General features: G+C 38.3%; 5 protein-coding genes and 1 long non-coding RNA gene across 6 annotated transcripts in view; 1 reads left to right on the forward strand and 5 right to left on the reverse strand.

Moving 5' to 3' along the window:
* Positions 1–232: 232 nt before the first annotated feature.
* On the reverse strand, positions 233–26,972 carry LOC140232903 (exocyst complex component 2-like). The gene is made up of 27 exons (XM_072313015.1): positions 26,785–26,972; positions 26,023–26,193; positions 25,247–25,382; positions 24,495–24,535; positions 23,952–24,021; positions 22,803–22,930; positions 21,992–22,174; positions 19,087–19,232; positions 18,254–18,335; positions 17,692–17,794; positions 16,957–17,069; positions 15,999–16,073; positions 15,688–15,729; positions 14,932–15,059; positions 14,298–14,348; positions 13,689–13,861; positions 10,378–10,499; positions 9,344–9,414; positions 8,805–8,888; positions 7,615–7,674; positions 6,643–6,710; positions 5,883–5,952; positions 5,179–5,295; positions 4,563–4,704; positions 3,466–3,709; positions 2,728–2,787; positions 233–1,207 (listed from the first exon to the last, which is right to left on the reverse strand). Exons 1-27 carry the CDS (start codon positions 26,918–26,920, stop codon positions 1,132–1,134), a joined length of 2,892 nt encoding a protein of 963 aa, XP_072169116.1. The 5' UTR covers positions 26,921–26,972; the 3' UTR covers positions 233–1,131.
* A 3,072-nt stretch (positions 26,973–30,044) lies between these two features.
* LOC140233131 (ankyrin repeat and SAM domain-containing protein 6-like) lies at positions 30,045–42,077 on the forward strand. The gene is made up of 14 exons (XM_072313247.1): positions 30,045–30,133; positions 31,051–31,883; positions 32,411–32,455; positions 33,007–33,211; positions 34,070–34,173; positions 35,577–35,758; positions 36,263–36,521; positions 37,083–37,117; positions 37,604–37,729; positions 38,249–38,555; positions 38,860–38,959; positions 39,798–40,165; positions 40,700–40,767; positions 41,895–42,077. The coding sequence occupies exons 2-14, from the start codon at positions 31,148–31,150 to the stop codon at positions 42,075–42,077; spliced, it is 2,718 nt and encodes a 905-aa protein (XP_072169348.1). The 5' UTR covers positions 30,045–30,133; positions 31,051–31,147.
* A 4,530-nt stretch (positions 42,078–46,607) lies between these two features.
* LOC140233312 (uncharacterized) lies at positions 46,608–82,498 on the reverse strand. The gene is made up of 43 exons (XM_072313423.1): positions 82,157–82,498; positions 81,451–81,614; positions 80,730–80,934; positions 79,857–79,970; positions 79,079–79,192; positions 78,108–78,164; positions 77,568–77,930; positions 76,758–76,912; positions 75,931–76,081; positions 74,691–74,912; positions 73,671–73,916; positions 72,878–73,168; positions 72,033–72,248; positions 71,260–71,416; positions 70,576–70,687; positions 70,078–70,342; positions 69,413–69,718; positions 68,845–69,035; positions 67,829–68,006; positions 66,968–67,135; positions 66,505–66,643; positions 65,815–66,011; positions 65,181–65,606; positions 64,798–64,913; positions 63,765–63,953; positions 63,112–63,180; positions 62,088–62,238; positions 61,451–61,618; positions 60,334–60,412; positions 59,787–59,901; positions 59,280–59,332; positions 58,605–58,731; positions 57,764–57,867; positions 56,579–56,684; positions 52,922–53,078; positions 52,283–52,349; positions 51,769–51,835; positions 51,092–51,171; positions 50,015–50,147; positions 48,945–48,986; positions 48,008–48,073; positions 47,205–47,256; positions 46,608–46,816 (listed from the first exon to the last, which is right to left on the reverse strand). The coding sequence occupies exons 1-43, from the start codon at positions 82,389–82,391 to the stop codon at positions 46,806–46,808; spliced, it is 6,624 nt and encodes a 2,207-aa protein (XP_072169524.1). The 5' UTR covers positions 82,392–82,498; the 3' UTR covers positions 46,608–46,805.
* A 14,394-nt stretch (positions 82,499–96,892) lies between these two features.
* On the reverse strand, positions 96,893–98,175 carry LOC140233188 (uncharacterized). The gene is made up of 3 exons (XR_011901536.1): positions 98,115–98,175; positions 97,475–97,548; positions 96,893–96,951 (listed from the first exon to the last, which is right to left on the reverse strand). It is a non-coding gene; the product is annotated as an uncharacterized lncRNA (long non-coding RNA).
* A 678-nt stretch (positions 98,176–98,853) lies between these two features.
* On the reverse strand, positions 98,854–113,549 carry LOC140233313 (adhesion G-protein coupled receptor D1-like). Its single transcript, XM_072313424.1, has 14 exons — positions 113,398–113,549; positions 112,579–112,781; positions 111,873–112,073; positions 107,032–107,147; positions 106,364–106,549; positions 105,311–105,434; positions 103,780–103,852; positions 102,955–103,075; positions 102,301–102,359; positions 101,647–101,773; positions 100,745–100,848; positions 100,129–100,228; positions 99,608–99,788; positions 98,854–98,930 (listed from the first exon to the last, which is right to left on the reverse strand). The coding sequence occupies exons 1-14, from the start codon at positions 113,547–113,549 to the stop codon at positions 98,854–98,856; spliced, it is 1,824 nt and encodes a 607-aa protein (XP_072169525.1).
* A 20,141-nt stretch (positions 113,550–133,690) lies between these two features.
* Positions 133,691–144,179, reverse strand: part of LOC140233314 (uncharacterized) — a 17,528-nt gene continuing 7,039 nt past the window's right edge. Inside the window, exons 7-22 of the mRNA XM_072313425.1 lie at positions 143,797–143,905; positions 143,118–143,232; positions 142,693–142,742; positions 142,212–142,344; positions 141,377–141,480; positions 140,771–140,873; positions 139,168–139,324; positions 138,590–138,656; positions 137,987–138,053; positions 137,579–137,676; positions 136,937–137,057; positions 136,472–136,513; positions 136,142–136,207; positions 135,538–135,574; positions 135,072–135,124; positions 133,691–134,425 (exon numbers count right to left, since the gene is read on the reverse strand). Of these exons, the coding sequence (XP_072169526.1) occupies positions 133,691–134,425; positions 135,072–135,124; positions 135,538–135,574; positions 136,142–136,207; positions 136,472–136,513; positions 136,937–137,057; positions 137,579–137,676; positions 137,987–138,053; positions 138,590–138,656; positions 139,168–139,324; positions 140,771–140,873; positions 141,377–141,480; positions 142,212–142,344; positions 142,693–142,742; positions 143,118–143,232; positions 143,797–143,905 (2,057 nt within the window). The remainder of the gene's footprint in view (positions 134,426–135,071; positions 135,125–135,537; positions 135,575–136,141; positions 136,208–136,471; positions 136,514–136,936; positions 137,058–137,578; positions 137,677–137,986; positions 138,054–138,589; positions 138,657–139,167; positions 139,325–140,770; positions 140,874–141,376; positions 141,481–142,211; positions 142,345–142,692; positions 142,743–143,117; positions 143,233–143,796; positions 143,906–144,179) is intronic.

Genomic DNA, 144,179 nt, shown 5'->3' on the forward strand with positions numbered 1-144,179 from the left:
GGTCTCATATTCAAGTAATGTGCAGTTTAATGCTTCCAGGTAAGCGTCCCTGGTCAGTGACAGGGCATTAATCTGCACATTACTTGAATACGAGACCGTTCTGAAGCAAATAATTTTCACACAAAAGTAGATATATAATGTACTCTTAAATGAATCCCACAAGGATTGGAACAATCATCCCTCAGCATTCCCACTGATTCCCACTGATCGGTTACTAGCCATCCCCTTTAAAGCACTAATGCTGGGTTTTTGTTTCATGTGCCAACGGTAAATCATACCTTTACATTGACATCATCACTTCACTACCTTAGAGACCTGTTCAGTTTGGGCACTGTTTTTAATGTTAATGTCTATTTTAGCTGTAACTAGGGGCTTCAGTACATCTAACAATAGCTGATTGATGCACTGACGATGCACTGACATAGCACTGCACCCGATTCATTGCATAACCTATTGAATCTCCTTTTTTCCCCTAATTTTGGGGCCCCCTTCCTACTGACATAAAAAGAGCAAGATACTGAAATTGAGACACCAAACCTGTTTGAGACTTCCCTGCCAATTGGGTGCTTTAGTTCCCACTGAACATACATGTATCACATATTCAACATTATATATTACTCTTAACAATCACTTTTACCAGAATTTTGATATACACATAAGTACAGAAACCTGCATAGATTACGAAGGTAAGATAAGCTTTCATCAAGAAGTTGGAGAAGTAACATTGATTTCCTTGAAAGTATGACAATAACAAAGAACTGGGCTGAAAAGTGCAGATATGCTGAGCAAGAGATGGCTAGGGGCACATCCAATAATGACAAGTTGCCTTATAGTCTATTTGTTTTTCCCCCTTTGAAATGCACATAAAGATGTTATTACATAATAACTGTCGATATTTTAGAGTTCCCTCTAGATGTCTGACTTTGTTAATCATTCAATAATATGGACTCACCACATTTGGGGGATACAACATTAAATTGCCCTCACAAGAATCATATCACCAGAAAGTCTGGTACATGTCTGACATTGTCCCAGGATTTTTTCTTTACTACTAGCTGCAGGTGATGACAAACTGGACAGATTAATTTTGGTCTCTCCTTGGGACGTTGCAAAGATGAAGACTTGTCCATGTTACTGATCTGTTGTGAAGCAGGTGAGCAGGAAGTGAAGGTCTCGTCGGAAGTTGACCTGGAGCTCCTCAAGGAGTCTGGGTAACCATGGAAACAGGAGGGGGGGGGGGACAATATGAGGCATTACTTCACAAAAACAACATCAACAACCACACAACAAAAACCTCCAGAACAAGAGCTGAGTCAAGCAAATGTTGTCATTGTAACATAATGCATGGAAATATGAAGAGTTTTATCGCAAAACAAGCTATATCCATTCTTGTTATGTTGAGGTATTTGCAATTATTAAAGTTCCAAAAAGAAACAAAATAAGAAAATATAGGACATTTGGTGTCATAAATATAAGAATATTCCTTGTTATATTACAAGTGAGGTATCACTGGAAATGTTTTACTTCGCTTTATCTGATGATGGACTCACTGTATAATATTCTTAACATGGAGTTAGCCCATTCTGTGATGAAACTCTTCATACATTAAGAGCATCTGCAACAAACATGGACAGTTTGGTCTGATTTCTTGATGCTGCAGATAAGGAAAGTCTTATTCAAACCCTGAGGGACTAACTGAAAGTATCTGTATGGCATTGAACCCTATTGTGCTTTAGACATTGACTGGTACACTTACTGACTCTGAATGACAGGGACTATATAATTTCACAAACTACCATAATATCATACTGTCCTTCATGATGGACCACAGCATTGCCTCAAGTACTTAGGTCTTAGGTAGTTAATCACATGGTGGGCAGGGGGTAACCAAATGCTAATTAAGTTAACTAAACGGGAATGTAAAGGGTAAACTATTTATTAACCCGTTGAGGACAGGCTGATTTCGCTACAACACACATTTCCCATAGACACTTGCCAAGTATACTTGGGACTCGTCCTCAATGGTTTAATACAAACAGGAAAACTATTCATGGACAAATAACAGGAAAACCAAACATACTTCACGCAAAGTACCGATGACATATGCTTGATACGTCTAGGGAAACAAATTAACAACTTGCAAATACAAGGTTGGGAACCTGATGAATGGTGGCATAAACACATAAGAAAATCTTTGTGTGATATGTATAGCATTGAATCTTCAGGATTAGCCTGAGGAAATTATCAATGATCTGGAAACGAAAATATACTGTATACGCCATATAATTCTTGCGTATCGGGACCTCCCAAAGATTTTGCGAGTGGTCAAATTTACAATTGTGGAGTTTAGTAATGAATGGAGAAATGTATACATGCACGTCACATTCATCTCGGGAAAAGAGTCAATATTTTCGCTTGTCTTTAAATTCGTGAATAGCACCTGACTTGTGAAATTCACGAAAATAAAAGCGTCGCAAAATATTTGGCGTATACAGTACTGTAACAGCACACCAATCACAAAGGGCAAGAGGTACCATCATAACAAGACCTTGGAGACATGCTACTGTAGAAAAAGTGCAGAAGAGCAGTAACATAAATTGTTAAATATTTTGCTAGCGTACTGTGACCATTACAGCATCTGTATATAATTGCCTGCTATCTACTCTGAGTGTGCTTCCCATATGCATGTAGATCTGAAAAAAAAATAAAGGATTTCTAGAGACTCACTTTTTGTCTGCCTCTGTTCGCAGCTGTGGCACAGTCGACAATGCCTCCATGAAAGATGCACTGCAGAGGGTAAACATTTGATAACCATATCAAATTGTGGCTTCATATATGTGTTCCACTTACCATGATATACACTCGTAGGGCAGAAATCCTACCTTGAGCAAAGTGTTCCTTTACATTGCAAACACAGTGGATACAAACATTTCTTTGATATGTTTTCATATTCACATTTGCAGAGGCTCCAAATTAATCAAATAAAGAAAGCAATTTTGAGAAACAAGTAAAACCATCCAACAGCGCTTACAAACTTGCAGTCAAGTGAAGTACTAGTAGAGTACCTATGCCTTGCATGCCATGTGGGTGGCCACGTCTCCCAGACTACAGACACACATCCACATACACATAAAAACACACACACAAATGATGAAATATTGACAAGACAAATGCTAAATATGTGCAACAATGGACAAATTCATTTCAAACTAAGCGCTATGAATTCCAGCATTTATACACATTTTTTTTTTCTCAATGTTTCTGATGACTTTGTACAAGAGCATAATCATAAATCCTTACCAAGAATACACTTGTTATTAATTTACACAAATCTTTTACAAAATTCTGACAAAGAATCCATTCCTTCCAAAGTCAGCATCCCCAGGAAACTCAAGTTTAGATTTTAATTGGTGATTTCCTGTCCACCAATTATAAACTCAAGTTTGTGTCAGTAATTGACCTCACCTGGTTCCTGCATTCCTGTATGGTGACATTGCCTCCTCCAACATGCCAATATCCAGTCTGGCTTGGATTGCTCCATTGCTGCTGAATGTACCCACCACACAGCTCATGATGCGTGACATCTCGTCCGCTACCGCCTCCAACACTCGCCCCATGACGCGCAGCATGAACGCTGGTGCAATGGCATTGATCTCCGCGTGGATGGCAACCGCATTCATGAGGGCATCCTTCACAAAGGCACGGACACCTTGAGGGAGAGGACACAGTTCACAGTATCATGTGATGTCGTAGATAAATGTGAGATATTGTAATAGATGTTAGAGTCTTGAATTTTTCATCATCTTGAAATGCAAATGTGCACTCTAAGCGCATCTACATTGTAACATGACTTGCAAATAGTGCTTGTTACAAATGATATCTTTCCATTAACTGGTGAGTGGATATCAAAGATTTGATGAGAGAAAGGCAGAAAATAAAGGAACACAGATATTATCCCTCTAGAAATAGGGCATTTGTCAATGAAAGGTCTTTAAGAAAAGGTAACATGTTAGGTTAGACACTAATGAAGAATGAGGCAGAAATGATAACTCTCACTAATGTCAACAGAAAGCCTTATAACACACACACACACACACACAGGCCTTGCACTCTAAAAAGTGATTGGAAAGCCAGACAACAGCCTGCATCAAAAGTGAAATAAAAGACAACATTCTGTGCTCTCATCCTCAATATAACATCACTGTCACGTGGTTCACAGTGCTCTTGCACAAACAGCTTTGAGGGACATGAATTGCAATGTAAAATCAAATACAGAGGACTCCCGTTATAATGAAGTCCTCGGGATCAGCAGTTTTCTTTCATTGTATCGAAATTTCGTTACAACTGAACAAGTAAATACAAAAAAAAAAAAAAATAAAGTGGATAATGTTACGGCCTGAATTTTTACTTCATTATAACCGTGTTCTTTATAACGGAAGTGCACTGTACAAGAATTCAATAATGACAGAAACTTGAAAACTCAAAAATAACTCCACTTCTGACATCTACTCTTGCATGAGAAAAGTGGATAATGTCTGCAAGTGTCACAAGGCAACACTCACCTACAGGTTGTGGACAGTTAGCCCAGTCATAGTTCCCTGCATACACTCCTACTTCCAGTGCTCCCACAAGAGGGTCAATTTTCTGCTCGCAGTACGCCTCAAAGATCTTCTCATCCAACTCGGCATATGCCTCTTGAGATTGCTGCACTCAGACAGAGAGAAAAACAGAAAAGTTAGAAATTCTAGCTCACTTGACAATATGATCAAAGCATTTATTAAACTGAGGATCTATAATTTCCACTGCATAAAAACTGCATGGATACATTACAACTAAAATGATGGGCTCACATCAAGCAAATTCATGCAGTATTAAAATTGATGAACAACATTTCTTTTTTTTAAAGTCTTCAGCTAGACACATTTCAAAGAAAGGGAAAAATGAATTCACTGAAATTATCAAAGTCCAAATCGATGTGAATTTGACAAACAGGAGTTACAAATGCATGATGCACCTTGAACCCTTCTTTTGATAGAGAGTTTATTCCTCAAGACGACACTTGTCATCACTTGGCTTGAGAAAGTCCACAGGAGTGGACGAAAGCTTGCCCACAAAATGCTTAGGGTTGGTAGAAGCCTAACTTCTGATGGAAGATGCCATTTGCAGAGACAGACTTACATTATCAATCTCGTGGGTGCTAGGATAGCCCAGCCTCTTGAATTGCTCCATCAGGTTTGGGATGACATGTTGTGAGACATGGCTGCAGTTACTCAACACTATTACCAGACACTGCTCCTGTAGATGATAGACAAAGGAAAGGATTAAAGTAAACTACATAGTACATACAAATCAATGGTAATCACACAAAAGCTACCACAATGTTATCATAATACATGTTTATAACAGACAATAAAAAGTACTGAAAAAGTAACATTTAGACCTTAAAAAAATTGTTAAAATTTTGACACAACTTGACTATAAATGTATAAATGGGACCATATGAAAATACTCAAAATAGTATTTTGAGAGTAAAATATGATACAAGGCACTTGTATTATTCTATATTGATAACAATGAATGATTCTTTTATTTCATTTGTGTTGGTGTGAGGCAATACTCAAATTCAACTAAACAAGATAGCTTATAAACCATGACATTTTGCATCTTAGGCATTATATAGACCTGCCCTGAATATAGTCCATTGTATGACAAGTCTAGCAGGAATGGTACTCAGTTGTTGAATTGTTTTGTAACTACCATTCCCTCTAAAGGACTTACACAAACATGAGCCTTGTATATTGCTGTAGTGTTAATCTATGTAGGTGAACTATGATTAGCGAATCTAAATGCATCGTTATCATAAATAATTATGATAATCATACCATAGAAGGAATGCTGTCTTCAGGAGACTGGAACAGAGATTCAGGTGTCCTTATGGCTGCCTCTGATAACCTGGGGGGGGGGGGGGGGGAGGGGGGACAGGGGACATAGACACACATGAATATATTGTTTATATTGTTTATAGAAGAGTTGTGTATCTTCTTCCACTAATCTTATTACAGGTAGAGACATGTGTGTATATGGACATGCACTGATTTTTTTCTCCATCCATACACTCATGCATACAGACATAAATACTAATAGAATGATGGATACAATGATATACAGAAAGAGATTGATTAAAACATAAGATACAGTCACGGTACACTAATCATGGTGAGGCTGCACATCAAAAGAGAGAGAGAGAAAAAAATAAACAAGCGTTCATGCCCACATTCATTGTATCTGGTGATCTTTACCACAATGCAAGTCTGTTTAACAGCTTTATCACTATGAATGTAAATGACATGCTATGAGAAAAATGGATGGGAATAGTATTACACTTTGACTGATATATTATCTGGTAATGTATGTTGCAAATGCCTGAAACCTACTAGACACACAATTTGGTATATTTGGGTTTATTCATCTATTTCTTCATCTTTTAATAATCATGCATAAATTTTTGTATGAAAAATTGAAACTTGATTGTCATACTTGATTTTTTTTTAGCAAAATGCCTTATTCATTTCCATTTTAACTGAAGTCCTGTTATACTTTAGTTATTTCTTCAAAGACTATTGAATATCATAGAACACATACCTTAGCTTTTGTGTGTCCATATCATCATTGCCCAGATCTGCCAGCTGCTCCAAGCATGAAGCAAATCCCTGCAGAATGAAAACAATGTAATAGTGTTTCTAGTAAGACTTCAAGCAAAATGGGAAAACAGAACACTCAGATACACATTTCCTGATTCCTACAGAAGAATCCACTTTTTTGATAATGTTTAATTCTACTTATTAAAAGGGATCGTATAATTGTGGTTGTGTCCTGACTTCAGGTTTCTAACATTTTTGGGTGAGATAATGAGAAACATCTAATGAAATATGAATGAGTATGTGATTCCATGAGAAGTTCAATGTTTATTTGATAAAAATTGTTTGTTGAAATGACTGAGATATCCAACACAAAGCAATCCTAATAAAAGATGGGACCCACCTTTTGCTACGATCACTTTGTTTTACTTTCTTTTGGGATGTCACAGCCATTCCAAAACCGATATTCATCAAATAAACTTTGAATACCTCAATAGAATGGTATGGTCTGTACTATTTCATGAGTGGTTTCTTGGTATCTCTCAAAAAGTTAAAAGCTCAATCCTCACCTACACCAATAGGCCTACTATGTCTTCCCTTTAAATAAAATTGTTGTCAAACTATTCAGTTTTGGCTGAAGTAAGGCAAAATCACTTGCATATCCAGTGTGAGCTGAGACATGCAACCCTTGACAGTATCAAATATGTGATTGGTTGTAACTCATTTCTATTATGTCTCAAAATGACTTGAAGTGATTCAAGTCTGTGTTAAATCTAATAATTAAGTGTATCAATTTAGTAAATCATGTAACTTGCATAAGTACATCAAATGAATACATTACCACTCTACAGTTCCTTGTTGTGACTATAGGCAATCACATTCTACAGGAAAATCTAAGTTAAAACTGAGTGGACTTAAACATAAAAATTATAAAGAATATCAAGCAGGTATATTGTTGCAAAAGGACGCATCTTACCATTAACATCTCTGAAGCAAGATCCACTGTCTGTCTCTCTACATGCCTGTTGTCAAATATCTGAACACACCAAAAAAGGACAACCAAAAATGGTAACCAATGTTTTCATATTTCTCAATGACAATGTAAAAGGAGGAAGTAAAATGAGCATGTGTCAGAACAGGATACAGTCAGCTGCTTGCTTGCATAGGTCATGTTCTCTGATATGATAATGAACACCGCAAAAAGGCAGCATTTCCAGAAAGACATTTTTTTTTTTAAAGACTATAAATGGTTGTTTTCCTCTCACAATGCCAATTATAGACTATTACACTGTAAAATATCAACGGGCAATTGTTTTGCTTTCAAGAGATCAAACTGCTGGTATTTCAGCTCAGAATTTTCACCAGACAATAATCGAGAATTGATTATTCAAGCTTATATATGCATGCATGAAAAGTGAGAACTTTTATTCAAACTGTAGAGCTTCGTGTTTAATATGTACCTGCCTTAAAGTCATCCACTAATTGCTACATTGTCTGACACTGTATTGCACTATCCTGCAAACAAGGCGCATGACTTTAAAGGACAAGTTCACCTTCATAAACATAAGGATTGAGAGAATGTAGTAATATTATTAGAACACATCATTGACAGTTTGAGGAAAATTGGACAATCCGTTCAAAAGTTATGAATTTTTGAAGTTTTTGTGCAGTAACCGCTGGATGAGAAGACTACTGCAGTATGTGAATAACCTAGATGTCACATGCGTACAACAATATAAGGAAAATATAAAGAGAATTTCACAAAATTTCATCTTTTGAAAAAAGTACACATTCCCCCGACTCGTTACCGACAAATGTTATGGGTAATATTATTCCTCCTGCCTTTAGAAAGAGGCAAGTCAAGTGCTCTTTTATTATGCGAAAAAAGTGAAAATATGTTGAATTTCTTTACATTTTCTTTATACCGTTGTACGCATATGACTCACAAGCTGTAGTAGTCTCCTCATCCAACGGTTCCAACACAAAAATTTTAAAAATTCATAACTTTTGCATCGATTGTCCGATTTTCCTCAAACTTTCACTGATGTGTTCTACTAATATTGTTGCCTTCTCTCAATCGTTATATTTATGAAGGTGAACTTGTCCTTCCATGTTTGTTTATTGTTTTTATGACAATCAGCAGACATTCGTGTATAACAAACTCACCTTTTTCTCACCCTGACTGTTGCAGCTTATCACCTCTTTGAGATGCTGTAAAGTGTCTATGACGAGGCTTTCAAACAGAGTCGGCTACAATAGAAATGCAAATACAAGAAAACAGGTTTCACCACAGCATCAACCACAGCCCTTTTGCTCACGACCACTTGTCTTCATAACTGCAACAGGCAGGCTTTATAACACTTCTTCCCAGCTCCTTTTAGAGTTATGCACATCAAATGTCTCTGACACGGAGATATCGTTCACTCACGCAGGATAAGAACTGACAGGGTATGATTATTGATTCATTTTACCTACACACTACATACACACATACATACATACATACAATGAACATACATGCATACATACACAGACACTAACAAACATACATACATACATACATTGTACATACATATATACATTTAGACACATACAGAAATACAAAATGTGTCATCAAGCCTTTCAAGTCCATTCAACAAAGTCTCAAATGCAAAGAAATCTCCAGAGGACTTCTGATAATTACAAGGGTCATCAGCTGGACTTACTAGTGTTGTGATTCCGCCATGCTCGTCCATTTGTAGAACCCATGTCTCACGCCCATGGAGCGCCTTGATATCTGAGAAATGGAGACAGCAAGCACAGAAATTTCTTCTTCACAAAAGCTCCAAGACTGAGTGATGAATTTCACTGTGGGCTTTACAGCAGGTTTAGGAGCATCTGATAGTTTAAGATAGTCTGTGAGCATTGTGCAAAGTTGTGGTAATCTTCAGTAATAACTTCCCTTTCTTTTATGTTGAAGGGACAATCATGTAACAGATGCTTTCTTTTTTTTTTTTTTTTTGGGGGGGGAATCTCTTTTTCAGTGGCACCCTCTTCCTTACAGCTGGTGTAATTATTCATGGAAAAGAATGTTATGACCATTTTCTAATATGGAAATATTTGATCTGGGAGCAACTCCACAAAGTCTGCACACTACTTTCCTTTATTTTTCTATTTATATTTCATTTAAAGATTGCATGCAATATATTTTGCTCGACAATTTTGCTCAGCCATCATTTCCCTGTAGATATCGAGACTATGGGTGCGTTCGAGCGCTCTCCTAAAGCAAACTGTACCGTACCGTACCCGCGCCAGAGGAGCGCTTGAACGCTCCTAAAGTGTACCGTACCGTATTGTACCGAGCCAAAAGTGGACCACTTCCTGATGTGCTCCAAAAGCATACCAAAGCGTACCAAAAGTTCGCTGTAAAGCATGCGCGTATCATGCGCATACGTCACAATGCAAAGACATCATTCTCTTTGTTCGGGACAGCTGCAAGTAGTTCAAGCGTCAGATGGATGACATTCTTGCTACAAAATGCGTGACCTTTTCTAAAAATAACTCGTGAGGTACGCTTTCTCGACAGAGCACTCAAACGCTTCAAATCTGGCACAGTTCGGTACGGTACGCTTTGGTTCAGTTCGCTTTGGTGCGCTTTAGAGCGCTTGAACGCACCCTATGTAGTGATTTTTTTTATACTCAAAAGAGGTATTTCTTTCAGGAGAATTTCCCCGAGACTTGTCGCTGCTTCATTTCTTACCTTCAGTGGCTTCCTTGAAGAGGGTGATCATGCAGTGGACACGGAGGTCTGCAAGGAGAGATTGGAGAACCTCAAGGGAGGATGAAGGTACTTCTAGATTCATCAGAGAGCTCAGCACAGACCTGAAACAGGCAAACAGACAACACCTGAGTTAGATAAATGAATAACCTGTAACTTAGCAAACATTCATCCAGATGGATGAGAAAGTTCATGTTGGTTGATCAGCATGTGCACACCATTAAATTGGCTGTGATTGGCTGGAATGATTCCCAGGGAGTGGAGAGTGAGCATCATCAGTGCTGGTTGGAAATAATGTATCCAGTGACTGGGGTAATAATAGTCTGTAAAGTGCATTGAGATACTTAACAAGTGTGAAATGCGCTATATCAACTATTATTATCATTACACAGCAAGAATTAAATAAGGCTGTATGGAGTATGGAAGTGATGATGTCGCAGTCTTTTGTTTGACAGCTTGGATTGGAACCAGGTGCAAGCATAGTTAGCAGCAACAGTGTTCACAGATATTTCAGCAAAGTGAGGTTGTTTAGAACCAGTTTCCACGGCAATGAATGGCTGAGATCACACTTTGGTACTTTATAACAATTGGTACATTACAATTAAAGCCATTTGTCACAACAGTTTCTCTGAAATAAAAAGAGTCAAAAACCTTGCTTCAGTGACTACATTCCTAGCATCAAATGACTTGCAGATGAGTTTCATATCTAATCAAAAGGATTTAGAGCATATAATACAATCAAAAACACTGTCATACAGAAGCACTAACATTACAGTAATACATCAGTCATATCCATACACTGAGGAAAATAAATACTGATCTTTTACCTATACTTTTGATCTAGATAACATTAGTGTTCACAAAGCTCCATGAAAATGGGTCATGTATCAATGGGGGTCATATCACATTTGTAAGTCAAATTATGCTGCTAATACACAGTTGAAGTCAACCATCAATCTGTGATAAGCTACTGCAAGATAAGTCCAGTGATCAGATTTTCATCTCTGCAGCTTTTCATACAGTCGGTACATGCTCACATGTTCTTCAGTAGCTTTTAACAGCAAACCATCAACAGCATTTCAACAACAGGTGCATCAGAGTACATTCATACTTAAACACCTGCTAATCAACAAGCAGGCCAGAGGAATGCCAAACAAACAAAACAGTGAATGTTAATTACACCCTGTCTATTGTCAATTGATACAATACTGATTTTTTCCCCCACAGAAATGCACCCCACCCCATCCCTGTCAACTGCTAGTATTGACAGTTAATAAGAAGATTTACTGATTCCACACTTGTAAAGGTCATGCAACTTTTCTGAATCTCAGGGATCCACAATGGGTGATTTCAAGTTTGTAGTGCTAGTGCTATCTACTAAACAACTGTCTTAGCTCCTACACCGAAAGTCAGTTGAACACAGTGATACCAATCGCAATTATCGATCCCAAACTCTAAGTGTTGGCACCAAACAGCCACAAAGTTCGCAGGCATTGTGGAGATGAAAAAGGTGATGGCACTTGGTTCGAGTCATACACCTTTTTACTAAAAAAATGCTTACTGCTTAGCTTTAGACACATAATGAGAAAAACAGATAAAAATGCCACGTATTTCATCCCTTCTCAAAAGTACGATCATAAATTTGCTTCCAGGCTTAGATTTATGTAGCCATGTCTAGAGTGTTCATGAACATAACGTGGGCGACCATTGCATTACCATAGACTTTGCACGAACAACGTTATGGACATGAATGTGGGTTTCGCAAAGCAATGCTACACTAGTATGGAGTTTGAAATGACAAAGATGATAATCCCTTGGAGAAAAAGCACATAAATCGTCGACGCAAAGGACTGAGCTCAGTTCAGCAGATGAAATTCATCACCAGGCCCGAAACCAACTACTGGAAATACGTCATAATTCTGAGGTCAACCTCCCAACACCAACTGAGTTTAAATTCAGTTTTATTGCCAGTGCTAGTGCTGAGATAGCACTAGCACCGAACTTGAAATCACCCAATCAAACATTTAAAGTCTGATGACCTTCTAGTGAAAAGCCACTGGATTTTAAGTCACATGACATGTCTCTATAGCTTTTACATGGTCTGCACATACCTTTCTTTTCAAAAACTAAATGCAACAACACCTGTCAATCACAACAGAAGCCAGTGGAATGCCAAACAAACAAGATGTGAATGTTAGATTTCATCTTGCCTTTTGTGAAGTACTATTATTGATTTTTTTTTTCAATCACAATGCAACTGCCATGAAAAGAAATGTAATACCTCTTTCACTGGTGATCTTGAGAGTTTGTAAGAGAGTCAGTTGATTCCATATTTGTAAAGGTCATGAAACTTTTCTGAATCTACAGAGTTCACTGGAGGTTTCTGTTACAGGATAAGTTACTTTTTCTCTATGGCTTTTAGCATGGTCCATACACACTTCTGCAGCTTTTAACATACAGGTGTAACTAGCCTTTCAAAAACAACAGGTGCAGTAGATTATTTTGATGCTAGCACCTGCCAATCAACAAAGCAGTCAGGTCAATGCCAAGCAAATAAGAAATCAATAACATTCTGCCTATTGTCAAGCTACATGTACAAGATATATTTTTAGCTTCTTTTGTTTTTCATTTGCCAGGCAACAACATATTATGCCAATTTTAATGTTCATCACTGAATAATAACCTGGAAAGGTCATGCAACTTTCAGAATCCAGACCGACCACACTGCAACATTAATTTTTGAAGATGAAGTCTAAAGCTACTCTGAAAAGCTACTGAACATTAAAGTATGGGAAAATTATAGGATATTCATAATCATATATCGCCAAAAGAGATCCTTGTCATTTGATTGGTTGTTTTACATTGATTATTCGACCCATTTCACTATGATGTCATCATCCCTGCAATTGTGACTCCATTTACTGTGCAATTTTGGATCCATACGATTTGATTATTCAAATTTTTTTTAACGATTTAACATTCATTATTTGTATAATAATTTATAGCATGGTTCTCACAATACTCTTCAGCAGCATCTACCAGCTTCAATAATGATGAAGCATCACTAGCATGCAAAAAGAGGTGCATCACAGTAAATTCACACTATGAACATAGGGGCTGCAGGTTAGGGTCTGTTAAGAAAAAATAAATAAAAAATAAGATAAAAAGATTAGAAGAAAAAATCACAACATCTATAATTCCCCAAGGTTCCATCTGCAATAGGGTCTCAAAGAAAATATTGGTCAGAAAAAAATAAAAATAAAAAAGGAACATCGCAAAAAAACAACTGTCACCTGATATTGCGGACACACTGTGGCAGCCATGCCCCGGCTCCCGTGTCGTGCTTGCTGTCTATCCACACTCCAAGACTAGCTCTCTCTTTCTCATCCTTCTTCTCCAGAGACTCGGGCAGGAATGCTGCCCTCACTAGGTCCGCAAAGTAGCTGGTGATCTTGGTCATCATTGTCTAGGAAAACAAACAACAAACATACGAATAAACACATAAAACAAACTTAACACAACAATAAACAGCAACACTGCATAATGCTAAAAAATCAGGGGAAGAAGAATACCAGAATGATCTGTGCTATTATATTCATACATGTAAATACTTCACAAACTGGAAAGACCGGGGGATAAAATACCTTAGCATTGAAAAATTTAAAATTTAATCATGTTTGGTATATACAACAGATATTGACTGCTTTTATTCAAGGCACTGTTGATATCATTGTCCCTCAGGATCCCAACTCCATGCCATGACCCTAAAGCCAATAAAATCAACAGGTGCCCTGAAAGCAGCCCATATCTTTATAATACACATTTCAATAGTTTCCAAACTGATGCAGAATATTTCATGATTACTTTACAAGCATGGCAAAGCATAAAACAACTTTACCTACCTTAAAGATAGTTTCTTTGGATGTATCCACAGTCATGCCTTTTCCACCAGCCTGTTGAATGAATTAAAAAAAAGAGAAAGGAAAATAATGAAACAATTACAGAAAGAATTAATTCACAAACTGTAAATTTTCATCAAACTAACTCTTACTAAAAATATATAAATATAATAATATATTATTTAATTTTTTTAGTGCAATGACCCACCACAGAGAGAAAATACACTTTAATTCCATTGCACTTCTTCTGCACCAGTCCTTTATAAAATATCATGTGAAGATAAAATGGCAATGCTGACAAATTCAAGCTAACTTGGTGTATGATATCAAATCTGGTTTTACGAAAGTCATAGAAAAGAATATTACAGAACTACAAACATGTTTAAAGCTATGCATAGACATACCAACATCTTATTTTTTTTTTTGTATTATGCTGAACAAAAGAATAACAGATCTGTATTATAAATGCTAAAACAACACTTTCATGCCCAAGGAATCATAATGCTTCTTCTGCATCACAACTGAAACTTTTGAGTTCACTTATTTCTAATCTGCAAATAAAACAAAGAAACAGAAATAAACTTTTATTTCTTTGCAAAAATAATTTCCTGCATAAATCAAAGATAAGCAACATCACCTCAGACACCACTGAAGCATTGAAGTAGGACTGCCCCAGTCGCCAGAGTTCAGGGAAGGTCATGAGAAGGTTATCAGCCAGCTCTTCAAGGAACATGACCTGCTGAGGGGCGGAGAATCTGGCCTCCACTGTCATAAGAGGAGAGAGAGACATAGACGGAGAGATAGAGAAAAAGAAGGGGGAGAGAGAGTCAATGAACTGTAAATACTGTTTACCCAAGCTACAGCACATATCTGTAACACCAACCAAGCTATGTGATGAACTATTTAAAATCCTGATTACCCAGAGGAGTGTTTCAGAAAGAATTTAAGTCAATCTTACAAAATTAAGGTAAGCTTCAAATTATGGTACGCTGCTTGTGTGTTCGATGATATTCTAACTTTCTAATGAAAATTAGAGTTGTGGAAACTTTTTCATGCAGTCATTGACATATACAAAATAAAATAAACTTTTACAGCTGCATAGTAATTATGAACTACAAAATATGGAAATGAAAACATGCAAAAAAAGAAAAAAAAAATTAAGGGCCCCACAAAACATTTCTTCAAACAAGTCAAGTTCAACACTTTGGGCACACTACCAAGGATTTCCTTCGTACTGAAACCAGCCACATTGTATAATAACGCATTATCTCATACACCAGTTTCTAGTACGTTAACCATTTACCCATATGGCAGCCCTGACTCAGCAATGGCTCAAAACTCAAATTATGTCAGGCTAACTTTACTTCAATGATTAATTTCACAATAAACTTACTTGTGGAATCAGGTGCTGTAAACTTGATCTGGATGCCTGAGCCTGTGAATGGCAAAGATATGTATAATGAAATATCTAATCTTCTGATAATTAATACTAGTGGAACATTGAAATTCCTTTCTTGCAAGAAAAGAGCTAAATAAATATGGCACCAATTGTGTGGTGATATGTAAAAATACATTCAATATGATACAATTTTAATACTGTCACATGTTTTGATATATTGCAACACTGATATTTTTTTAAATAAATATTACAAATACTAGAAAGAAAGGTAAATGCCGTGAATATGCATGAGCTTGTAACAGTACCTGAGAAGTTCCGACGATGACCTCTGACCTTTGCAGCATGAGATGGGGGCTCAAGAGTTTCACCTCCTTTTTGGTCTATAGGCAGACAATAAAAACAAAGCAACAAACAAACAAACAAAATTAACATCTCAAAAAAGTCTCCTTGGCTATATATACATCTCAGTGGTAATATTGGCCTCATTTGTATCAAAATAGCCCAAAGAAATCATATCAATTTCAGTCAAAATATCCAAATCATTGACACAGCTTTCAATTAGAAAGTTTAAGTGACATTAAAAAAAAAAAAAAATCCTTGTTGTACAGCCAGATAGGGATTGAAAGCTTACAACAAGGATGATTGTGTCAACACATAAAAGATTAGGCATAGGAATTGTAGAAGACTTTCAAAGTGAGAATGGATCACTCTCACTCTGGTACATGTATATATGCAAAAATAATCCTCACATACAAAAAATACTTCAAGTAGAATCCTTCAATGCCATATGTGTATAGAGGAAAAGCAGTCCTTACCATGTATAACAAGAAAGTCACAGGCACAGGAAAAGTTTAACTAAAAAAATTTTACCTAAAAAAAAAAGGTTTTGCTAAAATAAAATTGACAGCTTGTTTTTTAGTACCACAACATCCAATTGTAAGAAAAAGCAGCTCATATTCAATTGCCTTCCAAAGTCATAGTGAAATGAAAAGAAGAGAACTGACATGGAATGGTATAGAAAGAATGGAATGAAAAAAACAAAAAACAAAAAACGAAACAGATGGAACTGTCTGGATTTCAATGAAATGGTACAGAATTGAATGAAATGAAATGGAATGATACGAACATAAAATAAAATGCTATGAAATGAAATAAAATGAAATGGAATAGTATGGAATGGACTGACACAAAATGAAATTATTGTAGTGAAATGAAATATATGAATTAAATGACACGAAATTGAATGAAATGAAAATAGTGTACCTATGAGAATGTGCTCATCCTTGCAGTCACTCAGCAGCTTAAGAATCCACTTCTGCTCATTGACGATGCATTCCCAGGCTGGGTCCCCAGGAGCACCCAGTTCCACCAGGTATCTGAGAGAAACGACATGTAATGATGTGATCAATTTCAAGTTTTGATCTTAAAGTTTCCAATTTGTGTGCATACATTAGGAACATTTAATTGAAAATGTTTCTAATGTACGCACAAAAATTGGAGGAGGTAATTATGCCACCACTACACAAGTTTTTCATTGGTTTGTACACCACAATGGTACTACAATCAATTTCTTTTGCTCTAAGGGTCATTATAAGTGAGCTTCAGATCTGCAATGCAAATACTTAGATGACGCAGCTTCCTGGTGTGGACAATGGAAACAGCTGTCTCCACATGTGTAGAACACCCATTTTTGCCTAAATCAACGTTATCTTAGTGATCACATCGTAGATCTAAAGCTTGTGCTAGTTATTGTGACGCTACTAGAACTTGATGTAAGTGATATAATATTCTTATTGATGTCATGTCAACACCGAGAATTAGGTAAAGACTTGAGCACAGTTCAATAAAGAGACATGCGCGTTGACGACATCATTGCTTGTGCTAATTTGAATATGTGGTTGTGACTAAAATCACCGATTCTTGAAAACAAGGAATTACACTCCAATACACTTGATCCTCATGTGATATGGGAGGCTAAGCAAAGCAAAGGGGACATACCTGATGTATCTCTTTTGGTCCTCCAGGGGTGTAGGGAGTTCCATCAGCTTCTCATGCAACTGGACTTGCAAGTCTCGTATTCTGTTCTCAACCTCATCATAAACTGTTTACATGGAGAGCAAATAATACAATGTATCTTCCAATGAATCAAAATGCTGTGTAATAAAACAGTCCAATTTTTTCATGCAAAATTTTGCAGGTCCTGATGACATTTTGTCACTCAACCAGTCATCTTCCCATATCAACCTTTTGCTATCACAGCATTAACTTGAATTGTCTGGACCACTTTGGGTATGGAGGAAAATAATTACAACATTAACCCCTGATTTAAAATGTTACAATTACACTTAAAGTAACAAATGGCTCATGTACATTGTAGTTTCTGAAGGCAATGTGTTCCTTGGATTAGGAACTACACGTTAAATTCCACACACAAATTATCTAGAGGCTAAGAACCAACTATTGGCTATTGAAAAGCGCAATACTATCTCAAAGGAGTGAAAGAAAATTATCTTGCTCTTTGACATATTAGTGCATTTTATATTGCAGAGATCCAACTAACCTTTCTTGAAAGCTGTCACCTCTGTGCTTGAGAACAGTTGACGAGCTCTCTCGTAGTCATTGATCACCACTTCATAGTCACCCTGCATGAAAGGAAGCCACACGTGACAGTTTGATAGTAAAAGCCAACACTGATCAAGTGCTTGTGAGAAAGGGCATGCTGTTTGTCACTTCCATTAACACTTGAGTTAAAAAGGTGGGCCCACTATCACGTTTTAAGGCACCATTTAATTCATAATCACGTCACTGACTGACCTCATAGTGGTTTTCTCACATCTGCTGTTGCACGAATATAAATGACATACCCTTGCTATGCACAACTGTAGTATCGATTTCATGTTGCTGTGTAATGGCTTGGAATCTAACAATATTGTAAGTGATTAAGATCACATCTTGTGAGTTTTATGAATTTACAATTAGCAGAATGACTTGCAAAGTAAAATGTTGTGGACAGACTATTTATCAATGAACGTAAAATGTCACAAACTGCTTTAAACATACCAAAGAGAAAGATAGAGTGATAAAAATAAATTATTTTATTGGAGAAAGATAAAGAGTGAATAACTGAGAAAGAGAAATAAACTGAGAATGACAGAGGTATTGACTGATCTGAACATTGTGCAGAAAAATATTCATCAGAATCTACATAACAATATGCTTTCATTGTGGATATCATTTCATGCGCAAAATGATAGAATACACATGTATGTATTTTATAATCAAAGTAAGAGAAAACATGTTTGGGTGTATGCATGGCGCTCACAAACCGGTAACCATCAATACAAGCACTTTTTCTAGAAAAACAGGTACAGACAGACCAACAGACAGACATACCTTCTTGATATTCCTCTCAATGGTGATGGGGAGATGGAAGAGGAACTTGAAGCGGTTCAGGACATTCAGGGCATTCCTCGTCGAGTCTGCTCGATCCTTGCGGTGAAGCACGCTCTGGAAAATCTTTTTGGCATTCTCATTGCCCTCTGTTGTTGAGAGGGAGACAGGAATGAGAGAAAGAGGAAAAAGAGAAGAGAGTGAGCACTATAAAAGGAAGAGACAGGCAGGCAACGAAACAGAGCTACTGATTTTGTTTTTCTTGATTTATGAAGTTGTAGCCTATAACTCTGTAAAATGCAATTAGTATACATTTTGTATACACAGCTGTATCTTTATTAATATTCTTTCTCTGTCATCTACCCATCCAACTATCAAGCTGATAAGAATACATTTATATGTTATCTAATTCAGGTGTGCAATAATCATGATAATCTGATGTAACTATCATGCTAATGATATGCTTTTGCAAAACTGTGATATTGATTATCATAGCCATTGCAAAAACATATGGGTCTTTCCATAGGGTTGGGGCACATGGGCAAAATCTCATTACCTGCACATACAAATGCAACTTCTGTAAATGCACACTACCCAAAGTTCAATGTTTTTTGTAATTATGGTATGTGTGTATGTATGTTATAATATGTGGTACAGAAAATGAATCTTCTGTTTTTGTTGTTGTTGTTGTCTTCATTTAATGTTTGGTGTCCTACCCTATTTTGGGGGTACCAAGTGTAACACAAATGTATGTTGGGTTCAAAACACTGATTCACAGAAGTGTCTTGAGATAGATCATATTCAATCATTGCAAATACACTATTATGAGTTGTCTCACTCTCAATAAAAATTTTATTTGGCCATCAGAAAGTTAATTTTAAAAAAATTATGTGTGAAGATTGCTGTACCTATGTGATGATTCACTTAGATCCTTTGAATGTAGCATCACATAGGTATGCTGGCTATCCCATCAGAAATGTTGCATTGTTCAGAGCTGCAAAAGCTATCAATGAAATCAACCCTGGGCCATAAACATAAGTGCCAAAGATGGAAATGATTGGAGGCTTAATGGCTTCATAACGGCAAGAAGTAGCAGCCATTTTGGGCTTTGGTGTCCGCATCACATAGGTACAAGGAAATACCAAAAGTCACTTTTTATACCAAAGTCTTCTTCAAAACTGACCAACTTCATACCCCTCAAGTATTGTGGAGTTGCATAAATTTTTTTTACTACAGTTATGGGACATTTGAAGAACGCTTTATTTGGGACCAGGGCAAGTTTGAAGGTTTGGTGTCCGCATCACATAGGTATTCTAGTCATATATTATTGCTTGCTGGTTGCCAAATTTCACTATCAAATTCAAAACTAGTGCCTATTGACAATGTTTTATGGTAGGATGGATTGATTTAATACAGAATTCTGTGCACAAAAACATTTTTTCTCAGAGTTTGAATACCTATGTGATGCGGACACCGTGTCCTAGATTTTTGCATCACATAGGTAAATCCTGTTCAGGTAAATCCTGTTCATGTTCATTATCAATCACTGTACACAAAATATAAAATAATATTTTATTTCTAGTCCATTCCTAAAGCTTTTCAGTAAAACAGTCAAAGAATAATGTTTCAGCTCAAGAAAACACACACTAACCTCTTTTTCTCCAGAAATATGTACCTATGTGATGAGGACACCAAAATTTGCTGTCCACATCACATAGGTACATTCGTTTGTCAGCCACGGCATGGTTGCTGCAGATATTGCATTGAGTGTTTCTCAACTCTTTGTTTCTAGCAGTTGCTTCAAAAATAATGTCTTTTATGGTCAAAATAACCATATTTAGGCCTCCTTTGACCTCATTTTAGCTCAAAATAGTACCTATGTGATGCAGACACCATTGTGTCATTGGTGACCCCATCATCCTGACAGCCTTGCATTTTAGTTCTATTCATGACTCTTTGCACTTTGTGACTTCTATTCCGAGTCTTCAAGAATCAATTGCTACTGGAACAGTAGGACTTTGTACACTGTGAATTTTCTTCAAGAATATCAAATTATACCTATGTGATGTGGACACCGTGTCCGCATCACATAGGCAACCATCATTTCATATCTGTTACTACAAAAAGGACTAATGAGACAAAGTTCGTCTTTCTCAAAAACTTGCATTATTACATTTTGTTCATTCTGAACCATGCAAAATGTTTGTAGAGCAAATTTATGACATTTTTTTTTTTTCTTAGTCAAGTTTGACCCTTAATGAACATAAAGAGCACTAGTACTACTCCTTTGACAGGTTAACTTCAGTATTTTGTGAAAAATAATGATATTACTTAGGAAAAGTGCATCTAATGAGGATGCTACATTTATGAACTTGTATTGCTGAAATGGTTCGATGTTCTAATCTCTTTTAATTGGAATTCTCATGACAAAATCCCCCAAGAGCTAAACTTTGGTGTCCGCATCACATAGGTATTCATGATTTTTAACATTTGGCCATAAAATTCTAAAATGACCTTTGTTGTCTATATTTTTTGTTGAATTAATTGTTATAATGACTAATAGTTTCAAAGAACTTCATTTAACTTGAATAAAGTGATGATGAAATTTTGACTATTATGTTACATTTCGTGCCCCAACCCCATGGAAAGACCCATATACATGTCATATCCGAGCATCACAAATGAAGAAACAGAAAAAAATTATATATGTGTGTTTGTTGCATTTGCAATTTTGTATGTTGGGATCAGAGTTATCACTTTCATGTGTTGTTCAACACCGCCTCATGAAATTTCGCAAAAATAAAAACCCAGTGAAATATATGCCATATACAGTACTTGTATACATTAGTAACACCTGTCCAACAAGCCTGCACTGATGGGTTAACTTGATATTCCAATGTTTACTTACTGACGAGAAATTCCTCGATCTTTTGAAGGGTGGCGATGGGTTCTTCCGGCTTGTCCCCTTCTCCGTTCACCCCCGTCTCTTCATCATCATTCTCCTTGTCGTCGACCTCCGTCACTTCTTCTCCCCCAGAGAGGGGCACCCTCTCCCCTATGTTCTCATGCCTGCACAAGTCTCCGTGGATAGCTGTGGGAAACACAAGACAAATATTCTTGTATTTACAGGACAATAAACATTCTTGTACATTGTATATATGAAACAGTATAGGAATAAATATTACTAACTTGTGCTTATTTGCATGATATTGCACCGTAGTACTGAAGATCTGGTGTGTCCTGTAGGTACTCACTGTCTGCGGAATAGAATCGCCAAGCCACAAGAAACTAGCCTCTCTATTCGTTTAACATTTTCATTGCTGTTGCCAAAGTGATACTGATTTACATTTCCCCTCAGAAAAGGGGTATCAGAAACTATGCCAAATATGTGACATACATACACATTTGTGAACACAAAAAACCTATGTTCCTCTTCATTTAGGTAAGGTGCATGAGGAATACAAATTACAACGTGTCTCTTCTGAGTCTGCTGCAATTTGAAGAAAACTAACTACTCGTAGTATTACATACACACATTTTTCATAATTTTCCCAGCAAACTAATTGAAACAGGATGTGACATGCATGGCACATGAAGAAACTCTTTTGATGGCTTTTTTCTTTGACTTTTTGAAGTGTCCCTATGAACCTTAATCTTTGCACCTACCATGGTAATTATTTCAATTAACTTGACAAATAAAAATACAACGAAGAACTTACTGGCAAGAATATCTTGACAGTTCATGAAGGTGCCAAGGTTGGATTTGATGAATGTTTGAGGTCCTTCAGTCTTCAGACCAGATGATTGTCTCTTCAAATGTTCCAGGCCTTTCTTTAAGTCTGAAAAACTGAAGAAGGAGATCATGGTTAACATACTGTATGAATGCTCACATAAGCTCCTACATACACATACAATAAATACATGTACAGATAAACATACATGTATGTGTACATATTATGTGTCTTTATAAATAAAAAGAAACCTACTTACCTACTTACTTGGGGTAGATCTTCCTACATAGTACACATTGTATATCTACACAAATACATGCATACATATAAATACTTGCTACATGCATAATATGTGCAATATACCATTGGGTAATCATTGTTGGACACAAACATTTTGTGGCCTAGTGGACAGGGCCCTGTTCTATATGAATGCAGCAGCACTCGTGAAAACGAGTGTTTACAACATACAAACTTTTCCCTTGCAAGACATCAACACAATAGCTTCAAGTTTATCATACTCTGTCATCACCAAAATAACTGGATGTTGTTTGCCCCTCTTATTTGTTTGTTTGTTTTTTTTTAAAACACAACAAAATCAAGGGATTATACTGTGCATGTAAATGAGTTGAGACATTCTAAATCCTTCTCACTATGTGGTCATCAGAGAATTCAAAGCCCAATGCATGTTTTATAATAAAAATTTGACAACCCAGCCCCCCCCCCCCCATAACAAACCCAAAACGTAAATACCAAGTTTCCTTCCAGCTATGACGGTACCTTATTATGACATACACCTGTATATCACATCTGATTTATTTCTGCCTCACTAATGATCATATCACAATAAAACATTAGATGCCATACTGAATGTAATTTTGAATCAATTTCATCATGTTATAGCCTTCTCAATGCAATTTTTAGCTGGTTTCTATTCACACATATGCACCCAAATAAATAGACCAAAAAAAAAAAAAAAAAAAATCACAAGTCTTGAAATGTAAATCTCTGTTAACTGCTGCACTGGGTTTCATTCCACTTCACAAATCAACACTGAAGGCACCTCTTAGCAGCAAATGTATTATGCCTTCTTAGCAAACATGCACAGTAAAATCCTACATATTATCTCAGTACTATTACCTTGTGCTACTGTGACTCTCAATCAGGAATAAGGCTGGCTCAAAGTTCCTGTGAGCTAAGTTGCTGCTTCCTGGTTGACGAAATGAGAAAAGGAACAGAGAATCATCATATGGTGGTACCATTAATGAGCTAAATATTGATGCTTCAATTCCCTCTGCCCATACTAAAATGCCCCCCACCAGTTTTCTTTTGTTTTGTTTTGTTTTTGTTCTTTTTAATTGTGGCATCAAAGATTTTGTCATACAGGTACATATCATATTTAAACAGGTTGTGGTCTCTTCTTGCAGACAAACTTCACTTCTGACATTGACAATTCTTTGACACATAATCACAAAAGACAAATGATGACAGATAAAACATTTGAATGCATTACTTAGTAAGCCAAACATACTATTAGGTCTTTGAAGCTGGATTTCAAAGGTAAAGGTTCTAAACAGTGAAAAGGTTGAATCAAACTTGTAATTATGTTCTGTCCTCATTTTGTCTGCTCAAAAAGGATTCTACAACTGTATTTCACTAGTAAATTACAATAAATAAACATACCTTGGGGAAACATCTGATGAACTTCATCATCTGACATTTGCCTGAGGACAAAATGACATTTACATTGATAGGTGAATGCTACCTCATCTTTTCAGATTTGATGCTTGTACTCATGGGGCACAGAAATGATGTCAGATCACTAAAATCATTTCAAATTACATGCAACTCACAGACGTGTAAAACATGTATAGTGCATTCAACAGGCATACTGTTCAATACAAATTGTTTCAATTCATAGCAGAAGACGGTATGCTTCAGCACTGCAAGAGAGAGTATAGATATGATGGCAAACTGATTGCATGAACACACTCAAATGTGCACTTTTGCAAAAAACAAAAAAACAAAACCCAAAAACTGAAGAATTATGTGTCTGCTCTGAATGTTGGCACTGTGTGATAAAAAGTTAATCTAACAACCTATTCAATGAAAAGGGAATGCTTTCTCTCTCAAAAGTTTTCATCTAGGATTATCAAAATTTACAACAGACACTTCCTTTGCTGGACCTTGAAAAACTATAGCATTGCCACTGAAATGTTTAGCTGCTATAGGCAACTCCCATTGCAACAAAGTTCTCGGGGCCGGGCAGTTCTCTTCTGTTATTTTGAAATTTTGTTACAGGGATAGCCGAACAGTAAAGTAAGATAACATACATGGCAATTTTGGGACTAGAATTATTACTTCATTGTAACAAGAATTTTGCTATACCGTGTTTGTTATAACGGGAATGTACTGTATGACAGTTTGATGCTTACGGGGTATGCTCCATTGGTAGACCCAGGGGGTCCTCTCGGCCGACCTGAAGCGGGGAAGAGGGCCGACTGATGCTGTTCAGTCTCCTCTCAAATAGTGAGGACTCATCCACCCAGATAGCAGATTCCTGGAGGGCATCTTGGGAGATAAGTCAGCCAGAGAAAAATTCAGTTAGTGCTTCACTGGTTTTCCACAGCCACATGTAAACTTTGGTGAAATAAACCATATGTTTTGTGCTCTTATTAATCATTGACAAAACCTCAAGTTATAAAGTATATATCCAAGTTACAAAGTAACTATGACATCATTTACGACAATATTTGCTCTAAATCATAATATTTCTAGACAAGGGGAAAAAAAGGACTTACAACATGGTAGCTAATATTCAGGTGATATGACAAAGATGACATGTACCTGGCATATCAATGTAACTGAGGGACAACAACACCTATTATAACAAAATCAAATGAACTAGTTTTTAATCCTGCCACTACAGTTACTTGTTTCTACTGAATCCATATTTCTTTCCAGATGATAACTTTTGAAACACAGAGAAATGTTTCATTGAATTTTCAAATTATCAGTCAACTCTGAAACAAAACACAACAGAACAGTGTCTTATATACTTGAATATTCTGCCTCAGCATAAAATCTCACGCTAAAAAATATGAAAAAGTCTGAGTCAATGTAACTTGGATACTGCCTAAATCATAGCTTATTATAGTCCAAATAGATTAGGCTGTTGTAGAGTTGACTGCACAAAGTTTTGAAAACTTACTTGGCAAAAATTGTAGCCCTCTGAACTTAATGGTCGACGTGCCCGCTCCGGCCGATTTGGTTGTCACGACAACATCGCCAGGACCCTTGCAGTTGGTTGTCCTACAGATGATCTTGCTGGGAGATATCCACTCAGCGAGAAGGGTGACATTCACACCGCACACCGTCACATCTTATTAGAAGATACAATTTAGAATGTACATAATGTATCTATTCTGTCCCGAGTATATCAGTTTCTATTTTTTCTAGCATTTTATCTGCTGCTCTCCTTTCTCCGTTCTTAATAACTATCATACAAATGTTACTTGGGTCAGATAATTGCTTTGATTTTCAAGACATAAATAATTTCTAAACACACAAATAAATGTCAAATGTACATTTGATGGCAGTTTATTCCTCACAATGTGGGGAACATGGACTGAGAATGATTATTTCTTTCAGGATTGGAGATGGCTACTAAAAAGACCAATGCACGTACGTGTATACAAAGTTGTATGGAACAGATCTTCATATTGATACCTTGTCCTTGGACACAGGAAGCCCTATAGCTATGCAGGTAAAATGGGAATATGGTGCTTGCTTGTGTTTCTGTCACTCAAAATAAAATTGCAATGAATGATATCATATTATGATGCTCATCATCATGATCATAGCTAAATTTTATGTCAACCTGGGTTTCCACTGCTTGGGATGAACAGCATCACAGGATCACATAAAAACTTCCTATAATTGATATCAAGTAGGATCTAGTATGTATACTCACTAAAGAGATCCTTTGCATTCAGGCCGAGGTTCTCTCCCCTGATGGTCAGCTTGGTGCCAGGAGGACCCTCCTTAGGAGAGAGGCCAGTCACCTTGGGTGGCTCCCGGGCTGATCTCCTGATACTGATCGATTGCATCCTGTTGATCCGCAATCACACTGTGGGCTGCGAGTGTGACTGATCAATCTGGACTCTGGAGTAGACCCAGTAGTAGAAATTAAAAACAACGTTAGTAGTCTATACATCACTGACCCCATGAATCAAGGAGGAAAAAGGTGATGTGCGTATGGGCACGGCATAACATGTCAATTACAGTAAATTATTATTTATTTTGACATCTGAGTAAGGAAGTTTACAACCACTGTTCCATCCACTGACTATTCTAGGCATGGCAGGGCTGCCAACTCTCACTCATTGAGAGTGAGACTCACTCATTTTGGTCCTTTCTCACTCTAAAACTTTATTTCATTTGCATGCACTTCTATTGATCTCACTCATTTTGACTCCTATAGCATTGGCCTATGGGAGTCTCACTCTCAACTAGTTTCCAATCAATGTCGGCAGCCCTGTTATTTTCTAGCCTGACCAGACGCTGTGTGACAGCGACTGGGCTGTGTATCTACTAGGTATTGTCCTAACCTTGGACTCGGAGCCAAGCGCTCCTTCACCGAGTTATTTGTAGATACAGGGAGAACTCTTTGCGCTGGTCTGGTCGCATTATAATAGCATTGACATTATCCCACCACTTGCACATGCAGGGCTGCCAACATTGGAAACTACTTGAGAGTGAGACTCCCATACCGGCCATAAATAGGCCAATGCTACAATTTCGGAGTCAAAATGAGTGAGATCAATAGAAATGCATGCAAATGAAATAAAGTTTTAGAGTGAGAAAGGACCAAAATGAGTGAGTCTCACTCTCAATAAGTGAGAGTTGGCAGCCCTGCACTTGCAGAGCCCACTGGATTTGGGAAGGTGCACTCACTCAGCTCACCCATCCACCCTCTGCTCCATGCATGCACACCGGTATACAGTGCACGCTAGTCGCTACTTATACACGAACCAGTCGGCCATCAACTAGTCACACATACAAAATCAACATTGACCACGACAAGCAAGGGAGGAAGTGCACTACATGACTTGATTTCCTCGCACAACGCCCAACAATTCCATAAAATCATTCTAGCTTGCAATATCTGCTCTTGGTAAAGAGGAGGGAAATTACCTTATCTATTCTTACAAATTACACCCGTTAAACTTACTCAGTAATAATTATTACTTGATTGACATCAGTGCCAGTGGGAGAGTTCAATCAGTGTCTCAGTATAGTGTTGACATCTCACGGCGCACGGGCGGCGGGGCGGGGAATGACAGTGTGTAACCCAGCAGTGTTTCTGTAGCTTGCTAGATCGTGTGTGTGTGGTGATAATGCAATGCAATGTAGCAGTTCCAGACAATTCGACGTAAAGACAAAACAGCACTGAAGCATCGGCACCTACGTGAGTGAGTGATCTCGGTTTACTCAATAGGAATGTCTCTGATTGAATGTATTAAAACGTATAGAGTTGCCCAATTCTCATTGCAACTATGATTTATATTGTAATTACCAAAGGGCTTTTTGTATCTAAGCAATTGAATGATAACAGTATTTCCACGATGTTTGTGCAATACTATTCCTATGATATTGATATTGATGTTTTGTTTGTTTGTCACGGTTGTTGTTGTTGGTTTTTTTTTTTAACTGATGGGAGGGGGAGAGAGAGGATCAGCAGATAGAAGTTGGATTGAAAAGTTCAAATCTCCCAATCAGTTTCGGGAAGTCGCATTTGTGTATTCAGTTGTAATGTGACTAATTTTGAAATTGCATGAAATCACAATCAACCACATCAGTCGCAATCATGCAACGAACAGATGCATGATGCTTGTTATTAGTTCCACTTCCCATTAAATTGCAAAAATCTCTTCCTCTTCTCTCCATTTTTTTAATTGTTGTGCTGTAATGTCATTATGTTCTTGTTCTTATTGAAATATCGCGTCTTTTGATCATGCGTGTATGTTCTTTTTTTTTTGTCAGTGTTTTGCGTGAAAACCTGTGTGCCCTTGTATTGTTGTATTTCACCATATTTTCTTGCTACATAAATTGGAAACTGAACAGAGTTCCGTGGCATATAGTAAATATTATTAAAAGTTTGTTTTTTCTTTAAAACAATTTATACTGTCTACAATATGTTTTAATTATCATCATCCATTTGAGATGTTTTAACGGTATATTTAGAATAATTTTGGATATGAAGTTACTGGTTTATTGGTATATTGTGGTGGTGTTTTTTTTTTTCTCAAATGATCAACATTTACAAACTTACATCGCCTATCAATTATTTTGTTATGCTATATATTGCAAAGTGTGCATTGCTTATACCCGTTACATATCCTTACATTTATTGTGCTTCATGACTTATGTAGGAACTTCTTCTTCTTCTTCTTTTTTTTTTTTTTTTGCTAAACAAATGAATTGACAAATGTATACTTTGTATTATGTATTAGGCCTTCTTTTTTGTTTGCTGGAAATATTAAAGGGATCGTATAGTTTTGGTTGAGACCTAGAACTCCAGGTTTCTATTTTTTTTTTTGGGGGGGGGGGTGAAATAACTAGAAACCTATTCGAAATACATGTATGAAAGCGCGTGTAACTCTAGGAAGAATCGAACATTCATTTGATAAAAATTGGTTTGAAATGGCTGAAATAGAAAAAAAGGATCCTAATAAAAGGTGGGACCCACCTTTTATTAGGATTGTGTTTATTTTTACTTTGTTTTTGGATGTCTCAGCCATTCCCAAATTTATTTTCATAAAAAAACAACTTTTAAATCCTCTTAGAATGGTATTGTCTACTCTGTGGTATTTCATGGTTTCTATCCCCACCAATACTATACCATCCCATTATCAGGTATAGGCCTATTACTGAATTGAATTGATCAGATTTCGTTGTTTAAAATTTATCCTTTTTTTTTCTCTTTATCACTTTTATGTACTCAATATTATATATTCAGGGCTCGACGCTAACTTTTTTGTCTGGTGGTACTAAGTACTTCATCATCTACCTGTGCATACTTCCGATTGTCGTGATTAACTCACCCACACCTGTGCCCCTCCTCCAAAGAGGTTCTAGAACCTCTTTGCCCTCCTCGCTGTCTTGGCCGTGCGTGTGTGTGTGATGTACGTACCGATACCACTGTACGTTCGCTACCATACCATTACCACCAGAGAGGTTCCCATTGTACATTCAATCAATCAACAAACATGAGTTCGAGCTTGAGTCTTCTTACGCCAGACAACACAATCATGGAAATGGTAAGTGAAATTATCATATTCGTTGTCATGTACCATCACTGCATTAAAACTCTTTTGTGGTTTCGTTCTTTGTCACATTCTCCTGGCACTGTCAAACGATTTTACGAAAGAATTATGGGTGAATAAAGTGCGGAAACCACGTTCGTCAATCGGCGAAATTGCTAGTCGCAGCGGTTGCTGTGGTGTGCTCAGGACGGTTCGGGCAGGCAGGTATGGGGTGTTGCAGCAGTGCAGTGGGGATGCTGTGTGAACACTCGCACGCTTACTATACTCGGGGAGGTCTCACCTCCCTGCTATACTACTATACTGTTTCTTGTAGACAGAAAGATCCGTCTGTCCGGAGGAGCCGAGGAGTCTTTTATCTTTCTGACGTTATCGCTCTCCTCGCATAGGAGGGGATCCGTGAAGCCAGACGCAGTCTCCGCGGAACATATCCCCGACGACCAGATACAGACCGATCTTTCGATCAATCCAAAAAGAGCAACTCTTTGATAATGGTTTCTCCAATTGAAAACTAGTACCTAGGATGATTCCAAGGAACAAGGTCATATATAAGGTGTTGACACTATTTTTTTCATAGTTGTCATATTACATATTCATTGCCAGATAAAAGTTTCAAACAATCTTTTTGTCTGTGGCATATTATCGATGTGTCCAAAATGAATGTCGGAATTTATGGAATTGCCCATGAGCATTAGATATTGATGAGAAATCGGAAGAGGTTGTAAAACCCTAGAATATGCAGTAGGCCTACTGTACAAGTATTTTTTTAAAAATATATATTGTAGCAGGGTAATCCCGAAGACCATCAAAGATACTGCACAATGATGAACTTGTATAAAGGCAACCCTTTTCTGTAATTTTTTTTTTTTAAACTTCTTACCACCTACTGTACATTTATACAAATTTTCTTTCAGAATATTTTCTCAGCTGTGTAGCAATTTCATGATGACTATATCATCAATGCATCATAAAGGAGGTTTGAAAAGAGCCAAGAGAGAAGAATGACTCATCATGGTGGATGGGGACTTCCACGATCTCCCTCGCCAGCTTCTAGCGGCCTGCGAGTGTGGCGACCTCGAGTCTGTCCAGCAGTTTCTGGATAGCGAGGACTCGGCCATTGAAGTGGACTGTGATGGAGGAGAGGGCTTCACCCCATTGCAGGTTGCTTCGGCCAGCGGCCATGAGGGCATTGTCCGCCTGCTGCTCATGCGTGGGGCCGGGTTGGACACCCAGAATAGCTACGGCTGGACGGCCCTGATGCAGGCCACTTACAATGGACACCTGAGCATCACTGTACTGCTCCTGCAGAACAAAGCCAACCCTGCTATCAGGAACAAAATGGGGGCAACAGCGCTAACTCTGGCTGCTTATCGGGGACATACAGACATTGTCAACATATTCCTAGATCTCCAGGGTCTGGACCTCAATGACCACAAAATGGACATATCTGGACAGAACTTGACATCAACCATTGCAGCCATTATGAGTGGCCGTCACACGATTTTGAGACAACTCCTGGATCGTGGGAGTGACCAGTTTTACCAAGATGCAGGAACAGGATGGACGTTGCTCATGGTGGCTGCACTGAGTGGTCATGTTGAAGCAGTCAAGTACTTAGTCGACAGCGGTTGCAATCCTGATTCCCTCAATCTCAACAACTGTACTGCACTAGACATTGCTGTGGTGTCGCGGAATAGGAAAGTGAAGGAATATCTTCAACGAAAGACCACTAATCGACCAAAAACAAGTGAGTATCATGCTCATGTTTGGAATGTACAGGAAGGTGTGTATGTTCCTGAAATTATGCTAGGTAGACTTCTTTGTTTCTCTTGTAGCATGCAGAAAGTTACAACCAAAAATAGATGATATTTATTTGTCTTTTTCTGGATAGGTTTACATGCCTCCAGAAGATAAGGTGCAGCGTACATATTTCCCAGGCTTTTCATAACTGAAAGAATGTCATAACTACCTGATTACAGTAACCTCATGAATGATAGGAAGTGAATATTTTAGTTCATGAAGTCATCAATTTGATAGGTCAAATCTGATTTTGTTATATTCTGTGAAAGAAACCACATCGCAAATTGTTCTGAAGAGTCAAGATCAAAGTGAGTCATTAAATAAATTTGTATGTCACTTTTGTTAAAGTAAAAAGAGAAACATAGAATTTTACAAGTCATTCTGTCATGAAAGGAATATGAAAGAGACTGAAATATGCATGTTTCTGTTTCTGAAGTAATCACCTGTGTTTAATTGTGTGCTTTTTGTCAACAGGTGATGACAATAGCGAGCTGAGGATAATAGAGGCTACAGAACAAGGTAATGATGTAGTCACATGATCATTCAACACACACATGCCCCATTCACACCAGAGTTTAATCTTTGATTGATACACATCATTGTAGTCTAGATATATGATAAAGATATATCACACATGCTATTTCTCTTTGAGATGGCATCTTCAATGTGTATATTGTCATTATTGGTCAGTCAGTATCACTCTGAATATAGTACCTTCCAGCAGAGGATGAATAATTTCTTCTGTTTGAGAATTCATATTTCACTTAATGATTATGCCCAAGCCTGTTGAACATTTGCATGGTGATGAAAATCACCTTATTGTACACGTGGATGTTATAGTAACTGCAAGCACAATTACATGAAAACACGTAGAACTTAAAATTCCATGATGTTATTAATTTTGTCCGGTGTTACTGAAACTATAATTGTACTGTTTGTATGATACTCTTTCTATCAAATCTTGCACTTGAGAACCAGGGAAGTTGTATGGAAAAACTGGGGGAATGTCAGAATCTTTCAAGAGTGGAGTTTCACTGAATCGCTCTGATTTTGATGTGTACTGTGTTCAGGTGACATCAAGCTGGTACAGCGCATCCTGGATGAGGACCCAATGCAGAGCAACTGTACCTCTGTTGATGGGGCCACGCCCCTGATGATTTCTGCCATGCTTGGAAGGAGGGACATTGCTGAGATGCTGGTCCAGCGAGGAGCAGACGTTAATCGTCAGGATGTGAAGAGCGGCTGGACTGCTCTCATGCAAGCCACTTTCCATAGGTACAAGGGATCCTCCTCACTAATATTATCTTTTCAAAGTGAGATGCTTTACAAAACAATTGAATTAAAAGAAAAGAGGAGCCACATCACCTCTTGTCCTTTCATTTATGATGTTGATGTGCTTGGGTTGGACGTAAAACATGAACTTTTCAAAACAGCTAATTTGAGAATATTTTATTTTCGCTCACTTGTGGGAACAGTTATGACATTTTGACTTTATCATTTTGCTGATGTGGCTTTTTTTTTTAAATGCTGTGTTTGGCTATACTACTGGGGTTAATGATATAACCATCAGCTGAACAAATTTTATCTATGAGACTAGAAGCATAAACAGTACTTTGTGGGTCCCATTTTGTTCTCTCTCTTGTTTTTTTTTTTTTTTTAATATAAAACAACAACAGTGCTTTCTGAGCTGAAGGAAATTGAGTTTTATTATGTACCCATATGTGTAATGCATTTGGGTATGTACATCTTGAGTTTGATGAGTGATTAATGTAGATTAATCTGTTCATTGAATAGATTTTCATCCATATGAGGTATAACATATTAAAAAGAAGCATCTTAATGAAGAATTGACTCCAAGAAGAAATCATTTTAAATGAGGTCACTAAAAAAAATCTTGTCCATTGATGTGACAGTTTTGAGTTAAAGATTTTTTCTCTCTCTCACTTGGGAGGGTGTTTTTTTTTATGTGTCTTAATCAATGCATCAATAGTTGTACGATATTGTACTGTCCTTTGAAAAATGCAGGAGATTCATGGAAAGAAATAAAAAAAAATATGATAATTCTCTCTCTTTTACCTGTCTGTGTGTCTGTCCCACTCTGTCTCTCTTTCACTTTCACTTCTGCTATGACAGACGAAAAGACGTTGTCAAGTATTTGATCCAGGCAGGAGCAGAACTCAATGTCCAGGCCAAGGATGGATGTAAAGCCCTGGACCTGGCTCTGGTCATTGTTTCTGGTGAGTGGAGTCATTTCACTCTCATGAGTGCATAGTAGGCATTTTTATATTGTACAGCTTATTCCTAATGGGCTAAGTACTGTATACCCTGTATATTGCATGAATTTTGCCAGTCTCTGTGCAGTACTGTACTTCACGATTGTGAATTGAACCACTGGCGATATTGTCGGGAAGTCCTGATTGACAAAGAAATTAGACTTGCTAAATGTATAGTGTATTTCCAGAAACAGTTTCAGTTTGCCTTTCTGCGAGTTTGTTTTTAAATTTCTAGTCTTAAAAGGTGTATGTAGCTCTAAAAAAAAAGAAAAAAAGAAAAAAAAAGTACCAGATGGTTATGTTCTTCACTATTCTTTAGTAACTATGGATGTAGACATAGACTTGAATTGAACTGAAGAGTGCATTGAGCTTTGCATACTATTAAAGGACAAGTTCACCTTCATTAACATAAGGATTGAGAGAATGTAGAAATATTAGTAGAACACATCATTGAAAGTTTGAGGAAAATCGGACAATCCGTTCAAAAGTTATGAATTTTTGAAGTTTTTGTGCAGTCACCCCTGGATGAGAAGACTACTGCAGTGTATGATGTCACATGCGTACAACAATATAAGGAAAATATAAAGAGAATTTCACAAAATTTCATCTTTTGAAAAAAGTACACATTCCCTTGACTCGTTACTGACATATGTTATGGGTAATATTATCATTCCCATTGCCTTTAGAAAGAGGCAAGTCGAGTGCTCTTTTATCATGCGAAAAAAAAGAAAATATTTGGAATTTTCTTTACATTTTCTTTATACTGTTGTACTCATATGACATCACAAGCCTTAGTAGTCTCCTCATCCAGCGGTTCCAGCACAAAAATGTTAAAAATTCATAACTTTTGCATCGATTGTCCAATTTTCCTCAAACTATCACTGATGTGTTCTACTAATATTGCTGCATTGTCTCAATCCTTATGTTTATGAAAGTGAACTTGTCCTTTAATGGATATACGTAGCACGAAGCTAGTTACTACTGTAAATGCAGAATAAGTAATGGCATGAAACTTTTGCGAATTGCCAGTGGCATCCAATGCATTGTGCAAACAAAACCTTTTTTGGGCATTTTTTATTTTTTGCAAATCAGTGCTCATGAAATTCACAGAAATTTCATGCATACAAAAGTTTTTAATTTTATGGTACTTGGCAGCCTTGAGCTCAGAGGACACCATTACTGCACTTATAACCTGTCTACGGGTTAATGACATACATCATTAATAATAATTGTAGTTAAAAACAAACAAGCAAACTACAAGGTCAGAGACAATAAAATGTGTAAGGAAAGTTGAAAAAAAAGACAAAAGTGAAAAGTAAAGTGCAGTATAGTTTTATCCACCATCCATTTCATTAAATTCTTCACAGATGAAACTGACAAAGTGGGGAATGAGCTGATTCGTCTCCTTGCCCCGGTCACCATGCCAACCACCAATGGACATCCAGGAGGACACACCAAGGACCCAACAAATACACAGATGTGGTCAACCAGAACAGGGAGTGTTTCTCAAATGGAGGAACAGGATGCTGAAAAGAGGACAGGTCTGAAAGTAAGTAGAAAGACATTGTTCTTGAAACATTCTACTTACAAATTGAGATCATAGAAATATCAGCCAAGTGGAAGGATCTTGCAACGAATCTATATGATTTCAGTATTTGTTCTGGGTTTCAGCTGGCATTGCCTTTGGAAATCTTCTTGATAAAATCCTGGCATCTTTAGGAAGGGCATTTTGCCTCTGGTTACATTTAATTTACTAAATTCTGAAGCATTGACTTGACAACAAATCACTGACATTTTGGCATGTGTGGATTTCAATCTAAACAAGGATCTTATGTTGCATATTAATGCAACTTTTGAATTTAGACTTCCTTCGCATAATGCAATTTACATTTTTTGACCATGCATTTCACATAAGCCAGACAAGGAACTTGTTATACCACGAATGTCATTGAAATTGTTGAAGACCTTTCACCGTAATTGCAGATGTCTTCTGTAAAGTAAATGACAAGTGTAATAGTTATACCAAACTGTCCATGTACTTATATTCCATCAGGCTTGGTGGTCCCGTATGTCGAATCGATTCCGAAACCTCAAGTTGACCCGCACCCTTCGAGGGGGGTTCTCTACCACAAAGCTCACCCCCTTTGAGGATGAGAATGCCCGCCCGGATGAGACACTAAAGAGTATGGGGAGTAGCCCCCACATCAATGGGGAGGGGTTGCACCACACACCCAGTCAGGAGGGTGTGGCCAAACCCCAGAGGAGAAAGTCCAAGGAAAGTTCAAGGGTCTCCTTCAGCAAGTCCAGCATTAGTAAGTTCTGGGATTTTCTGTTGCTTTAACTTGTATGGACAGACCTTCCACCTATAAGTAGAAATATATGGGAGAGATATACTCAATCTGAGACTGTTTTTATTTAATTTGCAATCATATTCACCCATCTCAGACATGGACAATGTTATCCCATTAGTAAGGACAAATAATTGGTTGCTGACATTGATGTTTCTTTTCAGGTTTATAATCAATATGATGAGATCATCCTTGCATTAATGGATGTCTTATTTGATACCACTGGTAGACTTGTAGCTGCTGTTTTGTACTTGTTTATGATGTCACAAGTACTTTGCATCTTGTAGAGTTAAAACAAGTCATCACTGATTCTTGCATACAATTTGGGCAATTTGTGAAAACTGGTTAAGTGGTTAAGTTGATATGAAATCCCCCTTAATTTGGAAATCAATTTTTGCCCATTGATATACATATAATACATAAGCATCTTTTCAGTTGCTAGTTGGAATCCCCCTGATAATGCAATTTTGCAGAATGAATGTTGGCAGCCTCATGAATGTTTAAATTTTGTTGTTTTCCATTCAGATAAAGATGTGCTGGTGGAAGCAGTGCAAACACTTGTGAGTATAAGGACACTCATTTCTTTGAACAGCAAAGTCAATTCTTGATTATCCAATGTGTTTTTTGATTGGATTTGCACACAGTTGTCATTCACTCACTCTATGAAGCATCTCTGCAATACATCTAGTGGCAGTGCACCAAATTTTAAGAAGGGGTGAAACCCATCTTTATCTAAAGCATTGTGCATATTCTTTGTCTATGAATGTCTATGTGCTTCATTATTGTATTCTTTCTTACTAATCATAATTATGTTGACGTATTTGTGGTGAATTTCCCTTCTGTGATTATATCTGTATTGTAATCTCAAGTAATCTCTTAGTAGACATCGGTATTAAACTTTTTCAAATCATACATTCTGTACTGCATGTTGCAAGGGATTTAATGGGAGGGGATGGCTGTACTGATAAATTGGCTCTTCATTTCAAAATTGATTGAACCAGGTGAATGCAATTTAACTTCAATAACTTGTGTCTCTACATCTCCAGGATGTACAGTCTCCCCGCTCCAAAGCCAGCGACAAATTACTGCCCGTGATACCACCATTTCTACCACCACCCAGCTTTGACCTTCACAACGCAGATAAATCAAGGAAGTCACATTCTAAGGGGAAGGTAAGGAAGTGACATTTTTTCATGATTTATCAGATATGCATATTTATGATGTCTATCTGTGATTATGTGTGTGTATTAACTTGTATATTCAAAGTTAGGTTTGTGGTTGTTTGTTTTCTACTCTGCTCTTTGTTTGTTTATCCTGTCAAGAGGAAGTGAAGATCCAGATGTCACTAAGTCATATCATTGCATGTGTCATTGGTTAGTCATGTGTAGTCATGTTTTCACATGGTATCCTTGAGTTTCAAGTGCATTTATATTGTAGGAATTCAATGCAGATGAATCAGGATAGATATGGAGGCCTTAGAAATGCTGAATATAATACTAAGATATTCTCTGTTACTGCTAAGAAAAGAAAGATTGTGGACTTCTCTTTTACTGCTAAGAAAAGAAAGATTGTGGACTATCAGGGAAATCATTATGTGAAAAAAGTGCGTTATTTGACTCAGTAATAATGTTACACCGCTGTATGTTGCAGCACTCATGAAGAATCTTTGCATGTGTCACCCACAAATACAGGGTATGGGACCAGGTAGAACTCACAACTCTGTCACCAGCACTATGTCAAATAGCAATGCGCCACAGACACCAGGCACTCCCGGCACCACTGGCGCAAACCGCTTGCACCGTCCCATGTTTACCCGTCGCCCGGGCAGCACCGGTATCAGCCCCTCTAATTCGGCCCACTTCAGCACCACCATCAGCCCAAGCTCCTCTGGGGAGGCCTCGGCCCTCAGCAGGGGCTTGCTGTCTGCGCGTAGGCACCCCCACTCTTCCACATCATCGCTGGTTGGCAGACTTCGTGGCCATAGTGGTGGTAGCGGGGGTGGGTACAGATCTGGATAAATTGGATAGATTGGATAAAGCCCTTATGGTTCTCAGCCAACGATATGATTTAGTATATTCAAAATGTGTCCATCATATGTCCATCATTCATTCAGAAGTGTTTCTTCTTCTTTGTGTAGAAACCACATGAAAAACCCAACATGCCCTTGAACCAGTTGAGGATGGACTGATTTTGTTACAACACGCATTTCCCATAGACACCTGCCCGAGTTTACTCGGGACTCGTCCTCAACTGGTTAAGAGATGATACTAGTGTACTCTTCCATTGTTGTGTGTCGTTCTAGGGGAAGGCTATGGGATAGCAGGACACCTTGATGATCAGAATGGATTGGGAATGATGCGGAAACGGCATCCATCTGCATCATCTGTACCATCACTTGCACAGTAAGTAAAGTTTGTGAAATGGCAGGAGAGTTGCTACCTGTCAGTGGGTACGTTCGAGCATTCTCCTAAAGCAAATCGTACTGTACTGTACTGGCTCCAGAGGAGCACTCGAATGCCCCTAAAGTGCACCGTACCGTACTGTACCGAACCAAAAGTGGACCAAAAGTTCGCTGTAAAGCATGCTTCTGTCATGCGCATACGTCACAATGCAAAGACATCATTGTCTTTGTTCGGGACAGCTGTAAGTAGTTCAAGTGTGCCAAGTGAATGACCCTTTTGCTACAAAATGCTTGACCTCTTCTAAAAATAGCTCACGAGGTACGCTTTCTCAATAGAGCGCTTGAACGCTCTAAATCTGGTACCGGTACAGTACGGTATGGTACGCTGTGGTTCAGTTTGGTACGGTTCGCTTTAGAGCGCTCAAATGCACCCAGTGTGTATCCCTGCCATGAGAACTGATTTAGATTATTGTTCCAAAAAAGATGAGATCAGACCTAAGTCAGAAAATCAAACATGAGTCTCTGTATTCTCAGTTCTGATCCATTGATATGTGACTTGTGTTTAATTTTCTGATTACGCTTGAGTGCATCTTTTTATGCAGAGGGCTGAAGTTACAGATTATTCAACTGAAACAATATTTTCCAGTTGTTAGTGTAAAGCTGGTTGAACTCTCTGTACTCGTATATTTCACAGAGACATGAAATAGAGTGAAAAAAAAAATTGTAGTGAAAAATTTCTCATATGTAGACTTGATGTAGCAGATAAATGGTAAAGGTATTCCCCTCTCTGCAGTTACGTTATATTCATGAAAATTCCTATGTGATCTCTTGTTTCCAAGGATACCATCTTCACCTGTCTTGCGACAGGGGAGTAGGGCTGACTCCAGTGAAACCGTCCCAGAAAGGCGACACTCGGCAAACCTGAGCGCCGTTAACTCTTCGTCCCTCACCCGCCCCAAGACTCGCTCCCACAGCGGTGGCACGTCGAAGGGGAGCACCACCTCCAAGGGCAGCACCTCCTCCACACTCACCCCATCCCCGTCCCCCACCCCAATGGCCATGGGGAAGATGCGGGTAGGAGGTGGAAGCTCAAGCCATAGTAACCATAGTGACAGAGGAGGAGGAGGAGGAGTGGGGATGCAGAGAGACGGTTTGGTCTCTGGGAGTGGGAAGATGAGTGCTGGTAGCAGCAGCATCAGTGAAGAAGGTGAGTAATACTGTAAAACAAGGAATATTCATAGTACACATGTAAATTTTGTGAATTTCGCGAGAGCCAAGATTCATGAAATTAAAATCCACATGAAAGTTCTTGTCTACACTTTACGCATTGAATGCCAGTGGCAATTTGTGAAAAGGCCATTAGCTCCAATTCTCGAGCATTGTATGCCGCCAGTATATCTTGCATTGCAGTACTCCTGCAAATACTGTAATTATGGCAGATTCCCCCCCCCCCCCCTTTGCTATGGGGGGTGGGGGAAGGGGTGAATAATGATATTGCTGTTTCCTATCCAGGGTCGCTTGTCTTGCTTATGCATTGAAATACTTAGACTTAAATTATGTACTTCAAACAAGGGCAGGTAGTATGATTATACTGTTCATGTAATGGCTTGTGTTTGAAAGTGGCATCTATAAAATTGTCATTCTTAATGTATTTTTGTTGATAATTATCTTCTGTATCATGCAAATGAACTTGAATACCCATTTTCATATTTGTTTGTTATGGGGTTTTTTATTCCCCCAGATGAGCTGTCAAGTCTTTTGAAGAAACTCTCGCTGGAGAAATATGCACCGATCTTTGAAGAGCAAGAGGTTAGTGTACTAGATTCTCTCATGTATACCTGTGATGGAAATTTTTGTCAAAATAAATGCTTATCTCTTAACAGAACTAACAGTATGTAGATGTTGACTGCAAGAAAATGAGTTCTTGTTAGGGAACTAGCACATCAAATTGGTGCTGTCATTGTATGTATTTTCACATATTCATTTATTCTTTTCTCTGTGCATCAGTTCTGTTAAGGGTATTTATGTGTCAACACAGCTAATGTTTCAATATGAATTTGATTGCCCCGTAGTCTTGACCATAATTTTCATTTTTATGCTGTATATAGGGTATATTTGCAATTTTTTATTTTTGTGAATTTCTCTACTGGACTGATGTCTACGAATTTAACAGTTTGCAACAATATTTCCAGCCTCAACACAAATGCCACTATCATCTCCATGGTGGAAAGCTACTAAATTTTATCCTGTTACTCATTACACATGTTATTCATTTCTCAGTTTGTCACTGTGGTTTGTGACCGCAAATTGAATCACTTGCAAAATCATCTTACAAAGTGTGAATGCAATAAATATCTGGCATATATCCTGTTTAATCTTATGGATATGACGCTTTTGTAATGAATGACTGAAGTGAAGACTGGGAATTTCATGTTGCATTCTTTTCTTGCGAGCACACATACATTATTACCATATTTGTACATGTTCATGTACATGTAATTCAGCTACTTGCATCAAGTCCCTTGCTGTAAAAGAGGAAAGTTTCGAGCAGGATATGAAACTAGCATGAAATGGAAACACACAATTTTTGCTTGTTGTGTGTAATACTATTTTATATTTTGATTCTGCAGAATAAAAAATAAGCAAAATTCATGTTACATGGCAGAGGGTGAAAAATTGTTGCATAAAAATGTCTGTTTTACAGTTATTTCATGACTAAATGCAATAAAATGTTAGTAAAGTATCAACCAATCAGAATTGACTCTCCCAAGACTTATTTTTTTATGCATTTTTTTTTTTTTTTTTTTTTTTTTTTTTTAATGCATCAAGGCCCTGGTAGTGAATAAGGGATGAAATGTTGGTAGTGTTGTTGACATGAGAAGTGGCATCATCATGCTATGTTTGATTATCATCATTGTTACCTGATCTGATTACAGGTTGACATGGAAGCCTTCTTGGCCCTGAATGACTCGGACCTCAAGGAGATGGGTATCCGTCACAAGGAGCCAAGGAGCCAGATCCTAACTGCTATCACCCAAATTAATAGCGGCCGGACCAGTCAGGAGGGTCAGTACCAGAACTACTCCCCTTCCATGGCCAGGTTTGCCTTCCAGAGGTGACCAGTATGTAATCCAAGGGGCCACCAAATCAACGGGTGTGTTATATGTAAAGTGCACTAAGGGTGTGGTACTCCCACCTTAAGTGCCCTGTATCTTTGATAGTAAGGGGCCTTTACCAAAACTAATCCCTGTCTGCAGCCAGGTTCGCCTTCTAAAGGTGACCAGTATGCAGTCCAAGGTGCCTCCTAATCAGCGGGTGTGTTATATGTGAAGTGCACTAATGGTGTGGTACTCCCACCTTCGGTTCCCTGTATCTTTGATAGTAAGGGGCCTCTACCAAAACTGATCCCAGTCTCCAGCAAGGTTTGCCTTCCAGAGGTGACCAGTATGCAGACCAAGGTGCCTCCAAATTAATAGATGTGTTAGATGTGAAATGTACCAATGGTACGGTACTTCCTCCTTAGGTGTCGTGTTTCTCAGTGGGGGCCTTTACCAGAACTACTCCCCATCCGTACCCAGGTTTGCCTTCCAGAGGTGAGCAGTCCAATGTGCCTTCAAATTAACGACTGTGATAGATGTGAAGTGCACCAATGATGTGAAGTGCACCAATGATATGGTACTTTCACCTTGGGTTCACTGTATCTTAATTGGGGACCTTTACCAGAACTACTACCTGTTCCATGACCGTGTTTGCCTTCCAGAGGTGACCAGTACCAGTATGTAGTCCGAGGTGCCTCCAAATCAATGGGTGTGTTGGGTGTGCAGAGCACCAATAATGTGGTACTTCCACCATAGGTGCTCTGTATCTTCGTAGGTGGTCTTTACCAGAATTTCTCCCTGTCAATGCCCAGTTGCGCCTTTCAGAAGTGACCAGTATGTAGTCCAAGGTTCCTTTATAAATGAAAACCTGTAGGTGTGTTGTGTGTCCATTGACTGTAAGGATCCCTTTCAAAAGATGACTGCATGTATGTCAGAATGCCTGAAAGTGATGGCCTTGTTTGCCAGTTAGACATGACTTGTGTATCACCTGAAGTGCCTCTGCAAACGCAAACCTGTTTCAGATGTGATTTGCCTCCATTGTAATGTTACGCTATCACAAAAGCCCTCTTCTCATCAACAAACTGTAAAACACAAATTTTCTTCGCAGCATGAATTTTTTTTTTGGCGAATTCGTGCCAATGGCATTTTTAAGGCATGAAAGTTTGCAACTTGCCACTAGCATTCAATGCATATAATATAGGTAAGAACTTTTGCATGCATTTTAATTTCCCGCATCTTAGCTCTCGCAAATTCACAAAATCAAAATGTGTGTTAATATTCCTTGTTTAACAGTACCTCACTGTCATGGCCAAGTTTTGAGTGTAACATGCAATTCTACTTCATGTTCAATTTGACTTGCTTAAGTAGAGTAGGAGTTGTAGTGTTGAAAGATAGTGGACCAAAATGAGGAATTTCTTACTGTTGTGCACAAACCAGTATTACATATTTGGCTGCGACCATTATCACTCTTAATGTCATCTATTTTGGTGGGAGAAACTTAAAAAAGAGCTCAACTACATTTTGAATGCCAATGGAGAGATTTGTTGAATTTGACTCATACATTGTACTTTGATAGTTTATGCCAATTGAAAAAATACTTTTACAGGAAACCAGGAAATTCAAAACATGTTTTCATTGGATGATAATTCCGTACTCCAAGCGATAGCGAGAGAAGACTTTAATTACAGTCTTCCCTTTACTGTAAAATGCTTTACCTTTCAGGTTACTTCATTGTTGGGTAAAAGATTCTTGGTACACAGTGTAATGACAACTCATTCCTGTATATGCATGTTAAACTTCATACATTACACCTTGATGGAATGGACTTTACTTGAAAACCTTGATATCACTTTCAGTATTATGCAAGATGTTTTAACTTTTGATACATTGTTAAGTTACTTTTGTTCAGTAGAATGGCTGATGTAAGAAGGTGCTCTTAAGGTTAATGCAAGTATGATTATATATTTCAGTTTATAACTAGTAGGAGTGCTTTCTCTCTTTGTGCCTTTGAGTGGGTTTGTGAGACTAGAATTTGTAAAGGGTCATTTTGACGTCTTCCAACAGGACAATCACATGCTCTGATATTGTACAGCATTGCAGGTAGCTTTTATACTATTTATTTATACAAGATTTTAATTGTCTTTAAGAATGATTTGCATGTATGACACATCGCGTGATGTGAAAGGATTATTTTTATAGATGTGGTAAGCTGTGCCAACTAATTCACCGAAAAATGTATTTTTTAACGTAGTCAAACTCTTATCACTATTAAATTGGACAGTTATCTGTAAGTCATTGCTTTTCCATACAAGTATATGTATCTGACTGGTGAAGTTTGTTAGATGTGAAATCTGATTGTACTCTAGTTGCCCTTGAAGGGGCACAGGGACAAGAGCTGTCAAGTCAATAAATTTAACATCCTTCAACTTTACAACCTATTTGTTGTATTGTACCATGGAGCTACACTAGCTCCATGATTGTATTATGGCCTAGTATGGCATTCCAGTGTGAAACAAAAATAGGTGGAGTGTCTTTGATTTATTATCTGTTATGTCTTGGGAGAATTTGCTGCAGAATCTACAGGGTTGTACCATCTTGTCATCATTAAATTTGGCAACTCTGAATTTTTACAGCATATCTTACACAGGTGACTCCCATTATAACAGAGTTTTAGGGAATTTTCTTTTGTTATATCAACATTTCATTATAACTGAACAATAAAGTGTATGAAGATGTATAGACAATAATTTCTGTACCTGAATTTTTACTTTGTTGTAACAAGAACTTTGTTATAACCGTGTTTATTGTAACGGGTGTGCACTGTACAGAGAAGGATTACAGTAACTGGTTACATTCATTGAATCTGCATAAAAACCATACCGAACTTTACAAAGAATTTCAGAGAGAAACAGTTCTTGTAATCTTCTGGAATGTGTTGCTGATATAATTTAAGAATCATTTATGAAGTATGAAGATAGTAATCTTGAGGTTTTTAAAATTCTGAGATGGAAATAAGTAATTGCCCAAATGAACAACATAGGCTCAACTGAAAGATATGGTACTCGCGCTATCGGACACTAACAGTGAATAATAAAGAATGTCTCAAAAAGATTCAGCACTAAACAGCAGAATGTGGTTTCTTGAACTTCATGGGTTGATAGGAAATTCAATGTTCATAAATTTCATTGTTCATTGAACCAATGTACATGTATTTGTAATATTGTTGCCCATGTTGGAGTGTGATGATTGGATCACTTTCAGATAATGTTGAAAAGATTGTACAAAGCTGAAACTGTTAGCATGTTCAGTGACAGTATTGTTGAGGTTGATGGTCAAAAGCTGTAATGATGAACCCAAAAATAGTTTTTTTTTTGTGATGATGTTTCCAAATATAGCCCCTGATAATTATGAACATCACCCACAGACAAAGCTATGAAGAATTTTTTTTTTCCAAGCCCTCTTATGATGTCATATAAAGTTTTGCTTGAAGAGTTTGTATTCACTGACATTCTTGTCTATGTTATCATTGCATTGGACATCAGTACTAAGCTAAGACTGTATGGTATTCTTACCTTTCTTTCACGTTTGGCACAAAGAAAAAATCTGGCTGAAGAAAATAAAGTACATGCTAAACTTTACTGAGAGACAATGTTCCAAGGTATGGAAATGTGTCTTATTTGATTTGTGCTTGTTTCAACAGTTTGTATTCGCATTGAAATACATGCTGTAGTGCTAGTGATAAATGTTAAATCAATGCTCTCAAATTAGCTTTATGAGTGCTTTAGTAATCATCATTGTAGACCAGACGTGGCATTCGCAAATAGATCATATTTTTCAGTAAGCATGTAATACACTGAGTTACAGGTGATCTCCCTTCCCCTGAAAAAAGAAAAGAAAAAGAAAAACACATGCACAACAGAGGGTCAGATTTCTAGTGTCTATTTATTATTCATATCTTCACTCAATATAAAATACTTCAATTTACATGTCAATAAAGAAAATAAACTGTCAGGAACACATTTACCAAGCATCAATGCTACTGAACCAAGTCTCATTTCTATTGGCACTTTATCTGTATGACATTTACATGTAAATACTATCGGAAGAAGACGTCCTTCAGTTCAATCACGAACAAAGCTCAAGAACTATCTTATATTCTCTCGAGCTTCAACAGATTACTGACTCCCCTCCCCCTTTTTAATCAACAGTACAGCTGTATCATCTATAGATTATGCAGTTTCAATCCCAATTTCTTTACGTAATGCTAAATTGTAAAGTGATAGATAATCAATCACTGAAAATGCCTCACGTCCTACATAATCATACTTTCGTAACAAATGTATCGATGTTTCAAGGGCCCAAATGGAATAAATTATGCATAACATCAAAGTGATAAATCTTGGCATGAAACATCCATGCTCTCCAATCTGCGATAATTCTATGTCAGCACCTCCTTCACATGGCGATGAGAAGTCAGTGTTTTTTATGGATTGTCTGTCCATCCGTCCGATTACTTTTTTCTCCTCAGCCATCAAATATCAAATACCTTTGTTACTCTACTATGGGGAAAAAAGACACCTTATTGTCCATTGTTAGATATTAGTATATTTCTATATAGCAAGACAAGTAAGGTTGCACATTGTTCTATTTAAACACTATTTTCTGTGTATTCTATAGCATATTTGTAAATCATTTATGAATATGCAGACGTCAGCTTGTCCGGATACGTTGATGCCTTGCAGCCCAGTTTCATGCGACATCTGTGCAATGAAATAAGAAAGAAAGAGAACAATACAAGAATTATGGATTGAATACAGCCATTGGTACACAACTCTCAATATTTTTACTGTTCAGTCGGTTTGAGTTGTTGCGGTCTGCGCTACCCAACAGTATTGCTACCAGCCAACTTAAATTTATTGCAGCTAATTTCAGCCCGTAGTATACTAGTAGGCCTATACAATTGCTATATGACACTTCCTCATTTTTAAACTCTGTAACTGTCATGATATCACGGGACGGTATATAGACGGTACGTGTACTGACAATTTTGCTTTTGTTGATTTTTTTTTAATGATCGTTGTTATTCGACTTCGATAACAACTTGAGTCTGACTAGATCGAAGTTACCAGAAATATCACGAAAACTTACATGTTGGCTTCGGAAGAGGTTGTAGCATGATTGATTCTTCTGGCTCGGGCGTCTGTAGAAAAAATAAAAAGCCAATTGTCAGAAGTGACGATTGTGGTAATGAAAGTAGTAGGCCCTACTAAAGATATGAACAATGGTGAACAATAATGCCATCATTGTGATTATAATGATAGAAACATCAGATACAACATCAGTGTGAAAATAGCAATTGCCATGATATTAATGAATGAGGGATGGATAATGATTAGCCGGGGATCATGTAGAATGCATTCGTAAAACCCTTATATTCCCTGCTTTAATAGCATATTATGGTCAGTTGTATGAATGTCCTACATTGGATTATTAGTGCATGAGATCAGCTCATATTACCATGTGGACATGAGTTTTAGTTTTATGCATTGGTCCTAGTTTGATTGCCCTTTTTTATGTTGGTTTTTTTTTTTTCGTCCGTGTGCAAGTTTGTGTTTGTCTATTAATGACTGACAGTATTCCGATTTGTTGTTGTTGTTGTTGTTTTTTTTTTTGGTGTATTGATGTTGACATGTTTTTGCTGTTGTTTTGTTTTTTGTTTGTTTGTGGTTTTTCTGTTTTTTTTTGTTTTTGTTTTTTTGGTTTTTTTTGGCGAGAGCACTTTGCATACATCTTTGTACTCAGTTACAAACACGAAGGGCATATGGGCCGTATAATAGTTTGTGAATGTGCGTAAATGATCGTGGAGACAGTACCCGAACGCGTATCCATTGAATAATGAACTGGATCATCAGTGATCATGGAATATCTTAACAAGAGCATTCAATACTTACGATGGAGACATCTTCCACTTTTGAGAACTCCATTTCAAGATCGGCTCCCATAAATGCCAGTCGGACCTGCAACAGTGGAAATTTAAACATGAATGATTATACAGTGATATAGACTTTGTCATTTCTAATTATGCATAGAGGAAATACAATGATGATTACGGTAAAGGAAGACGTAAATCAGTAAGACGTATGGTAATTAACTAGAAATATTTCGAAATGTTTGTAACACTATGGAAACTTGTTGTTTCAGGGACACCATTTATCTTTAATGTATTTTAAATGCTGGGTAAGCGTACCTTAGATTTCTGTCTATCTGTCTGTCTGTCTGTCTGTCTGTCTATTTTCTCTCTCCATCCATCTATATCTATCGCCTTCTCTTTCCCTTTCTTTCTTTTTCTCGTTTATTTGGTGGGAATTGGTGGGTGGTGTTAATTTCGTAAATCTAGCCAGATTTCTCTAGCTTATGGTTGTAGCGTAGTATCCAAGTACATTCACACACGAATATTTTGCCATCATTCAATGCATGTAACACATTCTATTATATTTTGAAAAACACCTGCTCCACGCAAATCAATATTTCACAATCAGCCGGTTACTGATTGGTTAATTCAGGACAGCGCGGCGTTTCTTATCCATTAATGCTGAATATAGCGTGGTTGGTGCCGGTTCATCATTACATCAAGAAATGGCGCCATATAAGAATAGTCACAGTGAATAATAGTTTTTGTCTGCTAACACCTCGCATCATTTAGGCTAGTATTTCAGACACGACGAACAATAATGAATTCCAAGAAAACTAATGAGCATTTTCTATTGTGTTTAAACTGACTTAGTTCATTCCTATTGAATCAAGCTACACACTAGTGATGAGACAAGTCAACGAGAAACAAATGTTATTACGTATTCTTGAGCAAATATATTAATTGTAAAATCTCACCTCGGGGTTGCACAAGCCATAGAAAATCGCCAAGAATAAGCCCTGAAACAACAAAATTATAGTAAAAGAGAATAAAAGGAGGTTTAAATCATATATTTACAGTCGGTCACAGGGGCGGATCCAGGAATTCGGTAAAGGGGAGGCGCCGTCACAAAATTTAAGGGGGGCTTACCGCCCCCCCCCCATTTTTCTAATTTCCTTTGTTTTAACCAGAAATAAAGGGGGGGGGGGCGTACGGTGCGCCCCCCTCTGGATCCGCCACTTGGGTCTTTTGTCACAGGGACTGTTAATACATTTTGATCTTTGCATCTTTTATGAAATATTATTATGTAGGTCCTACATCATGCAATATTGTTTTATAAAGGTCTGACAGAGAACTGCATTGATTTTGTGCACGTAGTCACTCTTGAGCCATTAGCTCTGAACTCTATCCAGCCAGCCAATACATAGACGCATCACACACCATCACACACACATAGGGTTATGCCTACACGCACAAATCATGGAATCTGAAAGTTATGCCTGATAAAACAAAGCGGTTGTGGGGAAAATATCAGCGACTGGCATGGGCTCTCCAATTGGCAACAGTGACTCTCGACTGACTAAAATGCGTGTACAGTGTTTTAAAAACCTATGAAATAGTGTGTAAATCATTTCGTTCTTTTCTTTTTCTTTGTATTAAAATGAACATCCAAAAGTGAAATCAATCAATATGCGCCCTGTTAGTGTAAAGTTTACTGTGAGTGTGGTAGATCACATCAAAATTACCGGACGCAAGATGGGGCTTAAGTCGAAAGGATGGGGAAAAGGATAACATTTGGTGATTTCAAAGTTGAAACTGGGAAGAAAAAGGTACTATACAAATATAACTGGCATGCTCAAGGCATCCAACATGCATACACTCGGATCGCCTTGTTTTCGCGTTTAAGGACCGTCTAATCTTATGACTTGATAAGAAACAATACAGTCATACTGTAAGCGCAATCAGAACGCAGAAATGCTCAATGTTATAGCCCATTTTATATATCCCACACAAACAATATTTTTGTCTTTGTTAATCCATATCTTACCTGCAACGCGTGCATTGCCGTGTAGCAATACGTGATTTCTATGTACCGGTGGTTGTAGTAAACCTCGACCACATAGAGTGACCACGTGACCGACATGAATAGGATGGCGAGAACGGTCGCCCTTAGACTGGCTCTACAGTTACATCGAAGCAAGCAAAGAAACAAAGAAACAATGTAAAAATAACAGAATAAAGAAATTTATTACTCCATGAAAGTACCGTATAATCATTTACTTACAAGACGAATACGAAGTAAAAGCTGACCATATGGAAAAAAGGGGGAGGGATGACGACGTAGATAAAGATGAAAAACATTTGTGTGTGTGTGTGTGTGTGTGTGTGAGTGTGTGTGTGTGTATGTGTGTGATAATAACAAAAAAATATCCTTTTATACTCTTGAAATTATATTTTGTCAAGATGGCAAGTACGGTTTCTAATTTTTGCTTCAATCCTAATACTGTAAACTTTAAAAAAATGTTTATGTGATTGATAATGTCATACACTGTAAAGAAATCTCATTAATTTGCTACGAAAGCATAGCATGATTTGTGAAAGATGGTGAGAGTGATTGTGATAACATCGATCATCATTCCAACTGCACCGAGAATATCTTATTATATTCGTTATCGTTATATTATTTTAGTACTGAAAAGTGATGAAAAGGTATAAGTAAGTTTTAATTCAAATGCAGAACCCACATAGGTTAAGTTATAATCATGTTGGACGCAAAACTCCTCTAAAGACCCACTCATGATAACAAACGAAGGAAAATAATTTAAAGTACAAGCGCGATGTATATCAGTAAACGAATGGTGTAGCATGATATCGATCACATTTGACCGCAAAAAGGCGCCATATCCACTTACAGGAGTAAAAGGTTGAAAAAGAAAAGAAGAAATGAAATGCACGACAGTAATAATTATGACAGCCTTTTTTTTAGGTCTTTCTTTTGAACTAACTGTCAACATGCTTTAGTTTCAATAACAACAACAACAACAACGACGACAACAACAACGACGTCGACAAGGACGATGACAACAACAATTTAAACATTATAACGATAAAAAGAAAAACTTACGCCCTGGATTTCAGCAAGTCTGATCGTCGTGCTTCCTTCGTCGTATTCCGATGCACTGCAATGGCGATGAGGGCAGCAATCTAAGGAAACCAGGAAAATAATAAAGCAGACAATGACATGTTGATTTATTATAAAGAAAGATTTGCTCTGCTCACAATCGTGACAATGGCAATGGGAATTTCGTGTATAATATGTTCAAGTTGAAGAAATCATATCATGTTTGCGTGCGCGTCTTATCTATTCAATTCACATTCAGCACCACAGCAGCCATTATCATCATTCGTTGATCTTAACAATATTCTTTCGAATATTTCACGAGCTTTCTTTGACACATTGATGCGTTGGAAGGTCTTCTGTGTCGACATCAGCAACTTTTAAGGAAAATCCATTTCTAATGACATCAGCTGCAAAGAGTAGCAATCGATAGAATTGCAATCAAATTCATCAATATGATCCTATTTGCTTCTTTTCAAACAGTATCTGTAAATCACCATGCCTGCACAAGAAGTATATCGTCTGTATGCAAAGATTTTCTACAAAGCGCGTGCGAGGAAAACAAAATGAACAGGTTGTCAATCAAATGTGATTTGCGGTTTCACGCCCACATACACACTTTTGTTCTCCTTCTTCTTATTCAATTTCTTTTTAAGTTACTGATACAAAGTTCCATCACTTACCAACATCATCCCCAAACTTGTGCCAAAGAAAACCCAGAGCGCGTTGTCTTCAAACGTAATCCAGCATCTGAGAGATGAGACCACACATTGGATTAGATATTATTAAAGATTTGCAGTAATGTCTTTCTGCCAACTGCCGACAAAGATATTATAACTTCCAGGATCATACTTCTTCATGAATTGAGTTATCCTATCTTGCTGTGACTCATAAGACAATCCTTCCGAGGGAAACGATATCATATCAAAAAAAGTTTTAAATAGCAACTAAAATGACACAGTAGTAATTATTATGATAATGTTTCAGCTGACACAAATGAATAATATCACAAATAGATCATCGGTATTTTTTCATTGATTCATTGATGACCTATTACATAATATAATTATGAATATCAGCAGAGACAGCGTGCTAAAGGCAGTCGAATTGATAAGATACTGTGATAAAAAAATGTTAAAGATGAAACAAATATGGAAATCGAAACCGACAAAATGAAAAAATAATATTATCACTTACTTTTCTGTGACACCGTATCCGTTGTACGTACGAGCAAATGAAACGCCGACAACCATCAAAGGGATACCTGAAAGACAAATGTAAATCCAAGAATACATTGACACTTTCTGTGCCAGGGAATTTGGACAATGTGTATGACGCTATGAGATTTTCTGTGCCAATCGGTATTCAACACGCACAAAATATTGATAGACACCCTCTCATGCCTCTTTCTTTTCCTTCTTTTGTAATTGCTGACAAAAAGAATATTCATTGTACAACCCAAGATGAAATTTGTGAGACAAGAGCCTCATTGCCCTGCCTCATTTGCATAGTGACAATATCCGATATTATACCATGGTGAGAAAACGTTTGAAACTTATAAATTCTGTAATTTCATAACATATTTGAAATTCTCAATGTTTTGATCGTTACAAGGGGGAGTTTAAGCAAAAATCGACAACAACAAAACAAAACAAATAACAGAACTTCTGTTAAATCATGGTTTGTCCACATACCAAACTAGAAACACATTCAATCTTTTGCATATTTTGCATATTTTATTTGTTGTTGCTTGAATTTCAGTTTGGGCAATTATAAACGCAAGTGCCTTCAAGCGCAAGACCACAAATAGATTGCATATCATTATTGTGTGCTCACCCCACGCGATGAGGAAGTAGTATCTGAATTTTTCCTTAAATGGGATGTCCTTGGGATTTTTGACTTCAACCCAAAGATGAAAAGACTGCATGATAATCCAGGAGAACACGCCCACGTAGAAGTACTCCGTCACACACGCCACTGCCTTGCACGAAATCTTTATGATGCAAAGAAGAAGATACATATATACATAAGCGATAGAAAGGTAGACAGATATATAATAACTAGAGAAGAAATATAGATATCCTCATCCTTATCGGACAATCTTGCCTCATGGGATTATCGCCAGACATTTCTGACACTGGCCTGATAGTGGACCAACACAAGTCGGATTCATCAGACTTCGATCTGATACACTTTACTTCCGACGAGTGATCGATGAGAAAAAAAAATCTCTGTGGAATGGAGCTGTTACACAATATATCTAAATCCTGCTTAATTGAAGTGAGCACTGGAATGGATTTGTGAGTTTGCACAAGTGCTTAAACATCTATACAGATTTAAACTATTGGTTTCTACATACAAATAGTTGGCCATTGATTTGGTATTTCACATCTTATTTCTGAACAGAGACGACAGATGTTTAAAACGGAAGGAGCTATAAGATGCCGCAAAATGCTTTCTCATTTTTTTTTGTACCGTCAGAAGGCAAGATAAATTTAAACTTGTAGAGGTGGGCTATAGAGGGTGACATTTTCAGAACATGCTCATCACACCTTAGTTTGATGACTTTTTACCTACTGACACCATTTTTGAAAAAAAGAATGAAAAAAGTGCAAAATCCGGGGTGCCCTGGCCGAAATCGTAAAAAATCCAAGATGGCCGCCGTTTCGGCTTTAAAAAGACATTTTTAGCCATAACTCGGCTATTTTTTGGTCTATTGTGATGATTTTGGTGTCTAACCCCATGTTTTAGGGGTCAAGGGAATGGACTATCATGATAATTTTAGTGTAAAACCTAAGCTTCTACATGAAACTAACCTTTTCCCCATATTTAGGGTTAAATTTTTTCCGTATTTTTTTTTCAAGTCATGTTAACTACCATACTCTTAATAACAAGTTCTAGCAATCTGTTTCTTTTTGTTTTTTTTTTTTTACTACCGACAATACAGCAAGAAATATACAAAATAACTTACGGTATACATATGTGTCATGCCAATACTGGTCATGTAGCTGGTGCATTCAGAATGCATGGTAACTGTGGAACCAGTATTGTACTGTATCTGCTTTATAGTGTCCATTAACATTTTGGTCCTAAGACCTTTAACAATATAAATAAATAGATATGATAATAAATATTCCTTCTCCTTTACCCCTACCCCAACTGCCATTTTTTGCACTTTTTTTCCGTATTTTTTTCAAGTCATGTTAACTACCATACTCTTAATAACAAGTTCTAGCTCTATCAACGTGGTGTTTTCTTGCAACAATACAGCAAGAAATATACAAATAACTTACATTATACGTGGTTTACATATGTGTCATGCACTACAGGTCTGAATACCAAATGTTTATCAGCACTACAAAGCAGATACAGTATAAGCACTGGCTTCTGTTACAATGTACCATGCATCCTGAATGCACAAGCCACACTATACCGATATGTGCATGACACATATGTGAACCATATGTAAAGTTATTTGTTATTATTTATTATTATATTTATTTATTTATATTGTTAAAGGTCTTATGACCAAAATGTTAATGGACACTACAAAGCAGATACAGTATTTAATACTGGTTCCACAGTTACCGTGCATTCTGAATGCACCAGCCACATACCAGTATTGGCATGACACATACATGTATACCGTAAGTTATTTGTATTTCTTGCTGTATTGCCGGTAGCAAAAAAACAAAAAAAAACAAAAACAGATTGCTAGAACTTGTTATCAAAAGTATGGTAGTTAACATGACTTGAAAAAAATGCTGAAAAAAAGGCAAAAAAATGGCGGTTGGGGTAGGGGTAAAGGAGAAGGAAATTCAACCCTAAATATGGGGAAAAGGTTAGTTTCATGTAGAAGCTTAGGTTTTCCACTGAAATTATCATGATAATCCATTTCCTTGACCCCTAAAACATGGGGTTAGACACCAAAACCATCACAATAGACCAAAAAATAGCCGAGTTATGGCCAAAAATGTCTTTTTAAAGCCGAAACGGCGGCCATCTTGGATTTTTTACGATTTCGGCCGGGGCACCCCGGATTTTGCATTTTTTTCGTTCTTTTTTTCAACAAGGAAAAGTAGAAATTACGCGGTGCGTAATATATGTCCCCGCCGGAAGTAGCATTTAGTAGCAAAATGTACAATATAGGTAAAAAGATCAAGGTCAAAGGTCAAAGAAGTCAAAGGTCAAAATTCTATGTAGAAGTTTTGAAGCCCTCACCTAGTGCCATCACATAAAGCAAACGGAATCGAAATCGGGTTAGAAATGGCGAAGGAGTAGCATTTTGTAGCCAATGTACAATATAGGTAAAAAATCAAGGTCAAAGGTCAAAGAAGTCAAAGGACAAAATTCTGTGTAGAAGTTTTGAAGCCCTCACCTAGTGCCATCACATAAAGCAAACGGAATCGAAATCGGGTTAGAAATGGCGAAGGAGTAGCATTTAATAGCAAAATGTACAATACAGGTCAAAAATCAAGGTCAGAGGTCAAAGAAGTCAAAGGTCAAAATTCTGTGTAGAAGTTTTGAAGCCCTCACCAAGTGCCATCACTTAAAGCAAACGGAATTGAAATCGGGTTACAAATGGCGAAGGAGTAGCATTTTGTAGCAAAATGTACAATTTAGGTCAAAAATCAAGGTCAAAGGTCAAAGAAGTCAAAGGTCAAAATTCTGTGTAGAAGTTTTGAAGCCCTCACCTAGTGCCATCATATAAAGCAAACGGAATCGAAATCGGGTTAGAAATGGCGAAGGAGTAGCATTTTGTAGCCAATGTACAATATAGGCAAAAAATCAAGGTCAAAGGTCAAAGAAGTCAAAGGTCAAAATTCTGTGTAGAAGTTTTGAAGCCCTCACCTAGTGCCATCATATAAAGCAAACAGAATCAAAATCGGGTTAGAAATGGCGAAGGAGTAGCATTTTGAAGCAAAATGTACAATATAGGTCAAAGGTCAAGGTCAAAGGTCACAACTGAAATTCTTTATAGAAGTTTCAAAGCTCCCATGTAGTGCTATCATATAAAGCAAACAGAATCAAAATCGGGTTAGAAATGGCGAAGGAGTAGCATTTTGAACATTTTGATCACACACGGACGCACGGACGGACGCACGGACGGACACACGGACGCACGGACGCACGGACGGACACACGGACACACACACGTACGGAGCCCGTTTCATAGTCCCCTGCTCGAACTCGTTCGGCGGGGACAAAAATGGTGTCAGTAGGCAAAAAGTCATCAAACTAAGGTGTGATGAGCATGTTCTGAAAATATGACCTAAAATTGACCCTCTATAGCCCACCTCTATTTAAAGATGAGAAGGCAAGGGGCTACAACCGCTATCGAGCTTCATCGATCACCTGAATTACAATAACAGACAAAACAGAACATGAATAAGCAAAACAAAATTTCGACTAAAACAAATAATGGTTCCACTTTTGTTTTCAAAACACATGGGTGTCTAACGTAACGTAAGAAATGAGGACAAATGATTTTACCCAGTCAAGGTTCGGAAGGAAGTCGATGACCACGACAGTGATCTCGGCAAAGAGCATAGAGAGCAGCATGTTGATATGGATGGCGTTACGAAGCGTGCGGATGTCACTGAGGAGAGGAACGGTTAAAAAAAAAAATACAGAATTAAAAAAAAATCAGATGCACCGCTAAACAAGAGAGAGCTGGGACGCCCTCAAACTCTTGACTCAGACACAAAAATATACCCCTGTAAAAACTATAAGCCATCAGGTCCTTGACAGATTTTGCTGCATAAATGACCAGTTTCTCTTCATCAAACTAGCAACTCTGAATCTAACTCAGCATCTGATATGGGAGATTAGAAGACTGAAGATAGACTGGTTAACTCGCAAGATCTTCATTAATCAGAAAAAAAAAACAGCACTAATTTTGAGAGATTAATATTTTAAAGTGCGTTACTAATTTCATTAAGGATCAATGTAAATCTAGCGATTAGAAGTTTAGGATAATTCTGTAACTGAGATGAACAATGGTATAGTCGTGACCAAAACATGGCTGAAATGAAACGGAAAATGTTGTTCTAGCCTTTAAAATACTATCAATAAATTTAACAAAATCAAAATTATAATGGAAAATAACCCATGAGATCACAGAAACATGGTTTTTGTGGTTCGGTTGGTTAAAGTATATACTTATCCTCAAAGCAACGATTATTTGAATATTCTGCATTATAAGAATAATGTAGTTGCTTTCGATTAAGACGCAGTTTGCATTTATTTCCTATTGTTCTTGATTATTACGAAATATGAATCTTGTCGCCTTTTGTCTTTGTTTTTTAAACCGTGTTTATGTTTTGGTCATAATAGAACCTTACTAGATTTGAACGCTATGACCAACCAAAATTTCTCCATCTTACAACTTTCTATCCTTTCTTTGAGCTAGTATTCAAGTAAGATCATCGAGAAGACGTATTTGACTTTTTTGATGAGGTAGCTAATAATAAAGACTAAGATAAGAAGGAGAAGAAACAAAAGAGAAAAGGGAGACAGAGAGAAAAAGAAGGAAGAGAAAAAAGATGCATTAAGGAGAAGAAGAAGTAAACAAAATGGGGACAATTTCAAATGGGGTGGGGTCCTTCTTGTCCTTTAGCTGTTACTATAGGTTTATAAATATCTCTATCATGGGAAGTATTAATGAATGATACTCACGGCACTGTCAGAATAACGATGATGAGAAAGATGATAGCAATGATGGAGATGCCCAGCCCTCCCCACGTGATGTACTTCAAGTAGGTGGTGTGAATAGAAACCACCTGATAAGATAATGAAAGACATAATAATGTGAAATTCCGGAACGTTCCAAACTGATGAGAAGAAGCTACTATAGGTAAAATCAGATTAGCTCTTATCCAAGTACTCACATACACTCAAGAAGCGAATTTATAGATTAAAGCATTCATCAATATCCATTTGGCAACATTCAGGATATTGATTATTTTGTTTTCTTTCATTTGTCAATTTTACTTGGTCCAAATTTGTTGTATTAGTGCAATGTATAAACATGATATCCATACAAACGTTCACAAACATTGTGTATGGAGAAGGAACAAAACCACTATAAAAATAGCTTTGGTGGACTTTTCTTTTTCATCAAGAGCATCAAGATCGTTTGTCTAGACATAATGTCATAATAGCCCACCCCTTGTCTTCTGAAATCCCTATATCCTATGTTTGAATAGTTATTTACTTTTCAGAATTTTCTCATCCCCCCCCCCCCCCGAGAGAATTCAAAATATGTTGTTTTCACAATACAACATAGCGCCATTTTCACCATAAAATCATTTCATATCGATTCTGGTGCATCAATGTCATCTAAATATCAGTGAGATGTTTTCAGGAGTCATCTGTAAGCTTACCGTGAAGAAGATTTGAAGGTGCGTATTAACTCTTTCTCAACCAATGGGTCTAATGAGCACAACCTTTACACGCACACTTATGGACGGGAAATAAATGTGTCACACACAGAGGGTTAAAGTAGTCGACAACTTACCACGGGATCTTTATCCTGGAACATGATTGCAAAGTGGGTGAGATGATCGGAGTGGCAGGTGGTAAAGGAGGAGTTGCTCTCTTCCACGGTCAACCCTCGCATACTCCACGCCCCTTCCTTCGTGTAACTGTAGAGAAAAATGAAGCGAGTATAAGAAACTTTTAGTGACTTGACAATCAATAGACAAACATGAAAATTTACGATATGAGCAGTTTGAAGAGTGTGAGAGAAGAAATGTTTAGAGTTATAGACACCCCTTTCATTTATACTCAATGTCTACTCCTGGTCCTGGGTGCATCTGATTATTTTATTTGTAGAAATAGACAAAGAATCTAGGACTAAGATCAGAGCGATTGTCATATATGCATGTAATACATATGTGTCTACTCTTGTTTATTCTTCGATATATTCGTTTACAGCACTCTTACTAGAAATTTTGATATCCGTGACTGTTACTGCTATGATTGGATATACACCGATCTTCGACTTAGCGAAGTTTCTCCATTCAGAGAGAGTAGCATGCCGTGAAACTGAAGACTGAAGTGACATCTCATGTTTGAGAGAAAAAGGGGGTTACCTAAAAATGTTGGCAAGGTCAGTCAAAGGAACTATACAGTCAGAACAAATCTTTCGAAGTTAAATGACTGACAATACTGCAAGTTAAGGTATACTTACGGGACTGTGAAATCCCAGAAGACGCAAAAGGCTTTTTCCTTGGATGTCAGGGTCTGCGAGAAATATGTGGAGGATCCACAAAGAGTGGAAACGATGGTGAGTTTACGACTTTTTTTTTCTTGTATATTATGTTGAAATTCGGCATATTGAGTAAATTAGTAATGGACGTGATTACAATGTTTATGTGTTAAACTTGTAATTTCCACTATATAACATACACTCAAACCCAGATTCTCGAAAGTGTCTTCAAATAAATTCGAACATATAGATTACGATCTAAATTCCAAACTGATATTACTTATATACCGTTGTGTTTTTAGCATTTGTTTTAAAAGGCGAAATCTAAATCTATACCATTGAAATGTAAATCGGGTATTATAAACCAACTTCTAGAATTTTATTTGGTTTTATTTCATTTTATTTGGTTTTATCTATCACAACTAACACTATCATAGATTCTCAGTAATGTTTTATCATAGAATAAGTGGATATAGAAGATCTCGTCACCTCTTTATGTTCCATCTGGAGCACGATTGGATTGTACAAGTTCTTCCGTAGTTCCGGCTCCACTCGCAGAAATATTACACGACTACCCACCTTCAGCGAATCCTTGTATAGTTCCCTGAAAAAGAAGGAAGATATTCCAAAGGCATACGCATATATTCTTCTTCCTGTACTGACTATATATGTAATCATTTTGCTAGATGGCTGCACAAGACAAAACTACTTGTAAATTTTATGACATTGCTCAGCATTGTGTATTTTTTTTTCAGAGAGAGAGAGAGTGGCGAAGCTGGCTATATCTTAATGGTTACATTATTATGTTGTTGGGCAATTCTTTTATCAAATAATCTATTCTTGATCGTTCAGACTTGAAGAATTAATATGAGTGCAAACACAAAAGAGTGTGGGCTTGTCATGTTGATGATGTGCGAGACATTGTGAGGTAAGATTAGTTTTCGTCCTTAAGCTATTTTTACATTTGTTTTAGTCAACATAATATGTAACTATCCTTAACACTTTTTAAAAGAATATTTTTCTTTTGTCTACTTACTCTTCCATGGTTTCCAACGGGATGATCTCATGTAAGGTGTCAAAGAGGATGCCAACCATTGTTATTTCTCCGTTGTTTTCTGCGAAGAGGGAAAGAAAGAAAGTCATAAGAGATCAGTAATCTTCTTTGACCTTTAGCAATTTGCTGTGTAGTGAGCAATTATAAATTCAATGTCAATATGAAACGTTGATGTAGAGTCTAACAAACTTTTGTCTGAACATCAAGAAAGTGACCATTACCATAGCGGCGTTGTAACTTAAACATAAGACAATTATGGTAATGACTGATGTGCAAGGAAATATTCATCTTGCAACAAAAGTGACAGATCAATAAATTTTGAAACAATCTGCGCAGTCGAGTCAAAGCATCATGATATCAGCATTTGCACGAATCAAATTTAAGGAATAAAAGGACAAATCCAATGACAGGAATAGAAGATTCAATGGCATTTTGATCATAAAAAGTTATAATCAATTTACACTTCTAAATCTGATGTCCCTCCTTTTTAGCAACATTCCTCCTGTTCTTGGTGTATTCATCACCGTCACAAACCTATGTTCGGAACTGGTTATTTGCAGCAGCGAATTACGTCAGAGATGTAACCATCAACTTCGTGTCGACAGGATTATCATTGTCATCATCATCTTCAGCAACATGATAACACAAATTATGATAAAAGTGCGTATATTATATGTTCGATTGGATTTACTTCTGAAAATCACGGAGAGAACAGTTATGACACTCTTTTCTCCATGATTTCCACAAATAAGTCCAGTCGAACAGATTAATTTACGCACTTTAATCATACTACCTAGATGAATAAAAATCTTCAAAACACAACATGTACACAATCTATAACACAAATCATGTTTGTGACTATTATGTTATTAAGTGGGTTATCATCACCATTATCATCATCATCATCATCACCAGCATCATTATCGTCATCACTATCATTATCATCATCACCACTATTATCATCATTATCATTATCACCATCATCTTTACCATCATAGTCATCATCATCATCATCATCATCATCACCATCATTGTCATCATCATTCTTGTGAGATTTCAGATGTTAAGTTTTTGATATTCGGTTATTTCAAATTCTTACTTCTCGAAGCAGGAATGTAGTCATAGATGTTCTGGGGCAGCTGAATGTAGTCCGTAGGGTAGTTCCATGACTCGTTAAAAGCCTGAATTCGGGGGTCGTAATAGTTTGGGAAGGTGTACACACTCCCGGGAACAACAGCGTCGGCCATAAAGCGCTCAATTTGGACGACTGGACGAAAACACAAAACAACAACAAAGGTATTGTAGTCACAGGCAATTCAGAAATAAGATTTCACGATTTCCAGTATTACTTCACATTATTCAAATTGTCTAGTCATTGATGCTATCGCCATAGTCAAGTCATTCTGCAAGACACTATAAAAAGTGGCCAAAATGATAGCGATATACACTAGAGGCAGTGTTTTACTAAACCGTATTATGTCTAGTTGCACACCAGTATCATCGGGATCAAAAAGAGCAGCTTTGTGATCATCGAATATGCGTTCATTTGCCACAATATTAGGCCATACACTATACATACTGTTGTTTACCGTCGTGTAGCTGAGTCAACCTAAACATAAAGACTGTGACTTTTCATTTATTAATATTACTTATCAACTTCCCGTTTCAGATCCCACCAAGAAATGCCTTCGACATCTCACTGAAGAAGACAATTCCCCATGCGCAGTAGCACACACCTATGTTGTCTGAGACGATGGTAATGTTGACGTCACTTCGAGTCCCGTTGACTCCCTCGATGTACTTCGCCATGGACATGAGATAACTCTCCAGCTGGGAAGCCAGACTGAGGGCGCTCTCCGTACTGTAGGCCCCTCGACGACGCCGAGTCTGAAGGCAAACACCGAAAGAAACATACAAACACGCAATAAACAAGAAATGGTTAGAAAAATAACGGAATCAAGCTTGCTAATACAATTTTGCGTAGTGCGAGAAGACAATGTAACTGTTTACGGCACATTCAGCTTGAGAGAAAGAAGTGTCTGTTACAATGTGTGTTTATTATATTTTTCAAATGTTTGTCACACTGACAACTATGACGAGACCAGCGACTGTTAGTCTGCACTGGGTACACTTTTAAGTTGATATGACCTCCTACCATCAAATAAAAAAAAAAATGCATTTTATAGTTTGCAAGTTGTCAGACTATTGTGAAGTCATTGAACCCTTTTCGAAAATTTTGAAATAATCTAATCGTAACCAGTAACTGTTGAAATATTGTTTCCTGCCTGTTTTACCTTCTTGACGAACTCGATATAATCAAATATGTGCTGCATTTCCTCTCACTGATATCACATTTTGTCTGGAAATAACCCTGAAAGGAAGTTTTCATACACTAGTGCCAAGTCCTGGTGCCAAGATACTGGAAAATAATATTACAAAAGGATAATTGCTTGTGTGTATTATTCATTCAGACATCATGTCGTGAAATTGGACTTCTTTACGTATACACGTCTGTACGTCGAACGTTCCTCAGTCAACACTTCAAAATATTGGATACATGGATACATGCACAGGTGGTGTTGGTCATTGAGAGTAAGTGATATGATTTGTTTTTTACATCATATAGTGTTCTTTTACCCATAACCAGTTTCCTCAATTATCACGTTGTGTAAGTTTACAAGATGTTTTTTTTTTGTTTGTTTTTTGTCTTCACCATACATATATGATGCGAATATACCATCTTCACATTGTTCTCCTTACCTGATGTATGGTTGTCCATCGTCGGCTGCGACTGCTGTCAAACAGATTGCTGGTAATGTCAAGAAGATCCTGTATGAAGGCAGATAAGAATACGAAACATATGTACGATAAAGTGCATCGAAATCATCAATTGTGACACAGTGCCAGTAGTGTGCCAAGATACAGAGTGCTCAAATCAAACCAGTGTTTCCAGTACCTGTTACATCACAAAGATCGCATTACATCATAGATCTCCCACTACACAAGTGATCCTATTATAACACAGTGTTTCCACACTAACACTCTGTCCCCATCTATAAAATGCGACACAGCGTTAAAAGTACGATCTTAGTGTTCCCTGTGAGTCTGAGCCCTGCACTATAACCACAACACTATGCCACAGTTCTCCCCTACACCAGAACTCAACAAGTGCCACGTGAGTGTCTTTACATCTTAGAATTTTAATGATACCCTATTGTCCCAAGGAACTCCTCGGACCGCGTATTCTGCTAAAAACTAAAACCGACTTTAAGTTGGATTTCAAATGGGTTTAAACTTTGGTCTACAGTAGAATACGGGCCCTAAAGCACACCAAAGCTCCACTGTGGCCAATCAAAGTCTGTTCTCCTCCGAGACCACAGTGTTACCACCCTTACGTGAGGGCTTGTTCTTACCTTCATGTCAGTCTCAGCATACGTAGAGTCAATAGAGGACGAAAGAGTTCGGGTCAGCGCTTTACTCAGTAGGATAGTGGTCATCTCCATTTCGTCCACGGTCATGTAGGTGCTGCTCACGGTGTAGTTCAGCAGCCTCAACTTGGCAATCTCGTACACCGTGTCGTCATCGAAGTCCTCGTTCGAAATCTTAACGGTGAGATTAAAAAATGTGACGTTATTGACAACAGGAGAAGGAATTGACAGAGAAAGAAGTCATGTCAATGAGATGAATATGGAAGAGAACATACAAAGAAAGGAATAAAAGATATAAAGATGAACTACACGATAACGGATACATATACGTAAAATAATAACAAAGAAATTTATGGTGTATGTGGCATGCATCAGTTATAATCATGCTACCACTTATCGGACAACAGTTACGTTCAAACGGTGACCTTTAACTTCGAGGATAAGCTAACTTCGAGGATAAGCTCTATGGGGCGCCAAGTGTCGCATGGTCGATTTAGTTACGTAATCAGTCATTTCGACGACTTTCGTAACGAGATCGACCGTGCGACACTTGGCGCCCCATAGAGCTTATCTTCGAAGCTAGCTTATTCCCGAGGTTAAGGATCTCCCTCTGAACGTAACTATAAACGGATTCAGACACCATGATATTTCATTACCTATCACCTTCATGAAAAACCATCAACATCACCACAAAGCACATCCGTGGATCAGTCTCTCTTTGCATGTCATCGTTTTAATTGCATAGAGTAATTAATCATTCTGAAGGTTCCTTTTGCCGCCCCCCAATATTATGCAAGAATGTGGTGTGATTAATATCTATAAACAATTGTGGGATGGCGGTATGGCGTAGAGACCATGAATATCAATAACTACCACAGATCAGGCTCAAGGCAAGTGCAGTGCACACAGGTCGACAAGATGGGTGTAAACGATTTCACGTTGTCACCCTCTAATAGTTGTCCACAGTTGTAACCAAGAACTTCATAGCAGGTCCCCCAAGAAGGAAAAACATGCTCACCACTTGAAAGAACTGGTCCAAGTCTTCGGTACAGTCTGCTAGATGTCGATAGTCGCATTCAATCGTACCGGTCCAAACTTCCAGAGCCGCCAGCTCGTCGTGGTTATCAGTGATGACTGTGGGATAACGTTTGAGAAATTATGTAAAAATCGAATCGATGTCAAAGACATTCCCTTTACAGGAAGAATAATGATACAGTGTCAACGGTTTGTTATTATTGTTACAGCGTTTAAGGACTTTCTTCTTACAAAAAAAAAATAACATAAGAGCATAGATATAGACTTTGCCAAAGATAGTTTCCTGTCTAGAATGATGATCACTTAACACGATTAAAAACAGATTACCATGTTGCCAGTTGTTGTGTTACTCTTTCATAAACTCACCAATCTCGTGACATTCTTCTCCCATCAGAATCTTTGAAGACAGCGGATTTGCCATATCAATCACTTCGTACCAGACAGCGAGATCGGCGAACTCAGCGCGAAGGTAGCCTTCGTTCAAGTCATTGCGCGCTCCCAGTATCAAATGCGCGTAGGTGTCGTTTCCGCGCGGGCTCCAAGAGTGCGGTGTGGTGACGATGGGCGTGGTCTCGTCGTCCGTCGTCGCGACGAGGATCGCCTGGGGCGTGGTTACTTCTGCTGTGACGCCATCGTCCGTTGCATTCGTCGTGTTGACCGAATTGGTCGTGAAGTCAGCGGTGGTGGTAGGGGGCTGTGTAGTGGTCTCAGCTGTTGTCGTGGGAGCATCCGATGTCGTAGCATTGTACGTGGAGTTGTACAGGCTCACTGTCGTTGGAGGCGTGTAGTCATCTGTAGGTGGATGCAATGACCAACATATGATTGCCACCAATAACATACTTAAGGGCTTCCTACATTTCTAAATCACACATTGCTTCCGATTATAAGGAAACTATGTTTGTCCGTCAACAACAACAACAACAACAACAACAACAACAACAACAACAACAACAACAACAGCAACAACAACAACAACAAAATCGTGGGCCTATCGACTTACATTGGAACACGCCGTTGACGTAGACCTTTATGCCGTCACTGGCATTCCAGGTCAGCGCGAAGTTCGTCCATTCTTCCGGGAAGCTCAGCGGGAAATGACTCTTCCAGCGACGATGTTCCGTTCGAACCTCGACCGTGGTCGTGATGTTGTTGGTGATGATTGAGATCCCAGTGGAATTTTCGTTCTGAGCACCGGAACTGGAAAATTAATCATGGATATGTACGTATTACTGGTAAAACTTGGTAATCATTGTTACTGACACTGAGTGCAGATAGAGTTTATATAAGACGAGAAGTGCAGAAGCTTGAGGTATCTTGTGTGCGCAAACGTGCAAGCGTGCGTGTTTGTATTTGAATGTATTTGTTAAGCACAGTAGGCCTACCATTGCTTTATATTCTTATGTAGAACAAAATGAATGAACAAAACCACTATGAAGGAAAACGATATAAAAGATGTCAAGAGGGATAATAACATGTCCACGGTGTTACTGTGCCAGCAGAACTGTTGTGCCAATTATATTACACAGTGATTTAAAAGTTGGAAGGTAACGCACGTTATCCAATAAACTTGCAAAGCTACTGTGGTCGCTGCTTTAGATTGAACTGATGATCTTGACTGATTAAACTTCCTGATGATATTATGTCAAAATTTGTATCATCGAAAATCAAGATCTTTTTTGGAGTTTCTTACCTTAATAAGTAGCCTTTCCCTTGTGGATTAGTCACAGGGTCGAATATGTTCTCGAAGTCCAGGACGTTGATCCAAAACGAAATAGACACGCCCTTCCCACACAAGGCCGGTGAACTCAAACAACTTTCACGGAAACTGCCTGTGAGGCGAAAAGGTATCAATTAGGCTTTGGTCATTAGCAATATCAACTAGTTGTGCTCGAAATTAGTATCGTCATCAAATATGTCATCATACTTTACATCATTCTAACACACCAGAAAGCAAGAAAATCACCATCACTATGATCCCAATCGTCATCGTCATAATCAACAGTATCATGATCATCGTCATCATCGTTGTTCTCGTCGTTGCCAGCCACCGTGCCATCACTACCAATATGATTAGTATTACAATCCTGTCACTACCCCGTCTTGAATCTACTTTTTAATACACGTATATCTAAACCGCCGTCTTTGGCACTCACCTACATCCACCACACCCTTGCTGTTGTACTGCGGCCAGAGGGACACGCCCCTGCTATTACCCCCAAATTTCGCCTGTCGCTCCACGGGGCTGGTGTCGAACAGTGACACTCCGTCTTCAGCGGAAGTGAGGTTGAAGTGCAGGTCTGGCGTTACGTAACCGGAGCATCCTAAGGGGTGCGGAATAAGACAGAAATGCCTTTCCAATTACATCAAAAAGAACAATATACAGCGTCAGAAGTAAAACTCCGTCTGTAAACAAATGTCGTAAATTTCGTGCAAATTCGTGAATCACTTAAAAGCACCTCACAACAAAAAAAGACTGTTCGGTATTAGGAACCATCGTCTATACTGCCCATTGTCCCTTCAATTATCAATATTCAATTCTAGATTTCAAATTAATGTCTCTGGAAATTCCAAATATATAACATATGTCATGTGCAAGCCCATTTGTATGAACGCGAAGATAGATATGTTATAACTAATGCAAGAGAGCTCAGGGGTCTGTTTCATAAAGAGTTGACCTTACGCTCGATTATTTGAGCGTAACTCATTGAATCGAGCCTAAGTTCAATATTGTGCATAAGTCCTGTTTCATAAAGAAACTCACGCTTGATTTCAAGAAAAATCAAGCGTAGCTTTCGGTAGAGTGAGCGTTACTTGCGATCAATCGCGAAATCATTTGTGAAACGCAATTTGAAATTGATTGCAACTTACACTGACTTACGCTATATCTTTATGAAACAGGCCCCAAATCTATTTAACTGATAATTATGTACGATGAAAAGAGGATATTGATACTGCATAATAATCTACAAGATCCAATTTGATTAAAGTAAGAACAATATCATGAAGTTGCTTACGTTGGTCGCCGTGAAGAAGAGAAGCGTCGGGAAGATCTTCGCCACTCGACGGCATGATGACGATGACGTCGTCGAAGTGGGCTTCCACGAAGCCGTCGTCATCCGCGGAGTAGCTGCATCGCCCCAGGAGAAATTCGGTCTGTTGGACAGAACTCCTCGCGTCATCCGTACCGGTAACCTGTTTGCAGGAAATAGGACAATCATGATTAAGCCAAGGCCTAGTACTCTAGAGTAACAGAGGCAACTCCCGTCATAACGAAATCATAGGGACTGGCAGTTTTCTTTCGTTATATGGAAAGTTCGTTATGGCCGAATAATAAAGTATATAAAGATATATACAGATAATGATTTGGGGACGTGAATTTTTACTTCGTTATAAAGAGAATTACGTAGTAAACGTATTCGGGAGTACACTGTAGTGCACATGTGCGCTTTGAGATTTTCTTTTCTTTTCATGCCTGTACATCAGTATGTTTTTTTTTTTTTTGTCGTTGTTTCTTATCAAAAATTCTGCTCGAGGTGCATTCATTTCCAAAAAAAGCTACTACGATGTTAGCGGTGAAGCTTTGATATGGTTTGTCATTCCCTCATTTGTTGTGCAGGGAATGCGACCCTTTTAGCAAATGTGGGACGTTTCACCTATTCGAGAGTGGTCGTACTGTAGACTTTTGTCAGAAGAGACAAGACATCAACAAATAACATCATCTGGACACAAGTATTAAAGCTCCCTCCAGCACTGGCTAGAAATCGGAACAGACGCACTGCGTGTTTGAGACGCACGGGGTGTTACCACTGATCTCTATAGGGAATTTTCCTATCTAGATCAGTGGGTAGTGTGATATAATTGCCAGATATATAATCGCCTATTATATTTTCTTTAAAAGGAAATTAAATAGTACCTTCCTACATGAAAATTGTTTGAAACACACAGAGCTGAATTGTTCTAGACGACTGAAAAGATGCTTGCTTCAAGATGGTAACTATAATTTCATAATCATTGCTTTGGTCAACTTTACCTGTTCGCCAACATTGACACCATTTATGAACATGCTCAGTCCGAGAACTCGCTCCCATCTGATAGCGAGATACAGCCACACCCCATAGTATTCACTTGTCAGCTCCTTCGTGACTACCCACGTTGTCGACCCGTCGCTGACCACTGCGTCTATTCCGTCCACTGTCTGACCGATGGTCACGCCTCGTTCACCTGGTTGAACATTTTGCAAAGAACGTACCATTATGAGACTGAAAAGGTTTAGATTTAAGATTGTAATTTGTGGCAACCCTGTAAGTTATTGTTCTCATATGCAAGCACAAAACAAAACGCACACACACAAACTTGCATGAAAAAATGTTATTCATTATGGACCCTATGCCATCAAAAGTACAAGAGACCAACATCCTCTATAACGAGTAAATGAAGGTTTACGCTTTTACAAAGGTTTACACTTTTACGAAGATGTTCGTTCTAAAATGAGAGAACCTATACTATTATTACTCTGTATACTCATGAGAGATCTCCTCTGCCCCTCACCCCAAACATGGCAAATAGATGAAATGGGAAAAATGCTGTCATCAACCCACCTGTGACGTCAGCTCCAGAGGTCAAAAGGCACTTGGATCCGCTGGGTATGTCTCTCAGCTTGATCCACAGCGCCACCACCAAGCCGTTAGTACATTGGGACGGGTTTGTCACGCAATGCGTGCTGCCGAAGTCTCGCAGCTGCACGTAGTCGTTCTTTCCGTCCGTATACACGCAGCGGCCGAAATAGTGGCGGTCATTCATCAAGGTGGCGCCGCCGTTGAAGCCGAGAACCGGCCACGAGAGGCTCGCTGGCGCGTCGAAGGGCCAGTAGAAGTCGGCCAGATCCATAAAGTATTTTTCAACGGCTGTATGGATATTGGGTTGAAATGTGAATATTTCAATTATGCACAAATCTTGAAATATCCAAATGAGCGTATAGTTACGACATGCTTTGGAGATCTCTCAAACACAGACGATTGGGAGAAATGCATGAAGATGTGCTTATTAACTGACTCCGGATGATTATATCATTTCTAATAATCAAACATGTATGATCATTTTATCATTATAAGTAATAATCATCATTATCGCTTGCACTGCAGGTAGGTCCTTTGCTATCTTATTGCAACTTACGACACACAAAATCGCAATCACTTGAACACACAGTAGAACTTGACACGTCTCGAGAGAAAGAAACACTATACTGAAGTCAAAGCATTCCTACCTGTAATTCCTAGCAACTTGTGGGCGTGGCGTGGATACACATATTTGTCCCAGATTACCAGGTTATGAATGCGGAAAGTGCCGAACTCCGAGTCCTCACTCTGTCCTCGCCCAACAACAAAATCAGTCGCGTTGCCGTAGCAACAGGTCGACATGTTGACGACGGTGTCGATGGGCGTAGCCACTTTACCATTGATGTAGATGAGGAAGGACTCGGACTTGTGCCAAGTGAAGGCGATGTTGGTCCAAGTGCTGTCGAGAATATTCTGATGAAAAACACCAAAATTAAATGTTGCAAAAAAAAAAAGATGAATAAAATATTTTGCATACCGTTTGCATACGTGAAACCGATACGAAATCTTTTATAAACCCATACAATCAGAAATATAGTCAAGCAAAGTCGTGATCTGTTGCAGAAAATTCATTGATACTTTTGTCCAACTACCTGGAATCAAACGGTGATGCAATCTCGAAGCAAGCTCAAGCGCAGATTTCTTACCTCTGCAGACACCTGTTTCCACGTCATCGTGCTACCGTCGTCGACCACGACGTTGATTGTCTCGCCCCGGACATAGACATTGAAACCTTTGGATGCTCCTTGACCTCCCGAACTGTAAGGAATAAGCACGGATCGATAGATCTGACGTTATCTACTTCCTTGGACTCTAGTTTCCTTTCCTCACTTACGATGCAAAACGGCTTGTATGTCGACTTGGAGGATGGTTCAGTATCAGAGCCACTGTCTCAGTCTCGTTTTATGTATGTATGTATGTGTCCTTCTGACGTGTGTGTTATATGTATTTGGGATTGTGGAGATGTTCTTCTGTGTGTATCAAGTTTTCTCCCTGATCTTTGCACTGTTTCCAGTTTTATTGGTTCCTTGAGAATTTGAACTAATAGGCTATACTAATAGCTAAGACTTAATTTCAAGTTAATGCACACAGTAGCACGGATCAACTCATCAAGTTCTGGTTGATAAAAAGTGACCATTAAAAACGCGAGTGTTGTTTTGTCTGAGTGAGTTATCTTGGCACTCAACTTTGCTGGAAAGACATGACACACGTAAATGCGGATGAATATGAATGTCACTATTGGAGGACATTATTCCCGCTAATTCTAGCAATTTCATATAACAGTGGTTGCGGACTTGTACTATAAGAGACAATTAAAAAAACCAACAAACCTTAGAAGGTATTTCTTCTCCGGGTTGTAAGGAGCAGCAGTAGCATTTCCGACCGGAGCGGGAGGTGGGCGATCAAAGTCTAGTTTGACCCAGAAGGAAACGCTCATGCCTCGCTTGGCCCTTCTGGGGTGACAGATGAACGTGTCTTCAAAGTTACCTGATGAAGAACAACAATTACATCAAGAGATGACAAGATAAAAAAAGGCATTCGCATGCTACATTATATGCTTTGTGTAAAATATATGATGCAATTTACAAAATAGAGATAACGGTAGCAGTTGGTGTAACATAAATGGTGACAACCAGGTTGATGGATAGGAAGCAGTAGAGACGTCGGCAAGTACAAAGAGAGAAAGGGAACGGATAAAGGATGCAGGCAGAGGGATAGAGAGATAGAGATCAAAGATAAGAGATAGACAGACGGATATATAGTAGATAGATAGATACACAGATTGTAGATAGATGAATGCATAAATAGATAGAGAGAGAGAAAGAAAGAAAGAGAGAAAAAGGATAGAAATGGAAACTAATGGAATGGCATTGACTTAGATTTCTCTCCTGCTAAGATGGATAATTTTCATCTAATCTCCTGATACCTTATTCGAGTAGCGAAAATGCTTTTCCCAAACCACTAATCCAAGACACCATGTTTGATATTGAAAGGTTATGACAAGTCTACTTATCAATGACTGCGCAAATACGGCAGTCATTAGTAGCCGACCCATCAACATGACTTCATACTAAAAGCCTGTTCTGATTTTTTCCCGCCTTACCTAATGTGATGTAGTCTGGGAAGCCGGGTAAGTCAACGGTTGAATCGTCCACTAGCGTCACGTCATTGGTTGGTCCCAGGTAACCCGACCGCGGGTAAACCGTACCGTTCAGGACGAGGCCAGGTAGAGGACTGTGGTGGGTAAGGACTTTCAAGGTGCTACTGATCAGATCAAGAGTGTTCCAGTAATAGAAGGCGTCCTTGTACTCAAGGTTGTCTGAATAATAGATATACAAAGAGCATACACAACTCATGTAAAATATGAGGAAAGAATAGAAAGGATTACAATGGACGATTTTAGTTGGTTATGACTATTAGCTTCAGATGAAAAGTTGTGGCATAAAGTGTAAGTTGATCAAGCATAAACAGTAAGAGATCGTATAAGAATTTATGCCTAAGATATGGTAATGATTAAACTAAAAAAATACACATCATCTTATTAATTTATATACAAAAAAAAAATATGTGGAATACAAACTTAATTGTAGCTCATCTCAAACATGCCTGTCTACTGTTTCTTTTCATACGCCCCAAACATATATTCTCATTCTGAGGTACTTTTACAATATTTAATGATTTTTGACAGTCTATGGTGGTGACTTTTTTTCACAATTCATTGGAATTATTGTTTAGTTGGAGTTACATGCAATATTCATTTATTTATGTACAGTGAAGATTCTGGCACGTTATCATGACTTTAAATTAAGAAAATGCAGGCCTTTCTGTAAACAAAGAATTCCAGTACCACGTTTCATTCATCCACCTCCCCCCCCCAAAAAAAAAAGATCAGTATAAATGATGGTAAAAATGCATCATATGCGTACATATGTTTTTTTTCTTACTCACCGAGTAGTGCGAAATTTTCCCTGTATTCGTAGGGCTCCACCTTTTGTTCGTTTATGGCCAACTCTTCGAAAGATGAATTGCTGGCGTGACCCAAGAAGTCGTTCCGCCGGCCGAGGATGAGTCGTGTCTCGTAGTCACTGGTACGGAACCTCTGGTAGCCGACCGGATCCCGGGCTACCACGCGACCGTCAACGAAGAAGGTGAGCCCTTCGTCCTCTTTCCAGGTCATGCCAATATTGGTCCATTCGCCCACGAAATCCATGTCAGGGGCAGCGTTCAAAGTCATGTTATCTGTTCGTATACATAAGAAATATTTTACACAAAGTTTGAAAAAGAATATTTGAGATGCATTGTGTAGATTAAACACTAGGGTGTTATATACATGGATTGTTTGTCTGGAAGCTCTTTCATGTGAGATTGATACAATGCCACCGTGCTAGCAAGACCCTCACACGCTGTTTTCATTAGCAGGTGTGTTTTGCTTTTCACTTATATTATCATGCAGTTTCATTCGATGGTAACAGAAGCATATATCTCATTTTCTCAAAGGATCATAGAAATAATTGAATGATCAAATGATACCATATACGCGATTCCATTTAACATTTAGCATTCCATTTAAGCATAAAGCAATTACAAGGTCACTCAATCATAATCTTGTGAAATAAAAACAGAATTATATAATCGAATTAGCATGGGTAAAATCAATTGGATATACAAATCTTCATTGAAAAAAAAAATCTCAAAATGTGATTTCTCTCAAGGAAGCAACAGTAACGGCAAGCATCTTTACCTTCGTATTGTATGTAGGGCTCGTGTACAATTTCCACCACCCAGCGCCTGTAGCCGTTTGTGACAGCCGCCCCCAAGCGATCGACATCTCTCTGGAACATGGAAAACCCGCGAGTCACCTGCTCCCCGGAGCTGATCAAGAAGTGCGTATCGTTGTCGGCGACTAGCGAGAGTCTAGTCCACATGGAGACTGACAATCCGTTGTCGCATCTGTGCGTATTGCTCAAGCAGGTGCCCGCGAAATCTCCTGGGAGTCAGAAAATAGATTTCCTTGAATCATTGTTATCAACCGAATAACTTAAAACTATAAAACAAAAGATTTGAATCAAACTCTTGACCCATGCGCGCACTGATAAGATCATTTCAAGTGAATTCACTGCATGATTAGTATTGTCATAATCATGGAGATTGACTAGAAAGAGTTGAATCGATATTAAAACTTGTTAACATGATTAGATTGTACGAAATACCCTGGTTGACACACAAAACTTGACATGTCGATATGAAACTCTTAGAATGCTGACAGCTATGAGGTCGATTGATATGTGACTTTCTCTTTATGCACTCGCTGTATGAACAGTAACCACGACGATCACTAATCAGTAAGAAGACATGGTGCCAATCAAACATGAAATTAACATTGTGAGAACCAAGATACGAGTGGCGCGAAGAATTTTTTCGAAATGAATGATATCAGCAGAGTTGGAATGCTTTTCATGAAACGTTGCGTGACGGGTGCATCTTGAAAGCATTGCAATTACTTCACTGCGGTTCCTACAGCCAAGAATGAATGAGCCGTTAGAATTCAAGTAGTTTTCATGGTGAACGAAAATTTGTATTACGCATGCGTTACGTTTGGAAAATCGCACGAATCAATGAGCAATCCTAATACAAGTAGCTCTAAAGTAACCCAAAGCTATATCGCTAACAATAAAGACCGCCTCACACTACACGATTTGCGATGCGACATCGGTTCGCAAGAAATCGAGTAGTGTGAGACGGCCTTAAGATGCGCACTTACCCAAGAAGAGCCACCCTTCTCCGTCACCTATGACCATGATGGAGCTGCCTTTCTCGTCCCGACCGTGCCCGAGGATCACATCGGCGTCGCCCGCTCTGTCCATGCTGTGGAGGTTTGCGGCGTAGACGGCGTCATATCCGGACATTGTCAGCAAGTCCCTCCTGATGTAGCCGTCGCTGGACCAATAGTGGTCAGTGGTCTCGATCATGGCCAGTTCGCGACCTGCGTGACATCGAGGTCAAAACAGACATACATTAACTGTGCCTTGCCAAGTTATTATCACTTTTTTTGTTTGTGTATTCGTGGTGACTTTATAAATCGACTTCTAGTATCAGTTATAAGGTTTCGTGTTTGTTTGACGTGGACATTAAAGAAGAGCGTGAATGCTTGAAGAAGCAACGCTGTGTTCAACAGCTGTACGTCCCCTTCGAAAGAATAGACAGTGAGACTAGAATAACAGTATCTTCGCTGCCACAAGACACCAACCAGGGACCTCCGGATTGAGAATTCCCGGTCTTTTCATTAAGCCACGACAGCTCGGGAGATATCATAGCCATTCATCGTCATAGAAACTGGCTCTAAACAACCTCTCCTGGCCCGAGTATTTATTCGCGCACCTGGTTCCAACCCAAACAAAAGACTGTGACATTATTACTTCAGTACCCTACACTCATGTCAGTAAATCAAAGGGTCAACGCACTATATCCGAGATGTAGGCCTACAATAGAATTGTTTCCCACAGATTTGATACATAACCCATCGACTCCTTTAAACAACCGATTAATTACTTCATGTTTGAACTCATGAACCAACGCGTTATGCCGTTAACCTGATTTAGATTGAAAGAGAAAGTGAGTCAAGCCATTACTTGAGTCAACTTCTATAAGAGCTCGATATAAGACCACGGTGTGATACAGATGATATTGGTATGTGCTGATTAGACTGAGTGCTGTTGCTGTCCTGTAAAGTGGGGCCTTTTTGTGTTAAACAAGTAACTGAACGCATGAAATCTGCGGATCGAAAGAAACTAGTAACGAAATGATGATGTCTCAGTTCTTTGATATAAGTTGTGTTGGAACCAGGTGCGAGCATGATTAGCAAGAGTAATGTTCACAGATATTCGGGTCAGGTGAGTTTGCTTAGAACCAGTTTTCATGGCGATGAATGGTTATGACATCTCACTTTGGCACTCTGTAACAATCTAGATCAACAAAGATTAAACATTTGTGATTATGCTTACGCGTCATTCCCAACAAAATATGTCTTTCGTATGATCTGATGGCGCGCCCCCATACGACGAGATCGTTGAAGGCGATGGGAGCTGCGGAGTCTAGTGATCCGAACATCGAACCAAGCGTCATCGTGTTGTACGTATTGGAGGCGGAGATGGACTGAAAGAAGCGAACATAAAGAGGCAACATAACGTTAAAATGCTTATCAATGCTCTTGAGGATACCATACACGAGTACAAAGACAAAAGATATGTCGCTTTGACATATGATGGTGAAAGAAAAGTCGACAGGACTAGATGACGAAAGATTGGAGCAGAAAAGAAGAAATTGGCCAAAGCATAACGCTCATGAGCCTGTGGGTGTCCTCATGCGTGTTTTGTGTCTGCCTGCTCTTTTCAAAATGATGCTTTTTTACGCTCATATCTTTGAACCTTGATAATACTACCAAATTACTTCATTATGACTCTGATATAGGTTTGAGAAACAGCAAATATTTGGTGGATCCATGAGAAATATAACTTTGCGAATCCACATTTCTACTGCTAAACCACACCTAATGCAAGTCGATTGGCTCTTATGACTGCGATGATACTGAGAATTATATTATATTTTCGCAACTATTATAAACTTTGCTTTGGCCCCTAATACCTACGCTGTTCGTCTAAGGAAAGCGCGTTTGTTAAAATATTCTAATCTTGCTCTATCGTGATAAACACACCCATATCTGCTTATTAATTATGTACATGGTCACCACGAAATGCAACGCATTCAAGAGTACTCCATTCTCACGAAGAAAAACATTACATAGTACGATTTCTAGTGACATGATTCTCACCTGAGACGTCGATGCCGAAGGTGTAATCGACCTCCCATTCAGATAGAGCGCCATACCGCCTTTCTTCGACCACGACAGACCAAAGTGCATCCATTCTCGCAAAAGGAGACTGGCTTTTGGTATCGTCATCGAGCGATGACGTCGTGGAGTATTCACTGTGAAAATAAATGAAAACTTTATATGAGGTGATGACTTACTTTGATATTACTGCTGACTAGATGATAACAAAAATCAAATCCGCAAAATCTGGCTGTTATAGTCATTATGTATAGATATCAAGTCGGGTCATGCATTTGTATAGCTATGGACTGCGACGAACTGATGAAAACTCGACTGACTCTATAATCAGCTGCACAATATGTACTATTTCATTTTCTTTTTTGTGACACGGAGAAAATAAACAATCATGTTTTGTGTGTTCTGGCTAACATGATGGGAATATGAGAATCAGTTAAGTCATACTTCCATGTAATAGTTTTCCAACGAAAATCAGAAAAGGTAGAGGGGTTGAACAACATTCGCAGTTTAATGTCTTTCCTGTAAGGCCATATCAGTACATAAGCACATGAAAACTTTCCTCTTTATGTACACATGAAGGTCTATGAGACGATTTGGGCTATTGGAGTATAAAGTAGAAAATAATCTGATATCTTTTTACAATTCCTCTCTCTTCTGAACCAGGCCGTGTAAGCATTTTATGATCTCAATACCCTTGTATTACTTTCCATTTCTGCGACATTGACGCTTTCCATTCATCCGATATTATCTTGAAATACCATGTTTAAGTTCAACAATACGATTCCTTCTCACCCTCAAAGACCATGGTTGGTGCAGAGGTCAGTGATATCCTGATGCCGACCCTCTCGCTATTGATGGGACCAGCTGTCGAGAAGACCAACCCACTGCCGGTGTTATTCACCCGCCCATCAATCTTCATCCAAAAGGCGAGGGTGAGGCCGTAGGGGCACAGGTTGGGCTCGCTCAGACACTGGTTGGTGAAATTGGCGATCTCCACGTAGGAGTCGGCGGTGCGGATATCGGGGTAGTAGCCGAGGCTAGTCCGGCCTAGGGTCACAGTCACGTTCGAGCCGAAGGTGTTGAGGTCTCCGAGGTTGTTCAGCGGGAGATAATAATCAGCAAGCATGTAGAGAGGGTTTATTTCTGGCGTGATTACTGTGGAAGAAAGAGAGAATCATTTAAATATAAACCGAAAACATGTAACAATTGCGGCTTAGAAATCATATAGACCATTCCATATTTCCATTCACAAACTTTGCGGTATTCTAACATTGTGCGTTTGTGTATGCGCACGTTTATGTGTGAAACTCAGAGATGGTTTCAATTACTTACGTAGGAATTGTGGTTGCAGTGACTTCACATTCGAGTAATCGTAGTTTGGCGACAGATCTGCAAGAAATAAAAAATAATAGTCATTGACGTATTTTTTATTTGAGAAATATGAAAATGAGTGAAATGCGCATGGAAAAATATCATAGTAATTAAGCAGAGAGAGAGAGAGAGAGAAAAAAACCCGAGCAAGTTGTGGACCACTGGAAATATCCGAACACATTAGATACTCATCCTAACTTCGACCCTGTTCGACTTTTAATTACATTGGTGCACTTCTTCAAAATACTGTTAGTGCTTCAACTTTACATTATAAACAATTGAATGAAAATCCTCAGTACAATCATGACAATGCGAACGAAGACAAAACAAGTAGCAGAGGGTCTCGAGTATAAATTTGTTGTTCTCTTATGATCCACATTATGTATGTATTCGCTATGTTCATGTGTTCTAAATACCTTCTGCAAAATGAATTGTTGAATTCGATGATTCACTGATTATTATTAGTGGCAGATCCAGGGGGGGGGGGGGGCGCACCGGGCGCGCGCCCCTATTTATTTTTTGTTGTTGTTTAAACAGAAGAAATAAAAAGGGGAAAAAAAGGGGGTGTGCGCCTCCATTTAATTTTGTAAAGACGCCTCCCCTTAAGGAATTCCTTGATCCGCCCCTGTATTTGTATACGGCTGTGAGGGTGGCAGACCTTTTTGTTAAGATATAAATAAATATTGTTATGAAAATGCATGATTGAAGGAAAAACACCTACACGAAAGGATGAAATGTTGCAGTTGGTGCTATGGAATTACGATCAGAGATTTAAGTGTGGTATAAAATCCTTTCAAGATGGTAAGTGGGAGAGCCCACTGGGTGTGCGAGTATTCTCTCTGGAGGTTCTGTACACTACAAGAAGAAGAAGAAGGAGAAGGAGGAGGAGAAGAAGAAGAAGAAGAAGAGGAGGAGGAGGAAGAGGGTGTTACCTTTTTCACAGCTGTCACCGGTGTACCCAAATGCACACTCGCACGTGTAATATGCGACCCAGTCACTGCAGGTGCCTCCATTAAGACAGGGGTATGACTCGCACTCGTCGATTTCTAAGGAATTTCAAATATATGACATCAGACTTGTAAATTCCGGATATTGTGTATGTGTCCCCTATTTTTCTAAACAGTCTTAAACAGAATCAACATATGTTTCCTGAGATAGTTCATGACATATTTCGCTGTCTAGCATATCAGCGTTTATTAGTTTCCACGATGACTAGACATCCAATTGACCTTTTCCTTGAGCCTATATTTTGTGAAGACACTCACTGTTTGATATTGTACTATTTGAGATAGAATTCCCCTTGAATGATATTGTATTGACGATGGCAAATTGACTGCATGCACACATAATATGAAGTGATTTTGCCTATAACGAATAAATGCAGTTTGCATCATCAGTGATTACACAAGATCAGCAGGACGTCGAAAGAGCTCGTAGGAGTATTTTCCACTCACGGAGAACGACTTTTACCACTCTGTGAATAGGTGAATCAGTACATCCCTTGTAGGATAACTATACAAGTGTATCACTGGTATCTCATTAAGCATTTAATGGTCAGAGGAAGCAACAAAGTCTGTGCTCTTTTCTACGAGATATAGTTCAGTTGACATAATTATTTCACATTGCGCTAAAGACAAAGAATGTTGGAAAAGACACCGGTATTAACTAACCTCACTACATGAAGAAAATGAATGAAGAATATGCAGATACCTGTATCGCAGAGCGTCTCGTTGTATCCAGGGAAACAATCGCAGCGATATGAGTCAAATCCTGTGTCGTAACAATCGCCTTGGACGCATGGTTCTACCACACAGTTGTCCTCGTCTATATATCGAAAGGAGGAATTTTTGATTTTCTGATGAATTACTAGCCTTGGTTTGAATTTATCATGTGGCACACTAGTAGCCTTTCAATTGCTTCTTTTTAGACAAAGCGGCCGAACGTTATCTTTCTGACTACTGGTAAAAATGAAATATGAGGTTGGTGCTTGAGAAAATGGGAGAGGAAGTAGCTTAACATTTGAATCTCACCAGGTTTATAACATCATTTCGGGAATTTAGAAAATGTCATTGTGGAAGCCAAAGGTGTCCGGCTTTTGATCGAGATAAACGCATTAAAGATTAGAAAACCAGAGTAAAAATATCAAAAGAAGAGAAATTGCCACAAGAGTCAGAAAGGTCAAAAAAAAAAAAAAAAGGTCGATATATCGACTGTCTTGAGTGATTCCCATTCTGCAATATTGAACAAAATAATACTTCAGTCTGCTAATTCTTAAAAAGTAATTGATTAAGACATCGCTCATTTTGACAAACACAATACTAAAAGGGATTCAAAGACACACCTTTCACATTTTTTTATTTATACTCCAATCGTGTCATTGCTGTGTGACGAAAGACAAGAAATATGCCTATAACCAAACCGTAGATAATCATGCAGCTACAACACATTAGCTCCACGAGTTATAGCTCCATGATACTATTTTGCGGTATGTGAAATTCCCACATGTTTATATCGTCAAGTCACCATTCATGCTGGGATGGATAGCTGAGAGGGAACATAGTGGACTGTACGAATCACACTTACCCCAGCCTCCCATGAGCCAGATGAACTCGAAAGTCTGGTTGAACCACAGCGGGAAGAGAACAACCTCGTCGAACATCCCGGATGAATGGCTAGTGAAGGCGGCCCCGTTATACCGACACCCGAGTGTCACACGGTTGATGACGTCACTAAGGGCATTTGCGGAGCCGACGCTATCTCTACCAACAACTGCAGCATCCAGTACAACCTGGCCGAGATATTTTACGACGATTGATATTTTATTTTTGTTCAAATAATATGTTAAATTACAGGCGTTTTATCGAAGTCATGCAGTAGGCCTATACATGCTGAACAAAAACTGCTTGGACTGAGAAAGCAAGTGATTCCACTGGTGTCATTTCTAGCTCAATGTATAGCATAAAACCTTCCAAGACCTCGGGAAGTGTGTGATGATGGGCCGTGCAAAATAACCAGTGTTCCATCTCCTTTATGAGTGCGATGTTGCAAACGAGTGACATGGTGAGAGGAGTGTAAAAATGAATCAGTATTTCATCGATTCTACGAAGTATAAATTTGATTGAGGTCATGTAAAAACAGAGGTATAGTGATACGTAAATATGAACAATTACGTGTCATGAACATTGTGTTTATTCAAAATCTATATGATGAAACATTGGAAAGACCTTGTCTCAGTCAGAAGAAATGAGGTAAGATGTGTAAAAAACACAGAATAAACCAAAATATCTCGTGGTAATATGCCTACCGTTAATCCATACGTTGGACTCCAGGTGAAGCCGAGGTTTTTCCAGAGATCTGCGGGGATGAGGTTGTCGAGCTCCACTGTGTACGAATTGGTTCCATCGTTCACCACTACGGTCACCGACCTCGTCTCCCGAAAAACACCAAAACCACGAGCATCAGGAATTCCTGCAAAATAGAAAATCAAGAAGAAATCCAGACATAGATACAGATGAAGCAATTGATAAAGTATCAATTTAGTATCGTATTTCATTTTCATATTATTTGGTCCCCTCTATTTCATTTCCACAAATGATTTTTTTAAAACAGTTATCACCAATGTAACTCAACGAGTTCAGATCATTCAATTAATGTAATCAATTCATATAGCAAACCCTTAGATTAAAATGACATAAATCGAAATTGTGGTAGGCGTATGATATTATTGTCATTCAGTTCAGTTCCGTTCAGTTCACCCCCCCCCATCGCAACATAATCAATATTTAAAGATATATGCACATACATGTATAATTTATGTCCTAATCATTGCTGTCATTGTTACTGCTATTACTACAACAACTAGTCTACTATACTTAAAATTTATTATGACATTTGTCACAAGCAAATAGACCTAACTACGAATGCTTATGATTTAAACTTCTAGTTAATGTATGCATTAACTTTCTTATTTGTTTATTATCATGATTATGTTCCTTTTTTAATTTTCTCACCAGAGCTCACGATGTAAACCGGTCCCGACTCTTTGATCTCATCCTCAGTGAGTCGCATCCAGAAGGAGAAGGAAAAACCCAGGGAGCAGAGGCTGGGATCGCTGCAGCATCGCCCGGAGAAGTCCCCGAAGTCGACGCAGTCGTCGGTGCCGTTTAGGCGGACGTGGATGGCTTTGCCGGAGATTGAGTAGTTCTGTTGGATGACCAGGCCGGGCACAGCGTTATACATGCTCATGTTCACATTTTGGTTGGCGTATGCGCTGTCTCCGGTCTCGTTGAAGACATCGAAGGACCAGTACAGCGCTTCCGGGAACGCACTCGTAGTGAGCAGGTAAGAGGAATCTGGAATTATAGTAGAACATAACGATAAGTTGGTAGAAGACGCAGGAACACTCAAAAAAGTACAATATAAAAAGATAACCTTATCGATAACAACGGTGATATTGAAAGAAAATAATTATTAATGCATTGATAACAATCACTTTTTTTATTCTGTAAGACTTGTTCGACTTAGACCAGAACAATGTCACTATGACTCCGGCAACCAGGGATAGCCTGGTGGTAGTGTCACTGCCCCGGAAAGCAGCAGGCCTAGATGACAGGTTGAATCCTAACGGTTCCCCCCTTTTCTGGCATCTTTGCTAAAATGCAGATCAGCAGTTGGGATCTTTAATACAAATACATTTGTATAGAGGGTGACAATGGATTTAAAAAAATCAACGTTAGAATTAATTCTACTAGTAACATCATTGGAGATTCTGTCATCTGCTCACAAAGTCGAACTGCTGATAGAGATTGAATCTGGTTTTATTTGTTCAGTAATTAAGACGCTGATCTAAAGTATCTTTTGTTAAACGTCCCAAAGAAAGACCAACACTTATGCAGCTTGATGCAAGAAAAGAAACGCGAAACTAGACATTGCAGATGAACTGCAGTGTAATGTAATGTACACCTCACTAAGAGAAAAGTAGAGCTAAGTAAAGCAATTAGCTGAAATGTCAGAATGTTAGTCACCGGTGATAGATATCACTACAAATCGATATACTTTTTAACTGGATAGTTTTCATGCAGTCTCTTACAATCTCAATTCTTTCACTCACATGCCTAAACTTGATGTCTCTACAGCCAACAGGAGAAGGTGCCTACAACCGACCCTGTACATGTCAGAGTTTTGTCTCAGATAAATGTGCACCAATGGCACTGTAAAAACAGAGGAAAGAAAAACCAACCAAAGGAAAGTTTCGATGAGTAAAGAAAGAGACATGACTTACCTTTATCACAGTCCTTTCCCCAGTAGCCATATTCACAAATGCATTCGTAGTCGTTAATTTTGTCGACGCAGGTGCCCAAACCGCTACACGTGACGCTGTATAATACGCATTCGTCGATTTCTAGGCGAAGTAGAGGGGGGAAAACAAAGATATTGACATCTTAACCTTGAAGAAAGAGGATACGTATTCTGATTTAATCATGCGTGGTGCCTCACAAAACAATTAACATTCAAGGTTTTACTTTAATTTAACAGAGCTATGCGGTCTTACAGTTTGTAGTCACTTCCTTCAAATGCCGACAAAGAAATCCTTGCGACAGGTGTGACAAAGCAAAGAGACAAACACACTGTGTGCACATACTATGTTGTATGGTGACCTATTTCCTTTCAAGCGATTTAAAAGAGATACAAATTCGTTGAAAGGACTTAAATCAAACTTCGTATAAAGCTGAAATTTAGAGTGAAGGCACAAGGACAACAGCATCTGAAGTCATGCAGCAAACTCACGAGAAGTGGAAAAATGATACACCCAGCACCAACACATCGACAACATTTTTTTGCGAGTTCATCTTTTTCGTAAAACATTTCCAAACTGAAAAAAAAAGTACAACGCTGAATGATAATTGACTGAAGTCTTACTGCTGTCTGCGCCTATGCTATGATAAGTGGAATTAAGAATACTCACCTCCACACCATGTACCGTCGCCGCTATATCCATCGAAACACGTACAGGTAAAGCTACCTATTGTGTTGTTGCAAATGGCGTAATCCTGGTCACAGTTGTCCGTGCCGTCAAGACATTCATCGGTATCTGAGAAACGAAATACATCATTGATATTTCTTAATCGTTCAGAGCATATCTATGCATATTTCACATGTTATACAGGAATACAGGAGGATCATACCCTTTGTCGTTGCAACACCAATTTAGTTGACGATTGTTGCTAGTTTTGTTGCTATTGTTACTCAATAAAAATGGGGCCCCATCTGGTCCCATTGCCGGTCTTGAAATAAAATTGATGATAATTACATTTGCTCTAAGGTTCAAACTGGTATTCTATGTTTACGGAGATATTGTTCGTTTAATTCAGCGAGCAATAAAATCAACTACAAGTAACAAACAACAACACTCAATAAGTCACTTTAATCTACAGATATTTCTTCTCCAGTATGGAACTGCATCAAATTATTCCGCCTATCTGTACAAAATTTAACTCTATGCGTGTAAAGACGTAGAATCAAGTTTGTAGCATTAGATATTGTTATGTCCAGCAACCCACGAGCAAGCTTCCTGGTTGTCAGAACATCCTTTGTTATTGATGTAGGGAGCCTATATAGACTTCTATCATTACAGTCATTGCATGATAATACTAGTAAGCAATATTACCGGTATTATCACCACGATCAGAATCGGTACATTTTGCAGCCCGCAGCTCGAGTACGTGTACTCACCATTACACTGGGTCAATCCGTCACCGACATAACCGTCGGCGCACTCGCAGTCAAACGATCCGTACGTGTTGACGCACACGCCAGTCACGTTGAGACAGTTGTGCGTTTCCAGTGTACACTCGTTAACATCTTCAGCGAAAAAGGAAAGAATTGAACAGAGCAAATGATCTTATCAAAGGTGGAAACTTGTCGCAAAACTGTGTGTACGAGTTTTAATCAGGGAGAACGAGTGATGTACGGTTCGACGTTAATACAATGCTATGTGTATTGTCTTTTTTTCGTTTTTGTTTGTGTTGGGTTGCGATTGTATATATGTGTACACTTTTGTATGCGTGTGCGTGTGTGTGTGTGTGTTCTGTGTGTTTAAGTGTATTGCATTACAGTAATTTTGTTCATTTGCATTTGAACATGAAGGACGTACAACAGAACATATTTTTCCCATTCGGCTTATGCCATCTTAATAACATTTTAGACGTTGTAACGTTCACCTACAACTCCCCTAATTCATGTCATTCCTATACTAGTCATGAGAATGGTTCAAAGTTCTTCTATGACCATTGCCCTCTTTGTCGAAAAACAAGCAAGCGAACATACAAAACCTTAGCAGTGATCGCAGGCTTGACAACAAGCCGCAGACGTTTTGAGATAATATCCCCTCACAAAAACGGTAAATCTACCTACCTTCATGACTTTCATTCGTACTAAAGATATTGAGACCACCATTGGGTGAGATTAATAAAGAGGCCTAAAACACACGCCCATACAGATACAATAAACAGGTAAGCAAGAAAAAACATCAAAGAGTAAAAGTCAATGATAAACAGACAGAACTTACCGGAACACAGGAAGCCCGAGCCAGTGAAACCATCGTCACAATCACAGTCATAGCTGCCTATCGTGTTGTTACACGAAGCTCTCGAATGACACGAGTCAGTGCCAGCCAAACATTCGTCGATATCTGGTCGGGATAAACATTAAATTAAACAAATAATATGAACATTAGATGAGTAGGGTGACAAAATTTCAAGCAACTTTTACCTCGATAGACTATAGTTAACCTACTATGTAGGCTATTCATTCTTTTCCATATCAATATCGCAACCCTCTTGTTAAAAACTTGGTAAATCATCTTGCCCAGAAACGCAATTAAAAACATGACAATATCTGCAGCGTCGAATGAAAGAATCTTTTTTTTTCCGGCTGATTTTGGGGTTTTGAGAAATGCGATTTGTACATGCTCTCAGCTAGACAGACATATTTAAAAGAGATAAATCTCTCACATAAAAGGAATAACAAAGTTATTTGATATAAAAATACAAAGGCAATCTCTCTTTGCATCAGGACGCGTACATGATCAAGAATCATTCCAATGAGAACAATGGAAAGAGAGATCGAAATGGAAATGAAGTGAAATTGATTCCAATCTTGCATTCACATCCTATATGTCACTATCCTATGATATAAATGTGGTGTTTTACATACGAAATAAACCATACATCTGGAATGACGTGTGCAGCAATTCAAAGTAAGGAAAAATAGCAATATACAACAGCTGACATGACATTTTACGAGAATTGAGAAAGGTGTATAGGCCTACACGTCCACTCACCGTCGCACTGTGTTTCGCCGTCACCCGAGTAACCCGTCGCGCATGTACACGACCAGGCACCAATGTTGTTAAGACACTGTCCCACTACGGGTAGACAGTCATGCGTTCCAGCCGAGCATTCGTCAAAATCTATTCGAACAATGTTACGGAGAAGGGAAAAATACACACACAAACGTGCAAGTGAATCCCGGGAAGTGAATGTAAAAGATTTACTGAAAAGCTTCGCGTCTCAGTTTTTTTTAATAGCTTTCCGGAAGGACGTAATGTTATCCATAGTCAAACAATCAATCAAAAAAATTGTGCCTGTGCACAACCAACACAAGTGTGTGGTATGATGTATATTATCTTATATTCAAATGAAAAGACAGTATTATGTAACTGAAGTAAAGACAGACTTGACGTGCTTTGTTTATTGTAGATTCTGACAAAGCATCATGATTGCACTCATTCCATATTGGCTGACGAATTCAAATGTCTAGCTATGTGGTTGTTTCTTCTTTCAGAAGAAGTAAATGCAAAAAACACGTGTTTTTTGTTATCATGATCTTCTGTATGTTCTAAATCTATGATGGAATGCACCAATCGCAAGTGATTAAAATTGAAAACAAGGCAGTCTGTTTAATGTAAAGATCTAAGCATACATAAACAAACAAGATTACAACCTCCCAAAATCCAAGATACCCACACACGCACTCATTCTTTCCTTTCTTTCAGCTGTACCGAAATGGGTACATAAGAGTTACTTAATCTCTCTTGATATTCATATGTAAGATACATGTATATACATAAATGCATACAGACATTTATCATACATACAAACATACATACATACATCCACATTCAAAGATACACATATTTTAAATGCATATATTACGTTCGTACCTAAGCAGGTGACTCCGTCACCCGTGTAGCCCGAGTTACAGGTGCAGTTGTAACCTCCGATCGTGTTGACGCAGGATCCACGGTTCGCATGACAGTCGTCCGTGCCTTGCGAACACTCGTCCAAGTCTAATACGGTCAATAGCAGAAAAAAGAACATTTTCTTTGGAAAACCATTTTTACTCCCCATATTGGACGATGATGATACTTATTACTTCTAAATAATCATGATAATAACAGCGGTAACCATATCGATAAATATCATGATGGTATACAAATACAAACAGTAATGATGACGATATTAAATTGAGTTGAGTTGAATTTATAGCCACTTAATGTGGTGGAACACCCTGAACAGCAGAGCTGGTTTCCATAGGTGTCCATAGGAATATTTTAATCATATCAAAAGTAGTGTTGTGATGATAATCATAATAAGAAAACCAAGGGAACTTTACATCAAACGAACCAGTCGATTTCGTGAATGGATACAAAAAAGGTACAAGAAACATCAGTTTGTCATTGAGTTTTTACCCTCAGTGCAATTTTGTCCCGTGTAGCCACTTCCAGTGCAATCACACGTGTAGTCGTCAGTGCCATGTGAATCACCCGAACACTCCCCTGCCCCACAGGGGTCGGCCCGAAGACAGTACGGCAATTCTGGAATCACAGAAAACCACAGTAGTGTTACAAAGGCGCATGGAGAGTCGACAAAGTTACTGCATTTTAACAATATTATCAGCATCTGATTGTCTCTTAAATCTAGAACTCAAAATGTTACATCACAAGATCTTAAAGTTTTGGGTGTATCTCACTTACTAGAGTCATTCTCTTGAGATTGCATAGGGCTTGTGAATGTGAAATGCTTAATCTGGCATAACTTAAATGACGGACACAATTACCGTTGGTATGAAGTGCACCGGCATTATTCAGCTGAGGTTTCCGATGTTGCTAAGAATAAGCCGTAGTATCTTCTTACACTACATTGTATCGGTATTGGTATACCCTTTCGGCGTAGCACAGTAGTATTTACATCTTGTCTATGAATTGGGGATCGTTAAATGTGTATGATATGACCGTGTTGATATTTCCATACATTTCACTTATTAGCGAGTATACAGGGCCTTGAAACAAAGAAACTATTTGTATTTATTGAAACATTACAATAAGTAATAAAAGAATGAAATGAAACTCACCTCTCAATAAGACGAGAATAACTGCATGTCTTATACGCAAAATGCAATGTTATGACAATATTCATAAAAGCATGATGAAAATATGATAAACCAAGGTCAGGAAAGTCGACACTCGTAATCAGATAGCGTACAATTAAGTCGCGCGGGGGTAGGGTTGGGAGGGAAGGGAAACAAAACAAAACAAAACAACAGAACAAGAATGAAAACGAGGTAATAGAATATCATTAACGATTGCATGAAAATGAGAATAATACCAAATCATTTAGAGTATCATCAATGCATTATAGTTGAAGTAATAACCAAGATCGAACAATATTGATACAGTACAGGTAAAATGAAAACAAAATCATGCAAAACAGAAATATTGATATGAAAATTATAGATGGCGTGTACGAAGAAAAAGATAATGACTGAATGAGATATGGATATGGAGCAAAATTCGTTTGATTGAAGAAGATTAGAAAGAAGAAGAAAGAAGAGAGACAGAAGGTGAAAGAGTCGTCCAGGTTAAACTGGTCAGCTTTGCTCCCCGGGGATGATGCGACAAGAGCGTTGAGTAGCACGAGTGCATGGGTGTGACAAGGGCACAGGTGAATCCCTCTTCTCCCCGGAACACATTTCATTATCGTCTGAAAAGGAATAAAAGAACAATATGATTGCATCATAATCCTAAATTGATAATCAGGATTGGGAATTTTCGTTCACCAAACAATCATGACTATAATGACTTCGTGATAATGCACTGCATTGCAGGGGAGCAAAAATGACCTGATTTACTTTAAAGTGGGTTTTGGAACAACACTGGTTACCGAAAGCACTAAATGGAAAGTGTGAATTCACATTGCAATATCATGGATGAAGCGGATATAAAGTGACTTTAAAACGAAGTGATATGCCAATACTGTTGAATTTGTTGAAGAACGAACAAACTGAATCTGTGTATTGACGAAATGAATTTCTATTTAGAGTAGACAAGACGTATATATAGAAATAAAACCACAAGTATGCAACGTACCTGGTGAAATCAATCCTGTATGTCGGACATTTTTGGAGACGTCAAGTCCATGTTCTGTCAAGTCTACCTCCAGTGGATTCTTCCAGAAACTATGTGTGATTACTACAAATGCAAGCTGTGCCATCTACGCGTTTTGATACGAGGAAGAACTATTCGTGCAGGTCCAGTGCCGAAAATTGATGGGTTGTTATACCAGGCAGATTACAGCATAAGTGAAATGATCAACGTTATATTTTGTCATTGGAAAACGTTTCAACATGGAGTCAGTCTGCTTCCTACACGTCTTGGAGTACCATTGTGTAACTCGTTGCTTACGTCTTGCTGATCTATCGATCGATTCGCCCTACGTTTGTTCTCCTGTCTCATGCAGATTGTGCAGTTACCATATAACTGTAAACGACCGAACTCGATCAGACGGCTATTACTGCGGTCAACAGAACGATGAGTATAAAGGGGATCGACGGCTAAGACTGCTTAGTGAATGTTTCCGTAAATTTCTTTTGTTTTGTTTTGTTTTTCAATAAAAGCGATTTCAGGAGAAGGTATGTTTACCAGACTCTTTAGCGATCAACTATGAGGATTTACCCATCCACGAATGATGACGAAATTTTCTTAAACTAATTTTATTTCTTAATATCTTTATACTGATTCTATGTCAACTTTTCTTCTCTCTCGATAATGAGAAAAAATAAAAAGAAATTGCATTTTAATCAATGTACATCAACCTGTTAGTTTGTGTGTGTGTGTGTGTGTGTGTGTGTGTGTGTGTGTGTGTGTGTGCATATGTGGGTATCTTGAGTTTGATTAATGTTTGATTAATGGGGATAAATACGTTAGTGATGTAAGTCCATTTTCATTGCCATTTAGAGGTATGTGTCACAAAGCTGCTAATCAATATATGATAATACATACATGTAGTAAGCCCGATATGTTCAGAACACAGAGGAACTGGTTAAAATGGCCATATAAATCAATATTTTGGAAATAGGCATCGCGTGTGCCCCTAACAAGACATTTAAGTGGTTCTTCCAGGTAAATTAGCAGTCAAAATAATAATGTATTCATAATCTTCTTTTCCTACTGGGCCTTGAGCACGTTATATAGTCATGTGGACCTGGCACATTATAAGTACTTTGTAATATTATTATTATTATTATTATGTAGTTTCTATTCAAAACTTCTTTACCACATTCGCTTCCCCACAAGCGGACTTATCATGGAGAGAGAGAGAGAGAGAGAGAGAGAGAGAGAGGAATATTGATTATTTTGAAGGCGTACTTGCGGGCATAGTGTTATCGATCGACAAATGACCGATCGATTTCAGAACGTTGCCGGATCTACGTAGCCAACAAGCAAGAAGATGGCAACTGAGAAATAATCCTTGATATCGAATAGCATGATAAGTTAACGGGACTTTCAAGCAACACACACACACACACACACACACACACACACACACACACACACACACACACACACACACCAACACACAACTTCAATACTCTATTTCTGAAACATTTCGCAGCATTTATGTCGGACAGTTCATTGGATGTAAAGTAACGGGAGTGATAAACAACCGCTTATTTCTAATTTGCACGCATCAATAATAATGTCTTTCATAAACAGGTGCGAGTGCGAGTTTTCTCCCACTTCGCACAAGTCACTTTCGACGGCGAGATCGATCAAGACTTGTGTTATTGATTTCGTACGTATTTCGTCCTCGTCCTTACAAAGTAGAGCACTGTTCTGTTACATCACAGCAACAGTAAAAGTCCCTGGTCACTGGCGTAGTGCTGCTTTTGTCATGATAACGGTTTTCTACCAGTGGTAAACGATGCTACAGGCCAACACAATTGTTATAGCGCCATCTACTTCGTTTTAATTTATGTTATTTTTATACATGATACATCAATTATGACTGACAGTTTTTTGCATCGATTTTCCTTAAAAAAAAGAGCATTTTCAACACATATCACTGTTAAATCATCATGATTTAAACACCGAATACTAAAAGTTTTAGAATGCATTATTTGTAAAAAGTCGCAGCGGGATGGGACTGCGGCAGATCAGAACCTTTTCACTATAGCTCCCTTAACGAGCGAAAAGAAAAGTAAGGAAAGTTACAGATGGAAACATTTACATACACAGCTGAGGAGATAATTTTGATACATAAATGTATATTAAAGGGAATGGGGGAGAGAGAGAGAGAGAGAGAGAGAGAGGGGGGGGGGGATAGACAGACCGACGGACAGAATGCAAAGACAACTACAGATGGTCGATATAGTGTAATCAGTATTCAATATGGAAACTCTCACTCCCATGGGTGTTCTTTTGAAAGCTATCAGTCTGCTTATGTATTTCGATTCATTACTCCTCTTCCGACAGTTTACCTATAAGATTTCCCAGAATACTCTCACCATCACATCAACTTCTACTACTACCATTACACACCTTCCAACATCAAAACAACCTTCTTCACAATCATTAGCAGCATGCAGCATCCATCACTCTTTATCACTGCCACGCAATCAATTTTCTTTTAAAGGCAATAAAAACCAACATCATTATTCAAATAATATATTGTAATATTCTAATAAGCAAGATACAATAGTAACAATCACACTCAAAGAGACAAGAATTGCCTTTATTCATTTATATTCTTTACTTTTTCATAAAGTATTTTGCAAACGGTAATAGTAGTTGCAGCTGTAGAAGAAATAATAAAGTGCCAACTCACAAATGTGCGCATCTACTCACATGAGTGAGCGGAGTTCAGTTTGAATTTCTATATAGGCCTATACATCTTTATATACAATCGTTATTGTGTCAACAGTTTCTATCATTTGTTTCAAACTGCTACAGATTTGCAAGTTGTTTCTTTTTTTGAGCGTTTGTCACTGGCTATTCTATAGAGATGATATAATAGTGATCATTATGATAACAAAATATCTGTTCGATTGTGGACAAAATGTCGTGAGAAATGAGTGGTCCCCCTGAAAGGCTAAACTCATACAACATGAATTGTCCAAGCAGAACCTCATACGGTTGCAATTATTCAAAAATGAGAGTCATGAAGAGTTTTCCCTATCTTAAAACCTCTGGAACCTTGTAAATTCACTGTCCTGTCCGTGCTAGACTATCTTGTGAATACCAATAATTTGTTTAGGCTTGATTTAGATAGTTAAACGTTTTCAACACTTTGTCTAATGCATCTCTGAGAGAAGTTGAGAAAACCTTTTAAAGTATAGTTGGCATGGTTGGTAAAAGCCCGTATCCTCTCCACAAATTTTATTGAATATGCCGTTGAGATGCATATCCAAGATGTATATTCATGAATTGTTACACTGGCAAACCTTAATTCAGAGTTTTAAGAAATGGGAAACGGTCTAAGCATATAAAAATAATTATATATATGAGTGTCTGTTGCTCAGCCAGTATAGAGTTTTATGATTCTTCAACTTATGTATAATAATAATATGAAATTCGTTCTACGTGCGTAATATATGTTTTGCTGTATATCGGTTTAAGCAAACACGTGAAGATGTATCAAACATGTCACGCTTTATATCATTACATTATCATACGTGATATGCAGTACAGAGCTTGATACTACTTGTGCAGATGTTCACACACTCTATTCAACGTTGACTTAAGCGAGTGATGTATGCAAATTACAGACTTGAATGTTTTTTCATTAATCCCAGTGTATCGTCCATTCTATCCTATAAAACAAAATGTAATGGATATTTTCAATAACGTATAGCAACATTAATGAAAAGAAAAACGTGATTGCATTACATATATCTACCACCTAATAGGATTTCATTACAAGATTCTGAACCTCTTTGAAGCAGCGTATGTTATATAATGGTAACAATAATGATAATGATAACGATAATGATAATGATAATAGTGGCTACTTGGTATCGATAGCTAGCAGGTTCACCTTTCGGTGATCATCACGCTTCAAGAAAAATATATTTAGATATGTACAGACATGAGAGAGCGGGAAGAAAATTCCAAATAAATATGTTTTTAGCAATGACAGCAAAAAAATAATTATAATGATAGATAGAACATTGATAGTGTGTGCATTTGATGCGCAATTACAATTTGTGTGCGTGTGTTTGTGTGTATGTATGTGTGATTTATTGCTCAGGGCAATTAAAACTATACACTGTAACATCAGTATAATTCTACCAAATTACACTGAGTAATGTATTCATTTATTTGGTAGAGGTTTCTTCTCTTTCATAACGAGAGACACGTTGGTCCGTCCAGGGAGTTGGCTTGACGCACGGGACCAGTAGCCCTTGCCGCCAGAGACATCTTAAAAACACAAGCACATTGATAATGTTAGTTATCATGATTACGGTTAACAATATCTAATGAAATACAATTACCTATCTGTGCTTGATGCGGGTAAATCAATTATGCAATTCAAACAATTTTTTAATCGATTAAAAAAAAAATCAAATAACTACCAACTATTATTAATAGCTAGATTATAATAAATAGAGCGGCACTACTAGTAAAGCTCTATCTTAAAATAATATATACCTGGCACATAATAGTAATTGAGATTCTATAGAGTATATAACAAATCTAAAATGTTCCCTATATATGTAGTTTACAATAACCCTAATCCATTTTACACACACAATATCTCAAAATCATATATTTCACAAATTACATTCAAAATATCAATATGAAATAAGATATTAAACATTCAACACACATGTAGAAAGAGAGGTGAAATTGTTGTTTGTCCTGTGCAAACCATTTTAAGGAATATTTCATATTTCCCCTTCTGACTGAAACAAGAGCACAATAGTACTAAAATAGAACAGCAGAACAAATCTGATATAGTAAGTACATTGTAATATACAACAAACTTACAAACAACAGGTCTCTTCTTTTTCTTTTTCCTGCGAGGTTTCTTCTGGTCTGGAGGCTTGAGGGAAAAAATTAGATGAAAACAGGGCAAGAATAAAAGGAGAAAGAGTTCTGGATTGTTTTGCACTTAATGACTTAACATTCTCAACCTGATATTATTTCACCTGACTTTATTTAATCTGATATCAAGGTATGAAAGTATTCTGAAGCTGACCAAAAAATTAAGCACACATTGCACTTGATTAAAAAGTCAATACTGGCACATAGTGATTATATGTTAATGCCTCCGTGTTATACATTGAAATCTTTTGGTATATACAGCATTTCTCCCATAACTGCTGGCCCCTTTGACTGGATGTTACCCAGCCACATTCGCGCTCGCTTAGATGTAGTAGTTTCTGGCAAAACTAATTAATAAAGTGATTGTGAAAAAAAAGGTCTCTTGGGTCTTGTGATTCCAACAGCATCAATGTGCAACAAGTAATGGTACGGCAATTTGTTGTGATCTGGTTCAATATGGTATAATTCGCCCAAAATACCAGATGAGCTAGTATCTACATCCCCTGACGTGACAAAATTTAACTGTCTCTCTCTCATTTTGCTATTCGTTGTAGCACCTTAATTGTACGAGACATTTGCCTTCCCTTAGCTTGGCTTCATCCAAAAAAAAAAAAAAAAAAAAATTACTGACTGCTTGTCATGGTGTTTGTTTATTTTTTTTGTGTGTGTCTAGTAGTCACAGAATCTCGTATGGACTAAATATATTTTTACAAAGATATTCGTACTTACGATCCAGATTTTCTCCACGCTTGTTTTGCTGCCATTTCCGATTTTCTTTGCTCGCATGAACTTCAGCTGAAATGGACACATGAAAGGAAAACATTCTGACTGATCAAGGTGAACATAACAAACGTTTGTATACACACTTCTCTTTTGAAACAAAGCCTCGATACACAAAGGATTTTGCTAAGTTGATTTTTTTATTTGTATAATATCTCATTTAGGCACATTGTATCTTCTGAAGACGCTCACATGATAAGGGGCTCATACGATGATGCTGATGTCGTGTTGTTGTTCGATTTTACAAGAAGATTGGAAAGAAGTATTAAAGGACAAGTCCACCTTTATTAACATAAGGATTGAGAGAATGTAGCAATATTTGTAGAACACATCATTGAAAGTTTGAGGAAAAACGGACAATACGTTCAAAAGTTATGAATTTTTGAAGTTTTTGTGCAGTCACCGCTGGATGATAAGACTACTGCAGTGTATGATGTCACATGCGTACAACAATAGAAGGAAAATATGAAGAGAATTTCACAAAATTTCCTCTTTTGAAAAAAGTACACATTCCCTTGACTCGTAACTGACACAAGTTATGGGTAATATTATGCCCATTGCCTTTAGAAAGAGGCAAGTCAAGTGCTCTTTTATTATGCGAAAAAAGTGAAAATATGTTGAATTTTCTTTACATTTTCTTTATACTGTACTCATATGACATCACAAGCCTTAGTAGTCTCCTCATCCAGCGGTTCCAACACAAAAAAATTTAAAAATTCATAACTTTTGCATCGATTGCCTAATTTTCCTCAAACTTTCACTAATGTGTTCTACTAATATTGCTGCATTCTCTCAATCCTTATGTTTATGAAGGTGAACTTGTCCTTTAAACAGTCTTAAAGGATTGGGATTTTATTTTGCTATATTATCATTACACATTACTACAAGTCTTTATAACCTTTAGAAAAAAAAAAAAACAACCGCAAGTTATATAGCAACGAATGCAATAGACATGTCTAAGTTAAATCCTCCAAATATAATCAGTTACTTACTTGTCCACCAGAAACGCCGTACATCAAGAACACAATGATTCCCTGTAAGACGAGGAAAGGTAGCGAAAAGAGAATCATTGCTTTCCATTCTTCTCTCCTAATCTAGCCGTTTCTTTTTTCACCTTCATATTTTAAAATCTTTCCTATCTTCCTAATTTCCTTTTCCTTCTTCTTATGCATGATCATCAGCATTATTTTTATTATTCCTAATTTTTATATTACATTACATCATAAAAATTGATTTATTATTATATTATATTACATGATAGAAATTGATATCATATTGTGTTATATTATATTACATTATATTATATTATATTATATTATATTATATTATATTATATTATATTATATCAAATCATATCATATCATATCATCGTGCTCTTCCTTCTTCTTCTGTTCTATTCCTTTTTTTTTTCTTGCCGTCGAGTATTCCTTTATTTTGTTCTACTATTAAGTAATCAGACAAGAACAACAATAAAGTGGACTTATATATTCTTCTCATGAATGATGTATTCTCACCAGAGACGCAAACAGTACAAGAAAGACGTAATACGGGAGAACGGTAGCGCCGTAGAAACCGATGTATCCACAGATCCAAGCCGCACCGTTTGCCAGCATGATTACACAGGTTGCCAGCATACTAGCTCTACAGTGAGATCAAAATAAGTGACAATGATTTGAATGGATACGAACTATGATTACAACACAAGAGAAAGTAAGAGAGAGGAGATGGAAGAGGGGAAGAGATATTGAGGGAGATAGAAGCGAGAGAAAGAGAAAAAAAAAGAGACAAATAGAGACAGTAACAGATGCAAATGTTACAAAGTCTCGACATACCTACACACGGACAGACGGATCTATAGGAAGTTACAATAAATTACGAATGAATAAAATCATATCCTATTTGATGACGACAAACGAATCAGTATGCTATTAAACCATCGATTATCTCGTCTGCAATATATTGTGTGAATAGCATGTCGCTCCTATATAAAGGGAGACATGGTACTTACATACAGTTAAGGGCTTAACGGAATGTTATCAAAAAAGTGGAATTCAAATTACATAAAACACGTATCTTCTCAAGTGTACTAACTTCATAATGAATCAAACATACACTACACTGACTTGTGAAAGCGTACTGATGAATTAGCCATGGGCTTACTTACTTGATGGGGGCAGTGTCGACCAAGATGAGTTTGTGGATTCCTCGATTAGAGATGACGAGGAAAAGCATGGACAGCTGAAAAAAAAAAAAAACCCAGACAAAACAAAAATTAATGATGGTAACATGGAAGTACTAAAGTTCTGGAAAACCATTCTCACGCATAAGAGTATTCGTGAAAGTGGATGTATCATGGTGATGCTCTTTGCAGGCTATACTTATCAGTGATCATCTGTCGCTCTTTGCGCCGCCATAGAGTAATCAAAATCATCATGTGGGCGGTAGATAGTTCACGATTTATAACATATGCTTATACAGAGGGGGCTATAGATAGAAAGAGAGCATAAATGGACAAAATACATACATATCCATTCAGATATATAATTATGTTCTTATTTGTTTTGTCTTTAAACTTCAATCTTGAGAATAAATGAAATTAGTTCACTGAATACGCTTTCTTTCCTCTTGAGAAAATTGACAAAGACAGCAAACTGAAGATACCAGGAAACGGCACTCTTGATTTTCACATCTTGGCCCAGTTGGAATTTAGATTTACGTTCTTGACAACATCATATGCCAGATGATTCCTTTCATATCAATTTTAGTCTAGTTTTCTTGAGCACCTGCGTGCCAATGACACCTACCGCAAAGCATGCGCCAAGTGGTCCGTAGAATGCCGCATACAGATTATTTTCGTTCGTAACCCAGCACCTGTTACACACGTAAAAAAAAATAATACCACATTTCTCATTTTTGCAAAAGTAGTTTTCGCTGCTCTTCAACCTACCAAAGATGTTTAATGCTGAAGCAATCGATCCTTATCAGCGAATTGCTTTAGGTTCTGAGAATCATAGCAATGTAATGTTATATACAGAAGTAGTCAGTCGTTAGAGTCGTTCTAAGCTTACATCAAAGTGGTATCCAACAAAAATAAGGTAGAACATGAGAATGACGAAAATTATATCAAGGTATCATTTTTTTTTCACAAAGAAATTTCATTCACTTAATATTCAGGTACAAAATGAATGTCACATATGATACATAAAGACAAATAATACAAAATTGACAGGCAGCTACAAAACGTCTAAATAATATGAATACGATATCAGATACAAAAGCTTTAGTTTTTCAGACATATTATATTCTCTACTTTCTTCGCTTGCTTTAATGATTGACAAAATTGACAAAAACTATTATTTCTTACAGAAAATATAAATTATTTTGGATGCGAATGTACCACATTTTAACACTACAGGTTTTCTGTAGAACCATGGTATCATGATTATGTAAATAATATTATTTTTTTTCGGCCATGTCTACACGCGATATAAACAGATGTTTGATGTCAACATAGTATCGTTTCTGAATGTCCTCTCAATCAACTCACAGACCACAGTCCAGTTTACGAATCCCAATGGTGTCTAGAGCAACTGTAATCCCCGTGACGAGTGCCGGCAAACCTGTATCGATCAGAACGTTAATATCGAAGATGTGAAGAAGCCAAGTTTGGTAATGATATCGATATCAGTGGATGAATGTGAAGTAAAATGAAAATGAAATTTATTCATTCATATTCCACATTCATGACATTGGATGGACATCTGCAGGGAATAAATGCAATGAAATCGAGGGCCGAAAGTACAAGAAATCAAGATGTATTAAAAATGACATCCCCCTTGTACGTCATAATTGAAATTGAGGGAGACCCAAAGTCGCGAATTCGAATGAAAATAACTTTAAACGTCTGAATATATGAAGCTCTCTACTAATCAGCCGTTTTGATTATTGTATAATTTCACAGGTTTCCGGCAATCAACATGAATGAATTTGTCCAATTTGGAGATTGGACTTGCAACAAGTTTTGTAATGAATACTGATTAACTGGTTTAAATGTGAAATGATTGACTTGTAATATGAAATTGATGAATGTCGGAAATTGATATACTATAAATTGGAATTTAAAGCTATTGCCTCCGCCAAGAAAAGACACTTTGAATACTCAACACGTTGCCCACATATCATACTTTGCATATTCATCGTGGATGCTATACTTGATCGACTGAGTTCCGAAAAGTGATGGGTTGATGTAGAACATCTGGAAAAGTGTGATAATTATTCGTTCCTGAAGAAGACTTACACCAACCGATGAACATGAAGCCATAGAATCTATTCGGCATCGGACACGACGACAAGACCGCGTCAGCCCCAACGTAGCCGAACTCGACTTCGGTCAGCACTTGGACGGCGTCGACAAACAACCAGAAGACGACGGCAAGTGCGCTGTACTCCAGTAGAGCTCCCAGCAAGCGACAAGTCGGCTTTGAAAGAAAGAACGGGAACATGTATACACCACACACTAGGGTATTACTACGAGAATCTTTCCAGATCATGCTAATTCTAATCGTATCACTTTGATAGCTATCACTTCAGTGAATTTGTTTATGAGCAAATATTTTTCTGTCATCCTTTTTGTGATAAAATTTGGCTAGAAATAAAAAAAAAAATTGCCCGATTTCGACAGGTTGTCATTCCCATCAGTATGTCCAGCATTCATCTATTCGTCGCCACTTCTCTCTTTTGTTATGTTTCTTACGTATTATTTTGCTATTGTTCCAATAATTTATATAAGTTGATCCTTGACACAATAATATCTCTTACCCCTGGCCACTCTCCAGTGGCGAGGCAGAGACAAACAGCGGACAACATTGTTGCTATGGCAACGTTAACGTGGATGATGTGGCGCAAGGTGCGCAGACGCCTGGAGAAAATTAGAGACAAAATGAAATGTATATAAATTATGTGTGTGTGTGTTTTTTTTTAAATTGTAAACCTTAATGACTTGACTCGTGTTAACATGTACCTTCTTGCATTCATGCAATGTTATCTGCAAATTTTACTCTCTTCAATTTCAATTCCAGCTCTTCGTGAACTAACTTTTCACCGTAATCTGACTGTGGAACTCTTATTCAAAAAGAAACCACAACGCCCCGCGTGTTGGTTCATATCTGACGGCTGCAGAACAATATCTTTATATAACATTGTTATATAACAATATAACAAGCGACATTTCATATTCAAGGAAACACGCTTTTTCATAATCTATGCACAATAAATTTGAAATTGATAGTCAGAGAATCGATTGTGAAGAGTGATAAGAATAAAAATGCACAAAAGAAAAATACAAAATAAACGCCAAAATATGAAATTAATCCATTGTGTCCACGAAAAAAAGAAGACTATGGGTTAAATGAGAAGGGATCTATTCATAACTCACATGCAGCAGAGAAAGAGGCAGACGAGCAGACCGAGGAAGGCGGCTGAGATTCCCGCCAAGCCTCGAGAGGTCCAGTTGAATACAACCTTAACAGTGTCGGGAGGCTGAAGTAAAGGGAGTAAGATATCTGTATTTCAACTTTTTGTATGGTCATATGTGTTTCTGTGATATGTATAAATGCATTCATATCTGTGTATATATGTATGTATCATGTTTATAATATACATATACAAGTTTGTAAAGATGTATAAAATGCATGTATGTACGTATGTGTGTATGTGTGTGTCTGTTTTGGAAATATGTATCTGTGTGTATGGGTATGAATGCATCTAGCGCTATAATAGACCGTTTCTAGAATCCGCATAGTTTATTGAGCTCGGCAAAATAATGAATGTTGCAAAGCAAATTTTGTGTATCTCACCTTCAGAACTTAGTTTGACTGAATTTGAGGTAGCTTTTTATTAGTATGTTTTCTCCAGATAAACTGACAAATGAAATAGAATCACTTTTCATAAAAATCTTTTTTATCTTTTCATAAAAAAAAAAAATCACATAGAGTTGATAGAACGTAAATGGCATATACTCAAAACTAACGCAAATTGTACAGTTTACAATGCGTAAATGAAACCCCCCCCCAAAAAAAAAAACAAAAAAAAAAAACCAAACAAATCGCGGAATGCCATCAAAATCACACCTGGACTTGCGTGGCGGCCCAAACAAAGAAAAATCAAGAAAGAAATATATTACTGTATCCAAAATCACATAACTATACATCATAGTAAAAAATCTGGCAGGAAAAAAACAAACAAACAAGAGCGCCTTGGCTGATTTCTTGTCACGTAATCATCAATATAATCGTGATAATCATGAAGTTTTCCACAATTCAACCTCATCGTACTTACAGGGAGTGGCGCTGGTTCCATGACAACGGCAAAGTTAGTAAAGTGCGTACATTCGCAGATGGTGTGAGTTCGGTTGAACGCGGTTGTCTCACACCCCGTTCTATCCCATGACCCACCGTTGGTATCTCTGATAAGGTGACAAGAAGTAAAGAGTTTTATTATACGGATTGCACAAGGGCCACTGGAAGACTGGTAGATTAACTTTTCAACGGTATATATGTAATTTACATATAGGATTATTGTGACTGAATTTAATTCTTACTTTAATAGTATAATAATGCAATTCGAAAACATGCATGCTAAAACTCTGAAGACAAACTGTTCCACATGAAGAAAACAAAAGAACTTAATACGCATAATTGCCTTCTTTAAATGTTATGAAATACGCCGACAGTTCACTTGAATGCTGGAATTTAAAAGTTTATCATCCTGAATCGAACCTAATTGGTATGAATCCATATTGATTAGTGGATGATCTATTTAGACGTGGAAATCAATTTCATGGAAGGCGCTCCGATATGTGGACTGAAATGAGCTGAATTGATAGCATAACAAAATTTACACTTTTGATAAGATATCAACAGCTGATCAAGAAGAATTTTAATTCTTTATCTTTCCAAAGCCAGTTCCACATATGGCATTGCCAATACTCACGGTATGTAGTAGTTCCAAAACGCGCAGACAGGTGTGAACGTGCTTTCATCCGACACGCCCTGTACAATTATTGTGATAAATCGTGTTATAGTTCGTGTCGTTCAATTTACTATAGAAAACATATTATGAATGTATTTCTTGCTGAGCTAAAAATGTAATTTGAAACTGTCCACAATATTTATTATGATGATTGCGTATTACAATTCTTTGGCGCAACACACTGTACTGTACCTTTTAAAACAAAACAAAACAAAACAAAACAAAACAAAACAAAACAAGCAAAAAGTGTATCGATTTGATTATATAGTTTACATCTGCATGATCAGAATGATTGGCTGGTAAAAGTGACCTTTGAACTTACGCTGGTATGGATCGTGCTATAGTTCGTGTCGTGTCGTTCAATTTACTGTAGAAAACATATTATGAATGTATTTCTTGCTGAGCTCAAAATGTAATTTGAAACTGCCCACAATATTTATTATGATGATTGCGTATTACCATTCTTTGGCGTAAAACACTGTACTGTACCTTTCAAAACAAAACAAAACAAAATAAAACAAAACAAAACAAGCAAAAAAGTGTATCGATTTGATTATATGGTTTACATCAGCATGATCAGGATGATTGGCTGGTAAAAGTGACCTTTGAACTTACGCTGGTATGGATGAAGACAATGGATATGGGATTGTAGAGCTCCTTGCGTAGACTTGGACTGACGGAGACCGACACAACACGACTGTTTACCCAGGGTTGGCTCTCCGTTGACGAGACAAAACTGGATTGCGAAAACGAATAAAAAAGTATTGTATTATAAGCCATTGCATATCACCAGAAATAGATAGGGTTTTTTTGTTGTTGAACACATTGTATATCGGGACTACAGAATCTCGTAGATGATGAATTGACATACAATATGGCGTAATCAAAACGGCGACGACACATTTTGCGGAAATACGCAGTTCGACTTGATATTGGCACGCGAGCTTTACAACTTAGCAATTAGACCTACCCCCCTCTCTCTCTCCCTCTCTCGCAAACTCCCTCTTTCTATCTTTCACACTGTTTTGCTATTTCATATGAGGAAAGCTACTGTGTATTATAGTTGGCTTTATACAGTTAACGCAGTGTAATATTACAGACATGGTAGATTCATTGCCAAAGACGCAGATATATCTTTGATGACTGTATAAAAATGACTGACTTCTTGCCTAGGCGTAGAGAGTTGACACGTATTGGTCCAAACGAATTTCGTTATGTTTGTGTTAACATAAACTCACTATAATGAGAGACTTTTTATTGGCAAGTTTCAGTAGACAGCTCGTTGCGGAGTCGAACAAAGACGGTTTAATGATAATACATTCGGCGGACAAACGCATAACCTGTAACCGTCACCATTCTAGCAGCTTTTCCACAACCATCCCCCCAAAAAGCGCCAAACAGAAAAAAAAAGAAAAAATATGATGGCATAATAACACTTACTTCTGACTTGTATTATGGGGAATGACGTCATCTAGAGTGTCGTAGATAGAAAGAGTTATCACCCCTTCGTTTCCTGCGGAATCGTGTACATGAAAATTACAAGGTATCAATTGGACGCTGACTATATCAGTTAGGTTTACTCTTCGATATGAATAGAATTTGATTCACCTTACGTATATAGGCTCATAAGCTTGATTATTATTATCATTACCTGATGAGCCACCAGTTTGTTTTATCTTGTTGTTTCTCCGATTGTTTATTCAGAGGTTCAAAGGTTCAAAGGTTTTATTTTTCACTTCTTTCAACAGAATGTACAAAAAGTATAAATTCGACATGCATTTGAAGAAATGATACATAGATAGCAAAAAATAACATTTATAAGTAGTCATTACAAAATGAGCCATTTTTCATACAAACATATTTATACATTCTGCGTGATGGAATCTTCACATTAATTTAATGTTTCTTCTCAAGCAAACATGAAAATATACATTTCAAGGATACATAATTGAAAATGGAATCAAATAATTTGTGATTTTTTTTTTTCGTAATATCGGATACCACTTCAAAATATTGTCACAGGTATAGCTTTTTGATGTTTATGTATAGAATAAATGACAGAAGCGAAGGAACGCCATCGTGCATTCATTCTTATCAGATCTTATTGTTTACATGACTACCAAGGCCTTTTTATTGTATTGCTGCTTTGATATTTAAAAGTTTTACAAGCCGCAATAGTGTTCATATCTTCAGAAGATTTCGTAAAGCGTAAAGGTTAACTCGCAATCTATAGTAATCTCTCTGCGTTTATTGAAATCAGTATGCTATCAATAGGTACAGAGCAAGTTTTATGATGGGGAAATTCAAAAAAGAGATAACTATACAAAAGAATATTATAAAGACAATAAACAATAAGTAATATTGGTATAGGAGCCTCCATCACAATTTTACTGCATATTAATATCTAAAAATGTTGCATACTCTTAGTTTTTTATACTGTTTACCATCTAGTGTGTAGTCGAAGAGATTTTGTGGGAATTCTATCTCTTCTTGCAGGTTATTCCATCGCTCCTGTACACCGGACCAGCGGGAATCATCGTACCGAGGTAATGTGACCACTCCCTTATTCCCGAACGCTGTCACGTCAAATTTATCCACGCAAGTGGCTGCGTAATAAAATTGTAACGAATTTGTCTGATAAATGATTGCAATTAGTTGTTGATTCATTTTTTCATTGCATCTTACTGATACTTCGCCTCCATGCAATAAAAGTACAGACTCTCCTACAAGCTTTTTTTTTTTTCAAACAAGGAGAATATCTGGAGACAAATTCATAGAGATATCATCAATTGTTAAAGAACAGCAACCAGCAAGTTAATTTTTTTGTTGTTGCAATTTACGTTTCTCTAATATCCTGCCTTTATTAATGCATAATGATTTGTTCACTGACTGGATATAAACAGAAGTTACGCTACCACAAGAGTCCTGTAGAAAGTTGAGTATCATTAGATTACACAATTAAGCCACTCACCAATTGTTGAGGTCTCATAGAAGTCTTGGCAGCCCACAAAAGTCGGACTGGTATCCATACTTTTGGATGCCTCAAGAATGAAATCTTCCATTGTATGGACAAGGGCAGTGGAACCAGGATTCGTCTGGGGGTAAACACGAAGTAAAGGATTCATTTAAGAAGTGTCGTAGTCAAGTAAATTGCGCACTGACATGTGTTTTCTACATGAAGATCTGAGGGTCCAGCCCTGCTACGACAGTCATGCAAATGAGCAAATCTCCTACCCACAATACTTGTATCTACCGAGGAGATATTGACGTCGGTGAAGTCGTTCAGTATTTCAACGTGTTTGTCGTAAGCAGCTTGGGCGAAGAGTGGAGGTACATGTAGTACGCATTTGGTGCGCATTCAATGTAGTGAAGCTCTGCAGACACCACGATGCTGTAAAAAGGATGGTTACTATAGTGATATCACTGTTACAATCAGAATTACACAATGCAATGGTTTTGCAGTGAGTTCTTCCTCCATGTTAAAGTCTACCTCTTACTATGAAAATTAATGGTGATTGATTACAATGTCTTGCATGTCGGACAAGCCCGTGTCACCATGACTTACCCTCTGCAATTCTTTCCATGCATCCGTTCGGTTCGAATCCAGTAAAGCGTCAACAGACTGGATAAATTCCTGCCGGCAGTCGTAAAAAAAAAGTGAACATCTGTGAAGTCACAAATAGATTTCCTCTCGACTGCCCTGAATAAGTATCACTCAGGCGTTATTATAGGCCTGCTTTGAGCAATGCTTTTATTTTTCTTTTCAAATGACACAATACAGGGAACGATTAGGAGATTGCTTAAGCAAGTACGGTTAATAAGAACGGAAATAACATGAAGAGTGTTAAGTCATTGACACGCAACCTTCTACAATAATTTTGTCGTATCATACATTGTACATAAAAAAAATGAAATAACTTGAACTTCATACTTAAAATTCGTTTCAATTTTAGATGAATACGTCTGCTGCAGGAATATGCAGCTTAACATGACAATATATCTGAGATATATAAAGATGACGTACAAGAATAGCATTACTGGCGGCCGTTTCGTTGTCGAAAGGTTCGACGACCAATGACAGGATTGCCGCCACATTCACAGCTGCGCGGAGATCGTCCGGTGTTAGCGTTTGTTGGCTCTCTGCCAGATGGTGGAGTCTACCGCGCATGCTCATTTCAGCTGACTGTCCAAAGAATAGTTCCTCGTTCGCCTGTTAGAACAAGATATAGAAGCTCGTATTAAAAGGTCTCATCACATTATCATTCATTAAAGAATGTCAGCATAGTTCCTGTTTAGGTTCGTTTAAGCCTTTGTAGCAACTACAAATGAACGAACATACCATCTGATATGGATTTAGTAACATAAAATACAATACCAACGAATAACTCAAGTTTGGTATATTTTAAAGAAGAAGAAAGCGTTAAGATGTACGTTGGATATTAAGAATCTAGTGGATCGATTTTATTTCGCTTTGCATTTTCGCTAGTATGGTGTATAAAGAAGAAACAGAGTATAAGAGGCTACCCATAGGCTCTGCCAACAATACCTTAGAGAAGAAGAACAAGATCACGGAGCAGGAATTGAAATTAATGAAGTTTTCATCACTTATTATGAATAACGAAGCTGTTGATATTTCCCTACTTTTCTCAGTGCTTGTTTCTATACTTTTTTTTTTTGACTTTTCATACTTACTATAGACTCGAGTTCAACGAGCGTCCTGGCGCAGTCGGCCTCGTGAAGAACTCGGCACTCCTTCTTCCCCGTTGTTGGCTCGGAGCTCAAGAGTGCGCCGAAATCATCCGTCAACACTACCAGTCATCATGGGAAAAAGAGAGAAAGATAAAGAGAATTCCACTGACATTTTCGAAAGAAATAAAGTTGTAGAAAGTATGGATATCTGTATGAAATTATCATGCGCACAACGCATCTGATTTAAAACAAAGTTTCCGTTTCCTCATTATTATGACCGTTTCGAATCTCATCAGCTTTTCAATTTCTTTTTTTATTCAATTCAAATAAATTTATTTTCCATCGAGCAAAGAATGAAAGAAAATACATTTATATGCTGTATCTGGGTGTCGATTTGACTCTCATATTTAATTGTTCTTTCTCCTATAGTCAGATGAACTTCATCATTGAGTTTGCCTTAGGACGTACTGAAGATAACGGTCTTGCGTTACAGTTTCTCCCCCAATCGTTCTAAGCTAGTGCCAAATGATGTACAGGTAATGACTTTGAAAAGGGGGATTTAATGCAGAGAAGTGTATATATATCAGAGTCAGTGTGTGTGTGTGCGTGTGTGTGTGTGTGTGCGTGTGTATATATATCAGAGTCAGTGTGCGTGTGTGTGTGTGCAACGGCGTAAATCCGTACTGAGGAGTGGGGGGCATGGTCACCATCACCACGCTTACAAGCCCATAACCGGACTGGCGCAGCCTTGGGGGGGGGGGGGGGGGGGGGAGAAGCTTCTCCCCCCCCCCCCCCCCACACGCACACTTTACAGGGATCGGATGTCCCACTCTTTTGCATGAAATATAAAGTGGGAGGAAAGTGGCAGCAAAAATATGAAGACTTTTTGTTCTTGTTGTTGCTTTTTTTTTGCTTGTCAGATGACTTGCGGCGGAAAATCAGACCTTAAAAGTATGAAGACATTTTTTGTTTTTGAAATATCTGTGAGAGAGAGCGGAGCGACCGGGTTAACGGGGGGAGGGTGTGTATGGGGGGGGGTTCCTTTCCCACACGAGGAAGATTTTGCATTTTCAGACCTGAAATTCAGCGATCTGCTGCACACTTTTGGTGAAATTTTTGTTTGTTTTTTCTTTAAAAAACCAATAGAAAATGAAATATTCACAATATATTATTGAATGACTAAATCGTGGTATTTCAGCTCTTGCTCCGCCTGTGCGACATCACTGCGAAGGCCTACTAAATAGTGGGGCCTATCACCGGCGTAGACAGGATTTGATCTTGGGGAGCGGTTATGAGATCGTGAGGGAGCGAAGCAAGCGAGGGGGGGGGAGGGTATGGTAGGGGGGTTTCTCCCTCCCACAGTGAAATCTTTTTACATTGAAAATTTTGACATTTTACAGTCCCAAAACTGCCGTTTGTAGCTATATTCTTCGCTTTGGAAATTAAGGGGGGGGGGGGGGCACACCGTGCGCAACTGCTGTCAATCACTGGCAGCAGCATCAGGAGAACGGCATAGCGATTAAATGCGAGCGAGCGGAGCGAGCGAGCTTGAAAATTTTGACATAATGCTTTTACATGCTAAAAACTGCCGTTTGTAGCTATACTTCTTCGCTTTGGAAATCAAGGGGGGCCGCACCGGGCGCAACTGTTGTCAATCACTGGCAGCAACATCAGGAGAATGGTATAGCGATTAAATGCGAGCGAGCGAAGCGAGCGAGCTTGAAAATTTTGACATTTTACAGTCCCAAAACTGCCGCTTTTGGCTGTATTTTTTCGCTTTGGAAATTAAGGGGGGTGCACCGGGTGCAACTTGTATACTGGCAGTTGAATACTGGCAGCAACATCAGGGGAATGGCATAACGATTGAATACGAGCGGGCGAAGCGAGTGAGCTTGAAAATTTTGACTTTTTACAGTCCCAAAACTGTCGTTTGTGGCTATATTTTTCGCTTTGGAAATTAAAGGGGGGGGGGGGGGGCGCACCGGGCACAACTGCTGGCAATTACTGGCAGCATGCAACATCAGGAGAATGGCATAACGATTAAATGAAAGGGAGCGAGTTTGAAAATTTTGGCATTTTACAGTCCCCAAACTGTCGTTTGTGGCTGTATTTTTTCGCTTTGGAAATCAAGGGGGGGGGGGGGACACACCGGGCGCAACTGCCGGCAATTACTGGCAGTAACATCAGGAGAATGGCATAACGAGTAAATGCGAGCGAGCGAAGCGATTGAGCTTGAAAATTTTGATATTTTACAGTCCCGAAAAACTGTCCTTTGTGGCTGTATTTTTTCGCTTTGGAAATTAAGGGGGCGCACCGGGCGAAAACTACTGGCAATTACTAGCAGCAACATCAGGAGAATGGCATAATGATTAAATGCGAGCGAGCGAAGCGAGCGAGCTTGAAAATTTTGACATTTTACAGTCCCCCAAACTGTCGTTTGTGGCTGGTATTTTTTCGCTTTGGAAATTAAGGAGGCGCACCGGGCGAAAACTACTGGCAATTACTAGCAGCAACATCAGGAGAATGGCATAATGATTAAATGCGAGCGAGCGAAGGGAGCGAGCTTGAAATTTTTGACGTTTTACAGTCCCCAAACTGCCGTTTGTAGCTATATTTTTCGCTTTGGAAATTAAGGGGGGCGCATCGGGCGAAAACTGCTGGCAATTAGCTGCAACATCAGGAGAATGGCATAATGATTAAATGCGAGCGAGCGAAGCGAGCGAGCTTCAAAATTTTGACATTTTACAGTCCAAAAACTGCCGTTTGTAGTTTGTAGCTATATTTTTCGCTTTGAAAATTAAGGGGCCGGGGCGCACCGGGCGCAACTGCTGCCATTCACAGGCAGCAGCATCAGGAGAATGGCATAGCGATTAAATGCGAGCGAGCGGAGCGAGCGAGCTTTAAAATTTTGACATTTTACACTCCAAACACTGCCGTTTGTAGCTATATTTTTCGCTTTTGTTTGTCCCACTTTTACGGGGGAACCATCCCCCCCCCCCCCATCGACGCCTCTGCATATGAGGGTGCTTTTGTTAAGTGAAAGATCTGCTGCACACTCTTTGATAAATTAGGGAAATATACGTCAATCTCAAAAGTGTACAAAGTCTATCGAAAGGGATCCTGTATAGCGGAGCTTTTGCATGTTTATGATTGCAATACAACGATCTGGTGCATAGTTCTGGCGATATTTGGACAATTTTCCATTAAGAAAGATTTGTCCTCATCTCGGGAATTGCTTGGGGGATAAATGATTTGTCTGCCTAAACACTTCCGTAGGGGCGGGGCAAATGCCCCTTTGCCCCCCCCCCCCCCCAGATAGATTCGACGCCCCTGATCTTCCCTGGGTATGCTCATAGATGTATCCTGACTGAGTCACCAGTCACTGTCGTTTCTCAGGAATGATTCAGGAAATGGAGGGGGTTCAATTATGGCGATATAGTTTTTGTTATTGTTTGTTTGTTTGTTTTCCTACATATCTTGCAGATGGTCCCCAGTTACTCGCGTCATAGCATGTTTACATTATAGGCCTATACTATTTGACGTTGTCAACGTCTGAGCCATACCTTACAGTGTATGTCGATGTTACTTTCTTCGCGAGCGAGCGAAGCGAGCGAGCGCTTGAGAAAATTATGTATACATTTTCCTACAAGATAGAATACTGTTCAGCTCTGTTACCTGTCTGAAGGCCGGCGTACAAACGTCATGCAATATGCCAAAATTGATACAATCACATTTCTGCTTCCTCCATTTTTTCCCCAAAATTCAGGGGGGGGATGATTGTACAGGCCATCCCCCCCTCCTCCATTTCAGGGGGGGGGGGGATATATCCCCCCCATCCCCCCCGGGATTTACGCCCATGTGTGTGTGTGTGTGTGTGCGTTTAGCTCTAACAGAGCTTATACGTTCTGTATGGGAACTGTCGGATATAATCCTAACCGTTTTCCTAAATGAAAATACTACGTGTTACAAAAAGCATTTCCCACTTTTGATCCTTAATAGTCCAAAAACTATAAATCAGATAACACTGACATTGATATGGGTGACAGCTGAATAGTGTACAATTTTGTTTAAGGTACTTTAACAATGATATCATAAACCAGTTTCATACAAATTCAAGATTTATTTCGAAGTTAGGTTTCAGATTTTGCTCTGTTTTCAACCCTCTGTACAAAATTTCAGTTTTGCGCAGGGATCAATTGGTGTGTATGGGAGTATTTGGTTTTGTCAGTGGTCCTGACCAATGGCCAGAACTGGAATGCTCTATTACATATTCATGAGAAACTCCACTAGCATAGCTAGTCTTTATTCATCCTGAAATATAGTGAATGCAAGCACATGAAAACATTTGCTTATTCTGTCATGTGCATGCATGCATTTTACCCTTTACCATGAATTCAGACTAGCAGTGCCCAGGGCAATTCATCAGGAATTATTGATAAAGCATTCATGTGCCTTGGAGCAAGAGTCCTGAAGCATAGTCAGCAGAGCTCTGAAAAGGTGGTATTCGTGGTATTCATGTCTATTGATCAGGGTCATTGTAAGCACACACTCGCATACACATCATTGGTTCTTGTGCAAAGTTCAATTTTGTACAGAGAGTCCAAATTTGACCGAAATCTGGAACTTAACTTTAAAATCAATCATGGATTTAACGAAACTGATTCATTCGCTCATATTCAAATCCCCTCCAACTAAACTGTACACTATTCAGCTATTGCTCATATCAATGACAGTGTTATCTGATGTATAGCTCTCGAACTATTAAGGATCAAAATTGGAAATGTTTTTTTTTTGTAACACCTAGTACGTATTTCCCTATAACTACTGGAAACGAGTGCTCTCACAAACGCTGTCGAGTCCGAGGTCGCCGAGCAGCTGATCGATCCCGTACGTGTCCTCGTAGCTGATCGTATAAATCCAGATGGCGACGTCATCAAAGGAGCCACCGAGATATCCGCTCGCTTGGTCATTTCGCTTGCCGAGGTGGACAACCGTGTGGACGTCGACTGTAGAACCCGAGAGAGGCGTGCCCATGGGATCCGTTGCTACGCGACAAAAACAAACAAACAAACAAGCAAAACGTGCTGATTAGTTAAAGGTATGGGTCCGCCGAAATCATGAAAAAAAGGGGCTGCAAACTCATTCAGGTTATGATCCTGTTTTTATAATACTATAATAGTATGTACCACATAATGATTACAAGTTTTTATATAGCGCATATCATTCGCAGTACTGTATATCAAATTGCGCCAGCATGAAATCAAAATGGACTGGAGACTCACTTTTCCAATATACTGTAGCTCCCTAAGATTTCACTAATACTCAGAGATTGGTCCACAGTTGAAATCAGATATGATTATTTGGTTTCTTTATATTCTGGAGCTATGCCACATTCATCCAATAAATATAAGTCTTTGAACTTATTTTAAATAACATATTTTATATAATATTCATTTTCTGACGGGAAAGTGAGTTTCTTAGTCAAGACCTCTTCCTCCAAATGCATGCCAACGGTAAATATTTTGGAAAATAATGAGATGAAATCATCACCCATGAGTTCGCCATCGAGTAGCACTTCCAGTCCAGACGACGTGCTCCATGTTAGAGCGAAGTTGGTCCAGTTCCTCCCCTGGAAGTCGTCGATGTCGAACGAAGCTTCCCATTCCATATTCGTGCTCACCGCCCGAGTGGTCACACTCTCACCGTCGTAGGTCACGGAAAAGCCACGGCCATTGGGAGCTTGGGCCCCGGAACTACAGGGAGACATGAATGGTGAAATTTTAATTTGGCTCTCAACCACAAATCAACAAGAATTAACTTTATCCTCTGACTGACATGTATCGATGAAATCAATGTAAAGTGCTCGGGTATTGAAATATTTACAGTGTTTGCACAATAATTTTGATCACTTGTTTTGTTTTTCTTTTACTAGAGGCGAGTCACTCTGTACTGACGTATAGTGTTTTAATCAATCACGGTACAGGGCAGTGGTTTACATCAAGTCGGGACTAGTATGTAATAGGCTGTGACATGATGAGCAAGAATTAATTTTTTAATTTTAACAAGAAAAATAAAAATGGTGATTCTATTATTTCAATATCAATGCTAAAATCCTTACTTGTGGTCAGGCGTGTGTTGGTTATGACGGTCTCATTTGTGTTTTTCCCCTAATAATGTATGTTCTTTACAAAAGTGTTACATCAGAGTAGGGAGCCTACTAAGTATGTGAAATGATGAAATTCTTTCGTTATCATTGTAGACAATAAAACATAAATACGTCTAGTGACATGTTCACTACTCCTGAACCTGTCATCTTTCTTTCTTCAGCTGAAAGGCGTATACCATTCATGGCACGAGTATGCATTTCACCTTAGGATGTACCCCAAGCCCTCGGGGTTGGTCGATGGGTCGGCGAAATGACCAATGCCTTCCATTTTCATCCAGAAACTGACCGTCAGACCAGCCGGACTGCAGAGGGACGGGTCACTCAAGCACTTGCCGGAATAGTTTCCTTCACACATCATGAATAAATGGGGGTAAAAGGAAACCGACAGGAAATATTGACATTTAGTGAGATCTCGTGGTTCAGGTGTATATGCTTTTTATCTGTTCTGTTGCTTTGAAATCATGTCGGGCGCTCTATTTTCACAAGCAGAAGACACTCAGTAGCCCTGCGTTACATGATCATCTAGCTTCCACGTCTTTATTAAAATCAACATACCTTTTAACCCATGTTGCTGTGCTATTAGCGACATATAGAGCTGATGATACACATGAGTGCTTTTAACAAAGGTTCTCTCCCGGCTTCTCTACGATGCACAATATTTAAATATTGGTATTAATAATGACACTACAACATTGATGACATGTAGCAATTACTTCACTGCTCAGAGCTGCATTCATGACGCAGCGTACATCCGGGACACGTACCAATGGATGCATAGCCAAAGCTGTGTCCATCAGAGCTCTGGGTGCCCAAGGCTCCATCCTCGTTGTTAAAACGATCGTCGACGAGAGTGGTATTCGTCGTTTCAATTGGTCCACTTGGGTCGGTGACGTCATAATACTCGTCAGCTGAAGCGTACCGGGTTCCTGAAAACGTCGAATACAATTCTGGACTACTGATGTAATATATCAAAATATCTTTTATTTCTATCCTACATTGATACCTACTTTCTGTTGTGTGTGTGTGTGTGTGTTTGTGTGTTTTGACTACTAGTACTACAATCGACAAGAGAAGAACTAAGGCAATTCGTTCTGAAACGGTTATGATGTGACATCTAGCTTATTACTGAAAAGTCTACTTATCAAAGCAGCTGAAGGACGCTATTAACTTTTACCAGTATAGATATTTCTTTCATATTTGATGTTGTTGACAGCTTGACAAAAGAACCGAACCGCGCGCTTCTGAGAACTTGCGTTCGATTTCAAACTGGTAAAGCTGTGCAAAATATTTCAGTATGATATTATCAAGTTGATTTGACTTACTTCCGACTCCATTAAGGTCCGCATATCCTGGAATATCCTCGAAAGTCCTCGGTACCACGAGCATTACTTCGTCGAAGGTGGCGTGCTCGTAGCCTTCGGCGAGTCCCGAGGATCTACCCAAGGTGAGGACAGTGTGGTCCTCCTTGCTCCGTGTGCTGACAACTCCAGTTTGCTGGGAAAGGAGGGAACAAATCAAGATTTTGTTAGTTAAGATTTGATGTAATGGACATTGGACATTTCCTTTTCGCTTTCGTTTACTCGCAACTCTCGCTGCTAAACGATGACAGTAACTGCAATCATCGATTAACCACACTTTATGTAACATTTGGTAATGTGAAGATATTGTTTTGATACAATAAGGTTCGACTTTTACTGATAACCACAAAAAAAAAAAATGATAAGTAAAGAAAAACACGCTGCGTTTCAAACACTAATAGAAAGAGAAGACCTTGAGAGTAGTGGAAAGGCTACTGTGTGATATGGTCATACAAAATTACGTAACAGAACATAACACTGACTCAATAAAAAAAAAAAAACGATCGGACTGAGGACATTTACAATTTTGGAGTACCAAAGAGCAACAAAATTGGAGTCATTGTGTACAAGAATTATTGACGCATTTTTGCAAAAAAAAAATTCTACTTGTAGTGGAGAGTTCTAAGGAGAAAAGCAATGTGAAACAATGAAGAAGTGCGAAATTAAAGAGAAAGAAGCTTGATAAGACTGACTTGCTCGGCGGCTAATTCGCCATTGATGACAATCTGCAAGCCTTGCGCTGCCTCCCAAATTATGCCGATGTACATCCATTGACCATAAGTAATGTTGTGGTCGGAAGCATCCAACTCCCACTTCGTGGAGCCATCTGCGACGATAGCCCGGATGTGGTCATCAACGTGCAACAGAGCCACACCCCTTTCTCCTATCAGTTGAGGGAAATACGAGTTTGCAGCAAAGTTTACGAGGTCGCTGTCTCCTTCATCATTGTGTATACAGACACACATACAAGCACCTTCACACGCTTACATTCATACATACATGCAACCATTTTGTGAGCTACTTCCATTAGCTTAAGTGAGCTTGCATTATACACAACATAATGAAATTGTATTCAAAATGTAACTACCTCATCTCAGAAATCATACAATGGATCATCCAAATTGAATAATGCAATTTGGAATTTCGTGTCGTTTTTGTATGCGTTTGCATCTCCCTGCAGGTTCAAATTTGCTGACTTTTACAATGAAACTTCGTTCCTCACCGTTTTTCTCAGCACCAAGGCTGACAATAGAGCGAATGAAATCGTCCAACACCTCCGGACGCTTAATCCTAGCCCAAAGACCAATAGCAAAGCCGTGCGTGCAGGTGAAAGGGTCACTTGGACACATCTCCCGAAAATCGCCGAGAGTGACGTAGCCGTTTTCTCCGTCGGTCTCGATGGCCGTGCCAGTGAAGTTGAAACTCGTGACAAAGTTGGCTCCTGTGTCAGACGTGGTGAAGTGGTGGACGCGGTCGAGTGGGGCTTGGAAAGACCAGCAGTAGTCGCCCAAGTCGTGGCAGTAACCCTCGGAATCTGATCAGAATGGAAGTTTATTTATTGAAGTGTGCACGGAAAAGTGTTTATTTGAGCTCAAAAACAAAATAATGTCAAAAATAATCAATCATGTATCAAGTTTGATATCAACTATTGGCCTTATTAGTCTAAGTAAAGTGTACGAACATGAACTGTTAGCGCGTGAGCGTTATAAACGTCGATGTAATCACAGTTATTATTATCAATATGTGATAATATTGGCCTGCTACCAAGTGGAATGTAGCATGTAGGATGTAGCAATGTAGCATTGTACAACAAGGTAAGAACAGCAGGAAAGTTGATATCTCTAATAAATTAGGGGGGTTAAGGCGTGTAAAGAAATCATAGAATCATCAAATAGCTACAGGTCATGATGAGAAACATTACGAAGCAATAAGTGACAAAGACTGATTGAATTGTAGATGGCGAATCTTGGGTTAGGTAACGATATTATTAAACATCGAATTGATCACTTAAACCTACCCGACAGTCCCAAGCGTCTGTGAGCCTTTCGAGGGTAAGTGTACCGATACCAAACCGCTAGGTCGGTGACTATGGTCCTGTCAGTTGAGCTGTTTAGGGTGATCGCCGTTACGGACGACTGAAGAACATCCTGGTTCGGCTCCGTGGTTGACGTCGCTTCGTTCACTTCGAAGCCGTCCACATAAACGACGAGGCTTTCATATCTACTCCACGTGACGGCAAGGTTGAACCACTTTCCTCGTTTCTGTTATTTAAAGTCAGAGAGATATTACACAAAGGAATCCGACGCAGTTAATGCAAAAATCGAAGTCATCGTAAACTCTGAATACGATCCGTTAAGCCAGCACGATTATGACAGCTTTTCGTTGGACTTATGTACAATTTTCACAATTGCAAATAAAAGGTACATCATACTGAATTCTCTTTAAAGCTATCATGCTATGATACGCTCAATGCTAAGATTCTTAAGATCGATTTAAGGCACCTTACAGTCATAATAGAGCATCAGGCAGTGTCTTCGTGGATAGACCTGATTCTGATGTCCAATGCTATTGTTTGGAAATGAAAATAAAACATGAATGAATGAATGGATGAATGAAATCCTTTCGATTTATGGTCAACCATAGTTTTGCCGACCAAGACACATATGATTAGTATCGATAGTTCTAGGCCCAAACTCTTAATGCTGACGACACGTGAGGTCAGTATCTATACTATTAGATCAACATAGACTGGGGAATTTGCCAATAGAAGAAACATGTAATTATCATAATTCTATCAAGTCTGAATTTTGTATAAAAAGCGTATTTAAATTTCTTACTCCAATTGCATTTTTTTTTTTTTTTGGAAATGAAATGAAAATATGAAGTCCGACTGAATCCCTCGAGTGGAATACAATAAGTATTGATACTAAAGGTGTGCATCTCTTTCGATCGCATTTCCGAGTTTCGATAATATTTTACTTTGATAATAGCTATGCAATCCTTTGCAGGAAAGGGAAGAAAGAGTCAATTTACCGTGATTGGTGTTGTTGTGGTCCAGACCGTATCGGATGTCTTCACACAAGCAATAGCCGTGGTATCAGTGACACTAAGACTTAATCCACGCGATCTACGCAATACGAACAAAAAGTAGTTGAAAGAGAAATGTGTAAAGAATAAAAAAAAACAGAATAAGAACCCAAGAGAAAGGGAGAGAGAGAGAGGAAGAAAGGGGGAGGGGTTGAAAGACAAGGCGAAAACGCTTATAGCTACTCAAACCACATGACGGCAAGAATGGCATTTCGTGTGCAATGAGCGGATTACAGGAGGTTACAAAGGCAATCGACATACGTACACACGTCAGACAATTTTACTTAGTAAGTCATTATGAGTCAGTATGATTATCAGCATTACGAAATTAGGCAATATTCAAGTGTTTTCTTTTTGCCCTCTAATGAAACACGATCTTTCTGAATTGTACAGAGACTCTTGTTATGTTAATGATATACACTCTTACTCGATGCGGAGATGCTGTCCCGTGGTTGTCTGGTTGCCTGGCAACTTGACCCAGATGGAGATGGTGAAGCCAGTTGAACAAGAGTCCGTGATGGTGAGACATGATGAAGGAAACGTACCTGTAATACCAAAATCAAATCCCGTTAAATTCAATGAGAAAAATGTTAAGAACTGTATGATTCATTCATATGGATTATTTCTACAAAAGATATATAAAGAAATATAGATGGTAAGAATAATGTAACAAGTTAATAATAAATGAAACGCAGAGATAGCTTGTGTGCTCAACATTGATCGGTAAACGAACGAAGTCATGAAACCAAAAGGGCAACAACCGATGTCCTTATACAGTATATCGTTATGTTACAGCGTAGTTAGTTTGAAGTGTCTGATGACTGACTTTGTATTTTTTTTCTAGCTTTCTTACTCCGTCAAAATCAAGGACAATGTACAAAGCGATGCTGCCATGTCCTCTTCCAAATTAGCCATCGTTACAAAACTATATATTAGGCCATGGGCTGCTAATCATCTAATGACCTGAAGCTAATTCAAGACAAGAACGATAATGATAGTAATAATTAACATGATGATAATAATGATGATGATGATGATGGTGATAAAAAATGTCCATTATTATTATCATTATCATCAACAGTATAACAGTTAAATTATTATCATCACGATGTTAATGATAATGTAATAGAAGAAATGCAAGACAAACACAACCTTGAAAGATTTAAAGTCTTGCAAAGGACGTGATAGGGCTTGGTGTTCGACCTTGTGACATCTCTTACCCAGAGTTATCGCTCCACCAGATTGCAATCTCACAAACTTTTGCCCGTTTAAGATGGCGGTGGTCACGTTCTCGTTGGGTCCTGGTATGATGTTAGCCGAAACACCTTCCTGGAGAAGGTCGAAGGTACTTGTGACCAAAGCTTCGCTATCCCAGTAGAGGTCTGCCGTTCCGTAGGTAGCAATATCTGGATAATAAGAGAAGTCAGGAATACCAAAATTATATAGCGCAAGATGATGATGATGATGATGATGACGATGAGGATTATGATGATGATGATGACTATGATAATGGCACTGACAATCACGCGTTGGAAGAAGAAGAAACAGGGGAAGAAAAAATGACGAAGAAAAGGACGAGGAAGAAAGAGGAAGCAACAGAAGAAAATAATAGGGAGGTGATAGGGAGGTGATAGGGAGGAAGAAGCTGAACAAAAATAAAAAACAAAAACAAAATCAGAGGCTCCTGTATCACTTTTGTTATTGTACCAATTAACGAATGGTGCAAATAAAAAATAAGAACATTCTCAAAAGGACAGAACATCTACAAGAGGCTTTCCTTTCTAATAGAAAATTAATCGAATTACCTGTCAGACCAAACACCGTTCTTGCTTCCCATGGCTCAACGGCCCGTTCCCACACGGCCAGATCTTCGAATCCCATCGCGGCGTAGTCTCCCAAGAAGTCGTTTCGCCGACCAACCATGAGTCTTTGATCCAAGTCGGCGTCCCTAATCCGTATGGTGCCTCTGGTGTCGACGCCACGAGTGGCGCCGTCGATGTATAGGAAGAGACCGTTGGTACGGTTCCAGGCAAGTGCAAAATGGGTCCATTCTGAGATTGGAGCAAAACGAGGGAGAGCGACAGTAGTAAAATTACCAGATGTGATTCAATCTGGAGTTTTGAATCAAAGTTTTGATTATTTGTTCGAGTTTGGTGATTCGATTATGGTGATCTGAAAGACATTGTCTGAAAGAACATTCATTTATCCATTTATCCAACTCGTAAATACTCATAGTTCTAATATCACAATCTATCAACATAACAAGATTTTTAAAATGTAATAAATCGTGTCCATAGATCTGTATCATGCATCCCTAAATGTTGGCACCAAAGCAAATCTGCACTTGAGTTTGACTTTCAAGTACATTTACAAGTGAAAAGGTAAAAGAACGAAAATCAATCCATCTAGAATACCAGCATTTGATTGGTTGTAGGTGTTTTCACCCAAGTGGATACTCTATTTACTTGTCTCAAAAACCTGGGTGAGGTTTTCCCCCTTTTAAGCAGTCTTCAGCAATAACAACGTTTAGTTACTATTGTTTTCCATGGCAGCAGATGACTAGCATTGAATCAGCCATGTCAGCAGCTTGTATTCCAGTCCTTTTCATGCCAGTGTCATTATAACTTATAAAACTCATAAGAATCACCTATTCAGCTCCCTCCTCTAATTCGACTTCATCTGCATTACATGATGTTACACATAAACCCTTATTTCCTCTCCCCTTCTCCAACATTACCGTCAAATTTAGCGAAAGGGACCTCTGTGATCCACTGTCTGTCCCCGTCGGCGACCATGGCGCGGAGCTTGCTCTGCGGGAAGAGGTAGAGCGCGTATCCTCGCGTCGCCTGACCGCCCGAGCTGAGCAGACAGTGAAACTCGTCGTCCGCTGTGTCGTAGAGCCGAAGCCATGCCGACACCGTAATACCATGAGGACACAGGCTAGGATCACTGATACACGTGTCCGGATACTCCCCTATGTTTCAATGTTGATCCATCACGCATGGACGTGATTACGCAGGATTAGCATAAGCAAAATGTGCCTTTAATTCTTCGGTAAGTTGAACGTATCTTTTAAGAGCATTCGTCATATTTAGAATCAAGGGCTGGACGTTCTCAAGTATGTGTCACTGAAAATGGTTGCATTGTCCAATCTTGATAGAAATACGATGGTCCGTTTACACTGGCCAATTGTGTTTTAGATTCATGACGTAAGTAAGAACGACACGAAAGTCAGTCCATTAGCATTTGTCTCCAGTGAATGACTACTCTATACTTGCATCTATTTCCTCCTCCAGTGTGCTGTAAAAGGGATCACCTTCATTGATCTTCATTTATGTGATTTAACTATGTATTTGCTTCTCCTCATTCGTGAATACTAACATATTTTATCTCTTATCCCTCATTTTTGAAAATGTAATATTTTACATCCCATTTTGTGAACTTGACCCTCGCATTGCAATGCAAAAAGTTGGTAAATATTTATGTTTTCATAATTATTTCTTTTACTCCCTCAATACACATAATATTTTATTATGTACATACATGGCATGTAGCTTCCCTCCTAGATGTTACTAGACTGGAATTCATATCAGCAGTGGGATTCATGAAGTACCTTTTATCAAGATAACGACACAGTTTGTAACCAAGAAGTAAACAAACAAACAAACAAACAAACAAACAAACAAACAAACAAACAAAAAGTGCTCTCTTACCGAGCAATAACCAGAAGCCAGAGACGCCATCAACGTCAAGGGCCATTCCCTTTCCGTCACGTCCTTCAGTCAGAGACACCACGGCGTCTTGGTCGGTAGAGATGGGCGTGGTCTCTGCTACGTCATCGAGGTACTCTGCTAGTAAGACATGGTCTCTGCGCGCAAAGCCGTCGGTTGTCCACCAATGATCAGCCGTGAAGAGTACATGGGCTTCTTCGTCTTCAGAACAACAACAACGACGGAAACAGCAAAGCACAAATGAAGTCAGCATCAAATGTTATGAGTCAAGAATGATAGATAAATAAACAGACGAGATAAGCACACTTAAACAACTAAATAATTTTGGATAGATGATGAATTACAGAGAATCAAGCATATAAAGGTTTTCTTGAATTTATAAAGGAACACAAAATGACAAATTCTATGACAAAGCTGATTGGTGTATTAATGCAGTGTGACGTAAATGCTGTTCTAAATGTTATCCTTAATTCATTTTAAACTAGTAGCAATCATTACTGATTTCTTGTTTCTTCATGCCATATATATATATATACACACAATCACAACTTTAAGAAGGAGACCAGCCAGCAAATCAATTTATTAACCAGGCTTTTAACCATCATGCTTGGAGGGGAATGGAGAATATCATACGAAACCTGAAATCACCATCTTCTTTTACAGCTAGGTAAGAGGAGGCTGGAGTATCGTTAGATTTGTTTGTATCTCATATGCTATACACCTGTCATTCCGAGTGCCCGGTGGCCCTCGAAGTCGAAAAGGTAACGATCCCAATAAGTGAAGTCCGATATCATAACTGGTGCCGCGGAACGTCCCTCTTCTTTTGCTCCTAGCCAAATATCCGGCGAGCTCGCCGCATCCAGTGCTTCCGTGACGTCACTTGTTGAAGCGTCCCCGATGAGATGGGAGTTAACATAGATGAGTGCCCTAGAGTCTGGTTTCCAAGACGCTCCGAAATTGAACCATTGGTCCCAGATAACGTCTTCGCTTGGTACTCGCCTGGTTGATATAGTTTGCCCGTCGTTTACTAAAGAGATGAAGCGTATTTATTGTTATGAATAGGTATCATTAAACAGAACAATGACGTCATAATGGGATGCTAACCAGCTTATTTTTAATCATATATTTGCTTCTGAACATAGCATCAGGGTTAATTTTCAGAAAACAAATATTAACAGTAATCTGTAATATGAATGTTGCAGACCTGAAATATAGGTATATAGAGACAAAGGGCTGGTTTCATTATTTGGTACACCATGACGGAAATAGTCCATAGATCGCTTTAAACCTGGTTACTGATTTTGATGACAGAGTAATCATTACAGCTGTTAAAGTCGAGAACAAACATTTCCGTCTCACGTTATTATGACCAAATATTTACAGATTAATTAACACAGTGGTAGTTCCTTGTAAGCCAACCAGTAATCTTAATACTGTCTACAGCGTAGTTTTCTAATGATACCAGGTTAATTCGGAAAGTCCCCCCCCCCCAAAAAAAAAAAGAGGGAAGAAAACAATAACAACAGTATTCATTCTCTTTATTCAGCCTCTATCGTCATACTCACTGCTTCACCAGGGCTTCTGAAGTGCTATCTTAGGTGAGTTCATGTTCAACATTCGGTATTCATCTTTGATTAATAAGGTTATACATGTTGATTATAATGTATACTAGTATACAAATGAGTAATCTACATATACCAATAATGATAATTATAGTGTCGACCCATAATCAGCAGTAACACTCTAAATGATATCATTAATTGCTGTTCACCAGAAAATCTTAGACGTTTTGACGACAAAATAGTGAGCTCCACGCTAGGGATGGTTAGGGTGCCTTCCTCGACTGCCAGAAGCCAGGATGGTGTCCCGTCTTTGGCCGACGAATCTAGGTACAACCACGCCGAGAAAGCAAAGCCTCCCGAGCAATCGTCCGGGTGGTGAAGACATGTTTGGCTGTACTGGGTCAGTGGATCAAGCCTTGAGGTCACTCCTGGAGTTTGGGAGAAGTGTTTTGGCATCAAAAGTTATATTAGTAAGGGACAATGTTCTTCAGTACATTATCCACGTTATCTGAGCACTGACTTAATGTGCACCCGGTCAACACATGATTTTTATTAATAGAAAGGCTGCCGAAAGGTTGGTAAATGGATGGGATAAAATAGTGTGGTACAGGCCCCAGTGGATGAGCCATTGGACTCACCGCAAGTGCTGGATTTTATTCTTGCCCTGATTATCCATTCATATGTGCATGTAGGACAATATTATTTAACCAGAACGTTGTCTTGACTCGTGTAAAAATAGCAAGCTGATGATGATAGTACTGACGAGGCACCTTGGAGTAACAGAATACATTATCTAAACCGGAGACGTTATCTATTAAGGTAAATAGGAACATAGTATTGATACCAATACCACCTCCATAATCATGGGTGGCAATTGAGAAACAGATTCATGTACATGGGCTTGTTATCTAAGACATGTCCAGTTTGAAAGAAAATCTACATACCACCAAGCCTGATGCAGTCTACACCGTCATTTCTGCACGATAGCTCGGTCACGGAGGCGTGGTTGTTACCCGCTTTTGTTTGTAACGAGTTGTAATAGGCAGCCAACTTCAGATATGGATTCTGCGCATTCCGCGCCACACCTAGAAAGAGAAAATATCAGAATCAATAGACTGTCCGTATGCCAAATTAACCATATGCATTTCACAACAAAGATCCCTATAAGAATGGGAACAGCTTAACTGAAGAGTTGCCAGACATAGCAACAAATTATGCTAAGTGCATTTCAAGCATTTGAATACATATTTGAGTGTGTACAGGTGGGTGCATCGAAGCTTGGTACAATTTTCTGAATCTAAAGAAGACCGTAAACTTGTCTTGAAAAGACGAAGCAGGTATGCCAATATCTATCTTTGCATTCATTTTTCGGATCACTTTTGGCAACCGCTATTGGTGCAGGGAATGACATTTCCTCTGTTTTTGTTAAATTTTTATAAACTGGAACGTGTCCTGGACTTTATCTTGCGCGCGCCGTTGAAGAACACAGCGTCTTTGAATGACCGCACAGTTAGTACCCCCTTTGTCATGATAAATGTAATTCGCAAAATAACGACTCCGCATATTACTGTCAGGTTAATGACGTTATTTTCTCTTTACAGATACGGTAACAAACTCATTCTGTTGAATTCAAACAGCGCATATGGAAATAGTACGATTAAAACAACCTTATACTGTACACAACTGGGATCATGTTTTAGATAATTACTCACCAAAATCCTCCGGTCCGAGTCTCTGTGTTTTCGAAAAATTGAAGTTCGGTGTAAGATCTAAGAGAAGAAGGAATGAAAGTGAGAAACATAACCATTGTAATGTGGACAAGATAGCCTCCTTCAATGTCAATAACATAAAAATATGAATGTAACTTAAATACGTCCAATTTCTCAAGAAGAGGCATTTTATTTACCAGGATGTTTTCGTATCACTTCAATAACACTCAAAATCCCAAGTGACCATAATTTGAAGTGACTCACCGTACTAATGACTTAGGAGGTGTAGGTATGTGTCGTCCCACATTTTACTACTTTTTTCGCTTTGCCTTTTCTTTGCTTCACGGACGACAGTAGGATAATCGTGCTGTTAGAACCCTCTATAATTAATTTGATGAATAAGATGAATATAAGTCTTTAAGAAACACGTCATAAAGCGGTAAAATCATAATTATTACATACCAGTCTCGCAGAAAGTGCCCTCATATCCAAACTCGCATTCACAGAGAATGCCGGAGCCGTGCGGCGTACAAGTGGCTCCATTCAAACACGGAGAGCTTTCGCACGGGTCTGTGGCTAAAGAAGAAGAAGAAAAAAAAATCCACACTGTCAGACATTTTCCACTATCTTTCCTGCTCTTCTTCTTAAAATATCCAAGTGCAATGATTTGTTTCTTGGCCTACAATTATGTAGGGCCTATTATTAATTGTATCCATTCATATGAATTAATATGAAAGCCAGTTACCCTTGTGTGCGGGCACAAAAAGTTCAGCTTAAGGACAACTTAATCTGTTCGGTTGTTTTATTTTCCTTATGAGAAATGGCTGGATAGCTCATATTCAGCTGGATTAGCTAGTCTTCTATTTGTTCCTATTAGATGTGAGGCGGAACGCGTCATCGGATTATGCACCCTGCTCTTTGTGATGAATGAATGAAGGGGGATCTTGCACGTGTATGAGTTGAGACTTTCTCATACACGGGACCTCCATTTTATGTCCTATCCGAGGGACAGAGTGTTTTGCCTTTAACTATATAGAGGGAACAGTATAATTACACACAACATTGCTGAGCTGGGCTCGGGATTCGAATCCGGGTCATTTGGATTTTAAGGCAGACGCTCTACCGACTGAGCCAAATCACCGCCTCGTCACTGTTACGATATGCTGCAATTCTTAGCAAACATTTTTCCCCTCACATTTATAGAAGAATATCAAGATATAGGCCTACGTCAACTATCGTACCGATTTCACAGCGGGTACCCTCAAATCCAAACGCGCACTCGCAGTTGAAACCAGAGCCATCTTCAACGCAGGTAGCGCCGTTTGAACACGGAGAGTTACCGCAGATGTTTGTAGCTAGAAAATAAAAGACAAGAAAAGAAGGGGGGAAAATCGTCTTATTATGTGTCACCTGCTGTCACTCAAAGATGTCCTTCGAACATACTTAAAATGAATTATTTAAGTTTCATTTCTACTTAGTCTTGCTGATTATAATACATATAGGTCACGTTTAAATTGCAGGTCAATTTTCGTACCAGTTTCACAGTGAATTCCGGTAAATCCAGAGGGGCATTCACAGGTAATTCTAGTGCCGTTTTCCATACACGTGGCGCCATTCAGACATTGGGAGCTATCACACAGGTTTGTAGCTGGAAAATAGAGTAGAAAAGAAGAAAAAAAAATCATACTTAGGGTATATTCTGCTGTCACTCACAGATATCATTTGTACATTCAGTACTTGTAATGAATTTTTCAAGTTCTTCAAGTACTTGTAATGAATTCTTCAAGTTCTGAGGTGTCTGTCGACCAAGGACACGATAAAAACGTAAGTCAATTTTCGTACCAATTTCACAGTGAATTCCGGTAAATCCAGAGGGGCATTCACAGCTAATTCCGGTGCCGTTTTCCATACACGTGGCGCCGTTCAGACATTGGGAGCTATTACACAGGTCTATAGCTGGAAAAATAAAAGAGAAAAGGAAAAAAAATATGATTAGTGTGTCTCCTGAAATTACTCACAGATATCACTTGAACATGCAGCATTTAAAGATGAATTACTCAAGTTGATCTTCATGATTTTAGTTCTGATGTGTCTGTCGAACAAGAACACGGTAAGGACGTAAGTCAAATTTCGTACCAGTTTCACAGTGAATTCCGGTAAATCCAAGGACGCATTCACAAATAATTCCGGTGGCGTTTTCCATACAAGTTGCTCCATTCAGACATTGAGAGTCATCACACAGGTTTGTAGCTGGAAAAATAAAAGAAAAAAAAAGAAAGAAAGAAAAGGGAAAAAGTCACATTCTGTATGTTTTCAAAAGTCATTCAAATGCCACATGGTTATAGGCCAATGTCGTTGTGAAATTCATCACTCAGCTCGAATTTCTTGTTTGTTTGCATTATCTATTCTGCTTCTCATATTGCAGGCAATATGTAATCACATTGTTATAAAGAGTTAAACCAACATGACTGTATTAAAAGGAACAAAAGAAAAGTAAAATCTTATGACATGTAATGCTACAGCATAATTTATATCACAACATATTAATGGTCCTATGAATCATTAAAAACGCAATATCTTTGATTCAACAAAGAAGCATAAGCATGGCTTGACTATTACAAAATGTAGATTTTTGCAATAGTATAATATTATATAGTATGAGAGCTATTTTGTAAGGTAGTGCTGTGCGCGTCCAGCCTGTTTTTATAGTTAGTTCTACCCTAAAAGGGAATTTGATCTTAAACTTTCCCCACTAATTTTTGTCGTCATGCTCATTGAACCATGTTCCATCGCTTTTCACATTAGGACATTAGGGTTTCGGCAAAAACAATATGGGGGCGATACAAAATACTACCTGCGTTTAGCTTTCTACATACAGGTTGTAGCTTGAGACTTCTCAACACCTCCGTAAAGTGAAGATAAGAATATGAACCTTTAAACACTAATTATTGATTCAAGCAAATAAATTGATATTCTACCTTCTGTTGTTGTGCCGCATTCACTGGTACATGTTGATGAGATCGATATTACTTCGCTGGTTGTCATGGTTGTTGCTATGGTTACATCACGCGTGGTAGTGTCCGGCGTCGTTGTATCATGTGTATCGTCTGTTCAAGGTATTTGTTACATTTAGGATGTTTGACATGCAACTTGCGTTTAAAAATGATCGCAGAGTGTGTATGCATTGATCGTCATTGACCAATGACCATTTTCAAATCGGTGGAATTGTGTAAGCATTAAAAAGTAATATAAAGAAATAATCCGCCAGTGTCACTGTAGTTATGAACATACTACCATCGTAATATTTCCCTATTTTTTGAAACGTAATGATTGGGAAACAGACAAAAATATTTGTTCCCCTTGTGCATGCTATTAACAACTATCATAGAGCACTTTGGATAAGTTGTGTTTGCTGTGGTGAATTTCGTTTTCGAAACCATTTCACTTGAGCAACATTACCTCGTGTTGCGTGCGCGAATTTAGGAATATTAATATTTCTTGTTGCATAGGTTACATTGCTTTCATTAACATCCAGGCAACATGAAATTATGAACATGATTTGCAAATGAGATGATAGAATACCCCCTTATTTTTAAAGATATAAAAATTAGACCATTGCACGTAAACTCAGACTATTTGGCAAAAATTCCAAGCAAATATCATATATGTATGTGAATACATATATATATATATATATATATATATACATACACACTATACATATATGCATATCATCTATATATATATATATATATATATATATATATATTAACATACCCTGTATAATGTTGTCAAGAAATGGATAACATTCCATACATACGGAAAACTATACGTATACTGAGGAAGGCTCATTGTTATTATCTTCTTTTTTGTTACTTATTATCAACACATTTGCAAATAACCAGCTGATAGTACATTACGATGTTTAAACATCATTGAATAAAAGCTTGATAAGCATTGGTACTCACCGTCAATGGGAGCTGGCTGAAAACAAGTTATATATTACATAAAGGTGATATATCAGTGGATATTGAAGAAAAGAGAAATAGAAGAAATGGAAATCGCGCGCTTGTGGTCACCATAGCTCAAAGACAAGATACATGCAATAAAATACATCGATTTGAACAATAGTTTCCACACTTACCTTTCAAAGAATTTTCACTTGAAACAAAAACAACTGATGAAATAGTAAACTTGGGATGACAATTGTAGACATTTAGGCATTTTCGAAAAGTAACTAGATAAAATACAACATAAAATAAATGCTATCGTCACTGTCAGAATTCTTAACTCAGTTCTTGTCACATTGTTACTATCTGTACTACTGCTGCTTCTCTGGAATTTGTTCGTGATTTTATTGAGGCACACACACACACACACTTTCTCTTTCTCCTTCTATGTAAATAAGTAAATAAATGAATAAAAAATGAATAAAAAATAAACATATATATACATATACATATACATGTATATATACGTATATATACGTATATATATATATATATATATATATATATATATATACATATATATATATATATATATATATATATATATATATATATATATAAATACAAAATCATAACTGCCAACATTATACTTCTCTTAATGCCTCTTCACGTGACAATGCTTAGAGACTGAATGGCATTCTATTTAATCACAACTCAATGCCCGTCTCTCGGTCATCAGAAAAATGATATCAAATTATCCTTCGGAAGGTGCCTTAATCCACAGGCGGATCCAGGAATTCCTTAACGGGGAGGCGCCTTTAAAAAAAAAAAAAAAAAAAAAAAAAAAAAAAATCATTTTTTCTTTTTATTTCTTTTGTATTAACGAAAAATAAAGAGGGGGCGCGCGCCCGTTGCGCCCCCTCTGGATCCGCCACTGCTTAATCATAGGATCAGTTTTCTCCCAGCTGGGCAAAGATTCGTCTCCTCAATCATGTCAATGAAAAAAAAAATGTTTGTCTTTAGCCGTGAAGAAAGCTCTCCGTTAGAATGCCAGGCTATAAGTTGCGTCACACGTAGTTATGATATTTTATAGGTGGCATGTCCATCGTGCATGGGACCCAATATTCCGATTAAGGACGTGCAAAGGTTCTTGCTATCGCTAAGTTTCAAATAATTCATAGCACAATAATGTGGTGTGCAACCGTATGCTGTCCCTTCACATAAACTAGGAAAATGATCCTACATAGAAGTAATGATATCTTATACATTTCATTGAAAAAAAAAAATCGTTGTTATGGAAGACATTACTTCATTCTTTTCCACGACATTATGTCGCTTGATTCCGTGTCTCGTTGTTCAAATGGAAATTCAGCGGAATTTGCCCAATCCGAAGCTCAAGCAAATATCGTTTGTGGAAGACTCCCATAAGGTGGATCCAAAGCAGATGCATTATTGCGCTCAAGACTCATTTCACATCTATGCCCTCATGTATCAAGTCACATGTCTGAAAATTGTCATTGACAGTGTATACAGACAGATTTCTAGTGGTGTTTCCAGGGTTAATAGGTGTGTAAAACAAAGACGCAGTAATTGTATGCGTAAAAATGAAATGGGTGCCTTGCATCTTCACGTCAGACGAGATATCCCTTACACCATCAGCACCCCAAACTTTTCATTCCGAGGAGGAGTCCATGTAGAAACGCGAAATAATCCATGAAGGAAAAAACAAAAACGTAAGACCGACAATCCGAGTGAAACGTTGGTATCGTCATCTTGCGGTGAAAGGGCGACAACGAGCTTCTGCGCAAGATCGTGTGTGCAGCAAAATGGTAAGTATATGCATCCTCGACCTGAGTGATGGAGAGAGCTTGTGTGATGTTTGCATCCACACTACAATAAATAAAATGACCTCTTCATCACCAGGTCGATAAGTCGAACTGAACAGCCGAAGGAGTACTTTCTGCAATTCTTTCATAACCAATCATGGGGAACCGGAAGTGGAAAAAGACAACAAAATCATAAAATTATGACACGCCTCCTTCAATGGTCCGATGATCATTCAGATCCGTGTCTCCATCCAGAGAGAACCCAAGTTATTGAGGTAGCCTGGTGGCGTCCGCTGACGTATAAAGTAATCAATTATCTGGCAAAGTCAAGGCTATCTTCTATCAGTTGCCACAATGCGATGTATGGCACCCATCCCACCTTTCAGACCATGCCTTCAAATGAATTCTGAAAGCCAGCCATAAGCTGAAACCAAATCCTACTTCAACACTCTTTATACACTCTTAATTTCATTTCACTATATACGCATCCGAGAAAGCAGTGAGGATGAAACCGTAAAATGTATAATATGATGTCACGTTTAAAACAACGTCTAAATACACAAAACTAAACTAAAAACAGACGGATTATTCACTCAAATGGATGCTTCATGAACTTTTGGAAAACTACACGATGGAGATTCATAACTACTTACACACTATATATACACACACAAACAAACAAACCACACCCACCTAACAACAACATAAATACAGCAGCGGTTTCCATATTCAATATTCTAACTAATACATTCAAATGTCAAGGATAAAGTCAAACATGTTTTGGACTTAAAAAAATGAAGCATGAAACCACTGGCTGTATTTTTTTTTTCTTATTTCCACCATGTCCACATTGATCTTTAAAAATGCTCTAAGTTCTTAATGCACCACATTATCGAGATATGTATCAACACATTTGTTGGTTGATTAAACTGTCGTTAAACACTCAAGGTTTGAATGAATGGTGTTCTTGTGGTTTCATAATTCTTCATATTCTGCTCGTATCGATCGATGATGGTAGTGAACATGTGCTCTGCTATCGATCTTTCCCACGACAGAATAAAGCAGCCTTCTTGCGTTTGTTTCGGCCTTCCCTTTCACGATGTTCCCACAGTTCATCTTTTACTTGCCGTCTGCAGACGTTTCTGTTCAGCTTCCTTCTGGGCCTCCGTTCAGGTCTTTCTGTAACAACATTAACAAGAAACTCTTACACATAGCACACACGCACACACATTCCCAAGGACACACACTCTCTCTGGCTCTCCTTCTTTGTATATGAATAGCGTAAACATGTAGATAAAACAATTACATAGATATATATCGATATATTTCTGCTTACATGTGCACTATAAACGGGTACAAAAAAAAAAAAGACTGAACATCTTACGTAAACATCTTGATTACCACACGACTTCCTTATTTTTATCCCCCTTTTCCTTCACTCTAGATTGTCATGTTTGTTGCGATTCATTGTTTTGTCCGACTTTCGTCACTCTCCAGTGCCTGTTGTGCACCATGGCATATTATGTGTGTGTGGGTGTGTGTTTGGGCTTACATGTACATTATTGTAGTCCCTCCTGTAGATATGACCTCACTTCTTGTATATATATATATATATATATATATATATATATATATATATATATATATATATATATAATATTACACTAGCAATTATTTATAATGCATCATCACATGTGTGCTTGATATGTAATATAACATTCACACACGCAGTTGACTACAGGTTCATTGTACATGTGTAGTTTTATTACTAACAAAGTTTCACGCAACCCACGTACGTGAGGTGCAATCATCAGGCAATTTCTATGTATGTGTGTGTGTGTGTGTGTGTTTGCGTGTGTATTCACACGTTTTGTACTTTCATCTTCGGCGAGATTGGTTGCTTGGAGACGATGTATTACAGTGTTTCTCGATCTCTTCAATATTAGACCGTATAATTCAAATTCGGTACTTTCATCCCGTCTCCATGCTCGAACGTCTACCCATGCAACATTTCTGCAAAAGTAGTGCATTTGCACAGCTCTCTTTATTATCTATTTTCCCCAATCCATGAGGCCCCATTTATCTGAATCGATACATGTGGGTATATAATACGTAAAATATAAAACAAAAAGAAATCAATCATGCAATATATAGTTAAAAAGGACGTGAGAAATTTATTCAGTCTCTAAGAATATCTTATATACACTGTTTCTTTGGCATTTCAAAAGGAACTAGGCAAATCAAAACATATTATATAATTACATTGATCTTACATTCAGTAACAGAAACATTTCACTTTCATATATCACTTTATCGCTGCGTATCATTAAATGAATGTTTCATCATTAAATGAATGTTTCATAGAAATAAATGCCCTTAGTCTGTTCGCATACTATTGGCTGTATTGAAGTAAAAACCGTATCTTTCTCGCTAAACACACTAACCTATGCTGTAGCATTACGTTTCATCCAGAAAAGAAGCGAAGACTTGATTTTGACTTTAGAAATCAGAGTCCTTGCCATTAAACATTCAAAACCAAACAAAACATTGCATTCTGTGTTTGCGCTTGAAAAGCAGAGGCCCCCAAACCCAACGGGTAACATGTGGTTGGGGCACACGAAATCGGCATACTCATTTTTAAAGATGAATTCTCTCTTAAACACGTTCTTAAACAAGCTACAATATCTATTCTGTTGTGTTTGTTAGTTTAAAAACATGTATGTTTTGCTTTTGTAATTTTCGTACCAAGTTTCATTCCACATTGAAACCAAATTATAAGAGAGTTATGAACGTTATCATATCTGTCTCGAATGTTGCTTATTTGTAATAAATATATTAGAGTATTCAGTTTCAGTTTCAGAATTTGTAATGACTAGAATTAACAGACCCTAAAAGCAGCATTTCATCGCAACGAACAGGCGGCTACTCACATCAAGATCAGAAGTGTGTATTGCACAAGTGACAGTGTGCTTACAGATTTGACAATCAATCGCAGAATACTTCAAGTAGCAACCAGCCAAATATTGACATTTTTTTGCTTACACCATGTACTTTGGTAAATCAGAATCGTCCATGAACCTTACAGCATGTATATTCCAGTGATATTAGCCTGCCGTTTCACATTACAAGTGTTTCACACTGAAAATATCTTATATGTAACGGCAATTCTGCTTTCATTCTTAATCGCAGTGAACTCGTGAAAATATAATGGGTCAGTTCATAACACGCTATAGTGTTCACCAGCAAAAGGTTACCCGCACAGTTCGGAACCAATCAATATTCTGCGTTTTCGTCGTATTCTTCATCGTATTCATAATCGCCGTAATCGTCGTAGTCTCCGTAATCATCATAGTACTCGCCATTTTCATCGTACTCTCCTTCTCCGTAGTCGTCCCCATAGTACTCTTCGTCATCGTAGTACTCGCCGTTCTCGTCATAGTATTCATCATCCTCGTAGCCTTTATTGTCCGCGCCCTCGGGCGAGTTGCGCTCTCCGAGCGGGCTTGCGCCGTCGCCCTTCGTGCGCGGCGGCGGCGCGAGGAAATTCTCGAACGTCTCCTCGGGGTCGTCCGGCGCGCCGGGCAGTGAGGGACTGCGAGGTAGCGGACTGGGCTGCGTCGGCGTCTTCCTCCGCGGACCCTTCCCGCTGGGCGTCCTCCTTCCCGGCGTCCTCGGCGGTGGACTCTTGGGTAAATTGGCGGCGATATCCTCGGCAGTGCTCTTCTTCCCGTAAGGGGGATCGAGCTCCGAGTAGTCCGTATGAATAAAACCTACTTTGGGCTTGCCCGGCGGTCCCGTCGGTTCGGTGGAATTGCGACCACGACTCTCGCCATCAGCCTGCTGCCGGGCCTCCTGGTCTAAAATCATCTTGGACTTCTTCTTCTTCTTTTTCTTCGTTTTCTTCGTATTTTTGGAGCCCGTCCCTCCGACCATCTGGGGCCTGGAGCCGATCATATTGGAGGCGTGCGCGGCTCTGGCCAACTTGATACCTCGCATGGACAGCATAGACTGAAAGGGAGACGAAGAAATGGATATAGTCTAAACATGAACGGAGAAATAATCTTCATGTGTGACGATTACAATGCGAGTAAGAACGATGCCTGTCTTCATTAAACTGAGAAATAACACTCTATTACACTTTGTGAGAGAACGTCTCATGAGTAATGTTTATGTCATTAAAGCTAAAATTTTTCCTTTTAAGTCTGCTGAGACCTTCGAATCCGTTTAGACAAAATAGCAAGTTGAAATTAAAAGTGGTATTATAGACTGAATACTTCAAGTATAGTGATGTATCCTTATGTCCAAAGTGTTTATGTTTTGTGTAATGAATTGGAAAATACCTCCTTTAAAACTGTAAAACTAACAAAACATAGGAAGACATTTAAAGAGTCGTTTCTTTTTGTTTGTTTTTGGTGAGATCGATTTTATGCCTTTACCTTATTAGTGAAATAAAGAGTGTGGACTAAACGACCTACATACTGACAAGCGCATGCAGCAAGGACAAGGAAGTACCTCAGGCAAACGTCAGGTACAAATTTTCTCTGCATAAACCACAAAGTTACATGCTCTATTACATTAATTCCTTCTGTGTACGCACTGCCCGACGCTCTGGCATTCAGAAAAAGGGTAAATGTATTGACATTTTTGTTCTCACCTGTCTCGATTTCACCCTTTCGTTTCCAAAGTATTCTTGCTCCTTGGCTAGGGCTGTAGAATAAGATAAAAGGAAGAAGAAATTGTTGTCGTATCGGGAAATGGCATCGAGAAACATAATTATGAGCACTGTCTTTTTTCTCACACAATGAAACTAAAACTATAATTGTATCAGCTGTGGAAATCTTTCGATATTGCTGCTAAGATGCAACATATAATTTTAAAGTTCACCGACTCCTTTTTCGAAAGATTACACATTGCGCAAACTTTAGAATTGGCACAACGACTAAATAGCGTCTACTCTGAAAATTTTAAAAGACTGACATAGACGGCTGGACATACCAACAACAACGAGGAAAACATTAGAGATAACGTTGTCAGTACAATGTATTTCCATGTTGATTTGTTTCTATCATCCCTTTCTTACATCGTGTACATGAACAATGGATCAAAACAAAGTTACTTACATGAATCGGCTCTCACTGCTTCGTCCAGCTCGTCAGCCTGGAAATAAGTTGTAAAAGAAAGTATTTTGAGTTTAACTAAAACTTAGTCGTATGTTTCAACTAAAATGTAGGCGTTGAGACCAATAGCATAAATAACATCAATGTTGTTATGGTGTGCTCCCGTGTACAGTGTGACAGAGCATTTTTATTATTCGATGTAAAGGTGTCTTTGCACAGAGAGGGTGCTCTGAAATCGAATCCACACATCAATGCAAGAAAAAAGTAAAAATTTATGGATTTCTACGAGGACAGACAATATCTGAAAGTGTTTGATAAGAACATAATTGAATGAAGTAAAGATAAGATTGCAAAGGTAATTTTCGTGTTTATGCATCATTGCAACGTTAAATATTTCTGATTTCTCCTTTACCACCTTACCAAGACACATCCAATAAGCACACACACTTTCACTCTCCCTCTCCCTTTGTTTTTTGTTTTTTCCTCATCTTTTTTTTTCTATTTGTAAACCCCGTCTTAGCGTTCCTTAGGGCATCGATAACAACTTCCTTTTCTCCCCTACACATCAACTCATCTAACCAAACACTATCAATTTGTCAGTGCTCACCCAAATGTCGTATTCGTCCTTTAATTCCTTTGGTGGGTTCTTCTTCAGCTTCAATGCTTCCGGTAACTGCGGGAGAAGGAAGGACCAACAGAGTTAATAGCACATGTTAACAGCTAACGAAGACTTTACTTTTGTGTGTATATTCTGGTCTATTCATACACCGAAGAGCTATATTTCACGTAGTACTTCGTTGTCTAATGAAAGATCGTATTGTTTACTAGCCATAATGGTGATTTTATGAGTTCTTGCACATTTTCTGGAATAGCGATGCTACCCGTTTCTGTCAGTGAACATGTTGGTATGTAATAACATCTTGTAAAACACACTCACCTCTTTGTTCAAGCGCATCTCCAGCACGACGACTATGATACCCTGCAAAAGATTTGGTCAAAAAGCATGTTAAAAGAAATGTATTGTAAAGAACTTTATTGTATTATAGTGTCAACTAGAATCCTTGTATCAAACGAAAAAGAAAACCTTTTCTTTAAGAACGAAATACTACACTCATTCCTGTACTAACCTTATCACTGTGCCTTCTCTATCCTTGAAACAACTAGATAGATGTGTGAATGATAACAGTGTTGACATAATCGAACCATTATTGATAAATATAATTGAATACATTTACTCCAGCTGTCATATTATTTTGTAGCATCATTATCATTTTAGACGTTCGTTATTTTTATTGCTATTGCTATTTCCGTTTTCAATTCGCTACATTTTGATATCACTTGAAAAAAAAAAAGCTGCAATGTGGAAGTGAGAAGTATGCCTAAGAGTCAGAGTATTATTCACCTGGAAAGGCATGAGTGCTCCGAAGGCGTAACCTATCATGGGGTTGACGAATGAGAACTGGCCACAGAAGTAGAAGAGTATCAACTCGGGCGACATGATCAGGAAGCAGAGACATGTTGTCCTACATTAAAACAACACCAACAACAACAACCAAACATAAATAGCGAGAAATACAGCTTGGAAAATAGCACAAATTCAATGCATCAACATCTTCAGTAGTCAACAGCAGTCAGTCAACCTGTATAGCGGAACGGGATGCACCTAATATATTCGTATATTCCTGGTTAGGTCCTACATCTCGAATTGCATTAAAGGTGAGCTAAGACAGGAAAACGGAAGACATTTACTCAATTTGATGAGACCATCTGCACTCTCTGGTATGTTTCCATGGTAATAGAAATTAACGTCAGACCGCTGGTTTTCAGACCACAGAGTGTGTGGGAGAGCAAATAATGATATCATTAAGCTCTTCTCTTCAGAGCGAGAGAGAGATACGTGGTAAAGTTTCCTCTTCAATATTGAAAAGGGAAAATGTTATGATTTCATCTACATACTAGGCCTACATATCATTCCAGTTAGCTGATCTTGACAATCTATAGTGTTGACTGAAGTTCTGAACAGAAATAAGGAGTGGAGTATCACCTCAATTTAAGGAGTTCCTCCTTTTCTCGCTCGAAGAGGATGACCTTCCCCGACTGCAAAATGGCTCGGATGGATGCCAGCAGAAGTAAGATTGTAAACTGTAGGGAGAAAACAAAAAGTTCTTCAATAAAAAAAAGTTTGAAGAGTTTAGCAACTGTAGTAGTTAAACTAGGAGAATTAATTCCGTATACGAGAGTACGATGGGAAAATGTGTCGGTTGAGAAGTTTACCCTGCCTTATTGTAATTAAAACTCTCATTAAATATTCAAGTGGACACAGGTAATGACATGTATTATCAACTGTCATTGACTCTTGACTAAATTTTCCTCGGGGTATGCAATGTCAGAACGCATGGAACAGAAATCTGATTTATGACATTTTGATTTTACAATATGTAATTATACTTACCACGCCAAAGACTGCAACGGGAACCAAAAATGCCAGTTTGATGTTACTGGCATCATTAAACCAGCACCTGTTGTCGAGAGAAAAGGAGAACAAGTACGGGTGCCTTTGTTATAAGACGTCATGGTATGAAATAAATTTATTTTGACTTTCATATTATATTACATATATATATTATACATATAATTGATTGTCGTATTTTGTTGCAACGTTCTTGTTGGATGTACGAGGCTGAGACGCACGAAATAGGATAAAAAGCAAGCAAACAAACGCAAATGCAGCCTGTATCAAGAGTGGTTGAATCGATGAACATGATAAACTTAACATTGTGTATCTTTGACTAGAACTTGTAAGCACGAAGGCACGGACTACATTGAATTCGTCAAGAACAAACAACAATAAAGACCTTGTTCACAAAAAGGGTCAACAGCAACTTGAACTGACAATAGTTACATCATTTATCAGTAATGGTCATGATACCAACATGAGATATCAAGGTTGTTTTTTTTTTTTTTTGGGGGGGGATTTCATTTGGTATTGTGAGAATAATCAAAATATCTGAAATACAACATCAGTCTGCATAAATGAATACAAGACGTAGCTCACCTAGGCCCTATTCCGTATTCAGTGTACATCATGCCTGCTGACACTCCAACAGTCACGAAAGGTAAGCCTGGAATAACAAGGAAAGAAACCCGACACAAATCATGCTTAAGTTGAATGATACTTAAAGAGAAGAATACATTGAAATCAACGCTATTCACTTCGCTACGAATCGTAAGACGTCATGCATTGTGAAGCTAGTAGCTCCTCCAGGACGTTGACAAAGTTTTCTTCTTTTTTTTCCTCATCTGACAGGATTACTACAATGTTTATCATTACCTTGTAACGAACATTATTTTCATTTCGGCAACGTTGCATACCATCATAGAATGTGCCATTGCTGAACTCTAAAATGTTCTTGGGGAGGGGCACCCAAGACATGATTTTATTACCTTCAACATTATTTACCAAATTGTTTGATACCACTAGTGATTTCTAGAAGTCTTGAGTCATGTGATTGTGTCTAATTGATAGATTATAAAAAGCTAGTCATCAAAAATCCTCCTTTAAAACAAGAGGCAAGAAGGCGTTGCATATAACGGACGTCACTGCTACATTTCACCTCCGAACACGTGACTCACCCCAGCCAATGAGGACGCAGAACCAGTGTGACGCTTCCTTGTCGGTGAGCTCCGTCACCCTGGTAAAGAGGAGTATGCTGATCACGAAGAGCCAGCTGAACGTCGACACGGTAAACAGGTGCATCCCGATCCCAAAGCCCATACACACGTACGCACTCTGTAAAGTTGAATTCGGATGACAAGAGAACGCAGTGACAAAATCATAGCGGGGGCGCTGCGGCATGAAGTGGATAAGACTTCCGACTCCTGTTCGGAGGACCCGAGTTCGAATCCCGCCCAGTGCTTACGTCCTTGGACAAGATGTTTTTACCCACTATGTCCCTCTCGACCCAGGTGTATAAATGGGTACCTGGCAACGCTATGGTAATAATAATAGCAGGGCCCTCTGGTAGAGCAGTGGCAACCCTAAAGAGGCTATCCTGGGTAAATAAGACCTTATTATTATTATTATTATTATTATTATTATTATTATTATTACTATTATTATTATAGCGTAGCTACACACTAGCAGTGATTTATCACAAACACATTTTAGAGGAAAAAAACATGTAATGGAAGCTTCAAGAGGAACAAACGAATAAACCTAAATATGAATGAATAGTTTTCATTTGCAAAAAGACAGTGAACTAATTATTTCCTCTCATCTTTACAGCTGGCATTTGATAACTTTCTTTATAAAATGGGTTCAAGAATGTAGCCAATTGGAAGCGTTGAAATGAGTCACGTGTGCTTGTATTAATTTCTCACTAACATGCATGCGACCTGACGTCACAATGCTTACACTAGCAGTGCGCACTCAATCAGTTGTTACAAGTGCGTCGCGCGCTACTATACGCGCTGTCAATCCTGTAACAACTTCTAGTTCGGGCTGCCGGCCGGCCTTTCTTGTGCATAACATGTGTGGCGTAGGTATACTCTTATACGTACAGTACTTATGTGCGGGATTTCCGAGTGCGACGTGCGTAAATGTTTGGGACGAACATCTTCGGACATCTTGATTCACAAAGGTACGTGAAAAATGCTGTTAGTTTTCGACCCATTTTATAAAACAAATGATGCACAGGATTATTTCGTGGCGTTAGTGGAGATGCAGCTCACTCTCGGGTATTTACAATATAGTGCAACATGCACTCGGCTTCGCCTCGTGCATGTTTCACAATTGTAAATACTCTCGAGTGCGCTATACATCTCCACTCACGCACTCTATCCTGTGCATCATTTGTATATTCACATTCTATTTTTTTTTTTGTCAGCCGAATTAAATATATATATTTTTTTAAGTGTGTTGGTGATCAAATCAAAACGTTGTATGGCACTATTTACAATTCTCCACAACAAGGTACGGATATTGTTCTTGTCTTCATATCCCTAAGTCAACCGTGAGAATTTCAATAGTCATGATAGTTTCTGCCAGAAGCATGACAAGGGCTTTGCCGTAAACAATGGTAAAAGAGCTGAAATAAATGGCTCAAAACTTTCACAATGATAAAATTCTAGGATATGGTGAAATGTTATCATTCATGCTTCATACATATCGATTTATTTTGATCAGAGTAATCATGTTCCAAATATGTGGAAATTTTGGGTCGTTTATTGTACTTACGTTTTTCCACTTGCCGACTTCATTTGTTGCCAATATGAGAAGCATCATGATAAGGCTGAACACGAAGTTGATCTGTGCAGAGCGTCGCTTGGAATTTATTGTCCTGTTACAAACACAAAAATGAGACAAAGATAAATTTTTAAAGGAAAAAAGTAGAATAATAATTATAGATCAAGCTATAAGACCTGCATGACGCCTGAACACAACACTAAAAGCAAGAATGTTTGTCGAAAAAAAAAATACAAACTGTAGGGAAGTAAAGAATGGTTATACGGCGGATAGATTCTGTCATAGGTAATCATTACCTTCTTTTCAAATAAAGGTTGTCTTTTTTAGCATGCTAGGATTTAAAAGGACTGACAATAGTGTCTTTATTGACTAAATACGCGAGCATAACTTTATACGATATCTCTTTATCATTATGCAGTAAATGTGATGAACTATAAAAAAACAATAATAGAGTGATAATGATACTAAACAATGATAAATACAAATAGATTTCCAATTAATGTCCAATTCATAATTCAAAAGAAATAAGGAAGGTAAACAAAATCGATAGGCACAAACAACAGCAACAGTTATGAAAATAATGAGATGCAAACTTACGTAAGGTAGATGAGGTAGAAGAAGAAAGGAAAGAGCGGTAGTACGGATACACCAGCACCTATCGACCACAGCCATGTCTGGATGATGAAATGCCAGTCAATGAACTGAAAAAAACGAAGAAATAGAAACATTAACGGCTTTAAAATTCAACAGTCATGTTCAAATTGGACAGTTTCTATTTCATTTTCAGTAGGGCTCCATGTTTCTAGAAGGCAAATTTTGGAACCCATTTCATAAAAAGTTGCTATGATAGCAAATCTTGCTGGAATGGCAATTGTCATGGTAATGACAAGAATCCAGCTCCCTGATTGGATGTTGCTACGTGAAGTTGCTATTCCAGCAAGAGTTGACATCCTATAGCATCGTTTATGAAACGGGGTCCAGATTTGTCTTTTTTTAATTTTAAAGTGAAAACAACAATTCTCTGACGCAAGAATGTAATTCATATAACAAATCGCGCTTCATACAGGCCCCAGACACATAGCCCCTAATTCATGAAGGGGGTACAATCATCTTCATGGTTTAAACCATGCACAAAGACCATGGGGCGCCAAGTGTCGCATGGAATATTTCGTTACAAAATCAGTCATTTCGTCGACGAAATGATTATTTTGTAACGAAATGGTCATTTCATCGACGAAATGACTGATTTCAAATATTCCGTGCGACACTTGGCGCCCCATGGTCTTTGTCCATGGTTTAAACCATAAAGATGATTGTAGCACCTTCGTCATGTTCGTGAATTCGGGCCAAAATTACATGAACTCGTTTCTTCATTACAGTAACGCATACTCAAGGCAGAGACGATATCTGTTCAAATTGAACCCATAGTTACCTCTGGATCGTGTTCGAGGAATAGCAGGCCAAAGTTGGTGGTGTGGTTACACATACACTGTGAGGACCACGCGTCCGATCCGGAGGCGACATAGTAGCAACCCTCATCATCCCAAACGCCCCCATCTTCCGTGCTGAAAAAGAAAAGAAGACAAAACCAGGCGAGAAACATTAGCCAGTCGAACCACACATTGTGGAGCGCTTTCTCATTATAGAAGCGAATGGCAGAATACAATGATAGCTAAAATAGAGGGATAGTAGTTATTATCATCATCATTGTTTGAAAGCTAATAATGGTGATATTGATGATTATTATGATAATAGTGATAATGATAGCAACCATTATCATTATTTTCATCATTGAACAATAACATCGAATAAAGAGTCATTCTTCTGTGAAAATATTTATATATTTTTTTTCATACAAGCTTGATAAGAGTAGAAACAAATCATAGCATAAAATGAAATGGTCAGAAACTTACTATTTATCGAAGTTCCAGAAGACGCATACGACATCGTGGTGTCTCGCTTTCTGCAGAAAAACGCAAACAAAAGCAAAACTTTTTTATTCTATCTTTTTTTATCGAGATGATGAGAGCATACCTAAACGTATTGCATTATTTGATTAAGATACAAAATATGTATGTGTATGATGATAGAATTATTATTTGATTTTTACACTCAACTAGATTAAACTATAACAACTATAACAACTATAACAATTAACTCATCATATCCATAGACTCTGTAATAGCACATCTTCCTATGATATGCAATATTCAGATAGGTCAATCGTAATGTAACAAAGTCATTGTAACATCAATGACAAATTATGATTTGAAAGATCACGGTTGTGCCAAAGGGACACTGTCATCATGCCACTAATTGATCGACAACACATACAAACCTTCTCAAGATTATTGAATTTATAGAAGACCGGTACACTGGTCCCACTGAAGTCTGGCACCCGAATGGCGGTTAAAGATATGACGTCATTGGCCAACACACGAGGTCGGTAATCACTGTGGAAAAGGGCAAAATACATGTGATGTTTGGGTTAACTCGTGTTTGAATGTCATGTTCGCTTTTTGATATCTACAAACGTCTACCTTGAAATGAAACAATCTATAGTGAATTTCGTAGTGTCATACATTCTCTAAGGAAAAAAAAAAACCCACATCAAAACAAACATTCAAAACAAACTACAAACAATGACGATAACTTTAATGGTATGATGCAGTCTTATCAAGGGCTCGAATGAATGAAACTCCGAAACACAGATATACACAGACACAGACACAGACACAGACGCAGACGCAGACGCAGACGCAGACGCAGACGCAGGCGCAGACGCAGACACAGACACAGACGCAGACGCAGATGCAGACACAGACACAGACGCAGACACAGACACAGACGCAGACGCAGACGCAGACACAGACAAAGACACAGGCACAGACACAGACACAGACACAGACACAGTCAAAGACAAAGACAAAGACAAATACACATACACAAAAATACAGAGAGACTGACAGACAGACAGACAGGCGCGCACACACACAATTAAGCACTTGACACCTTACCTCATCATAGCCCTGATGGAATCAGTGACCGAGGCCCTTGTATAGTTCCTGCCCATGACGTCACTGACCCCTTTGTACTGGACGGCCGCCAGACCAACTACGTCATCACCTAATTTAGGCAAAGATAACAGATAGATAGATGGATGAGTATACGATGTGTCAATATACTTATGCATTATTTGTAACATTTTTGACATTTTGAAACATAATGTTTGATTGCGGTTTTCAAGACATAGCACAGTCCCACTGAAAACCAAAATGATAGATACTAGTAACATAATGAACTGAGAAAAAAAAAAAGAGATGTGCATGTTTGCAAATAAGAAAATGCTCGAGTTCCTTGTAGCCAGTAACCGAGGTAACTGAATATCTAAACTCTCATA

The sequence above is a fragment of the Diadema setosum genome, chromosome 9, assembly GCF_964275005.1.
Source record: "Diadema setosum chromosome 9, eeDiaSeto1, whole genome shotgun sequence".
NCBI classification, from domain to species: Eukaryota; Metazoa; Echinodermata; class Echinoidea; order Diadematoida; family Diadematidae; genus Diadema; species Diadema setosum.

Bases quoted from the DNA above. Each gene is read 5' to 3' on its own strand.
- LOC140233131 (XM_072313247.1), top strand. From the start codon at position 31,148: ATGGTGGATGGGGACTTCCACGATCTCCCTCGCCAGCTTCTAGCGGCC. The intron at 33,212-34,069 runs GTACAAGGGATC...CTGCTATGACAG, and splicing joins ATGCAAGCCACTTTCCATAG to ACGAAAAGACGTTGTCAAGT. The intron at 38,556-38,859 runs GTGGGTACAGAT...GTGTCGTTCTAG, and splicing joins CCATAGTGGTGGTAGCGGGG to GGGAAGGCTATGGGATAGCA.
- LOC140233312 (XM_072313423.1), bottom strand. From the start codon at position 82,391: ATGAGCATGTATAACGCTGTGCCCGGCCTGGTCATCCAACAGAACTAC. The intron at 63,181-63,764 runs GTAAGAACAAGC...GCCTTCATACAG, and splicing joins ATGCTGAGACTGACATGAAG to GATCTTCTTGACATTACCAG. The intron at 48,074-48,944 runs GTGAGATTTTAC...CCACTGTTGCAG, and splicing joins ATGGCTTGTGCAACCCCGAG to GTCCGACTGGCATTTATGGG.
- LOC140232903 (XM_072313015.1), bottom strand. From the start codon at position 26,920: ATGCAATCGATCAGTATCAGGAGATCAGCCCGGGAGCCACCCAAGGTG. The intron at 25,383-26,022 runs GTAAGTTTTCAA...TTATCTCCCAAG, and splicing joins AGGGCTACAATTTTTGCCAA to ATGCCCTCCAGGAATCTGCT. The intron at 17,795-18,253 runs GTTAGTTGGATC...CCATGTAAACAG, and splicing joins GGTGACAGCTTTCAAGAAAG to TTTATGATGAGGTTGAGAAC.
- LOC140233313 (XM_072313424.1), bottom strand. From the start codon at position 113,549: ATGTGTGAAGGAAACTATTCCGGCAAGTGCTTGAGTGACCCGTCCCTC. The intron at 107,148-111,872 runs GTGAGAGCACTC...GATGACTGGTAG, and splicing joins CCTCGGACTCGACAGCGTTT to TGTTGACGGATGATTTCGGC. The intron at 100,849-101,646 runs GTAAGTACGATG...CCTTTACTTCAG, and splicing joins TGGAACCAGCGCCACTCCCT to CCTCCCGACACTGTTAAGGT.